Source organism: Aulonocara sp. 'chitande type north' Nkhata Bay, linkage group LG15, assembly GCF_057382095.1.
Source record: "Aulonocara sp. 'chitande type north' Nkhata Bay isolate Kocher_YH1m ecotype deep benthic linkage group LG15, A_spYH_male_GT1.1, whole genome shotgun sequence".
NCBI lineage: Eukaryota > Metazoa > Chordata > Actinopteri > Cichliformes > Cichlidae > Aulonocara > Aulonocara sp. 'chitande type north' Nkhata Bay.
This window is the reverse complement of record NC_141358.1, coordinates 34,145,993-34,266,567: the sequence shown is the minus strand read 5'-3', so window position 1 is coordinate 34,266,567 and position 120,575 is coordinate 34,145,993. Positions and strand designations below refer to the sequence as shown.

Genomic DNA, 120,575 nt, shown 5'->3' with positions numbered 1-120,575 from the left:
TAACGTGACTGAAAAAATCACACAGTGTCTGCCCAGCTTTAGGTGTACTGTCGTCCGAGACTTGCACCGCAGTGTCGGCGTTTGTTTCCCTGTTGGCCATGCTTGTTGTTGTGGTCATCTGTTGTCTTCCGGTATTTTCTCTGTAAGCGACCTTTCCTCGACCAATGAGATGAGCGGTAATCTGAATTGTTATACTCGAATTGTCATAAGTGTGCTGTCAGCTCATTGGTCACAAAGCAGGAGAGGGTCTGGGAATTATGTTTTCAAACAAAGTGTTAATTCCATAAACATTTATAGACTACTTTTGATTCTCACTGTATTACGGGACAAAGTGCGTCCCTTATTAGCTCAATACGGGACGTGTACTTTTGTTTCTAAATACGGGACGATTCCGTTTTTTAAGGGACGGTTGGCAACCCTAGCCAAGTCACCCCTCCACGATTTTTTGAAATGATTGGTCTGGGAAGAAAATTGTGTAGTTTGGCATTGCTCAGCTTCCTTAAGAATGGCTTCTTGGCAGCAACCATTTTACATGAGGCTTCGAAAACATATGGATCACCTGAAGGGTCAGATCCATCTCACGGGTCTTGTGCCAATACCTTGCAGGATTTTTTCTGTTTCTATATCTCAAGGACATGGCAATACGTGCCTTGAGATGACTGTTGTGTTTTGGTGAAATAATAAAACTAAAATGCAAAGAATGCTAATATGCCAAGTTTTCAGTTAAAAACTTTTTTGATGCACAAATACTATTTGATGCCCATCAGAATGTCACCGTTGGCATTTTTCATAGCTGGATTTATGCTTGATTCAACGATCTATATGCTAAGTGACTTTAAAAAAAAACAATAAAAAAAACAACATTGTACCTAACCATTTTCAGACTAATGTCCGAAGAAAAACTTCAGACAAACTATTATTCAAGACCACCTTAAAAATGACAAACAAGTCTTGCTGCACTGAAGCAAAATATAAAGAACTGAGTCGTGTCCAAGCACACAGTGAGTCGAGGTTAAATCATAATAGAAAGAGTTCATTCTGTCATAAAAGGAGCTTTCTTTTCCTCTAAGAGTGTTAACAGACACAAAAACACACTCAAATACACACAGTGCATTTCTTTATTTCAGACCAAAAACAATGTTGAACAACCATCTGTATGTGCATGAAACAACACTACACATGAACATGACTGCAAGCTGGAGGCCACAGAGACAAACAGAGCTACAGGAATTTCTCATATTTACACATTAGCCACTCTGCTGTTCAGCTCCTGTGCTGCATGCCCCTAAACTGCTGCTATATTTCCTTGTGATGCAGCTTGCACAAAAAGATTCGTTTTTTCTTTATATAGTCTATGTGAAGGCAATTTTTCCATCAGCAGTAAATGACAGCTGGAGAAAGAATGAAACAAACAAGGGTGTTAGGACCACCGAGTCTGTGGAGACAGTCTTACGTCAGTGCCATTTTTTCTTGTTTTACCGAGCATGTTCCATGAGTCCTGGAATGTGAATTCATTAGAAGACAAGCTGGTGGTAAAGATTGGCTGGCTATGTTTCCTGGTTTCCATATATTTGAAATGTCTTGTTGTATTAGAGGTCCAGCAGATGGGCATAGCTGAGCCGACGAGTAATGAGGGACGGTAGTCATTATCTGTCCGGGATGTCCTGGCTGTGTAAAGCCCACACTTGTGTATTTAATATCACTGTCCGAGCCGCTGCTGACAAGCCCCGTACCGCTGCAGGGCACCCAACAAGTCCTCATACGAGATATTTCTGTGGGATGGCAGGGAGCTGAGGGCACAGAGTAGGTTATACATTGAACATAGTGCGCTTCAAAGTGAATTCAGTTAATGACATCAATTTCAAAATTCAAACAAACTTTCATACTTTATTGTCATTATTAAACGTGGTCCATCGAAACGTGCAAATTCTGAGATGTAAAGAAGCTTACATGAACTCTGTGAGCCTGATGTGCCAGGGGAGGAAGCCCAGTGTGCTGTTCACAGGACCAAACTTCACCACCAACTCAGGGTCTGGAATATTCTTTGATTCTGAAACAAGCACAAAGAAAGCGAACATGTTATCAAGACAATCTTTTTTCTCCTATTTACTGAGAATCTGCATGTTCTGACTATAGAATGAACTCAAATCTGAGAGTGGCTCCCATTCAGCAGTACTTGTGTAGCTGTCACCCGAGATCCACAGCCACACAGGTTAAAGAAAATTTAGGTAATATACATCCACTCTCACTGGATAATACACTTCTCCACAGTTATGGTCATTTTTGGTGCCATAAATGTGTCCAATCCCCGGAATTTTAGAAAACTTGAGTCATTATTTAAGTTAAATTGATTTTCTAGAGGTTGTTTGTTTTGCATTTATTTGTCTCCAATTGGCTGAACTGTTGCATTGGATAGTCTAATTAAATACAGAAGCCTAACCAGTGGACTGGAATTCTACTGGGGCAATATGTTGTGTAATACCTCTGTTACAAGATGATTTATTTCTTAAAATAGTTTAATGGTTTTTGGATATTATTTTGTGTCAAATAACAAAAAGACATTTTGACTGCTACATCTGTGCTTCTTTGTTCTTTCCAACACTCATAAATTACATGGCACACATTCACTTTTCTCCTCTAAGTATTTTTTTGGACATATCCATACGACACTTTTCCTAGGCCTCTTTACACAAGAGGTTCAACAGTGGGGAAAAATGCCCAGGAGAAACATTTTACAGCACTTCAATGTCATGTCCATCTCTTGCATGTAAAAGTACAATCCCATGACATGGCGCAGCTAACCTGGATCCTCTACAGGTTACGCTCCTTCTTTAAGCTGTCCAATAATGATTCAATCCTATTCAGTTTTATTTATACAGCACCAAATCACAACAACAGTTGCCTCACGGCACTTATATTGTAAGGTGACCCTAAAATAATGCAATGCAATAATAAATAAAGAAAACCAAAAACGCCAACAATCATATAACCCCCCCCCCCCCCAAAATGAGCAAGCGCTTTGGCAACAGTGGGAAAGAAAAAAAACATTTTTAATATTAAGAAACCTCCAGCAGAACCAGGCTCAGGGAGGGGCGGCCATTTGCGTAACCAGCTGGGAGTGAGTGGATGAAGACAGAATAAAATACTTAATACACGTCTTAATTACTTTTAAAACACACAGTACACACATCCACTGGATCTTGAAATTCTTTTGCTTTCAACAGTAATGAGTTAATGAACTCCATGACACACTTCTAATGATTAGGGAAAAGAAGCCTTCTAAGACTCTTTCTTAATAAGCACACGCAGCTTCAGTAACCCCCTCTAGCTTTATTAAGGGCTACCAAGGTGTTCCCAGGTTGGTGAGCAACAATCTCTCAAGTGTGTTCTGAAAAACATCAAAGTATCTTTACACATGCACACAGGCATAAAGTGCTACCTCTGAGAAGCAGGTCTAGCATGGAAACATTAATGTCTTTGAAGCTCCTTTCCTTGTTTTCCACAGAGCGGCAGAGCTGCTGTGCTACATGGACAATGCTCTGCTTCCCATCGTCAGGAGACAGCACCCTCACTGTGGGCCTGCAGGACACAACTGCAACAAAGGACACATAAAAACACATTAAATTAAATATGACTACTAATGGTATTCTTCTGCAAATACACACCCAAATTTTCAACTTTGTAAATTTTTTTTTTTTAATACTGTAACCTCACTTGCACACCTGATGTAGACTACTGGAGCACACTGGTGAAGTATGGGTTGAGGGATTTTAGATTACACCTGGGAAACATATTGTTGGGTAAACTGAGAAACTGCTGGGTCAATATAATGATGCTTCGGCTTCAGTCAGACATTACCTCAGTGGAACAAGCCAATTAGTGACATTATTTATTTATGTTACCATCTATGTTCATTTCGTTGACTAATAATTTTTTTCCACAAAGGAACTACTTAAAGAAAACTAAAATATGTGGATAAATACTACGATGAAATGAACTGACACTTTCTGACTCACCTATTCTTAAATGTAACCATTCACACCAACCATGTAACTTCACTGTATGAATTTGTGGCATTTATTACCAATCCAAGTCTGAATAAAAAGCTCTGACCAGCCAGACCAGTGGACTCGTAGCTCAAAACATGACTGGTCAACTGGGTATCTGAAATTATTTCTCTTCCTCAGATGTGACAGCAACTTTACCAAGAACAGCTGAAACTGCCCCATGAAATTTTACCTGCTACTTCTATCTGTAGAGAATCTGATGAACCCAGAATTTCCATTATTTTATTGTCTTAATTCGAAACTTCAGGACCAGCTCATCATGGTTTAACATTGACTTAATTTTTTTTTCTTGACACTGTGTGAGGACAAAAAGTTCAGCCTGTACATACATTACATGAAAAGTTTGAACTTGAGAGTAAGTGGCTCAGGTGTGTGTTTTTGCACAATTACGTAACTACTCATTTAATTGTCTTTCTTTTATTTATTTTTTTGCTGTGTTCAGTGGTTGTAGAAATGGTTTATATTAGCATTTAGCTGAGATTCTGAGGTTTCTATGGATATCAGACATGTTGATATTTGCATCAAAGAATTGACGTTAAACTACAGTTTAACCCCTTTGCCCCCAGAACCGGGGGCTTTGGGGCTCTCCAAGGTAAAGGGTGTAAGGGTCTGAAGTTTTATAAGTGGATTCTATCTAACCTAATGAAGAACAATACAGAAAACAAAAATGAGGTTGTAGGCACTTCCAACAAGTGGACACAGAAATTTTGGAATGTAACTACTTATATGTAACAGTCACAGAATTTAATTACAAGAAAAACATTGATCTGGAAATATACAATTAAAATACAGTTACTAATCAAAATGTTGGTATTACAAGTTTAAAAGTTCTTGTTGGTAAAAAGCTTCCAAGTACGTCCGAGTCTGTAATTGTATGAACTTAAAATCAAAGATATCATGCCAGGTTCTTACCATTGTGCTGGTGTTGGTCACTACCACTGCTCAGGAACTCCACACTGTGCATAGATCCATCAACACCCAGCAGATCCTGTTGCTGCCTTTTTATTTCCTCGAGTAGACGAGAGTTGTTCTTCTGAAAAACACCTGGGTTGAGGAAAAGCACATCATTCAGTTCAGGTTGATCAAAATCACCAAGTAGACCTAAGACAGAAACAGTAATTGTGAAGAAACATGACTTTTGGATTGATAGAATCTATTTTCTTTAAAACAAAGCAAATAAATCCAAAATTAGGGGCAACTGTGGCTCAGTCAGTAGGGTGCGTGGTCTACCACTTGGAAGGTCAATAGATAGATTGGAGAAACCAGGTATCAATGTGCAAAATACTGAATCCCCTAATGCAGGGGTGGCCAACCCGTGGCTCTCGAGCCGCATGCGGCTCTTTGCCTGGTTTCATGCGGCTCTTACGTTCATATCAAAGTTTGTGTTTTGATTTTTTTTATGTTGTTGTTTTAAAATGTGCGCGTTCGCTTCGCTTGAGTTCAATACGGTATTTTCATCAAATGCGCATGTGTGTGAGATGAAAATACCGCAAAGTTTCCCAGTAGGAGCAAGTTCGCCCTTAAAATGGCAGGAAAAAAATGCACAGCAAAAAGAAAATATGAAGATGAACACAGGACGTTTTTAACAGAGTGGGAGAGTTTATATTTTTTTGTTGAACGCAATGGTAAGCCATTCTGCCTTATATGTCAGACGTCATTAGCGCATTTCAAAGCTTCAAATCTTCAGCGCCACTTCAGCTCACTCCATGCTAACATCGACCAGGAATTTCCAAAAGGGACTGAACTTCGCAAGCACGAGTTGGCCACTTTGAAAAGTCAGGCAGAAAAGCAGATACAGTTTTTCCAAAAATTTACGAAGCGGTCAGAGACCATAACGCTCGCATCCTATCAGCTGGCTTGGAACATTGCACGGGCTAAAAAGCCATACAATGAAGGGGAGTTCGTTAAAAAATGCCTCAGTGATGTTGTTGAAATCTTGTCTCCTGAAAACGACAAATTAAAACGCATGGTATCAGACGTCCAACTGTCCCGCCACACTGTTGAACACAGAATATCGGACATTAACACGGCTATTGAATCACAGTTGCACTCTGACCTTCAAGCATGTGAGTATTTTAGTGTCGCATTGGATGAGAGTTGTGATATACAAGACAAGCCTCAGTTGGCAATATTTGCACGGTCTGTTTCAAACGATTGTGTGATCAAAGAAGAACTCCTGGATATTGTGCCATTAAAAGACAGAACCCGTGGCATAGATGTGAAAGAAACCATGATGGCTGCATTTGAAAAAGCAAATCTGCCCATAACGAAATTAACTGCAATAGCCACGGATGGAGCACCAGCCATGATGGGATCTGTGAACGGGCTTGTGGGGCTGTGCAAAGCTGACCAAACTATTCCTGACTTTTGGAATTTCCACTGCATCATCCACATGGAGCAACTCGTGTCTAAATCATTGAATTTAGATAACGTCATGAAGCCTGTGATGGAAATCGTCAACTATATCCGCACACATGCGCTTAACCACAGGCAATTCAAGAATCTCATCGCTGAGCTGGACCAAGGGCTTCCAGGTGACCTGCCGCTGCACTGCACTGTGAGGTGGCTGTCAAAAGGCCAGGTACTCTCTCGCTTCTTTGAGCTTTTGGATGCCGTGAAACTGTTTATGGAAAAGAAGGACAAGGACTATCCCGAGCTCTCGGACCTCAAGTGGATTATGGATCTGGCCTTTTTGGTCGACATGCTGTGTCACTTGGACAGACTGAACCTGACCCTGCAGGGTAAGTTAAAAATGCTCCCTGACCTAGTGCAAAGTGTGTTTGCGTTTGTCAACAAACTGAAGCTGTTCAAGACACATATTCAAAAGGGAGATTTAACGCATTTTCCCACTCTGCTAAAAGCCAGCGGGCAAGTCGCCAGTGCTGCCCTGAGTAAGCAAAGAGCCAGATATGCAACGCTGATTGAAAACTTGCACGAAAGCTTCGTGACCCGGTTCCATGATCTACAATTGAAAAGGCCACAGATTACGTTCCTCGCCGACCCATTTAATGCAGAGACCGGCTGTTTGAAAGTCCCGCTAGTCACAGATGAAGCTGCGGCTGAGTTGGAGATGATCGATCTTTGTGAAGAGGACCAATTGAAACCTGCTTTAAGGGAAGGGACCATTGAGTTCTGGAAAAGTGTGCCAATGGAAAAATACCCCAATGTCAAACGGGCTGCGCTTAAGATACTGTCAATGTTTGGGTCAACATACGTCTGCGAGTCTGTGTTTTCTACCCTAAAACATGTGAAATCAAAGCATCGATCTGTTCTGACTGACACACATGTGAAAGAATTGCTTCGAGTGACAACAACGGAATACAAGCCAGATTTAAAGAGGATTGTTCAAGGCAAGGAATGCCAGAAGTCCCACTAAACAACATGCATTATAAAAGTAAATGCTATTGTAGATTATTATATTTTTGTTTGTGGACTTGGTTGAACTGAGAGTTTGTGTGTGTGAGACAGTGCACACAATGTTCATTGTTGAAAATGACTGGCCTGTGGTTTTAGTACTGTAGGAGTCCATTTCTGTCATTATCATGTTGGTGTGTGACATTTACAATAAATCTGGCTGAGCAGAGATGTGTGTATTTTGTGTGTGTGTGTGTGTGTGTGTGTGTGTGTGAGTGAGTGAGTGAGTGAGTGAGAGAGAGGAAAGGATGGGTGATGTTCATGTGTGCCCATGCGTATGATGTGGCTCTTTGCGGTAACACAGTAAAAAAAAAGTGGCTCTTGGTCTCTGACTGGTTGGCCACCCCTGCCCTAATGCATTCATCTACATGTGTTTAAATTTAAATATGATCAACCTATCTCTAATAATCGGCTATGTACCACAGGCCTTCAAGCTGGCTGTAGTTAAACCTTTACTTAAAAAGCCATCTCTAGACCCAGCCGTCTTAGCTAATTATAGGCCAATCTCCAACCTTCCTTTCATATAAAAAACCATTGAAGAAGTAGTTGTCAAACAGCTAACTGATCATCTGCAGAGGAATGGCTTATTTGAAGAGTTTCAGTCAGGTTTCAGAGCTCATCACAGCACAGAAACTGCTAGACCTCAGTGCAGCGTTCGATACTGTTGACCATAATATTCTATTAGAGCAATTAGAACATGCTGCAGGTATTACAGGTACTGCACTGCAGTGGTTTGTATCATATCTATCTAGTAGACTCCAATTTGTTCATGTAAATGTTGAGTCTTCTTCACATGGTGAGGTTAATTAGGGAGTTACACGGGGTTCAGTGCTAGGACCAATTCTGTTTACATTACACATGCTTACCTTAGGCAGTATCATCAGAAGACATAGTGTACATTTTAACTGGTATGCTGATAACACACAGCTCCATCTATGAAGCCAGATAACACACACCAAATAGTTAAACTGCAGGAATGTCTTAAAGACATAAAGACCTGGATGGCCGCTAACTTTCTGCTTCTTAATTCAGATAAAACTGAGGTTATTGTTCTCGGCCCTGAAAATTCTAGAAATATGGTATCTAATCAGATTCTTACTCTGGATGGCATTACCTTGGCCTCTAGAAACACTGTGAGGCACCTTGGAGTCATTTTTCACCAGGACATGTCCTTCAACGCACATATTAAACAAATATGTAGGACTGCTTTCTTCCATTTGCACAACATCTCTAAAATTAGAAATATCCTGTCTCATAGTGATGCTGAAAAACTAGTTCATGCATTTATTACTCCTAGCCTGGACTACTGTAATTCATTATTATCAGGAAGTCCTAAAAACTCCATGAAAAGCCTTCAACTAATCCAATGCTGCAGCAAGAGTACTGACAGGGACTAGAAAGAGAGAGCATATTTCTCCTGTATTGGCTTCCCTTCACTGGCTCCCTGTTAAATCCAGAATTGAATTCAAAATCCTGCCATTAGAGCATTTCACTCTCACGCTCCCGGCTTACATGTTGTTCCTAGAGTATTTAAAAGTAGAATGGGAGGGAGAGCCTTCAGTTTTCAGGCCCCTCTTCTGTGCAACCAGCTTCCAGTTTGGATTCGGGAGACAGACACTATCTCTACTTTCAAGATTTAAGATAAAGCATATAGTTAGGGCTGGATCAGGTGACCCTGAATCCTCCCTTAGTTATGCTGGCATAGGCTGCTAGGGGACTCCCATGATGCATTGGGTTTTCCTTTTCAGTCACCTTTTTCACACACTATGTGTTAATAGACCTCTCTGCATTGAATCATACTTGTTTTTAATCTCTGGCTCTCTTCCACAGCATGTCTTTTATCCTGTCTTCCTTCTCTCACCCCCGCCCCTCCCTGAGCCTGGTTCTGCTGGAGGTTTCTTCCTGTTAAAAGGGAGTTTTTCCTTCCCATTGTCGCCAAAGTGCTTGCTCATAGGGGGTCATATGATTGTTGGGTTTTTCTCTATATGTATTATTGTAAGGGTCTACCTTACAATATAAAGTGCCTTGAGGCGACTGCTATTGTGATAAAATTGAATTGAAAATTTAATGTGTGCGAAAGTTAGATAAAAGTACTGTATTTACGTCTGTGTGATTCAGTAATCAGACAGACACAATGTGGCATGTTGTATGAAGTGCTTTAACTGAGGGATAGGTAGAAAACTGCTAAATAAAAAACCGTCACCATAGTGGAGACTTTACATCATTTGGCAATGACAAAAACTACAATCTGAGAGACCCTAAGGTGAGGAGCTTGGTCATTAGAGAGGGATGGAATAGAGCCGCTGCTCCTCCATATCAAAAGGGGCCAACTGAGGTAGTTTGGGAATGTAAAATAACTTCAGTCAGAAGGCACTCTCCCTAATTCAGTCAAAACATTAATATCAGTTAGCTTTACGAGATTTGTCATTTAGGGAGAAGGGGACAATAATTTCAACAATTTGAGGCTAAAATGCTCAGCTGCAGTATAACCTCCGCTTAAAGTTAAAAAGCAGAAACATAACTGTAACAGGGGAAAAAAAGCAACAAAATGAAGTCTTGATGGATGCTCAATCATCCAGGTAAGTGAATCCCAAAAGTTGATTCTGTTCATTTGGATGTAGCGTTTTCACTCAGAGAAACGTTTCGTCACTCATCCATGTTTCCCCAATCTTATAAACAGTGCATTTGCACAATAACGTTTTATAAGGTTAGTGAAAATCTGCAGTCAGCTGAGGTCACTGTCAAGTTACTTGGATGAGTGATGAAACGTTTCTCCTACTGAAAATGTGATGGCCAAATGAACAGAATCAACCAAAAAAATGAAAAGATGAATACAAGTTTAATAGTTAAATATTGCGCAGTTGTTTTAACGTTTGAATAGTGTCTGTAGCTGAAAGTACGTTGAAACAAAATTAGGACTTGGAAGTGGTGAAAAAAGACAGATTTAATTTGCATTTAATGTAAACAATTAAACAGGGTATTGCTAATCTGAAAAGGAAAAGATTCGCTACATCTTCAGCCTAAGCATTAAAGGGGAAATTTATACAGAGAATGAATGTAATACAATGGGGAAATTTATACAGAGAATGAATGTAATACAATGTAATCTTAAAAGCCTCAAAGTTGGAAACAATATCTTTAAAATGCATATTAGAAACAATGTACATCTAATAAAATAAAATAAAAATGCTTAAGAGTCAGAAGAATACTGAATATTTAAAGCTCACACGCATTAATACTCTTTAAGACTGGAATTATGATTTTCTTTTTTCCACTTAAGAATCTGTGTGTGTGTGTGTGTGTGTGTGTGTGTGTGTGTGTGTGTGTGTGTGTGTAAGAGAGAGATATAAAGATATAAAATATGGGTTCAGTGACATCTGCAAATCATTGCATTCACATCGGATGAACTTGTCCAAATAATATCCAAACTACACTAAACTACGTGTATAGTTTTTTTTTTTAAAACAACAAATTTAAATCTATTTTTGATGAAGCTGTGATTTATTATTTTATGAACTTCACTGTATAAAAGCGCAAGCAGCAAACTCAGCTGATAGGAGTAACATGCTTACCGTGATTATCATACACGCTAACATAGGATATGCCGACAGCCATACACCACACCACCACGTTTGCTATGTCCGGATAACTGGGCTCTTCTTCCGCAACCAACAGGCCGATATGGACCGGTATCTTCTTCAGGGACTTTCCGTCAGACAGACACCGTGACCGGCCACCGCCGGTGCTCTTTTCAGTTATCGGTTTAACATTAGCATCTGGGCCATGATTCAGATTATTCTGAAAGTCTGGAAATCCAACTAGAGATATCGGCAACAGCAGGACGGTCGCTGCTCGCTCCCACAGCCGGCCCTTCCAGCTCTGGATGCGGACGTGGAGCCAAGAGAAGAGCGCTCTGTTGACGTGAACGAGAATCAGTAATAGCCGCCATAACAAACTGTACATAAGCGCCATTCGTGTCCGCATTTCGTGTAGGGGGAAAACCCAGGATAAAGTACAAGAACACGACCACTTTATTCTGATATATTATCCGCGTAAATGAGCTCAGCAGTGCTTATGGCTCATCATGACTGCAGCCATCTTGTTTTCTGGTTGGCAACCTCTGAACTCCGAACCCCGCGTGTGATACACGTAGCTCTCGGATTGGACAAGGTAAGCGAGACGCTGCTGCGTATGCGTTTGACTACAGAGAACCGAACAGAGTAGAGATGTGTCGTTCGCGAACGAAATGGCTCTTAGAGCCGGATCTTTGACGTGAACGACGTAATTTATATTTAATTGTATTGTGGTTTCCAGTGTTTTGTGTTGTTTCACTTTAAATTTGTAAAAGGAAAAAGCTGAAAATTTAAATAGTTAAAAGTTGAAATGTGAATAGTTGGTTTTTGTATTATATGATTTATTTATTACATTTTATGTGGAGTGAATAAATAAAAGTATATTTACGGTGGCCCCTAGAGACAAAGCACGTAAAAACTGCAAAACACGTAAAAACTCCAAAACATGTAAAAACTCCAAAACATGTACAAACTCAGAAGCACACAAAAACTCAAAACACGTACAAAATACAACAGAAGTGTGCCAGGATGCTAGGACGCAGTGTTGAGCTTTGTTACCTAGTGGCTACACCAGCCAGCAAGTACCAAAGACCGGATTTGGTGTGTGGTAGTAACAGGTAAATGAACATTTTTTTTTTAAATTATTTGAATATATATGAGTGCTTGTGTATAAATGCACAAACAATACACACATGCTTTCAATTGTGTCATTTAAGTGATCTAGGTAGCTCTGTTTTGGAAGTTCAGTTAATGCTAGAAATGTGTTTTGGAGTTTGTACGTGCTTTGTCTCTAGGGGCCACCGCATATATTTATATATGTTTATATATAAATATATGCGGTTTATATTTATATATAAACATATATATAAATAAAACAACTTCTTTTTTTTACATTAGTAATTCCTTTTGTGCATAATTTTATATTATTGTTAATAATAAATTAATTAAAGCAACAAAACAACCTGAAGCGCCGGTTCGGAGCCAAAAGAGCCGGCTCTTTTTATTGAGTCGAGCCGAAAGAGCCGGTTCTCTAAAAAGAGACGGAAATCCCATCACTACAGTGTGGTCTGTTGTTCATTAATGTAAGTCATGGAATTTAAATTGTGTGGACTGGACTCAGTTTTCAACTCATGCAAGTTTAGATAATAAACAACGTCTATTTTTCAAAAATTGGATAACTTCAGGGTCAGCTTTGAAGTTATCTGGATAAGTCAAAAATCCTGTTTCATAGGCCTCTATACTGTGAAGAAAGGCTTTAAGCTTATGTGGGTAACTTCAGGGTTGACCCTGGGTTTTACTTTACAATCACTGTACATTTTCTATACACACGAAGAAACAGTGATATTTCTATATGATTGTTTAATGTCATTTCACTGTACTTACGGAGAGAACTTTGTACCCACACTGAGGCTACTACTGGCTACCCTCACATATTCAGTTTTTTCACCGAATACATCATCTAGTAAACGACTTCATTGTGTATGCCAAATTTTGCTAGTTTTGGTCATGAGTTATTTAAAAATGAATCTGTTCTGTCACGCACAAAGAAATTACTTGATCAACAACTTATAAACAAAGTAACCTTGAGAGCTTAAGTACAACCTGATATCAGATTGCACGCCTAACTTAACCTTTCATACAACTCATAACATGGACGACACAACAGCTCCCCAAAAATGAAGCCAAAACGTCTCTATCGCCCCCTGGTGTCTGGCTGCAGTATAGGTCATAAATCCCACCTCCTCCATGTTAGCGGATGGGACTGGGGTAAGACTAAAATAAAAATTTCTCCAAAGATTCTTTCGTTAACTATCAATAGTTCTCATCATTTATATTCAAGGGGTCTCCTTTCCCATGTTTGATTCTTTGACTGGCAGCTGCAGTCACGGTGAAACTTGTGTTTGGGAACGGCAGATAGAGCAGGCAGATTAAGTTAAAATTTACGTTTAATTTTCCCACAAATTAATTCTTTTTTTTAGCACCGACTCTGTATTTTTATTTTTATTTTTACAGAGTTTGATTCAAATATTCAGGTTAAAAAACGAATCTGAATTCATGTTAATGGTCACAAAGTTACATGTGCAGCACTCTGGACAGTTTACATCCTTTAGGAGAAATAATTTGTAGCATTATTATTTGTTTTTCAGTACTCAGGCAGCAGCTTTAACACTGCTGTATGTCTGACCACAATGCAGGAACAGACTGAACCAGGACTACAAACCTGCTCCATCTTCTCATCTCTGGAGATTTCCATTTACAAAGCACCAACAACTCAAAGGTAAATATTATATTGGAAAATCTGTTTATATATGTTGTTTATATAGTATGTATGATATATAAGGCTTTGTCCTTTTTTAAATAAACAGCTCGTATGTCAGCAGAACTTTTCCATTTTTCCATTAATAGAAAAATGATCAACATTATTCATTTCCTGAAAACTGATAGTGAGCAGTTATTCATTTAACAGTATTTATTTATAAGAAACAATATTTTTATTATATACAAGGACCAATGCATTGTCATTTTAAAATCACAGTACATGTTCATTTAAAAGACAATCCAATGACAATCAGAAAATAAAAAGAGACAGAAATACAAGTTAACATTTAGAATTTGTTTTATTGAATTGGAAAATATTCTCAAATTGCTGAGCAATTTGATTTAAACAGGGCCCAATAAGAAAAGCTGATTGAAAGAGCTTTATATTATAAAGACCCTACAATGCAAGAGAGAAAACCCCAACAATCTGATGATCCCCTATGAGCAAGCACTTGGCAACAGTGGGCAGGGAAAAAAAAAAACCCTTTTAATGGGAGGAAACCTGCGGCAGAACCAGGCTCACGCGGGCGGCCATCTGCCGAGACCGGTTGGGGGATTATAATCCAGTTATAATCAAATTTCTCTCTTGCGACGACATTTTTGATGTTTGATGTATTTAGGTATTCATCTGCAAGGAAAAAGATGACTGTTTTTCCTTCAAGATGAATACTAAGTTGATGTTAAAAAACACCACTTCAAGTTGTGCGGTGATGGCTTTGGCCAACAGTGAAAAACTTGACTATGCCATTTGGCTTCTTTTTTGCGTCTGACGTTCAGTCAAGCTATGTGCAATGGTTTTTACAGCTGTGGATTTCTGTAACTCCAGAGCAACCTGAACATATTCGACACTCCCAAAGAAATTGCGCAAGTCTCTAAGAATGTACTTTTCCACATTTTTTAGGTTTTGTGGCGTTATAGTGAGTTTTTTTTATCCCTGAGTTCGCCCCATACTTCTTCCAAAAGCCAGGTGTGGATCTTTGGTGTGCATACACAAGTGCACTTAATCTTTAATTTTTTAGCTATGCGGCTAAATAATTTATGAAGGACTATTTTAATGTAAGCTTTATTTACACGATCATTTAGTACAAACGGCTCAGGTTTTGGTTGGGACGTTCGTCATCTTTTGTCATCATCTAAGATGAGCTCTGTAAATTTTCTATAGGGTCCTCTTGTTTATTTATTTATTTCTATTAGTGTTATATCAGTTATTGCATTATACGTGTTGCATGTCAAAATGACAGGCAGCAGTGTGTGTGTGAATATCAATCCCAGCGAACAGCAACATCACGGGGCGCGAAATTTCGCTATCCGACTGAGGTAAGTGAACGAACCAAGAGTGGAGTGACACCGCATTTTCCCATCATTCAGCGGGGCGTCATGGCGGACACTAGAGAAAAAGCGCTGCAGGACTACAGGAAGAAATTGCTGGAACACAAAGAAGTTGATGGGCGACTAAAAGAATGTAAAGGAACATTTAACACTGATATTTGCGTTCGTGCTAGAAATTCGTGTTGTTTAGTTGACTGGTTACTTGTAGATGGACAGGCAGCATTGACTAGCATACCAGCTAGCTAGTGCTTTGTCATGCAGTTAGCTTCTTGGTGGAAATGTATGGAGGCTACCGGGTCTCGCTACCAGCTTAGGAGCATAAAGACGACAGTGATACAGTTCGTCCGTTCATTGGATAATTCATATTTTAAGGCTGGTTAATCTAAGAATGTGAGGTCATTATTTGTTAACGTTATCAAGAGCTATAAGTAGAGCTAACGTCTGACTTTTCACGTTGATGCGAGCATTAGCTATAACAAACTGTTCCAATTAGCTCTTAGTGTGTGTATGAAACATGTTGACTGTCCGTTGTTTTCCAGTGAGAGAGCAGCTGCGAGAACAGACCAAACAGTACGAGAAATCAGAGAATGATCTCAAGGCTCTCCAAAGCGTCGGTCAGGTAAATATACCGTGTGGAAATTAATCATTTGGCTTCAACTAAAGACTGAAGGTTAACGTTGTACATCAGTGCAGTCACACTCAAGCAATGCAAAGAGAAGACTGTTCACTTGTTATCTGATGACAGAAATCTGAAGCCAGTGACAGTAATTAGATGTGCGATATTTCTGGCTGTCAACAGACAGAAACAAGCAGTTTCCACCAATGCGCTAGAGTGCTAAACACTTTCAGCTGACTAAGCTGCTTTGTGCTACAGGTGAGAAACTAACAGCAGACAATATGAAAAGAGTGATTTTTCTTTTCTCCTTTTCCCCTTTGTGTCCCAGTTAAATAACTAATAGTGAGGCTATAGTACATGAAGCTAATTTCAACACAAACAGAAGGGACCTGATGTATTTTTTTTTATTAGCTAACTATTTGTCTTCCCTGCAGATTGTTGGAGAAGTGCTCAAACAACTCACTGAGGAGAAATGTAAGTCTTCCCATATATTATAGCAGAGGTAGAAAAGGCTGATTGATTTTATACTTCTCTTTAGTCTTCTACTGTCAGGCTCATTATGCAACACCTATGTTGAAGCCTGGTAATCAATGGAAATAACAAATGTGAATCTGTGACATGTGTTACAGTGTTAAACTCAGGTGTGTGGTTTGTTTGTTTTTTGACTGAAGTCATCTGTGTTTCTAAATTACAGTCATTGTAAAGGCTACCAATGGACCCCGATATGTGGTTGGATGTCGCAGGCAGGTAAGGGTTGATCACATTCTAGTGTTTGTGCTGTCTTGTAATGCAGAATTTTCTTTAGGGTTTGGAAGCCCTCTGTAGTCACATCTGAGAGCTTTGAGTGCTAAGTCATTTGATTTTCATCATTTATCAATGATGAGGAAATAAAAATAGGTTTACAAAAGACTCTGTACCAATGACCAGATCTGTTTCTTTGTGTACAATGTTGTAAATCAGCTGGAAGTACTCCATTATTCAGCACTGAGTTATGTAATTTTTAGAATCAGCAGTGGCAGTCTAACTTTATTCTTGTATATTGAGTCAATACAGCTAAAGAAGAAACACACTTCACAATGTTTACATTGTGACATATTAAAAATGATTTGTTTAATTTTCACTAATCAAACTTTCTCAACAAATGCTGACCTGACTGTATAAAATGGAAACTTCCAGTTGGACAAATCCCAGCTGAAGCCGGGGACCAGAGTGGCTCTGGACATGACTACGCTTACTATTATGAGGTAAGGTGGATATGATTATTATTTTGAATTGGTTCACCAGAATCATGTCTCACAGCACTAAGAAAAAGGTTTATAGAGGCACACCAGGTAAGACCCCAGGTGCAGGCTGTGTAAAGAAGCAGTGAGATCAGCACATAACAGCAGGGTGCAAGATGCTAGCAGGCAGGGCATACATGGAACACCATAGCTAAGTGGCTGGAATAGTATACAGAAACATCTGTGCCAAGTGTGACCTGAAGTCCAGAGGTCAAAACGGAATACAACCTAGAGGATGGTGGTGGCTAACCAACAGTATTACTATTACCATAGTAGTGGACAAGCAGAGGAAGGAGGCCGTAGTGATAACAACATCAGGAAGAAGGAACAGAACAAGCTCAAGAAGTAATAAGGGCTGAGAGAGGTGCTCAAGAAGATGTGGAGGGTGAAGGCAACAGTGGTCCTAGAGCACGTGGTAATCGGAGCACTCAAGCTAGTGACCCCCAAACCTGGCGAGTGGCCCGAGCAGATCCCAGGAAATGTGGAGCTTCCTGAAAACCCAAATTAGGAACACAGCATCTTTTATCAGGTTGTTATTCACAATAAGCTACAATAGTAATTCAGCCAGGAAACAAGAGAGAGCTGCTTTGATGACACAGGAAAGCTCTGACTGAAAGTTCAACAAAGTGCTCTCCTGCTTTGCAGTACGGCCCTCAGCACTGATTAATAAACAATAGATTTATCACAGCACACAGGTTTGTTTACTTTTACATCTCTGAATTAATAAGTCTGCTGCAGTGGGGAAACTCCATATGGGTTTGCTTTATTGTCATTATATGACATAATGAAATCACAGTTGCAGCTTCCTTTAAATATCAATATAAATTAAATAATTTTCATACTAGTTGTGGGGGCTTTCATTGGCCTGTAGGGCTTGACTGAAGACATTAAGCTGAACAGATGATGAGCTGGGTGGGAGGAGTCAGGATGTTTTTGGCTCTTCTGCATCTGGAATTGGCGATCTCCTCCAGGAAGGGCCAGAGAGCATCTGACGATCCTCTGTGCTGTGTTTATCACGCTCTGCTGCTTCCACTGTACCACACTGAGATGCAGTAAGTAAGGACACAAGCAGCTTCTGATTCAGTTTCTTTTTACTGAGGATTGGCACAAAGTGCAGACCCTGCATCGCCTTCACTGCCATTGCCCGTGTATTCTCCAACCATGAGAGATAATTTATTATAATTTATGATTGCAACTCCCAGAAATCGTCTCTACCCAGTCTCCATAGAGGGTATAATCCCCTGCAGTCTTACGGAAGGCGACGAGGACCTTCCTGGTTTTTGAGGTGTTTAGAAGCAGGTTGTTGGCTTCACACCACTCTGTCAGCAGCCTCATTCCCCTTTGTGATTAGGGATGGGTACTGGTATCCGGTGCCATTATTTCGGTGCTTTTTTTTTTTTTTCCTGAGATGGAAAGAATTTTTTGGGATTCTAGCCAATCATTTTACCTTTCCAAGGACAGTAGGCGGGCCGAGGTACGTACATTCTTTTAGAGCAGAGCTACAGATTAAAAATGTCCAAGGCAAAGTGGTCAAAAGTCTTGCTGTACTTCACAGCAAAATATGCAAACTCAGCAGCCTTCAACAAGTGCTTTAAGGTGATGCTGTGCAAAGGAGGTAACACCTCGAATCTGATGAAACACCTGGCGACGCATAGGGTTTTTTTAAAAGCCGAGAAATGCACCGTATTTGATAGCTTGCTGCGAGACCTCACACCGAGCACATCTACTGCGGGTGTGGTGCCTGTTATCGGACCCGGAGTTAGCAACATCCCCCAAGAACCAAAAGAGTAGAGTCCTGGCCCCTAGCCCTGCCAGTGTAGCAGAAATGATGACGGATGATGATGCAGCGGCAGCCGTTCTTCTCTGGGCGAGTAGCTTAATGTTGTTCGTGTGTAATTTACATTAAGTAGGTTAACCATGTTATTACATTAATGCACGTAAGGTGAACTAGCAAACATCATCATAGCTACATGCGGCTGTCTTCTTGTTTGATGGCAGATACTCCCTTCACCCTGGCCAAAAAGGCTAAAATGACCAAAGAAAAAGTGGAAAACAGTTAAACATGAGAGGTTTAGGACAAAGTTTGTGTTCTCCATTCTTTAAGCACCGGCACCGTTTCAAAAGTACCGGGTTGGCACCGGTATCGGATAAAACCTAAACGATACCCATCCCTATTTGTGCTGAAGCCCATCGGGGTGGTGTCGTCTGCAAACTTAATAAAAAGGAAGCTTCCTGAACTTGGCTTATGTGATGATGCCAGTGTATGTGTGGCCTGTTTTTTCACAGGTACCTGCCCAGGGAGGTGGACCCTCTGGTGTACAACATGTCCCATGAGGACCCTGGCAGCGTCTCCTATTCTGAGATCGGAGGCTTGTCTGAACAGATCCGTGAGCTGAGAGAGGTACAACAAAAATGAAGTCCTCCTCAACTCTCGTGTGCTCTGCATTATTTATCTCAGTGTGACTGGCTCCAGTGTTTTATTACATTTTGTTTGTATGATTTCACCTTCACTAGTCATTGTTTTACATTATATATTTAAACGAGTCTACAATAATGGGGCTGCTGCTGTTTTCCTGCAGGTGATTGAGCTCCCACTGACCAACCCTGAGCTTTTCCAGAGAGTTGGCATCATTCCTCCTAAAGGCTGTCTGCTGTATGGGCCCCCAGGTAACTGTCATTTCCTGGTGTTTTCACATTACAGCGCCAAATCGCAGCAATAATTGCCTCAAGGTGCTTTATGTTGTAAGGTAGACCCTACAATAAGATAAGATAAGATAACCTTTATTAGTCCCACACGTGGGAAATTTGTTTTGTCACAGCAGGAAGTGGACAGTGCAAAAGTTATGATGCAAAAATTAGAATACAATAAGAATAAATACAGTACACAGCTGTACAGAATAGAATAAAATAATATACTATATACAGTAGAATAAAATCGAATAAAAATATACAATAAGATAAAAATAGAATAATACAATGCTTTATTCTCTTGAAAACATTCATAAACCTATGAATATTTCTTCCTAATGGCCAATGGCATGAGGAAGAGTACATCTAACAGCTAGGATCAAGTTAGAATACAATGTTTTCACAGCTTGCTAAGAAATCCTGTGATTTCACTCATTTTAGTCCAAAGAGTCTTCTGTGTTTCTTCTTGTCTTTGTGTTAAAGTGAGGCTGAATAAGCTGAATTTTACTCATTTGTCACTAGTGTTTCAACTGCACCTGATTTTAATCACAATTAGAGTTCTTCATTGTTTTTCATATGCAAAAAGTGACTTTGAACATACAGTTCTAGTTAGCCTTGGGTTGTCAGTGCAAGCCAAAGTGCTGTACACATTAAAGGCTACACGCTCTAATCACACCTCGATGCAGTGTGGAGCAAATTGTTGCCTAAGCTGAAAATGTCAGCCTTGTCTTGGTTTCAATACACCTTCTTGAACTGATGTAATCACACCAATTTTCACTTAACGCATGGTGTGAATACGCCAATAGGCTTCATCATACATCCATGATATGTTTGTTTTATGGGTGCAACAATTTTTTCCCCCACTGATTCTTCGTTGGGAGCATAATGTAATCAATCAGCCGTAAAAGCCTGGTGGGGGTGTTGGTGTCAGGAAGACAGGCGGGTGGCATGGACACCCAAGTCTGTGAATGTGATAAATCGAGTAGAACACGATGTAGTATTTTTGAAATCCGTACAACCAGTACTTCTAATGGTCAGTGATGATTTGTTGTGAAACAGGCACTGGAAAAACTCTTCTTGCTAGAGCTGTGGCCAGTCAACTGGACTGCAATTTCCTGAAGGTGAGTCTCAGCAGCTCCATCAGAGTGTACTGCCACACTCGGACACAGTCACTCAGCTTATTGTGTGTCTGTGTGGCTGCTGTAGGTGGTGTCCAGCTCCATTGTGGACAAGTACATTGGTGAGAGTGCCAGGCTGATCAGAGAAATGTTCAACTATGCCAGGGACCACCAGCCATGCATCATCTTCATGGATGAGATTGATGCCATTGGTAAGTCAGCGTCAGCTCTACAGAGAACGATAGGAAATGCTTTATCCCATATTTGGGAAATTCTTTTGTTAAAGTAGTAAAGCCGTATTTCCAAAATTCAGATCATACTTAAAGTTAAGACGTACTGAAAACAGGAGCTATCTTTTTATTTGCCTGCTTGTCACCAGTTTGAATTAAATTGAAGTACTTTGTAAAGACATGTCACAGGTGTGAGCTTCAATACTGACACAGCAAGCACAAAGTTCATTCAAAAAAGAGTTGTGTACTGAGCATTTATTTACAGTGAAATTGTTAGAAGGGTGCTTGAGATACTTGTGTTTTTCCCTGTAGGTGGCCGACGTTTCTCAGAGGGAACCTCAGCTGACAGAGAGATTCAGAGGACTTTGATGGAGGTAACAGAAGCACCAAAACACCACTCAGCAGCACTCTTTGTTGTTTGAATATAAACAGCAAATATGGAACAGTGTGATCGCCTGTTTTGCGTCATGCTTTCATGTTGCAGCCAGAAGGTGCTCAATCCACCCAATACCCCAAGTGTCCAGCTTAGGTGCCGTTATAAAAACTAAAAAACATTTCATTGGACTTCATTTTCCATTCTACAGAATTGTATTGTACTTGGAGGGTGTCCTTAGCTGTATCAGTCCCTGCCAATAATAACTGCCAGTTATCAGTTTATAGTAACTCTGCAGTCACGTAGTGACTATCTACAGTAAGAAACATACTAAACCAAATGAATTTGAAAGCAAAGTACAAATGAAAGTATAATTGAGCCTTAGTGAGTAAGGATGCACGTTTTTACCCTGCACGAGAAAAAAGCTCACACACAAAATCTCCATCAAATTGATGCAAAGCTTTTAAAGTGGACTGGTTCTTATACAGCGTGCCTCATTCGCCCATACATACAAGCACTTTCTATGTTTAAATACTTTCTATATTCTATATACTGGGGCTAGTGTCTCGCCTGCTTTCCCCCCTGAGCTACAGCATCTCCACTTTTGTTCTGCCATGTGTGACATGAATCAGAAGTACTCCAAATTTCTGGGCTGGTACTCACTATGCTATCCACATACCACACATTCCCATTTTTCTATACAGGAGACAAGTTTACCTGAAAGTAAAATTGTGTGGTTAGTGTTGTAAGAGAGAATGTCTGTGATCCTAACATGAGCAATAAAAGCGTCCCGATTCTCTGAGTCTGTGAGATTAAAAATGCTTTTGGCTGCTCACAAGCAGCACATCAACTCACCCTAGATGCCCTTCCTGACGCAGCCACCCAACCCACCCCACCCATCTGTTGTTATTATAACAGATGTTAACACAAAGACATTAACAGCACAACACGCTTTTTCAATCGTCTGTACTGGGTCTGTTTAGGCAATAAGACATCACGTCAGTATGTCGGTTGTTCATTTGAAGCAGACCTTTCCAAACATTTGTTGTTTTTAACTTGACTCTTGTAGTCACCAGTAACATGGTTGCCGTTGCAGTGGACAAGTGCTTAATCACACAGAATACATGACGTCTGTGTGTTTTCAGCTGTTGAATCAGATGGACGGCTTCGACACATTGCACAGAGTCAAGATGATCATGGCCACCAACAGACCTGACACTCTCGACCCTGCCCTGCTGCGGCCTGGCAGACTGGACCGCAAAATTCGTAAGAACTTCTCCTGTTCAGCTTCTCTGTCAGCGCTATGTGAGCCCACGCAGGAAAACCACTTTCCTTTGTCTCTTCCTCAGACATTGAACTGCCCAATGAGCAGGCTCGTCTTGACATCCTTAAGATTCACTCCAGTCCTATCACCAAGCACGGAGAAATAGGTGAGTAGACGAGCTTCACCTCAGTCCTGCTGCACTTATCCAAATGTCAAACGGACTCTGTGTTACTTTGGTAGTTTGCTCATTTAAGGTGCTCTGCCTGGAAGTTTCAGCATGTTAACTTGACAAAAATCCCTCAGATGAACAACAGGTTGCTTTCCTCTTTGCTGCCTACTCATGACTTGTACATATCTCTGTTCTTTGAAGGCTTTTGTTAATGTATTTGTTGCAGAATAATCGACACGTGACCTCCGTTTTCATGGATCTAACTGTATGATTACTTTCAGATTTTGAAGCCATTGTGAAGCTGTCAGATGGTTTCAATGGAGCTGACCTGAGAAACGTGTGCACAGAAGCAGGTCAGATGATCATTCCTTATCAGATCTATGATGAGCTCTGAGAAGCTCTTCTCTCACATGGCTCTGTGTATGTTTTCAGGGTTATTTGCCATCCGCTCAGATCGTGAGTACGTAACTCAGGAGGACTTTATGAAGGCCGTGAGGAAGGTGGCGGACTCAAAGAAGCTCGAGTCTAAGCTGGACTACAAACCTGTATAACTTGTCTGTCCTTTTCTTTATTTTTTTATTCCTCTGTCATGGATTTGCTGTGTTAAAGTTTGTTTGTTGGGAAGCGGTATTAAAAGGAAAAAGGAAAAAAAAATCCCTCCACCTTTAAGATTGCCAAAAGTGACTTTCATAGTGACGTTACCTGCTGTTTCCACTTATTAGTCGAACCTGCCTCAGTGTTTACACCACATGAAAGAGGCTCTGTCTTATAATCTACACTTGTATAAAACGGCTTTATGTCCACAAATACAACTGTTGCCGAAGCTGTGTTTTATTTCCATCGTTCAGTTTTCTTCTTAATTATTCACAACTGAAATGGAAATTTGACAAAAACATGCTCCTGTTAACTAATCACATCCACAGATGACCACAGAGGTGTTCAGTTTATGTTTTAGTCTGCTTTTAAACTTTTTCAACCAGTCTCTGATTTTTATCTAGAAGGGTGATATTAACCTTTGAAATGCATATTTTAAGATGGCAGCAACTGGGACATAATAATATGGACTAAACTTTATGGATCCATGGTGAAGGTCCTACTTGATTTAATTTAGTGTTATTTATATAGCGCCAAAGCACAACAACAGTTGGCTCTTTAATATTGATTATAAAGACCTCACAATAATACAAAAAACCCAACAGTCAGATGACCCGCTATGAACAAGCACAAAAATAGGAAGGAACAACTCCCTTTTAACAGGAAGAAACCTCCAGCAGACCATCTGCTACCACTAGTTGAGGGTGAAGGGAAAGGAGGCGCGCCAGAGAATAATAACTAATGAGTAACTAATGCAGAGTGTTGTATAAACACACAGTAATTGAAGAAGAAACACTTGGTACATCATGGGAAGCAGCTGAGACCAATTGGAGTGTAAATGGATCCAGTCCTAACTCTATGCTTTATTTCTAAAAGTAGAGAGGGTGTCTATGGAGGGCCAGGAGGGACAATTCATGAATTAATTTTATCAGTCAGCCTCACCAATCACAGTCAGGGGGCGGGGTTAACGCTGGTCGAGTCAACACCATTGCTTTGGCCTTTCAGCGGGCGTTTCTCAGCGCCAACAACAAACAGAAACTAACTAAACTATCGAGTCTTTCTCTCGTGATGTTCGTATGTGTCATGCTCATTTCAGTCACCAATTCTGAATTATAACTAACATTAAAAACATGTTAAAGGAGGAGAGAGAGCAAATAAATCTGATTAATATCTGATCTTTGAGTTTTTGTTCAATAATCAGCATGACCTGTGTATACACACATAAGCTTTATTAAAATGGATAACATTGGTGTCCGTCATGTAGTAACTGTTTGGTTTAACTGTACCAGGCTTGTTAGTGAAACACAGACTAATATTTTATTGTGAATAATAATCATGAGGCTAAACAGGCAGTCCAGCTGCTGCCTCAGAGCCCTGTACACCATGGAGCGAGGACAGCATCTCCAGGATATCTTTCCATTATCTGGAATCGCTGACCCCAACACTGGGACCAGGATAAGAGGTTAGGAGCTCTAAGTTAACCCAAGGTTTCCCAGCATGGGCACATGAAAGCATCAAAGTAATCTAATGGTCATATCTGTGTTCATCAACATAAACTCATCCTTATTACTGCCAACTATTCCAGAGATGGGAAAACCTGCATCGTAAAGAACATAAAAATATGGCAGTCAAACGCAACACTTGTAAAAGAGATGAATGCTTCAGTTTGTTGCAGGTCAAAGTGAAATGAATGCGATTGGTTGAACGAGTGTTTGTGATGTGTGTTCTTTGTTATCTGCATTATTTTCTTCAGCGTAAGAGACTCAGCAGCAGATTAGAATCAAGTACAACATTCATACATTTAATAAATCACCAAATTAATACACGCATGTTCCTGTGACCATGCGACGCACTGATTTTAGTACAGCAGGCTGCACACTGCTCATATAAAACATATTCCCCCATTATATTGTCACTTAAAACATGCTGTAAATAAAAGACTGAATGAAAATATAAAAACAAACGTCAAACATGGGCTCAGTCTACGTTTGATATGATAATGCCATCCAGAGTAAGCAAACAAGAAATTAGAGGTCATCAAGGTCTTTAAGTCTTACAGAAACACCTGCAGTTTAATTATCACGGAAAGATAAAGTATTATCATAGAAGTGAAAATGTATGCTGTTCCTTCTAATGCATCAAAGTTTTGCTGTGTAGTTTGACACAGAACTCGGAAGTTGGAGCTGGACAATGTTCCAGAGTTTAGTTAATGAGCATCAACAGTGAAACTAAACTCTGGCAAGCAGTTATGTAACAAGTTACTGTAACCAGTTTCCATGTTTTTAGTCATCATGTTTAGTAATTTATTACAATTATGTTATTATTTAAATTGCAATGGCTCTCAGGTTGTTGTTTTTTTACCCTGCATGCTCACACTACAGTCAGCTGAATCAGCTCGTTTCTGGGAGGTGGAAAATGAAGAGATTGACAGCTTTGATGAGTGCAGGTCTGGACAATCTTTTTATTGAATTAAAGGACAAGAAAAACAAAGCCAAAAATAACCTTGTAGCTTCCACTTCCACCTGTTTCTACCATAGAATCACCCCGGCCATCACTCTGGGCTGTTTTTCTGTTCATATGTCAAAAGTACAACACAGCTTGTATGCATGTTGTGCAGGACTGTAGTTTTAAATTATTAACTGGTAACTATAAGACAATTATGGAGTAACACAAAAGTGGTGAATATAGGTAATATAATGTATTACTTTTAGGAAGATTATCAAGTAATATCTAATCGATTACTTTTGTGAGTAACAACCACATCATAAGCGGTCAAAGTGATGCCACTTTCAGCAAGAGGAGCCAGAAAACATCACAATATCCTGTTTGCGGAAGAACTGAGTGAACATAAGGAACTGTTTAGTGTAACAAAAGTACTGCAGAACAACCCGAGAACATCCTTCCATGTATGGTGGAGGCAGTGTCACTCTCGTAGAAAGGAAACTATCCCAGAGGCTAGCTGAAGCACTGCAGAAGTTGGGTAACGCTGTAAAGTCCTGGAGAATGTTTTAAAGAAAGCCACCAGACCTTAAAGGAGCACAGACAGGTCTGATCTGCTGCTAACCAAAACACCTGTCACACAGGCGACAGATCCTTGTAGTCATCTCTTCTATCATCTTCACCAGTTCACTGACAGTCATTGCTGTGTCAGTGCAAACGACTCCTGGACAAAGGCTCTACAGATGGGGCAGTGCTGGAAAAAGGACACGCAGCTGTCACACATGCAGGCGTGTCTGCAGGGCAGCAGCACCCTGTTCACTGCTGCATTCTGACACACCACACAGTCTCTGCCCTCCGTCCCCTCTGACCAGTCCTCCTCCTCCATCACTGGGATCTGATCCTCGCTCTGAGTGTCACTGGGTGTGAAAGTGTGCCCCGAATCAGCAGACCCAGACATCCCCCCGCTGTCAGCAGACATGAAAAGAGGCTGCAAGAGACAAGAGATAGGTTTTTCTTAAACTGCTGTAACAAGGCCCTAAGTGCTTGGCAAACTGGAGATTTTCACACGTGTATTGACACTGACAGAGACGACACAAAATATGTAACATTTTGCTAGTCTAAAGCCACAAGATCTGCCTGATAGGCATCTGCAGTAATCTGCATCAGGGTGAGAACTGCAAGAAGAGTCAGTGAATTCCTCTGAGTGTTCATCCTGCAAGTGACGGGAATTCTAGCTCTACTAAGAGAGCCTGCTCTTTTGGTTTCTAAGCAGCTCGTCAGAAGTTTTGTTAAGTTTAGGTAAAAAATTAACTAAGTAAAATGATGTCTATAATTAATGACTAATGTTTATTATATATAATGACTTATTAAAGTACAAAAACAAACATCCATCTCAGTTTGCCAAAAAACATACAATCCCTGATTATAAACTTTGAATTATTTACAGTGAAATAATAAAAGACAATCAAACAACTAAATAAATGTAACTGCTTAAAACAAAAAGAAAAAAGCTCTTAGTCCCATTGTTGACTTCAAAGAGACACATTTCATTCCTGACTGACACACCACTACATCATGATACATATTCCTTCAAAGCACACATTACAGAAGGCAGGAAGCACTGCATTAATGAAACCTGATTTACCACATGGAGCCTTGCTCTAAAAAACTGTCACATTTAAGACTGTCCTTGAAATAACTGTTTAAACCCAAACTTTTTAGAGCCATAATGTGGCACTACATAATAGTAACCAACCTCCTGTTGTTTGTATTGTTGGTAAAATAAAAAAAGCTGCTTTTTTGTTGTGCTGGCCGTGGCTGCAGCAATGACTCTAATGGTGAAAACCAAGGAAAGACTGTCCACTTTCACTCTTGGCCTTTAAACACAAGTGCTTCTTGATTGCTGGCTGGCTGCACTGACACAGGAGAATCCAGGAGTCACTGGGATTTATGCTTCAGTGGGAAATGAAGTCATAACCGCAACCCCCTCTCAAACCATGGGTGAAAAATAACTGAACAAAGCCAACAACTATTCCGTTTTGTTCTTCTCATGCATTTTCTGGCCAATTCTTCACCTCAGTTTTTGAATTTGTCAGTGACAGAATAACAATGGTCTCAGTATAAGGAATAATACTAATAAGAATAATAGCATCAACCTAGAAATAACAGCAAAGTCCTGACAGTTTGATCAAACTGACATCAGAATGTACAAAGAAGTGGACCTTTTATGTTATTTTTGACATTTAATGGTGTCCTTGAAATCAAATGCATTATTATTATTATTATTATTATTATTATTGACCAACCTTTAACTCGTACATGCTCCCTTGTGAGGTGAGGAGGTACTGGAAGAGAATCCGTGCAGAAAGCTTGTATTTGTCATCAGGAACATGAATAACTATGACACTAGCCACCTGAAAGAGAAAACATTTACAATCACTTCTACCAGTTCACCATGTAAATCTGCATTTTTTTAACTCACTGTGAGTGTTGCTGTTCTCTGACTGACGGCTGCTCCCACTTTGACACACTTTAAGTTTTCTTATTAGATAAAACTCATCGTTAGGGTTAGATCAGACTGCTCGGGGAGTTCTCATGATGCACTGCCCACTTTCTCTACCCCCACGCCCCTCTTCATTTTGACCACACTGTTACCCTGAGTGAAGGCAAGATGGTATAGTGTTGCTTCACAGCAAGAAGGTTCCTGGTTCAAATCCCAGTTGGGGCCTTCCTGTGTGGGTTTCCTTCTCACAGTATAAAGAGCCTTAAGACAAACTGGAGATGTTTATAAAATAAATAAATTAAATGATTAAACTCACAATGTCGTTCACGTGTCTTTCTTGTGCCTCTTCCAGGGTCAGCACAGCCACGAGAGGGTAGCGCTGTCTTGGCAGTGGTCCAAAATCAGTGATGCCCTGATCAGCGGGGATCTGTGCGTGCCGCTCCGCTCTATCTTCACTGCTGATACTGAGAGAAGGTCAAAGACACTAACGGCAGGAGACATGAAGACATGCTTCATGTCTTCCTTCATAAGGCAGACATGAAGCATGAAGCTCAATGAGTCAAAGAGCGGAAATGTTAGAAATGATTGCTTTGACTGATGACTAATAACACAAACTTTGCTGCCACTGGCACAAGAACGTGAACAGACCACATGTAACAATTAGTCCAGTGCCAATCACCTGAATGGACCTCAAAGGTTCCTACAAGCGGAAACAAGCTCCACTGTGTGATCTCAGGGACTATGCTGTTATGCTGTAAGTGTTTGATGACCGGACCCTAGCCCACTTGGTCCAGCTGGGCAGAAAGAAAGGAGCCCCAAAAAGACAACATGGGCACGCCCACCCCCTCCAGGACACAGTGTTGGGGTCAGGTGCAATGTGTTTCAGGTGGAGGGCAGTGGCACAGGCCCTAGCAATTGGATACCCGGCTATCAAGGCTGGCTGCTGCAACATCGGTGTGCTCCAACTACAGGGGATCACACTCCTTAGTCTCCCTATGAAGGTCTTTTCCAGGATACTGGAAAGGACAATTTGTCCATTAGTTGAATCTTAACAGTGTGGCGTTCGTCCTGGTCATAGAACATTAGAGCAGCATTGCAGCAATAAGTCGGACTCATTTCTGGTAGGTGTTTTACTCCGCTAGAGCTCTTTGTCACTGATTCTCTTCATAATAAATTTTATGGACAGAAGTTCTAGGCATATTCAGGTGCCGGAAGGCTTCCACTTCGGTAGCCTCAGCCTCATCCTCATCTCTGCTTTTTTTAGATGATGTGGTTCTGTTGGCTTTGTCAGGTGGTGGTGGCCACCAGCTTGCACTAGAGTGGTTCACAGCAGAGTTTGAAATAGCAGGAATAGAAATCTCCCATTCTAAATCTGAGGCCATCTGAGGCTGGGTCAAGGACGAGTTGACGCCCCAAGTAGGGGAGTTTAGATGTCTCTGGGTTTCGTTCAGGAGTGAGGGAAGAGGGGAGTGACACACAGTGTGAAAAAAGAAAGAAGAAATTTCTACACTCCAGCTCGACTGAACAACACAAGTTTAGATCTCACAGGTCAAAGATTAAGTCTAAACTGTTTGACAGAGGCATACCACTGAGATACTTGGTTAGCAACAAATAGGATACTGGAATTTCTGGCAATAATAGTAGTGGAGGTTCAGGGCTTCCTGGAAATGCTGGTGGGTGCTGAGCATCATGCCATGCTGGTGGGCATGTAGCACTCCTTGTAGGGTACTGACCTCACAGCCCCAGAAACAGCTCAGGACACAGGACTCCAGACAACAAGGTCTCACCAGCACACCGTCTGAACAGAGCAAAAACAGAAAAAGGTTCAGTGTTCCACAGCATCACCATTTAGAGTTCTTTCCATTGAACAGCAGACCACAAATCAAATTGATAATTATATAGACTACACAGTAGGGCTGGGCCATATTATACCGTTCACGGTAATACCGGTATAATGTTAGACAACGATAGGAAAATGAAGTATCGCGATAGAATATGAGTAAAACGCGCATGCGCAGTGCCTTTGTTTTCATACGCACATGGCCGATTGTTGAGTGAAACAGATGAACCAGAATTGGTTTGTAAAAATGGTGCAACTTCAGTGATGTGGAACTGGTTTGGTGTTTGTCCGTCAGATACACGACAAAGCACATTTTTTTGCAGAACATGCAAGCGGCCGTCGTTATTGTCGTATTTGTCGGACTAAGATGCTCTTAAATCTGGGAGTAATCTGGGTCCTAAACCCCGTATACTTCAGGTCAAATGAACACTGCAGCATCACTGAGAGTTAAAAACTGTCTAAATTCTTTCATCTTTAATACGATCAGCATTGCTGCTTTACCAGGTGTAACTATGAAGTTTAACTTCCAGGCATCCATGAAAACAAAATTTATTACATTTAACGGAGTTAGAAGTTAGGAGGAAGCTAGCGGAAGTTAGCTCGCTAGTTTCGCTAGTTACCTAAGCATGATATAGCATGTTCTGACTGAGAGATTTCTGAAAAAATTCAAACGTACAGCTCTGCTATCACGTCCAACATAAATGAAGACAGGAAACTAAACAGCAGTGACATTTGTAGGGTTACTGAAGTTGGGCTAGCTGGTATATAATGATGTGCTACGTGATCGCTAGCGACACAGCTATGTTAGCATAACATAAACAGTGAAGCTGGAGGACGAACACTAACACTTTTCCACTTATAAAAGTTAACGTTAAAGTTCCTGATAGTTAGAGACAAATGCAATCGCATGGCAGGATACTGTAAACGGACCAAACTTCAGTCAGGAGAACTGAGATAATCCATCCACAATAAAAGGTTAGTCATTAATATACTGCAACAACATGGGAATAGAGCAGCTGCCAGAGAATTCAACATTAATGAAACAATGGTACAGAAGTGGAGGAAGCAAGAAGAATGAGTTTAATAAAGTTTGATTTATCTGACTGCTTTGTTTCGCTTAATGTGCCTTATAATCCCGTGCACCTTATGGTCCAAAAAATGCGTACTGCACACTGCAGTTTAATGTTGCAAAGCACCTCTTTTTAACTTCAGTGGATATTATACATGGTTATGCTCAGGATATGTCAGCCCATTTCTACTGGAAATGCCTTTTGGTTAAACTTTCAGCAAGGAATTTGCATTTGCACTGTTACATTTTTATAAAGCTTTAATGTACATAAAAACCAGCTTCTTGTTTAAGTGAAAATAAATGATAGGTTGTCTTTTTGCGCTAGTAATGTTGTGGAGTTGTATTTTGTCTCGCATCAATTATATCGTCAGTTATATCGTTATCGCAAATTTTCAAATATATATCGTGATAAATATTTTTGGCCATATTGCCCTGCTCTACTACACAGAAACATTCTCTTGGCAGTCAATAGATTTACAGTTTTTTCTATTTAGTACATCCAGCTGGACACCATCCTCTGGAAACACACTAGAATATGAGGGTTAACAGATGTTTCTGGATGCAGGCATGGAAGTTTCACATCCCCAAATACTTTTGGGCCAAAAAATACCTTTTTCCAGTAACAGCATTATTTCATTCCTCATCTGTTCTCACCGGTAACACTTGCTGATCCAGAACCCAACTCCAGGGCGAAGGGATTGGTCACCTGAACCATCTGTTTCTCTGGTAAGCTGGGCTCTTGCTCATCATAGCTGCGAAGTATAACTGGAACGTCAAAGCCAAACCTACAGAAAAGAGGCGAGAATAAGCAGAGTCTCTCTGTCTGGTGGTGTTCTCGCTTAAATCTAAACCGATTCGATTAAATGCAGAGGGGTGCACACACTGGCTGGCTGTGTAGAAACATGCTCTTCTGAATGAACTGCTACTATGTTGACTGTAGTCTAGAACATGACACAGTTATGCCTGGAAATGTTTCTACAACCAATTATCAACAATCAAAAATCCAACTCAAGTGCAGATTCTGAACTTTATTGTAAAAGGATTGAACAAAAATAATGCATTGAGGAATTACAATCCTTTATACAGAGACCCAAATCTTTAGAGCTTCAAATGCAGGTCATATGAGCAATTTGTTATTTCTTCATCAGCTAACCAGATACAACGTCTGAATTGTTTCTAAGTGTTGCATGTCCATTTCACAGAATAACATATTCAAGAATAACAGGCAATTATTAGGTTGCAAAATGAAAGAAATTCAGGTAGTGAGCAAAAACTTCAGAGGAACAAAAACCAATTGTCAAGGAGAAAAAATGACAGATGGCAGAGTTCCTCAGAGTAAACGGCAGCCATTCACCATTATTATCACTGCCATTGTGTACACTGCTCCCAGTGCTAAGGCTATTTCTAATTAGGCACTTGGAGGCCTACACGACAGCAACGTTGGGCTTCTACCTAAACACTTTAGCAGCTTTGAAGTGATTGGAGGGGATTTTAACCACAACAGGTTCAAGACTGCGCTCCCCAAGTTCAAGCAATACAACAACTTTAAAACCAGAGGGGTGAACATGCTGGACTCTTGGTGTACACAAACCACCAACACACATACAAGGCAACCCCCTGACCCCACCTGATCATCTTTCCATTATGCTTGTACCTGCTTACAAACCTCACTGAAGCACATAAAGCCAATGACAAACAGAGGATGCAGCCTTAGCACTTCTACTTTAGGCACACTGAGTGAAGCCTCTCGGCGAGACCACATAAACATCCAAGAGTATGCGAAGACAGTAACCAGCAACACTGCACAGTGTACAGAGGATGTCACTGTAGGTAAGAACTTCACTACATGTGGCAATCAGAAAACCTGGAAGACCATAGAGGTGTGCTCCCTGCTGACACATCACTGCTCACAGCACTCGGTATTAACCCACCTGGACAGTAAAGACAACCACGCCAGACTCCTGTACATTGATTTTATTTATTTTTTCTCCTTTGGGCGGGGGATCAGAAAAGAATTAAATGGTAAGCCGCGCTACTAGAGTCACATGTCATATTTACTATCATCTACAGGTCGAGGCCTCTGACAACGAATATTATTTTGAAACATCACTAGCCCATTATTTTTTTCACCTCGTTGTGTGTGTGTGTGCACATTTGTGAGGTTGTTCTAGTAATCTTCATAATACCCACAGCCCTAAAGTGCACCCCGATGAGACCCAGAAACCAAACTTAAGCAATGGTGAGTACACTAGCGTGGATAACGCCAGGTAGTGTGGTAAGAACATTTTCACACCCATCACCGGAACACAAACATCATAACAAAGCCCAGAAGTCCCAGATTGATCGCTCAGTGCAGAAGCTATGATTGTCTGGCAGCATCACCGAGGGAAAAAAATCATCAAATTTGTTATTGCCCGTCGGTTCCAGTCTTAAGGCAGTCATTAGTGACTGTAAACATTATGATTAAAGTATCAATGGGAACGATACTAAACTCAGATTTTTAATTATGATAGTTTCTCCAGTTAGTTCTGAAACCGTGAAAATTAATGGACTGTAAAAAATAGTTTGGATTATTTTAATTACAGGTCAATGCAGTATTTTGTTCAACAGAAAATAAGCAAAATGATTGATAGACATGTTACAGCACGCTGCGCCAGACCTACATGCTATGTTATATCATGAAGGCCACATTCAAGTCGTTAATATATAAAGTCGAAGGGTACCTGTGTGGTGACAACGAATGTAAATTATATATCAAAGTGTGGCTAACTATATTAGCTAAATACAACTTACCAGCCGAGGACCATAGCAGCGGTTACAACGAAACAAAGCGACACCACACTAATATAAAAGAGCGGAGAGTACTCGTAGAGTGTGGCTAGAAACACCCCTGCCATTTCACATCAGCTTCAAGAATAAGCGTGTTTATTTAAAAAACCTCATATAACACCTTGGGTTCATTCCAATAATCCATCTTGCTTAGCAAGGTTCTCACTGAGACGTAACACGGAAATAGCTTCTTCTTCTTTTTTGTTTTGTATTGTATTGTATTGTATTGGTGGTTGTCAAACAGCAAAATGGTGCATTACCGCCACCAACTGGTGTGCAGTGAAATATCACAAAAATTTGAGAAAATGTCTGAAAAAATAAATTTGAGAAAAAAGGCAGAAACCTAACTTTTTTTCTCAGAATTCTGGAAAAAAAGATGTGCCCACTTTTATTTTTCCCCAGTGACTTTAATCCTCTTCCATAATTTGAAACAGTCTGATAACTTTCACTCCCGGAAGTATCTCTGTGGCTGTCATAGTAAGTAAGAGCTGTTCATATTCTCCAAATACTAAGGAAAGAAGCATCAGCACTTCCTTTAGCAGAGGATACACTGGACCACCCTTTATGAAAGGGGAGGAGAAAACGCCGCCCCATAATTCATTGTGACGGATCATCCGACCATTCACGAAAATAACAACAAAGTAGCAAGAAAGTTGCGCGTATCATGTAAATGTTAACTGCATTTTCCATTCATGCTAAGGAGGGATAAGAGTACTTTTAGAAAGTGAGTTCTGGCCCTGTGATTTATAACCGTAGAAGCAAAAAAAATCATAATGGAATACTGCATTTTGTGTTTACCTGTGTTATCCTTCTCTAATATTTAAATTCGTTTGATCATCTAAAACTTTTACATGTGGAAAATACACCAAAAAAATATGAGATCAGGAAGCGGGGGGGGGGGGGGGGGGGGGGGGGGACTTTTTCACACCAACTCACAAACTTCAAGTCCACACCTGACGATACTGGCTGTCTGGGAGCTCCTCCCTGAATCACCAATAAAGCAATATGGGATAGGCAGGCTCTCGCTTAGACCAACAAGAGAGCGGGGAGAATGGCTTTGAGCTGACCAGTGGGAAACGTAACTGATTTTACGGCCTTCTGAGGAAGAGGTTTTATGTTTCAAATCAGTCAGACAAAGGGGGATTTCAGAAGGTCACGCTGGGAGATAAGCCTCTGTGATGACCAAAGCCAATTCAGAGCTGATTAAAACAGATGGTGGTGTCCTGCTGTGCTTATGATAAGGCAGGGTGTTAATTTTACCTGGCCAAAGATTTGTTATTTTTCATGCCTCTTTTGTCAGCGTTTTGATAACAGGGGAATTATAGCACCTTAATGCAGTTTTACATATGTACAAAGCTGAAGACTAAGAAACGGTAGCTGATACATTTGATATCGTAGCTTCCTCTGACATGGTGTAGCCTTTCTTTACGTGTTTGAAATGTTTTTCACTGTTTACTCTTTCAGACTCTGATTTCACCATTCAAAATACAGATGAATGTGTAATTGATTTTTACTGATGATGGTGTTTTAGACAACATTAAAGAAACAAAAATGAGACCATCTCTCAATCTCTCATATAACAGCTGGTCCGGGACAGCAATGTGTGTCTTTATTATGCTGCACAACGTGTTTGGTGACTTAAACAATGTTAATATTAAAGAAAGAATACCGTTCTATGTATGTGTATTTTTAGAAATAGTTTTATTTTACATTTGAATGTGGAGATAGATCAGTCTGAAATTGCCTTTTTACTAAACATTTTTGCTGACACCCAGAAACGAGGCTCTTGAAGACTTGCGATTAGAATCAGAGATTCAAATATCAGATGAGCTCTTAAGTGAGATAAATATACTAAGTGAAAATTCGGAAGTCCAGTGCTTCCCAAATTTTTGTCACTGTCAACCCTTAGGTAACTTTATACCAAAACAATGTAGAAGATAGTGCATCGATTAGGACCTCGGCTGCAAAGTTTGCATTAAACCAGCAATGTGATTATTCATTACAACAACCAGGAGGAAATGCAGAACAGAGTACCACATCCTGCTGTATTTTTGATAAGTGCATTCAATAACATGGAGATTAGACGCATTTTGAATTTTCCACTTCCAGATAATACTCCAAATTATGCCGAATATTATGGGAAGTGTGCCTGAGATGTAGTTAAGTTAGAATTGCGAGGTCATCGGCTGCAAAATAGTGTTTCTGCGACTGTACTGTAATAATGATCTGTCTGAATTTGACTGACTGTAATGTTCTCGCTGGAAGTTGGAGCTCCATTGTTACCATCAGAGCTCCTTCACATATTGATAGTTACTGAACAATGAAGTAATCAAAAAGAAAAGCTGGCATAGGGCATGACCTGAGTCACCATTTATGTTTCGCAATAAGTGTCCCTCAAGAGTTTAGCAACCTTCAGACAAAGAGTACGTCCACACACCATACTGCAAAAACCCTGTTTTTATTTCTATTTGAGAACCTTTATTACACCAATTAACATTTTAAAGCATTTCTGGGCACAAATGTTGTATGTGACCACAGTTATACAGGTTATACAAATGCCACAGGTCATTGTTCCGTCTGTTTGCAGCCATCTTGTAGTCACGAAGCTGCCAAGCCTGTTGTCTGCCCCGATGCAACCAAGCATCATCGTCGACCCTGATACACATGGATATGAGTGAATCAGGTGAATCAGGCGAGTCTTCACACAGTCGACCGAAGCATCAGATATGCATCAAACTGTGACACCTCATTCACCTTGTGATAGATCCATGTTTCCTTACTACAAGAACTACGGGGCTACACCAGGCACTGTGTGACTCTTCTATTACTCACATTTTTAGCATTTCAGACAATTTCTTTGAACAAATTGTCCCTAATGCTCAGGTAACCTGTAGGGTAACCGTCTCCAAATGGTGCTCCAGGAGATTGGTACAGCCGAATAAGGGGAGAATACATCTGCAAAACGCTGTTGTTATGCAGCAACGTCCGCCCTCTACTCCCCTAACATGTGAAGCTTTGCCCTCAGAGTGTCCAGAATGTATTAAATCTCATTTTAGTTGGTCTTGGACCTTGCTTCCAGTTTTCTTTCTTTAGGTCTAACACCTTGACTTTCTCAAAGGTAATTCCCAATAATTCACGCAGTTCTTTTAATGTGCGAGACATACACGATGTGTCCTGGTCAGTATTTCTTTCAGGATGCCAACTCAGAAAATGGCCTGAAATTGCACCTATGCAACACTCTTTGTAAAAAAAAAAAAAGGTGCACAGTAGCACTGCTTTGGGATTTCGTGTTGCACAATCCATCAGAACTAATACAAAGTGATATCCGCATGCACTAGGGTGAAATTATTGTCCCTTCTCACTCTTATTATCAACTATATTTTGTGTGTGCTTGTCTATCTGTAGCAGTGCAAAGCTCTATGACAGTCTGGAGGTGGACATAGCAAATATGACACTGTTGTAAATGAACATTGTAGCTGTGTAAGCATCCATTAATAACTGAAAGTTTTTGTTTGTTTGTTTGTTTGTTTGTTTGTTTACCCAGTGTGAAAGCAGAATATTAATTGAATAATTAATATTAATTTCAGGACTTTATGCATGACATTATGAACAGGGGCTGAGTCACCTAAAGATTTGATCCTAGAATCTGAAACTAGAATCTGAAACTGCATGTCATGTGCTGTTCAGCTGATAAACTTTCCTCATGGATGTAATATTGTGTGTGACTGGGGCATGATGTTTGACTGTTTGAGACTGGAGTTTGGGTTCCATTTATTTCACATGGCTTCTCTGTTTATGAGATATTTGCATACTCGAAAAATTGTTGTGAGCACTGTTAACAAATAGGTCAGCTTGGCCAACTCTAGGAAGACTCCATTTCTGGATGATAGAGGTCACTGCGCTCACTGGAATCTTGGAATTTCACTTTGTCATGAATCCATTTCGGAATAAGGCTGTAACATTACAAAATTTGGTACGAGTGAAGCGCTGTAAATACTTTCTGGATCGAGCGATCCTTGAGGCGACTGTTGTTGTGATTTGGCGCGGGATAAATAAAACTTAATTGAACCGGATGCACCGTGCGATTCCTGCTATTACAAACAATTGTGTTTTGGAATTTAATTTTGACACGACGACAGATTAATAGTCAGTTTAGCAAAATTCTAAACAGTATAAGATGAAATGTCAGACGATTGTTTGACCTGATTTTGAATAAACGAGTGAAAAAACAGACTGATCTTCAAATTAAAGGTCTGTAGCTGGATGTGTAAGTTCACCGCGCGCAGGACGCACGCGCGTCGTGTGCGTCCTGCTCGCACGCGTTAGTTGGGTTTACAATTTTCGTCTTATTGTGAAAAATCTGTTTATTTTGAACGTTTGAACAGGAAGTTGCACTTTTCGTATTTTACCTAACACTAGGGAGCGACTGCGAATCCCATCATAGCTTATTGTGTTTATTCCAGCCATTATCAGAGAAAGGAGGATGCAAATGGGGCCAGGAAAGCAGGGATTTATCTTCACTTTGTTCAGCTTTAATGTGTAGCTATAATGGCAAGAAAGACAGTGAGTAGGTGCAGAAAAGTAAACCGTTAATCGGGTCCACTGGTCTGCTGGGAGGACATCACTGTGAGTTTTCCTGTGGACTCTAAAAATGAGCAGTATAAAGGAAAAAGGGACTATTCGGCAGCAGAGCTCCGAGAATAACTCTGTGAGCAGCAGTGAGTGGGACATGGCAAACGATGTGTTTGTGTCCGGTTTTGACGACAGCGTGTTAGCGGACAGCATCGGTGATGGGGACCAGGAGTCGGCACAGTCCAGCTTACTGGACACGCGTCTGCCCTTGGATGGGATGATGTTGGGCCTGGATCGGGTTGAATATCCTGCCTCATCCTATCTGGATTTCGAGCCAAACTACACCGAAAGCGATGGCAACCTTACAACCAAAAAGCGCATCCGGTCCAACAGCTCCCGGCACCGCGGTGACATCGTTACAGAGCTGGGGCCAGAGGAGGTCCGCTGGTTTTACAAAGAGGACAAACGGACGTGGAAGCCTTTCGTCGGACACGATTCTTTAAAAATCGAGATCATCTACCGGCGGCTCGTTGACCAGAACCAGGATAAGGCCCTGGATCCCAATGAAGCCGACGAAAAGGAGACAGCCGGGTCCTCTGAGCTGCAGCCGGAAAGCTCGGCCGTGGACAGTGCAAGTTTCAGGGCGGAACCGGCAGTGCAACAGCTCTCAGTGTCAGAGCAAATCACAGAGCCGGTCCACAACGGCGGCACCAGCGTGGAGGCAGTGTGTGTCAGAGGGGGCCTTTATGAAGTGGATATCAAAGAAAAGGAATGCTACCCTGTTTATTGGAACCGTGAGCATCTCAGTAATGACATAGCTGTTGTTAGGACTGTTAGCACGTGTTCTGCTGTCAGTATCTTTGACCACTTCTAAGAAAATGAAACGTCTGCTGCTGCTGACTCTGTCACCTCTGAGCTCTGAGGACTGAGCTAATAGGCTGCTTTAAAAACGTCCTCTGTTACTGACATCGTCATGGTCTTACTGACCACCCAAAGTGCTTTAGACCAAAAGCCACACTGAGCCATGCATTCACACAGCGCTTTATTCTGTACACATTAAGTGCTTTATCTGCCTCACATCCGTGGCCACGTTCCAACTACCAGTTCACTTAACAAGCATGTTTTTAGACATGCTCTTTGAAACGAGACAATAATACAGTTGTTTCCGCACAATTAGTCGCATATTAGAAGGAGACTTCTCAAGACTTTGTCCAACACAATAGCGATACTTTACAGGGATGTAGAGCAGAGAGCAGGAATACATATATACACACTACTGGTCAAAGGTTTGGAACACTGCAATTTTTCTAGTTTTTTATAAAGTTATGCACTTTATTCTCCCATTACACTCTGAAATGAAAGCATAGTACAATTAAGCAATTAGAGTTAAAAAAAGAAACCATGGAATAAATTTATAGACTAACATTTATTCTGACTCATCAAAGTAGCCCCCTTTGGCAGATATAACAGCTGACCAACCCGGGACATTCTTTCTACAATAGACATAAAATATTTTTCCATAAAGTTCCCATATCTGTTGCACAAGTTCCCATAAATGTGGGGTACTTGTAGGTTGCTTTGCTTTCAGTCTTCTGTCCAGTTCATCCCAAACCAGTTCGATGGAGTTTAGGTCTGGACTGTGCCACTCCATATTTTCAAGCTTACTATCTTGTTCTTTTTTCTGAGGTAGGTCTGGCCTGGTCTGGTCTGGTCTTGGGCTTGTGTTTTATCTTGCTGTGGGATGAACCCCTGACCAACTAGGCACATACCAGTGGATATTACATGGTGCTGCAGAATGCTGTGGTAGCCGTGTTGGTTCAGGGTGCCTCTTATTCTCTACGTAACCGGAAGGTTGCCGGTTCGAGCCCCGCTCGGACAGTCTTGGTCGTTGTGTCCTTGGGCAAGACACTTCACCTGCCGCCTACTGGTGATGGCCAGAGGGGCCGATGGTGCGATATGGCAGCCTCACTTCTGTCAGTCTGCCCCAGGGCAGCTGTGGCTACAACTGTAGCTTGCCTCCACCAGTGTGTGAATGTGTGAGTGAATGAATAGTGGAATTGTAAAGTGCTTTGAGGACCCCGAAAAGCACTATATAAATGCAATCCATTATTATTATTATTACAAGTCACCAGTCTGGATCCAGCAAAACAGCCCCAGACCATCACACTTCCTCTTCCACATCAGTCCATAATACCATCTTCCAGTCTTCAGTAGTCCAATGTCTGTGTTTCATGGCCTCTTTGTCTTATTCTGACTTCTTAGCAATGGCTTTCTTGCTGCAACACGTCCTGTCAAACCGGCAGCTCAAAGTCTTCTCTTCACAGTTGAAAGTGATACTTGCTTACTATGACCACTCTTAAGCTGTGCTTGAAGCTGTTGTCCCATGAGCCGACTATCACACAAGCCGTTAACTCTCAGAAACTTGTCCTCTGATTCAGTTGTGGCTATAGGTCTGTCAGACCTCTTCCTGTCAGCGTTTGCCCCAGTTTCTGAGTGCCTTTTGTTGGTGAAGGAAACTGTACTGTACACCTTGACTTTCTTTGCAATTTCTCTGTAGGGATGTTCTTAAACTTTTTAATGATAGTGTATATATTAATATATTAATGAACTAATTTGGGTCAATTCTAAATTGAACCTATAATTACACATTTGCTTAGTATTCTTAGATTAGACACACACACACACACACACTGACAGATATGATTAATTTAAAATTTTGTGTTTGATGTTTTCAAAATTAGTTCATCTTTACTGTTACTGGGATCCAACATTCTGTCTTAGATTACAATTTTTGTTTTTATAAACTTCACATGTTGTTCCACAGAGCAAGACCGAATTCCTGTGATGAGGGGCCAGTGGTTCATTGATGGAACTTGGCTTCCACTGGAGGAGGATGAGAGTGATCTGATTGAGCAGGAACATCTTTTACGCTTCCGGGGGCAACAGATGAGGGACACCTATGAGATCGAGGCAGTGACCACCACAGTGGACAGCAAGGACGGTAGGGAATTTAAAACAGACAGGAAAGACAGAGAGATGCCATTGTGTGTGTGTCAGGCAAAGAAGATGAGTGTTTGCAACCATGTCTGTAGATGTGTGTCTCTGTTGGCCAGAATGGTCTTTTACAGGAAGTTCACAAAACAAGTCAAGTGATGCTATAATGCATGGGTTTATTGATTCTAAAATCTGTAATAAAATAAGATATTTCCAGATTTGGGAAATTCTGTTTTCACAGCAGTTATATCTGTCCATGGGAATAAGAATATATAACAAGTCAAATATTTTCATAATCAACAAAAAGTAACAAATTTTAAAATGCAGTGATCCAATTAACTCCAATTCTGCATACTGTCATGGGAGTTGGTGAATTAATTATTCTGCATGAATTATGTCAGTTGCTCTTAATTACAGTGTGACTTCTCACAGCTAGCCACAGTCTGAAGCTGAACAGGAGTCATGTGGACTGGCACAGTGTGGATGAGGTGTATCTGTACAGCGATGCCACCACCTCGAAGATTGCACGTACTGTAACTCAGAAACTGGGCTTCTCTAAAGGTATATAGGATGATTAAAACTTTCTGTCTATTCCAAGAATTCTATCCATCCTCTTCTGCTTATCCAATTCAGGGTCATCTGACCCTGGAGCCTATCCCAGCTGTCACTGGGTGAGAAATGGGGTGCACCCCACAAAGCTGACCTGGTGAGTACTGCTGACATTCCATGCAGGATCAGGGAAACAGGACAGTAGTAGTCACCAAGGAACTCCAGCTGCTGCAAAGACGAGGATGTTTTAGTGTCCTTCTGAGCTGAAATATGTCATGAAACTAAACATAATTTCAACAAAAAAAAGTCTGGATTTTGATTAGGCCACTCCAAAACTTTAATTTTCTTTTTGTTTTTTTCAGCCATTCAGAGGTGGACTTGCTGTTTTGATATTCAAAATTGTGTTTTTTTTGCCTAGTTCGCTTTGTCAGAGAGATTCTATTTAAGTGAGTTAAATGATTAGGTAAGCGATATTTAAGCAATTAAGTATATCTGGCAGTAACCAGACCTGTGTGCTGCTTGTGATATTGAGCTGATTTTTTATTTACTCAGGTTATATTTTAGAATTTGTTTTATGTTCTTAAACATTTGTGCAGCAAACTAAAACAATCCTGGCTACCGAGGCTGGTGATCACGACATGGAATGTCACCTGTCTGGTGGATTGAGCCTGAGCTAGTGTATGAGGTTGAGAGCAACTGGCAAGATATAATCGGGCTCACCTCAATTGACTCTTTTGGGCTTTGGAACTAGTCTCCCTGAGAGGGACTGGACTCTGCCTCTGTTTAGAGTTGCCCTTGGTGAGAGGGAGTGGGCTGGGCTGGGTATCTTGGTATCTCATTGGCTTGCTGCCTGTATGTTGGATTTTTCCCTTGTGAGTGCAAGTGTTTGTTCTCTATGCCTTTGCGTCAGGGAACGAATGAAGACTGTTGTTTGTGCTTATGTGGCAAACAACAGTTCAGAATACTTGGCCTTTTGGAGTTCCTGGGTGGTGTTCTTAAGGGTGCTCCACCTAAGGACTCTGTTGTGCTACTGGGAGACTTCAATGCTGATGTGGGATTTTCAGCACCCACCTTTGACAGACTGGGGACATTGAGTCAGAACGGACCGTGTTCCGCACCTCCATTGGTGAGGAATTCTACTCGGCTTGGTTAGCCTGTGGGACTTTGGAGACAGCCGATGGGTCCCAGCAGGACAAGTGGAATGTGGCTTAGGCAGTGGCTAAATCAAAAACTCGGGTGAGGGAGGAGTTTAGTAAGGCCATGAAAAAAAACTTTGGACTGCCTTGAAGTGGTTCTGGCAAACCGTCATGTGAGTCAGGAGGGGTAGAACAGTGCTTTACCCACACGGTGAATAATGGGGTGGTGTGCTGACTTCAACCGAGGATATTGTTAGGCAGTGGAAGGAATACTTTGAGGACCTGCTTAATCACACTGGAAGGTCTTCCATAGAGGAAGCAGATGAGGGGCATGACTCAATCATCACTGGGGGTGAGGCTACTGAGCTCCTTGGTGGTAGAGCCCCTGGGACGAATGAGGTTCACCCTGAGTTCCTGAAGGCTCTGGATGTTGTAAGGCTGTCTTGGTTGACACGCCTCTACAATGTCATGTGGCGATCTCAAGTGGTACCGTTGTATTGGCAGACCAGAGTGGTGCTCCAACTATAGGGGGGGTGCTGGAAAGTAGGGTCCGTCCATTAGTCAAAGTTCGGATACAAGAGAGACAATGCAGTTTTTGTCCTGTTCACGTAACACTGGACTAGCTCCCTATCCTTTTGAGGATATTTGAGGTTGCATGGGAGTTTGACTACCAGTATACATGTGAAGTACATGTGAAGAAGGCATTCAACTGCGTCCCCCGCGACCTGGCCCTGGATAAGCAGAAGAAAATGGATGAATGGCTGGATGGACTAAAAAAAACAGGAAGAGAGCAAATACTTTTTTCACAGCCCTGTACCTGTCTCTCACGTCCTCAGCCTCCAGCAGTGGGACACGTCTCCATCGAGGGTACGTGGAAGAGGCTGCACCTGAAGACACCCCACCTGAAACCACACACATTGTATTTGTGGTGCATGGCATTGGCCAGAAGATGGACCAGGGTCGCATTATCAGGAACACCAGCATGTGAGAAATTATGGTGTTTCCATTGCAAGAACAGATAACAAATTAAAATTAGAGTAATTTTGGAAGTAACAGTTTATTTATTTTTAATTGCTGGATAGGATGAGAGATGCTGCCAGAAAGATGGAGGAGAAACACTTCTCAGATCGCACCACAGAGCATGTAGAGTTCCTTCCTGTGGAGTGGAGGTCCAAACTGTGTCTCGATGGAGGTATGCTTTACAACACTTTTGTTTTGGATTGCTCGCAAGCTTATTATGCAGTTTTTTTTCTGCTACAGCACGTGTGAAAAGCCTGCTTACAACACTTTACATTAAACGGACTCAGAGTTTCATCTTCTAAAACAGGATCAAAATTTGCATAAATACTTAGTGAATCTTATTTTTGTTCAGCACTTTTTTTTTTCTATGTCAAATGTTGAACATATACAGTGGGTAAATAAGCATTGAACACATCACAGTTTTTCTATGTAAAATATATTTATATTTCTAGAGGCGCTAATGACATAAAATTCTCACTAGATGTTGGTAACAACCCATCTAATCCACACATGCAAAGAAATCAAACCATAGATGTCTAAGTATTTAAAAGTGCTAACATTAATGACTGTACCAAACAGGTGACTGATTATATACATTTCTGTGTGAATTTAGTGGTCCCATCCAAAACTTGTAAAGGTTATACAAATGAAGAAAAAGACTTTTAAAGACTATGATGACATAGCCAGAAGTGACCTCCAGAGACAAATTAAAAGTACAATCAAAAGTTAGAGGGTGCTGTGACACATCTAGTAATTCCAGAGAAGCGCGGCAGAGTATCAAACCCATGATAAATGTCCCACATCAAGGTAGGGGGAAGGCTTCCCTCAACCTGCAGGTTAGTGAGGGTCTGGAGATGGCCAATCAACTAAACACCCTTTTCTGCTGCTTTGATAGTGGCAGCAGAAATGACTGTCCTGTTGAGTTGCCGTCCTCACCAACTCCTCCCTTGGACTTTATTACAGAATCAAAAGTATTGCAAGTTTTCGGAGGCTGTAAACCCCCAAAAAGTTCAGATCCTGACAATGTCTGTGGGAGTATTTGAAAAATATTTTTCAGTTTTTTTTGTTTGATTTTCTTTTAACAGTCATACGATACCAAATATCTGGAAAGTGTCAGTAACTGTTCCTGTTCCAAAGTTCCCTAGACCTTTGGTCCCAAAAGACTTCAGATCAGTTGCACCCACATCTCTGGCCATAAAATGTTTTGAACATGTGGTGAAAAGGTACATGGTATCGAAAACTCAAGGTCTTATAGACCTCATGCTATTTTCTTATCAACCCTAGAGAGGGGTGGAAGATGCTGTATTAATTTTGCTGCTTACTACATGCTCATCTGGAAAAAGCAAAGACTCATGCCAAGATTTTATTTGTGGACTTTTCCTCTGCTTTCAACACAATCTTACTGATTATTTTAGCAGATAAATTGGAAAAAGAATTTTTGCTTATTGATTTTCTTTGGAGTAGAACACAGCTGGTCAGAATGGTAACTCAACTTTCTGACAAACTGACCATTTCAACAGGCTCCCATCAGGGCTTTGTTTTATCTCCATTGTTGTTTATTCTGTATACCAAGTCTTGTAATAGCACCTTTCAAAACAGACTTTTTATTAATTATGCAGATGATACAGCTTTAGAGAGCCTCGTGTATGATGGGGAGGATGGGCCAGTTCTTGAATATTTTATTAAATGGTGTGAGAGGGCAAATCTTGTCCTCAACACCACAAAGACCAAATGCCAGTAGATTTTAGGAGGAATCCAGTATCCCAGCCTAAATTAAATGGAGAGCTGATCCAGTGTGTGACTGAATACAAATGTCTGGGCGTTATGCTCGACCATAAAACATAATTAAAATGCTTCATATGTTTTGTTGGGCTTTTATTAAAAGTGTGTTTAGTTCTTGTATTATTTGTTGGTTTGGAAAATGTCTCTGAGGCACAGAAAAAGATGACTAGAAAGGCAGTGATACTAGCTAGTAAGTTGCCTGGAACTGCATTGCTATTACATTTCTAAACTGCAAGTTTAGAAAGCATTTTTAGGGACTGGGCATGGAGTAAAGCAAATAATATTGTGAGTGATGTAAGGCATCCACTTACCTTTTCTATTATTGGATTATTATTATCTGCACAGCGCTATTGTCCCACTTTGTTCACAGAAAATACGTCCAAATGATCTTTTTTTCCTCAAGCCATCAAAATTCTGAACATAAGCAACACATAGGCTGCCAAGTTGGTGTGGTATAAAATCATCCCTAAGATATAAGGAAAGCCAAAGTGTCTATGTATTGTGTGCTTATGTTTTTTAAGGTGATGTGTTTGTTTTTTATGTGGTGTTTTTGAATGTCAGGTGTCTTCTGCTGTAAGTCAATTTCCCCATGGGCATCAATAAAAATATCTTATCTATATATAAATTAAGTAGTTAATGTGTAATAATGAGAAATGACACCAAAAAAAGGTATTGAACATGCTTACCGAAATGCAATTACCACTTTGTACAAAAGTTTTTGTTGGTGATGACGGCTTCAAGATGCCTCCTGTATGGAGAAACTAGTCGCGTGCAGTGTGATGCTTGATAATTCTTCCACACAAATAGTCTTCAGGTTCTGAGGCTCTGTGGGCCCCTTTTATGGACTCAGAGCATTAGTACTCGCCATAGATTCTAAATGCGATTGAGGTCAACAGATTGGCTGAGCCATTATTTTCTTTCTCTGAAAACAGTTGAGAGTTTCCTGTTTTCAGTATCACACATCCACCGGCGTTTTATCTTCATCATCCTAGTAGATGCATGCATACAGTCCATGGCGGTTGAGTGCATTACTTACTGTTTTCTTCAAAACAATTGTACCTGCTGATTCCAGGTCTTTCTGTAGCTCTCCACAAGTGGTCTTTGGCTCTTGAACAACTATCCACATTAGGTAATGCAGTGAAAGACTTTCAAAATTTCTCAATACCACACCAGAGGCAGACTAAATTACAACAATGTTTTTCTGAGGAATGGAAATATGGACTTTACTTTGATTTTAATTGCACAAAAAGGCAAAAGTACGCTGGTAGAGTGCAAACTGCATCTGGGACAAAACCAATACAACTCTTGCTCTTTGCATACGTCTACACAAACAGCATGCTGACATAAAGCTACAGAAGAATCCAGAGTGATGTTAAAGCTGAGCATATGCTGAACCAGGATGTAGCCAGAGCCTGAACCTTAACAGTCAACAAAAGTGGTGATGAGCAGTCAGGCTTGCAGCATTGCAGACTTCATTTCTGTCCGTATATATTCTAAAGTAAAATCACTGAGGGAATTCCTTTGAGCTGGTTTTCAGCTGCTTTGTGATGTTGTTTTTGTGGTTTTATGTAAAGACTAAGAAAAAGAGCACATGTATGTCCTGATTAGGATAGTGATTTGTGTCAGCATGGGAGACTATAGCTCAGGTTTATATTGTTATCTGGTCGTTGTGTCAGAGTGCACTTCAGGGCATATTACTGAGTAATCCAAAAGTAATATAACAAGAAATGTGACAAATTCTTTTTTACAGGGAGTGATTTAGTGCCATGCTGGATTACTTTTAAGAAAAGAAATCTACCATCCTCCTCGTGTTTTGTTCTGTATTCTGATCTTTAACTGAATTTCTATTAAGATTTTTAAATACTAGTGCAAAAACTAAATAAAGAATTACAATATTGTAATATATATTTAGCTTTTTCCTTTTTTTATTTTGATGATTAGCTTACAGCCCATGATGACCTTATAGCTCATGAAATATCCTTTATGGCGTCGATGCAGCGTGGCATAGAGGTGATCAGCTCTGTTAAGCCCAGATTGCTTTGATAGCTCATCTGTGTTTTTGATTCTTTCTGGGGTTCAGGTCGGACAAGCTGCCTTGCCCATCAACCTCAGTAAGAACTTATTCAGCAAACCATTTAGTCCTGCTAGAAAAGGAAATCAGCATCACCATGAAGCTAGTCAGCAGATGGAAACACAAAGCGCTCAGATATCTATCTATCTATCTATCTATCTATCTATCTATCTATCTATCTATCTATCTATCTATCTATCTATCTATCTATCTATCTATCTATCTATCTATCTATCTATCTATCTATCTATCTATCTATCTATCTATCTATCTATCTATCTATAATTTACCAAAAGACTGTACTGTAAGGGATCAAATGAACTAGAAAAAGTGCATTTAGCTGAATTTATATAGGTCCTTCACTAAAAAGTTTTAGAGCACAGCTCATGAGTTTGTGGTGAAAATTGTGTGAGCTGTCTATGGTCAAATATGGAGTTCCAGAAGGTTCAATGCTAGGACCAATTTCTGTTTACATGATACATGCCTTCCTTAGGCAATATCATCAGAAGGCATAGCGTACATTTTCACTGCTATACAGATGGCACCCAACTCTGTCTAGCCAGATAACACACACCAATTAGTTAAACTGCAGGAATGTCTTAAAGACATAAATACCTCTAATTCTCTAATTCAGTGGTTCCCAAACTTTTTTTGCTGCCCCCCCCAAATACCGCTTCGTCCACACCTCCATGGGTATTTTTGAAAACGCAGCTGTTTCTATGCGTTTGGGCCTTTCGTCCACACGTACACGGCATTTCAAATCACCGAAAACAGATTTTTAAAAACTCCTTTTTTGCATTTACGTGTGGACGAGGAGTACAGAGGTCGTCACACAATGTCAAAGGTATGTGCCTTTTTTCACGTCACGCTGTGCGCCACGTTATTGTTTACATGAGTGTGGGCGACCGTGGCTCAGGGGGTTGGGAATCGCATCTGTAACCGGAAGGTCGCCGGTTCGATCCCAGGGCTCTCTGTCCTGGTTGTTGTGTCCCTGGGCAAGACACTTTACCCTACTTGCCTACTGGTCTTGGCCAGAGGGGCCGATGGCGCGATATGGCAGCCTCGCTTCTGTCAGTCTGCCCCAGGGCAGCTGCGGCTACAACTGTAGCTTGCCTCCACCAGTGTATGAATGTGAGAGTGAATGAATAGTGGTATTGTAAAGCGCTTTGGGTGCCTTGAAAAGCGCTATATAAATCCAATCCATTATTATTACATGAGATGAATTCACTTGGCCTTAAACAGCTTACAAATATGGATATGAAACCAGATTCTTACTCTGGATGGCATTACCTTGGCCTCCAGTAACACTGTGAGGAACCTTTTTTGACCAGGATACGTCCTTCAGGGTACATATTAAACAACAACTGTTTTCTTCCATTTGCACAACATCTTTGAAACTAGAAACGTTCTTTCTCAGAGTGACACTGAAAAACTATCCATCTATCATCCTTATACTTCCTCCTCATACTTACTTTTCCCCCAAAAGCAACTTTTAACTACAGAAATGAATGCAGCAAACGAAAGGGACCAAAAGAGGAGAAGTTTTGTAGCATACTGTTGAATGCTACAAAACAAGGAGGAAAAAGTCAGTAGCACTGGTGAGAAAAATGTTCCTGACACTTGCTGATGATGGTACTATCCTCTTCACCTGTCAGTGGTTTCATGTTGTGGTTTACTCGCTAATATTCATGTTGGACAGAAGGACAATACTACTGAGTTTTGCCATATCTATACATTGCAAGCCAGAATCATAATGTCTACTCAAGTATATGCAGAAGCATTAAAAAGTAATTCATTTTGCTCTGGGAACTTCTGACAACTATGTCTTATGTATTTCGATGTTCTTCCTACAGACACAGTGGACTCCATCACTCCAGACAAGGTTAGAGGTCTAAGAGACATGTTGAACAGCAGTGCCATGGACATCATGTACTACACAAGTCCTCTGTACAGAGATGAGGTGAGTGAAAAAGCCCCACCATTTCAACATTCAGTGTAGCTGTAGCTCAGGTGGTAGAGCAGCCTACTAATCAGAAAGTTGATTGTTCAATCCTCGTCTTCTCCAATATCCTTGGGCAAGACACTAACCCCAAGGAGTTCTCTAAATGTTAGATAGAAAGAACTTACAGAGAAAGAGCATCTGGGTAAGCACTTTTGGAGGTCGGTGGATCCTGGGAGTCTGGCAGTCATCTCTGCACCTGAATGTGATCACTGATCCTAATGCACATTCAGGTATCAATAAATCAAGTACACATTAGAAAGTCTTTGGCAGCGAATTCACTTCTGAGATTTTTACTTCATCCATGTAAAAATGAGGGTCTTTCTCTTCCCAGCCTGCCTAGTCAGCTATGATTCAGAAGTCTACATAATAATCAGCAACAGTCTGTTTACCTTGGCGAAGGTACTTTTGCCAGTCAGAAATCTCTGACTTATCAAATGTCTTTGAACTTTTACTATATATATATATATATATATATATATATATATATATATCAAAGAAATTGCCCTTTGGTTTAAAGCAAATACAAATGCATGTTCTCAGAAGAGGTTTAGTTCATGCTTCTTCTCTTGTATCTTCTTCATGGCACCTGTTAGTGGGTGGGATATAATAGTGAGCAATTCAACATTTTGTCCTCACAGCTGAAAATGGGCATCTCCAAAACTGCTGCTCTTGTGAGGTGTTCCTAGTTTGCAGTGGTCAGTATCAATCAAAAGTGGTCAAAAGGAAGGAATGGGTGGTGATCCAGCGACTTGGTCATGAGGAGGCAAGTCTCACTGATGCACGTGGTGAGCAAAGATTGCCCATTGTGGGCTGATCCAACTGATGAGCTATTGAGGTTAAAGTGTAAGTCAAAGTTGTTACACTTACACTTAAAAAGAAATGACCAGTCTCTTATTTTGATGGTAGGTTCGTTTAATGAAAAAAAACAGGATATCAACAAAAAATCCTACGCCAACCAAAAAACATAAATTTGATCCCCAAGCAAAACATGACTTAGTACTTAATGGAGAAATCCTTCGTGACTGTCGTCCCGACTGCCTTCATATCATCAACAAGCTCCGCCTGTGTAGTTTTTGGCTGATCCACCACCTTTGTCATGATTCGCTTACAGAGTGTGTCACTTACATGTTCCAGTTAATTTTCCCTTTAGTACAGGGAGTTAGTGGATTTCCCAAATGCTTAATTGATATCACATTTAATAGTTTAATAATTTAGTTAATAGTTTTCAGTTTCCCTTTGCACTTTGTTTCACATGCATTTTTGCAATCGGCCAAATAAAACACCTTACTTTTAGTTTACCTCAGTAAGTCTCTGAATGTCTGCATTTGGATCCTCACTTTTCTCACACTCAACACATGACAACGATAAAACTTTTATTTTATTTTAACCTTTTATTTCAATGTGCTAATAAATGAAAAACAATAACAATAAATAAGTATTCTTACTACAAACCGTGTTCCTAAGGGCTAGCCTTTGTCCCCTCACTGATATGGTGCTGCAGGGAGCTGGTGCAGTGGTTTGTGATGTGAAGTCTGGCCTTTCTGTAGCAAGTTGTGTGGCTTTCCTCCAGGTACTCCTGCTTCATGACATGCATGTTGGATTAATTGGTGATTCTAAATTGTGATCAGTGTGTTGAATAAACTGCTTCCCTGCTGGCACTCAGCATTACTCCTATTAGGCTAAACCAAACTTTGTCACACTTAAAATCTGGTTAAGATTTTGTAATCCAGACTGGCTATGCAGCACTGGTCTACCGGCCGATCAAAATGACCCTAAAACATCAAATATAATCATATCTATTTGAATCTGATTGACATAATTAAACTTATATCTCATGGTGTTGTGCACACATGCTGTTGTTTTGTTTGTGTAGATTACCAGGGGATTGACTCTGGAACTGAATCGTCTGTACTCACTCTTCTGCTCACGGAACCCAGACTTTGAGAAAAATGGGAAGGTGTCCATAGTGTCTCACTCACTGGGCTGCGTCATCACCTTTGACATAATGACAGGCTGGGATCCAGTTCGCTTTCATCATCCAGAAGCCCTAGACCCAGAGGATCCACAGATCCACTGGCCTACTGATGAAAAGCACCACCTTCAGGAGCAACTGAGACTAACGCGCCTCAGGTACTCCTCTGGCTTTTGTCTGAAACAGGTAAGGAGTCAGTCCCCATCTGTTTCAGCAAAAAGTGTACCTAATGGCACAAAGGAGTTTGAGGAGAGACCCTCTTTATTCTTCCACATTTTTTCATTATATAGGAAGGGAGAGAGAAATATTTAATCACTTGTGTAATATAATTGTATAATACTTGTGTATTAATACAATATAAAGGTTAACTCTTTGTTTAAGTGGCCTTCATCAGCAGAATGGCTTGGAGCCGCTCAAAATGTAGGGAACAAATATCTTTATAAGGATCAATGCTCAATAAAATATAGCTTGAGAGTTTGATAATCTCTGTCAGAGATATCACTATGGTTTTGTCATTGACTTGGAGAAACAGTTTTATTTTATTCAGTTTCAGATTTTTCACACATTTTTCGGGTCACAATTTTCACATCAGCCTTTGTTTTTTCATTATGTATTAGAATGTTTTCGGCTGAAAGTCATGTCAACTGCTTTACACTGGCATAATAAATGGTATCCGTCATCCTGTCCAGGTTGAGGGACTTAGAGGATCAGTTCCAGGGTCTGCAGACTTCGTCTTGTGTTCCAGTGCCCGCCCTGAAATTCAAGGTAAAGATGGTGTAGCAGTTTCTCCTCAAACAGAGCAGATTTGCACACACAGATCTTTATTATAAAACTTTCTGGGAATATACTCTCATGGATAGTGTTCATTCCCACTGCTTTAGTTTGTCCACCACTGCGTTCCTTCAGCCCCACAGTGCAGTCAAAAAGTATTTGCCCCCTTCCTTATTGCTTATTGTGCTCAACATGTACTATATAGGGAAAAAACTAATTTGCACACCCTATGTGTCTTTCTGCAACTGATGCAGGAACCCTCGGTCATCCTGCCCTACCTTTCCCTGCTACTGCAAAGCCACAAACCATAACCCACAGCCACGCACCCCCACTGCCCAACTTAGGGCGGGAAGTTATTTGCTCTAACCCCTTCCCCAGTGAAAGAGAAGTTAACCACAGTCATCATCGAGTGATCTGGACATTGGCATCCTTTATGTAGTGGAGCAACTGCAGTGTGGCATGGTCCAAACTTGGTATGCTATATTAAATTACTAAGTTTCTCTCTGATGTAAAGCACTGAGAGTTAACCCCACACACCAACTGGAAAAAAATAAGCCCCCAACCCTCTGTTCAACACATCAATGTGCGAAATAAAAGGGACAGAGAAGTTGTTGATCAGGGTGTTCCACTAGTGGGCTATTTTCACCCTATAAAAAGCCATTTGGCACCAATCGGTCCACCAGACCCAAGATGGACCACCATTCTCGGTGTGTTTAGTTATGGGCTATTCACATCCGTGAAATGTGGGATGAACTTCTGATAGTAACAAGCCAATCCCATCTTGTCCACATGAGAGGATATTCGCCCACTTCCCAAGGGCAGTGCACCTGCCTCTGTCCAATCCTGCACTTCTTCAGGCTGGGAATAAGTCCAGCTTGCTTCAAGGGCTCCAGCACTGTGCTTACCCACTGTACATGCTATGCTCAGGTTTTTCTGTGGCTGATCATTTAATCTTCGTAGAAAGTAGCATTTGTAGTATTGGGATGCAACAGGCCGGGGCACCAAACCAAGGCATTTTTTCCTTGTACTCTGGAGATAAGAAAATCTGCCAGTAAGGCCTTGGTTAAATCCAGTGTCATGAAAAATTGAGCGGTGCCCAATTGTTCAAGGAGCTCATCAATCCAGGGCATGAGGTAGGCAGCAAACTGTAAACCAGCATTCACCTTGGGATAGTCAACACAGAACCTTATAGACCCATCCCTCTTCATGACAATAACAATAGGACTACACCAGGCACTATTACTCCTACTACCTTCATTTCCAGATTTAGTTTAAATTCTTTCAGAACTACTTTTTGTGTTCTGGCAATCTATAAAGTCTTGACCAAACCGTCACCATTGGGAAGTCTTAACATGATGTTGTATGAAATTATTGTAACCTGGAAGATGCAACTTGGCAACACATGCCTTCTGGGCTGATTAAAAAAGGTAGTTAGAAGGGACTCATCTCAGCTCTGTCATTCATCTGGCATTTCTTGCAGAAATATTATGGTGCTTTGCTTTGTAATATCGAATTGCACAGTCCACCTGAACTTATCACAAATGGCTTGATGAAACGACCCAGTGAAATCCATGCCAGTTTGTTCAAACATGACCTCCATAAGTGGTAAAGAGCACAAAGGTGCTTTTGGAATGTGAGCTGGATTTATGTGGTTAAGTGTGCACATGCACCCAAATATGTGGCCAATGGGATCGGGCTACTGGCATTTTACCGTTGTACCTATTTTACATTGATGCTACTGCATATCAGTAAATATCCCCATTTACACACTTAAAATGTGTGAACCAGATCCCTTTGAGTCAGGGACTGAATGTAGTCTGAATCTATCATGTCACAATGTATATCCCCTTTGCATTTTGATCACAACACTGTTTGGTGCCCCCCTGACTGGGAAAAGGTGTTGGAAGTGACCTGTACCACCACCACCTATGAGGGCACTTATTTTTAGAAGTGACAGGGTCACTCCATGCTTGCAGCACTCCTGCCCAAGGCAAGCTGGGTGCAGTTCCAGCAAGCAACTGGACTCATGGCAGTAAAGCAGGGACAGTGACTTTAGGTCCAGTCCATGGTATTAGATGGGTAGCCTGGTTTGCTTCAGTGTGTTCCCCTATATGCACAGCAAGGTGGTTCTTAGCCAAAGTGACGACCTGCTAAGAACCACCTGCCTTCGAGCTCACTGGCCTGTGACATCTCATTTACTCATCTCAATCCCTCACAAACTGCTCCGTGATGACCAGCTCCTGTAGCTGTTGTTGTCCAGCCGCCTTCCCTGTTTGCAGCTACCACATAGCCGCATCTTTCAGCTGCTGGACGTAGGCAGAAGGGTGGTCGGCAGGCCCCAGCTCGGTGCTCATGAAGTGATGATTTTCAGACATGTCCAAAAAGGACTATGGATCATCTGTGACAGTCATTTTGTGTTGCAAATTTACACTCAGATGTCTTTAGTTGGTAGAAAAATACTCTTATGTATGGCAAACTGGCTGTCACACTGAATTGTGTCACATTTGTATACAAGACAAAGATAAATCAAGTAAATGCAAAATGCAGTTTTATATGATGATTTCATTTATTAAGGGAAAAACCAATCCAAAGCTACCTGGCACTGTGTGAAAAAGTAATCCCCCTCAATAAATCACAAATTAACTGTGAATAACAACATTTTATGGAAAGACAACTTCAATGTAACTTATGGAAGCCCATTTCCGGAACAAAAAAAGTATCCATAACTCTAAATTTTGAGTTGTTAACTCAAAATTTTGACTTGTTTTCTTAAAGTTTCAACTGATTAACTTGAAATTTTGACTTATTAACTCGAAATTTTGAGAAAAGTAACTCGTAATTTTGAGAAAGATAACTCGAAATTTTGGATTACAGGCTTCCATAGTCCCTAGTGACACCCAGACCCGATTATTGTCTGACCCACTGAATCACAAAGTCACTTAAATAGAACCTGTCTGACAAAGTGAAGTAGGTAGAAAGAGCCCAAAAAAGGACACATCATTTCACGATCTAAGCAGAAAAGAAACAAAAATATCTATCAGTCTGGAAAGTACTACAAATTAATTTATGGTTAAAATTTTATTTGTGAAGAAGTTTATGACGTCGTTACTACTTAACATTAAAGGGATGGTTGGCTCAACAGAGCTCTGACTTTTTGTCGGCCTGGCTACAGTGCTGAAGAGAAACCTGGGGTTGTTCTTATTTTCTTCAATCAGTGATGAATAGTAAGATGTTCTAGCTTTACAGAGGGCTTTCTTATAAAGCAGCAAACTTTCTCCAGGCTAAACGATTGTCTTCTAAATTTGTGACAGCTTAAAAGTTATCTGCTTTAGCTACGCGTTTGAGAATTATTCAAGGGAGTCAAGTCCTTCTGATTTGAGGCTCTATTTTTCGCAGGAGCTACAGTAACCAGTGTCATACGTAGTGAGGATGTAAAATTATTAACAAGATAATCTGTGGATGTAGCGTTCAGGTACTCTTTGTGATTCTAAGTAATTTTTTTCCTGATTTTTAGGGTTTTTTTTGTTTGGGAGCTGACACAGTCTCTAAGGGGATGGGGTTTTGAAGGGATAACAAGAGGAGAGAAGCCACAAAGAGTTGTGTAGGACTGCAACTTTGCTTCCTGGTGCCGAATGAAATCATCATTTAAAAAATTAATATTTACTGAAATGAACTTTGTCTAATACTAACATTGTTTGATGATCTGAAATATTAAAGTGTGACAAAATGTGAACCGCATATCAAAAATGATGGGTTGCTATTATGCCATTCTATTCATCTTTTGTCATAGATCTGATTGCAGCTATAGTCTCCCTGTATTTCAGCCTAAAAACATTGTTGTATAAATCGGCCTTCATATTTAAAGTACAAACATTCCTAGCATGTCAAATGCTCCCAGAATCACAATCTGAGGGAGCTTCACTTGTAGTGTAAATGCCTGTGAGGAGCAATGACTATATCTCTAATATCTCTAATGATACCCTGTTCTCTGTATTGCAGGTAGAGAATTTCTTCTGCATGGGGTCTCCTCTGGCTGTATTCTTAGCATTGCGAGGAATCCGTCCTGGAAACAATGGCATGCAGGACCACATCCTTCCAAAATCTATCTGCAATCGCCTCTTTAACATATTCCACCCTACAGACCCTGTGGTGAGTCACTCGTTTCAGTTCAGTTTTATTTATACAGCGACAATAACAACAGTCGCCTAAAGGCACTTTATATTGTAAGTAAAGACCCAACAACAATACAGAGAAACCTCAACAATCAGATGACCCCCTATGATCAAACACTTCGGTGACAGTGGGCAGAAAAAACGCCCTTTTAACATAGAAAGAAAACGGCAGCAGAACAAGGCTCAGGGAGGGGCGGCCATCTGCTGCGACCAGTTGGGGTGAGTGTAAGAAGACAAGTTGAAGACAGGAAGAATTCCACAGATTAGAAATTAAGTCACACCCATTTCTTTTCTCACCAAGGTGCCCTGGTTCCTCAACAGCTGACGTGGACCATGTCAGGCAAATGATATATATATTAGGGGTGCAACAATATACAAAATTCACGGTTCGGTTCTGTCTCGCTAGCTTGCGCTGCGCTCAGTGGATCTGCACTCGACAGTGCAGCCTAGGCGGAGTAGTTGAACGCAGATCCACTGAGCGCTCAACACAGACAGCATCGTCAGAAGAAAAGTTGATAAAATAAATTAAACATTTTGTATTGTTCAATACATATGCGTACGGAACCGAAAGCACTGTATTGAACGGTTCAATATCGATACGAGTATCGTTGCACCCCTAATATATATATATATTCTGTCTTTAATGTTAAGCAGTTAAACATATAAGTCAGCACTTGCTGTTTATAAATAACGTTGGGTGTGTTTGGCCAGAGATTAATAATAAATAATAATTAAATGCAGACTGGTGAGTGAAAAAGAAACTATTGCAGCACAACTAAAGGAAGATTCAGGGTTATCTGATCCAACTCTAACTATATCAGCTTTTTCCATAAAGGCTTGCCATCTGTGGAACACACTTCCAACCGAAATCAAATTGATTACAGACATCAGATCCTTTACATTGAAAGTTAAAGTTTTGTTAAAGGGAAATCAGAGATGTAGTAATTTTAACTAATGATTTTTAATTTATTTTAATTGTAATTAATTATTAATTAATTATCTATTAATTGTAATTGTATTTATGATGTATTTTGGTTTTATGAAAATGTATGTTTTATTGTAAAATGTATCTATGTTGATTGTAATCCCAACAAGGGACAATTGTTGAAAATTATTGTAACGCACATAACATGAAACTTATGTGCGTTACATCAGTTTCATGTTTTTTACTTGGACTATGTTAAACTGTACGGAGCCCCGCAGGGGACATGGGAGAAAAAAAAATTAAGACGGACTTTTGCGAGATCTCGCAAAACTAACTCAGGATCTCACAAAACTTTTGCGAGATCTCGCAAAAGTTTTAGCCGCATTCTTCGGAGGCCGCCAGCTCGAAGCCGACCGTGAGGTCGAGGCACGATGTGCCGGGAAAGCGGTGTTCCTCCCGCCTGTAGTAGGTCTCAACCTCCCGTTAGCTTCGAGATGGAGCACTTTTGCAAATACGTGATGTCTTGTAAACCGAGCAGATATCTGACATTTACACAACTACATTCACGCCTGAAAATATCTTAAAAGTTTATTTTGTGACCCAGAAAGAGTAATATTACAACTAGAGCTGGGCGATAGAACGATAACGATATGTATCGCGATATAACTTTTACTCGATAGAGAAATTAAGCTATCGCGATAGCTTAATAAAAATAATAATAAAATAAAAAAAAGGTCAGCCAATCCAAACTAAGTAGCGCAGAGCCGAACCAATCACAGCCGCAGCGTCACGTCGCGTGACTTGTTACGTACAGCACAAGTGCCAAGCCGCACGTGTGTTTGTTTGGGAAGCAGCCAGCGGGTAATGGAGGAAATGAGTGTGCCGACTAGAAAAATCAACCGAGCGTGACCGAAGAGAAAACAGATAATGGTTCCAACGCCGGAGAGATTGTCGAACGGAAGAGCCATAGAAGTTCCGTAGTGTGAAGGTATTTCGGCTATTTCAAGTCTGACAAAAAACAGAGTAGCGTGCACTGTAAATTGTGCCGAAAGCAAGTCTGGAAATACAATGAACTGGTGCATGCGTCACACTGTGCGCCACGTTATTGTTTCGGTGAAATGAATTTCTACAATACTGTTAATTCTACTCTCTGCAGTGTTTAAATGCTTACATATACACACAGTTACTGTCCCTCCACACATACGACTCGGTTCTGCTTCTATGCCCCAGCTTTGTTTACTTTTTCCCACCAAGGCTTCTAGACTTCTGATTGGCCAATATTTCTGCACGGTTAGGAATCGAGCGCCACCTGCTGCTTTGGCATGTTCATAGCAGCGTTTTCCTTCATTTCTCCCTTTATGTGTGGACGGGATTATTTTTTAAAACGAAAACGGAAAATCTCCGTTTTCAAAAATACCCGTGTACGTGTGGACGTAGCCTCAGTCTCTGACTGGAAGCGCTAATTCGTCATTCGGCTTTTGTCAGACTAAAGTAACTGTTAAAACTGTTTGAAAAGCTAAGCTATACAACAAGGAGAGATTGAGAATTTCCTTGTAGTTCTCAGTTTATTTGATATTGACAAAAGTTAGTCAGTTTTGTCTGTTCTTCTGTAAAACAAACTAAGATTTATTTTTAGAATTAATATTTTGTTTCTAAGTGGAATTGACAATTTAGTAGTCTGTTTCGTTTGTTCTATTTTGAAACTTAAACGCTTTAGCGGCTGCCTTTTGTGTAGTTTGCAATATTTGCCTTTATTTATCTGAAAAAGTCTCATGTTCCTTAAGTACATCTACCCTGTTGAACTTATTATGGGAAATAAATATTTAAATAAAAACAAGCTGCTGATTATTTCACATTTTACTTGTGAGCAACGGCACATTTAAATCTTACAAATATAGTTATTTGGCTTATATCGTGATAGATATCGTTATCGCCTGAAATGAAAAAAACATATCGTGATATGAAAAAATCTCATATCGCCCAGCTCTAATTACAACTAAGTAATTGTTGGAATTCAACTTTTGCGAGATCTTGCAAAACCGCAAAGGTTTTGCAAGATCTCAAGTTTGTTTTACGAGATCTTGCAAAACTTTTGCGAGATCCCGAGTTAGATCTCGCAAAAGTCCATCTTAATTTTTTTTTCTCCCATGTCCCCTGCGGGGCTCCGTAAAACTGCACTGTCCCTTTTAAATAAATAAATTCAAATTCAAATATGCTTTAGCAAAAAGCAACGTTTGAAGCCAAATATTAAAAGTAGAGAGGATGTGTGTATCATGGGTCCAAAGTGGGAGCTGTTGTGGCTGAAGCGCCACAGTTATGTATCTTATTAACCTGCTGAGATAATAAGTACCTATTTTAATGATCAAGCTATTCATATCTTGTTCAATGAATACTGACAAAGATAATGTTACAAAAGGTTACGGTAGTATTACACTAATATAAATTTAAAAAATTTAAAGACAAGCTTACAGTCATGATTAAATTGTGTCTTTAAAATACCTAATGAGTTTAAATATTTGTTTGTTTTAGGCGTACAGACTGGAGCCTCTAATCTTAAAGCACTACAGTAACATTGCACCTGTTCAGATCCACTGGTAAGAAATGTCAAGTGTCTTGTATATAAAAGATGTTTTCCAGCTGTAAAGGCTAGAATAAAATAAACTTTTTGGTTTTGTGTGTAGTAATAACTATCATGTCATTTAAGTAAGGGCGAAATGTTTCATTGAGCAGAGGTTGATGTGATGTGCAGGTACAACACTACCAACCCGGCACTGTATGATCTGATCCGGCCCACGCTGCTCAATCCCCTGAAGGAGATTGTGTCTGTCTCAGATTCAGAGAGCATCCCTAGCCCTTGCACGTCTCCCCCCCAGCCCCGGCGGCACTATGGAGAGTCAATCACCAACCTGGGCAAGGCCAGCATTATGGGTGAGGATTTCGGCAATAGAGTCATAGATGATAGGAGAACATTATATATATGTGATTTTTTCAACTTCTTATGTTTAAAAATCAGTTTAGTGAAATAATAATATCTGAAATGGATATGAATGCCAAGTAAAATCAGCTGATGTAAGCTGAGAGAAACAGAAGATGCTTGAGCTGCTGATATTGTAGCAGCCCCAGCACTGGGCAGTAAACATTTTCTAAACAAATCAATAGAAGCAATTAGCTCTGGAGAGTAACTTTAACTGGATAAAAGACATTTGATATTACACAGCAGATATAGAGGTACTGCTTCTAACACTATTAGAACTTCACTCCACTAAGCTCCCAAAAATTTAAGATGAGACAAGCCAAGCGTTTTTAGGTCATGAAATTTGTAGAGCACTAGAACGATAAAAACAAACATTTCAAGGTGACATTTTGCTGCCACAGTTGTGGTCCACAGACAAGGGTCATGAACCTGTTGCCCTTTTGCCCCCTTCGAGTGACTCCCTGAGGCTCCCTTGAGAATTAATACGGTTGGTGCATCAATCCAGCTTTTTCCATTACTGCCCAATACCTTGGTTGTGGGTATCCGGAAAACCCCAAAAGGGAGCAGTTGAAAGAAGAAAAGGGCAGAAGACACACGACTTTTTTGAACACAGTAAATATTGTTAATGAAGAACTTTAGATTAGGAATACAAAATAAGATGATCTAATGCATAAATCTAATTACCCCTAAGGTGCTGCAAGTCTCGGAAAGGGAATTGGAGGAATCCTATTTTCCCGCTTTTCCCGTTCCAGCGGCCAGGTGGGTGGAGTGGAGGAGGAGCCATCAGATTCTGAGAGTGGGACCTCTGATGTAAAAAATGTGGGAACAGGAGAGGAAGAAGTAGCAATGGCAGAGAAAGAAGACAAAGACAAACAAATAATGGAGGAAAGAAGGGAGGTGGAGCCTGCCATGTCCCAGTCCACCTCAGCTGTCTTGGACATCACCTCATGTAAGTGCTGTAAAGTAAAGCATCTATGATTTGCTGTGGTTATTGAGATCTTAAACCAACGTAGCTGCTCTTCAGGGGCTAGAGCAGATCATCCACTAATCAGAAGGCTGGTAGTTCAATCCCAGGCTGAGTCTGAATGCTAAAGCATCCTTGAGCAAGAACTCTGAGTTGCCCCTGATGCATTCATCAGAATGTGTGTGTCACACAGAATCTGTGTGAATGATAATTAGAAAGTACTTAGCTATAATCTCTACAAGTAGAGAGTAGTAAATAAGTGTGAGACATGTATAAAGTGCTTGAGTAAAAGAGTACTATATAAGAACCAGCCCATTTACCATTTCTTTTATCTCCCTGTAATCATTTTTCAGAAACTTTTTTGTGAGTCAAAATCATGTTTGTTCTGTTAAGTCAGTTCAGTTCAGTTCTATGTATATAGTGCCATTTCATAACAACAGTTGCTTCAAGGTGTTTTATATTGTAAAGATCCTCCAGTATCAGAAAGAAACCTCAACAATCACATGACCCGCCTACGAGCAAGCAACAGTGGGCAGAAAAACCTCATAACCGGAGGAAACCTCCAGTGATGTGAGCTGTGAAGGATTATACTTCTTGGATCCTTCACCGCAGACATTAACTCTGTGGATAAAACATAAAGTTCACCAGGGAAGACACAAATGATAACAGGTTGCCATTCCTGAACTGTGCCGTGCACATTGAAGAGAATGGAAACCTCAACACTGAAGTTTACTGGAAACCCACACACATGGACCAATACCTCCTCTTTGACTCCCACCACCCTCTGGAACACAAACTTGGAGTAATCGGGACCGAGGGAACACACACGTGTAAAGGAAGCTCTTAAAACATGTGGTTATCCTAATTGGACTTTCATCAAGTCAGCAAAGACGCACAGAAAAGAAGATCAGACACCAACTAGGGAGGATCAGAAAGACAAAGTCAACAACATTGTCATCCCCTATGTAGCCGGTTTATCAGAAAAACTCAGTCTTCTCCAAGCACGACATCCCAGTGTACTCCCAGCCACACAGATACAAACTGGTTCATTCCAAAGACAAAACTCTTAAACATAAACTTAACAACGTGGTATATGCTATACAGTGCAGTGAGGAATGCTAGGACCTCTACATTGGAGAGACTGGATAAACACATGGCACAACATAGAAGAGCCATCACCAGGGTACAAGACTCGGCTATCCATCTGCATCTAAAGGACACAGGTCACTCTTTCGAGGATGCCAGTGTTCACATTTAGGACAGATAAGACAGATGATTTGAAAGAGGAGTGAAAGAAGCCATCTATGTCCACTTTGGATGACCATTATTGAACAGAGGGCGGGGCTTAGGACACCAACTGTCAACCCTCTGTAATCCAGTTTTGAGATCCTTCCCAGACACTTTAAAGCCCACTCACATCCTGGGTCATTTGACTTCAGTAAATCACATGATAGGGTGAGGCAAGGTCTTACAATTTGTTCACCCACACCCGTTTTCACACCTTGGCTCATGTGATTAGGTAGAGGAACAATAAGGGGTCCATGACCCTCTTGTGGACACTCCACAAGGCTTAAATCTGGGAATCTCCACCAATTGCTCTTAGAACTGAAGAAGCTTCTTGGATGAGATGTAAAACGTCTTCAAGAAAACTTTAAAAAATCCTGACGCTTTTCCAAGCTCCTTAGACTAGACCTTGGTTAGTTTTTCCCCAGTTTAGATTTTTAGTTTAGTTTATCTCCATGTTCTTTTGCCTTTGTTTCGCATGTGTTTTGGCCGTCAATAAACAGCTTGTTTTTTGTTAAACCTGATTCCTGCCTTGAGCGTCTGTATTTGGGTCCTCTTAAATAAATACAGGGTCTGCCACTGCACTGCAATGAAGTGTTTTGAGCAGATAGTGTCTCAGCACATCAAAGACTGCCTACCTCCCTCTCTTGACCCCCACCAGTTTGCTTACAGAGCAAATCGGCCTACAGAGTATTCCATTACCATCACTAGGAAGAGCTGCGAGAGGAAGCTCTTTGTGGACTCAGCATTCAACGCCATAATCCTAGACATCCTTTCCCACCAAACTGGACCACCTCCACATCCCCCCTGCCTCCTGCTCCTGCATCAAAGATTTCCTAACCAACCGGCCTCAATCAGTCCGACTTGACCCCCACCTCTCCACTCTACTCTCACTCAGCATCGGGTCCCCAGAGGGTTGCATTCTCAGCCCCCTACTGTATGTCCTCTACACCTATGACTATACACCAACCCACACAACCAATGTCATCATCAAGTATGTCAATAGCACTGTGATTGAGCTCATCTTTGATGAACATGAGACAGCATGCAGGGTGGAGGTAAAGAGTTTGTCCCACTGGCACTCAGAAAATAACCTGAACCTCAAAAGAACTCATCATGGACTTCAGGAGGCACAGTCAGGTCCAATTCCCTCCCACCCATCCATCCTTCCTTCCTTCCTATTATCCGGGGCCAGGTTGCAGGGGTGGCAGCCCAAGCAGAGAAGCCCAGACCTCCCTCTCCCCAGCCACTTCCTCCTCGACCAGGTGTCCGGGGAGACACCAAAGCGTTCCAAGGCCAGCTGAGAGATATAATCTCTCCAGCGTGTCCTGGGTCTGCCCTGGGGCCTTCACCCGGTGGACATGCCCGGACTACCTCACCCAGGAGGCTCCCATCCTTTTCAGATGCCCGAACCACCTCAACTAGCTCCTTTCGATGTGAAGGAGCAGCGACTCTACACTGAGCTCCTCTTGGATGGCCGAACTTCTCACCGTATCTCTAAGGGAGAGGCCAGCCACCCTTCGGAGGAAGCCCATTTCCGCCACTTGTATCCACGGTCTCGTTCTTTCAGTCATGACCCACAGCTCGTGACCATAGGCGACCGGTACAGTGTCCGCATCACTGCAGCCGCAGCACAAATCAGTCTGTCAATCTCTTGCTCCTCCTCCCGTCACTCGTGAACAACACCCCAAGATACTTAAACTCTTCCACTTGGGGCAAGAACTCATCGTTGACCCGAAGTGGGCACTCCACCCTTTTCTGGCTGAGGACCATGGCCTCAGATTTGGAGGTGTTGATTCTCATTCCCACCGCTTCACACTCCAAACCATTCCAAAGCGAGCTGGAGGCCATCACCCGATGAAGCCAACAGAACCACATCATCCGCGAAAAGCAGATACCCCAAAGCAGACACACCCAGGTCCTACGCTCCTCGCCACCGCCCGGCTCACAATGCACCTGACCCCTACGGTGCCTTGTGCGGGTGGTAGGCCTGCAGGAGGATGGGTCCATGTCCCTTTTTCTGGCTGTGCCCAGCCAGGCCCCATGGACTAAGGCCCAGCCACCAGAAGGTTGCCCTCGGGCACCCTCCCCAGACAATGTGCCATGGGAAACCCTACCAGAGAGGGAAAAAAAAACAGACAACATAGCCCCGGGGATCCCTGGGACACACAAATCCCTCCAACATGATAAGGTAGCGATTCGCGGAGGGGAGGTCCAATTCCCTTGCATCATAAATGAAATATAGGTGTAATCTGTCTCCACCTTCAGGTTTCTGGGCACTCACATCTCCGCCAATCTCACCTGGACCCACAACACCATCGCCCTGGTAAACAAGGCCAAGCAGCAGCTAGAGTAACCTGGACCAGAAGCTGCTGCTGGCCTTCTACCACTCCTTAGTGGAGATTGTGCTCTGCATGGGTGTCTGGTATGCAGGGGCCACAACTGAGAAAAAAAAAAGGCTGCACAGAGGTTAATTAACACTGCCCAAAAAATCATTGGCTGCCCTCTGCCACCCCTGGAGGCCATCGCCAGCTCCTCCTGTCTCAAGAAAACTAGGGCCATCACAGGTGACCCCTTGCACGACGCCCACTACCTGTTCGACCTGCCGCCCTCTGGTTGGCACCTAAAGTCAGTCAGGTCCCACACCTCAAGATTCACAAACAGATCCTTCTCCTTGGCTCCCCCACACCCCACCCACCTCACTAATCTGAGCCATAGTCTGAGTAACCCCCATCAGTCAGGCCACACACACACACACACGGACTGTCTTCAGAAGTATTTTTTCTTTGCAGTACTTCCAAGCACTCTATTGCTTTTTATATATTCCTCTTGATTGTATATATTTCTCCTCTTTGTTATGTATTCCCGCTGTCTGCTATTTATATTTTATAGAATAGAATAGAATTCAACTTTATTGTCATTGCACATGTCACAGGTACAGGGCAACGATTATTCCTGCACAGCTGGTTTTGTGCACCCACAATTTTGTTGTACATGTACAATGACAATAAAGGGCTATTCTATTAAATTTTTTGATGAGAAAGAAAGGTTGGTGGTTACAAATGTATTACATTCAGTATTTATAAATATGTTTTATGATCTACTGTAGTTTACTAATGCATACCTACAAAATATTCAATGTTTGGTTAATAGTAAGAGTTTAGGCCAAAAGTAGAAATTTTATTGCTCCAGTAAACTGAAATGGAAACCACATGTTGCATAGTGAAAAAAAGTCAAATGAACTTCTTCAGTATGAGTATTCAGCACCAGCCTGGCTCACATGATCTTAGATCCTAATATGGCATTTCTTCTGTTGCAGTGGAATTGGAGAGACGCATTGACTTCGAGCTGCGGGAGGGATTAGTAGAAAGCCGCTATTGGTCAGCTGTGACTTCACATACAGCCTATTGGTGCTCATATGATGTGGCTCTGTTTCTCCTCACCTTTATGTACAGACAACATGAGCTTCCTGAACCTGCTGAAGACAACTCAGACGCCACATAAGTGCAAAGTGAGAGTGGGACCTGTACGCCTGAGTCAATTTACTTTCTTTTTCCAACTTTTGAAATCCAAATTCAATTTCAAAAATGTTGGGATGCTGTATAAAATGTAAATGAAAAAAGAATTTTCAAATTTCAAATTCCGTTTTATTCACAATGCAACAAAGAAAACATATCAGATGTTAACACTGAGAAAATTTACCATAAAAAAACCAAGGCCTTTTTAATTTTATTGAGACTTGTAACCAAGTCTCAAAACGTTTGCACAGTTTCACGTTTACCACTGTGCACCACTACCTTTTCTGTTGTAGCTGGACTTCTGCGAGAGGAATGCTGCCTCATTCTTGTCTGTCTATGTTGTGTTGCTCTAAAACCTCTATATACATTTCAGCATTGATGGTGCCTTCCCAGATACATAGGTTGCCAATTACATAGGCACAAATGAAACCCTGTACCATCAGAAATGCAGGCTTTTAACTGGGTGCTGATAACAAGCTGGGTGACGCCTCTTATCGTTAGTCCTGAGGATAAGGTATTCATGTTTTCCAAAAACAATTTCAAATTTCTGTTGTGTGTTCAGAGAACGTTTTTCTATTTTGTCCATTCTGAGACAAAGAATGGACTGAGACTGTCTTCTCTGAGCTTTGACCCAGAGAAAAGTGATCATGTTCACATATGGCTTCTTTTTTGCATAATAGAGCTTTAATCTGCATATGTAGATGGCACAACAAACTGTGTTCAGACAGTGATTTCTGGAAGTGTTCCTGAACCATGCAGGGATTTCCATGACAGAATTATGCTTGGGAATCTAAAGACTACCAATCTCATAAATCCTTGAGGAGACTGCTGTTGTAATTTGGTACTATATAAATTAAAATAACATCACTCTAAAACCCTAACCACTAACCCTCTGAATGCGGCTTGTTGTTGGTTCACTGCTGTATAGTTCTACCTCCTTTGCACCGAATATATATGTGTAGCATGGCTTCTTTAATGGTTCCTCCTCCTTTTGTAATAGCGATACTAAATTTAGCCTGTTTGTAGTTTTGGAGACCCAGCACTGCACCCTTGAAAAACCTGTACCTAGCCAGGCCCCTGTAGTTGGTGTAGGAGAAGGTAGTTTTACAAATGTGTGCCTTAAAGCAGATATCCCATAAACCGGAGAGGAAATGGTGTTTCGACACTGTGTCAAGCTTGTGAAGTGCAGATGTTTTGAAACACTGCTCCGAAGCATGGTTCAAAACACCTGGGTCGCATGACCACAACTAAACAAGGTTTTGGTGCACTTCACCCCAATTTCAACCGGTGCCAAACCTGCTCCTTCTAGGCATTACAGAGCACCAGGATTCCAATGTTTCAAGAATCTGAGTCATTTGTAATTACTTCAATTAAACACTGGAATCTATAGTGTAATCAATCCAATATTATATAGATATATACATAATATGTAAAGACCTCTTTTGAATGATTACTAGCATCAAGACAGAGACTGGGGGCTTCTAGCACAAAGCTGACACTAACACCTGGAAAGCTTCAAAATCAACCAAAGACGTCCAAAGTTTGAAGGCTTTGAGGAAAAAACGAGACAGACTGAGCTCCAGACAGCTGGAAACCTCTGTGGTTATTCCAGTAAACACAGTGGTCTTTTCTAAGAAGGATTTACTTTGTAAATTAAGTTGCTGAAAGCAATATGACTATTAACAGAGGAAAAATTTTGCTGAAGTACACCGATCACTATAGTCACAGGCTGCCACCCATCTTTAACGGTCCCAATATTTTTCTGGCCTCCAAAATATGTGTTGATCATAATTATTAACAGTCTGGTATGATGAGTAGCTTTGTTTGGAATTGTGCAGAGCTCGTCTGTGCCAGTGTAGTGTACTGGTGTAGTGAAGGTTGGCCAGCAGATGTCATCATGGAGACGGGTTTCAGATTGTTTCAAAGCCTCAATACAACTCTGGCACAAATGCTTTGAGTGTTTCAGTGTTTCACAAAGTCTCACTTTGCCCATCTATAGGTTTGATTTACCCCATTATAACTGCCCTAACACACAACAAACACAGGGGATATAACTACTGGCTGATCAGTCCAGGACGTAAGCACATAAGGTAATAACAAATACTAACAAATTATGTAACACCAAACAAAACAAAATAACTGTTAATTTAATAACCTCTTCAAATCAATAATACTGAACAACAATGCCTAGTGTGAGTCTATATATTAGTAAAAACTAAAACCTGTTTGTAGATTCTGTGTTACCCAGAGAATAGCTTTGTGCGCCAATTCAATTTTAAACAATTTTCTTAAAGGCCACTTTACCTAACTCAAAGCATTCAATGGAGATGTGCCATGTACATTAGCTGAACTGTAAAGACACAAGCATGCAGAGAATCTGACACTAACACCTCACACTAAATTTGCTAATGTACTATGCATACATTAGAATTCAGAGAAAAGTTTAACCTGCCAGTTAAATGTTTTAACTTGTTTTCACTGATCCCTTGTAATATGTGTTTGCACTTTTGTTTTTTAGTTGAAACCCATTATATGTGATGTCCTATATATGCATCGGTGTAGAGAATTTGGGGGCCAACAAAAATTAGGAGACAGCTAACAACAACAACAAGAAAACAGTTTCAACCAAGAGAGGTCTAGGTTCTGCACAGTAAGGATAAATTATATATCCTTTCTGTGTGTAGAACAGTTCTGAATTTGAGAATAGGTTGTTGTTTGTTTGTTTTTGCATTTTTAGCTTGTACCTTAAAAAGTCCAGTCAGCTTGTCAATTGTTTTGAATACCAAAACCTACAAAAAGTACCCTTGGATTCAAATGTACTATTATTTTAAATGTTTATAAAAAATATAGTGATGTTTTCATCCTCAGTTTAATATTGAATAAAATCAGATCTAATATCAAATATGTTGGACATGAAATATTATGTTTTCTAAAAATTGTTAGGAAAAGGCCCTAAATGTCTGATGATGTGGGGTGGCCAAATACTCTGCATTGCTGTAAAAGGTAGCATAGCAAGGATACATGGTAAATGAAGACGGTTTTCATGAATGATGCATGATGATACATACTGTATGACTTAAAATCATCAGAGTGTGACCCCATAAACGACTTCCCTAAACCTGCTGGTTTGGAAGTCCAGCAGTTCATCTAAACAAAAGGAACTTAGAGTAAAACAGATATACGTGTGTTTGCTATACCATATATCAGTAAGAGCAGATATAACCTCTCTCCTGACCTTAAGTTGTGTGTGCATGCCAGAGTGCTCTGGGAGGCACACAGAGTCTCCACAGACTACTAAGGATCAACCCTCTACCAACATGACATTGATTATGCAACTCTAAGCATGTATGAGTAAATATTTCTAAGCATAAAAAACAATCCACTATATAAACCTGACACCCTGGAAGCAAAATGAAAACACTAACAATATTGAGAATTAAAAGGTTTCCATATCACATTGAGAAACAGAATATGTCTTTTGGACCCATCAACGATGCTGTTTACATTTTGTACAGTGACAACTTTTTCAGTCTTTTTTTTTCTTTTTTTTAATAAATGTAGTTATGTCAAATGTTACTTTGCAACTGATGAAATGAGAAGTCTAGCTAACACCATGTTTCTGTCTAGCTACCCCCTTCTGCCTACATTGTACAGTTCCTTCATGACTGATGTGGCTCTTATTAGATTCTTGTTGTTTTTTTTTTTCCATTTTATGATTAAAAAACCAGGAACATACACTTCTTTCTCTGGTCTTCATTTTACATTGTGAAAGATTTAATTTGTATATGCAGAACACACTTCTGATTTAGCACATACTATTATGGGTGTAATAAAAGATAAGGGAGAATTTTTAAATAAAAATTATATTACTCTGCTTGAAATGTTTAACCCCGTTCAAACCATTTTTGGACAGAAACAACAACAACAAAAACAACTTTAGTTATTACTAATCTATGTTATATGTCCAACACAATATGTCTCGCTCACCATGTCGAAAATGTTTTACACATATAGCAGCAAAGATGAACAGGCACATGGCTAAAAAAATGAGCAGGACACAGAAAGGAATTGGTAGGAATACTAGAGCGAAACACTAGCTAGTGCTGTCAACCCAGGTACAGCAAGGCCTATGACTCAATGCCCCGCATGTAGATCCTGGAATGCCTCAAACTATACAAGGTCAACAGGACCTTTAGATCCTTCATCGGGAACTCAATGGGGATGTGGTGAACAACACTAGAGTCCAACTTCAAGAAAATAGCGCAAGTCACCATTAGGGATGAGTATCGAACACCGGTTCTTGTTGAGAACCGGTTCCCACTGTTTCAATTCCTTGGAATTGTTTGCCATTTTTGCAAACGATTCCCTTATCGATTCCAGTCGCTCCGAATGACGTCACCACGTTGCGGAGCATCAATTACCTGGCAAGAAACATGGCGGCTCAAACGCTCAAAAGTTTGGTTATACTTTACGAGAACAGATGACAACAGGGCAACTTGCAATACTTGAAAAGTAGACATTTCACTTAAGGGAGGAAACACTACGAATATGCAAAAGCATTTGCTCACAAAACATGCGATAACCTTAAATGAATGTCGTGTTTTTAATTCCGCTCCGGACTCGTGAATCTCAACCCAGCAGCAGTGGTAACGTTTGCACGTCCTCTCCCGTTAATGCGGCAGGTAAATAATCAACTAACAGTGCATATTATGTTCGCGCGATCTGCCTTATTACAAAACCTGCCATTACTGTGCATTTAGGTGACCATGATGAGAGACACAGACAGAGTCTGGCTCAGTTGCTGGCATTTCTCACTGCAGTCAGAATCATATGTTGCATGAATGTTTTGGAGATGTTCACACAGGTGGTTGCTGTTGCCATTCCTGGTTAAAAATCTTGAAGTTGAGGATCACTGTGAAGAAATTCCAGGGATGGCTCTGGACAAACTGCACTGCAGAGAACTCCCTGAACCCTGTTGTAAATATTATTATCTTCTCAATTGTGGATGCTCCCTCTAGAATAAGACCAGAGAAATCATAACAGGCAAACATTAATTTTGAACATGCACTCTACAACGTTTCCTACTGAATCAATCAGATAAAAATTGAAGGTGAATACTGGAGGTGATCTCTTAAAACTGCCACCACCTGGTTTTCTGCTGTTCACCTGTTGTTCTCTGTACTGGAACATTTTAAAAGGAGCTGTTTGTAGAAGATGTCTGGTTTCACCTTTGTAGTGTAGGCCTGTGACAAAGTAGGGGGTGGAACACAACTGGATAATATTGGATTTTTGTTGGAAAAATATCCATCCATCCATTCTTAAAGCAGAGAAGCATATGAATAAATAGATATTGGAACAGGTCATGCCATTCAAGTGATTGCTGTGACCTGGGACCTGGAAGATGTTCCTAACCATTATGTGCTTGTCGCCAACCTTTCTAACAGGACTAAGGCAACCTGCAATCACCAGGTAGTCTTGTAGTTCAGAAATTTGATTTTGGATGTCCTCAGTGGTCTGAGGATGAACAATCGGAAGAAAAAATAATGTTTCAGATTCCAAATGCACTGCAACAGATTCTCTTTTTAAAAACACATTACATGTTTTGGGTCCAGTTTTCTGGGCATGCAACTTGGGGACAGCACACACAAAAAAACAACAAACACAGAAACCTAGGTGTGTGCAATAACATTAGGAGAATCATTTAAAGTAATATAATGTACTGAAAAAAACAACAACTATGTTTGATGCTTTATCATCTATTAAATATTAGATACTCTAAGGCTACTGTTGTATTGTGATTGTTATTTTCCATTTTTTAATTTAGACTTAAAAAATGCCCATGGATTTCATCATTTCGATCTTTGGCTGCACGTCTCCATATTAATTACATCTTCAGTTTTTGGTAAAGCATTACTTGGACCCTTTGTTAAACATTCAAACAGACTGGTGGATAAGGTCCTCCACTGTGAGGAAGGTCCTCTTAAACAGCTATCAAAACTGACAACACAATGATATTGACAACAACAGAATATGTACAGAATTTGCCTATACTGTAGATTTCATTTCTGGATTGAACTTACCTGTGAAATCAATGGCCAAATTCTTCTTTTCTTCTGTCCCCTCAAAGCTCAATGATTACTCCAGAGATTGTATAAGCAGCACCTAAGTCCACTACCGGCATCATTATCGAATTTAACTTGGATGCGGTTTTTGGGATTGTAGGATGTGAGAAGCCTGTAAAAGCATCATCCAATATAGTCGAGTAACTGATGTTCAAAAGGTATGTGCTATTCATACCAGTTCTTGAAGCTATTCCAGAAATTAAGTCCTTTGCTAATACTGTATGTCTACACCTTTGTGTAATGGGGAAGGCTTTAGGACCCAGGGGACCCAATGGAGGGTATAAAAGAGGAAGTAGCAGCTGGTGCTCTTCATTTCCACTGATGAGCGGCTGTGAACAATGGTTGTGTGAGTAGGTGAAGAGCCTGAGAAGTTTTAATTGTCTGCTACACAAACAGTTGTTTTAAACCTCTACAGCAGAGGTTCAAGTAGTGATTTTAGAAGATAAGCCAAGATAAGCCAGGTGTGCAGCAAACACAGTTGTCTGCGGGAGGGCAGGCTGCACATGTGAATTTGTCACTGTTTTTTCCTCCTTCTCTTTTTCGTTGTGTTTCTCTCCCAAGTTGGTTTTAGAGTAGGGTCACCTTTTAAAACTGTTTGTTTTGATGCCGGGTTTGTTTTTATTTCTACTGGGCTGGTGCAATATTAGTCTGGCAATGTGCAATCCCTGAGCTGGGCTCTTACCTTAGGGGAAGTAGATCTTTTAGAGGTGCTCCATGTGGATTTGCAGTGAATAAGTTTTATTAAGAGTGATTTTAGTGCCACCGATTATTGCCTGAACTAAAACACTTAGTGCATGCGATAAGTGTTCTGTTGGGCTCGTATTTATTTGGGGTGGATTTGTTTCTTTTAAAGCAACGAGCATCTGGGACCACCGGGGTAGAGCAAGCCCTCAGGTGATAGTTGCATTGCTGGCAGGTTGCCCTTAGTGGTTACTCGGTGGCGTTTACTCGCTACATTTGTCTGTTGTTTGTCTTTAAAAACGTGTACATACAGTGGGGCAAAAAAGTATTTAGTCAGCCACCGATTGTGCAAGTTCCCCCACTTAAAATGATGACAGAGGTCAGTAATTTGCACCAGAGGTACACTTCAACTGTGAGAGACAGAATGTGAAAAAAAAATCCATGAATCCACATGGTAGGATTTGTAAAGAATTTATTCGTAAATCAGGGTGGAAAATAAGTATTTGGTCAATAACAAAAATACAACTCAATACTTTGTAACATAACCTTTGTTGGCAATAACAGAGGTCAAACGTTTACTATAGGTCTTTACCAGGTTTGCACACACAGTAGCTGGTATTTTGGCCCATTCCTCCATGCAGATCTTCTCGAGAGCAGTGATGTTTTGGGGCTGTCGCCGAGCAACACGGACTTTCAACTCCCGCCACAGATTTTCTATGGGGTTGAGGTCTGGAGACTGGCTAGGCCACTCCAGGACTTTCAAATGCTTCTTACGGAGCCACTCCTTTGTTGCCCGGGCGGTGTGTTTTGGATCCTTGTCATGTTGGAAGACCCAGCCTCGTTTCATCTTCAAAGTTCTCACTGATGGAAGGAGGTTTTGGCTCAAAATCTCACGATACATGGCCCCATTCATTCTGTCCTTAACACGGATCAGTCGTCCTGTCCCCTTGGCAGAAAAACAGCCTCATAGCATGATGTTTCCACCCCCATGCGTCACAGTAGGTATGGTGTTCTTGGGATTCAACTCAGTATTCTTCTTCCTCCAAACACGACGAGTTGAGTTTATACCAAAAAGTTCTACTTTGGTTTCATCTGACCACATGACATTCTCCCAATCCTCTGCTGTAGGATCCATGTGCTCTCTGGCAAACTTCAGACGGGCCTGGACATGCACTGGCTTCAGCAGCGGAACACGTCTGGCACTGCGGGATTTGATTCCCTGCCGTTGTAGTGTGTTACTGATGGTGACCTTTGTTACTTTGGTCCCAGCTCTCTGCAGGTCATTCACCAGGTCCCCCCGTGTGGTTCTGGGATCTTTGCTCACCGTTCTCATGATCATTTTGACCCCACGGGATGAGATCTTGCGTGGAGCCCCAGATCGAGGGAGATTATCAGTGGTCTTGTATGTCTTCCATTTTCTGATGATTGCTCCCACAGTTGATTTTTTCACACCAAGCTGCTTGCCTATTGTAGATTCACTCTTCCCAGTCTGGTGCAGGTCTACAATACTTTTCCTGGTGTCCTTCGAAAGCTCTTTGGTCTTGGCCATGGCGGAGTTTGGAGTCTGACTGTTTGAGGCTGTGGACAGGTGTCTTTTATACAGATGATGAGTTCAAACAGGTGCCATTCATACAGGTAACGAGTGGGGGACAGAAAAGCTTCTTACAGAGGACGTTACAGGTCTGTGAGAGCCAGAGATTTTCCTTGTTCGAGGTGACCAAATACTTATTTTCCACCCTGATTTACGAATAAATTCTTTACAAATCCTACCATGTGAATTCATGGATTTTTTTTTTCACATTCTGTCTCTCACAGTTGAAGTGTACCTCTGGTGCAAATTACTGACCTCTGTCATCATTTTAAGTGGGGGAACTTGCACAATCGGTGGCTGACTAAATACTTTTTTGCCCCACTGTATGTATTAAAATTATACAATAGAAGCTGTTGTGGAGGTATGTAATAACGACAGGAGAGGTCTCTGTGTCTCACTCCAACTTTATTAACTGACTCTCAGAACTTCACATATATTGAGCGCCAAAATCTCCACCCCAACACTTCTGTTCAACTTGGGTGTGAGTGGAGCCACCTGGTGGTCCGCCACACATACCCCCCCCTGAACACACAGTTAGGTCCCTATTCAGTCCAGGACCCTGGGTCTAAGCAAACGACCCGAACGACTGAACCTGGGAGGGAGAGAACATGCAGAGGAAGGTCCATCCTGTGAACGAGGCTGGTGAAGGCGAGCAGGAAAGGCAGGAGGAGGCTCAAACGCCGGTGGTCCGGGGGTAGTCCTGGGGGGAAAACCAGAGTCTGTCAACCCCATCGAAGGAGGGCGGCCACGGCGAGGGGCCTGGGCCGGCACTACATTACCGTCCGGAAGAACATGTGCAGGTTTAAGTCTGTCAACACACACAGTCTCCCTTTGACCCCCAAAATCCAAAACAAAATGTTTCTGGCCCGGTTCAATAACCCTGAATGGGCCGTCATACAGCGGCCGCAGCGGTGTCCTGTGGGCATCGTGCCTGACAAAAACAAACTTAGCAGTCTCTAGAGTCTTTGGAACAAAGGTTTCAGGCACGCAATGGTGCACCGGACCAGGAACCCGAAGCGAGTGCAAAAGCGGGTTGAGAGATAGCACCGATGGATCGAAGCAGGGAGGAGGATTTTCGGGCAAGAATTCTCCTGGCACGCGGAGGGGCTGACCAAACACTAGCTCAGCTGGGGAAGCGCCGAGATCCTCCTTAACCGCAGAGCGCAGCCCAAGCAAAACCCACGGGAGGCGGTCAACCCAATTGCCATCCTTTAAGGAGGCGCGAAAAGCAGCCTTAAGCGACCGGTGGAACCGTTCACACATCCCATTAGCTTGCGGGTTGTATGCGGTTGTGCGGTGGACTTTAGCCCCCAGTCCATCAGCCATGGCCGACCAAAGCTCGGATATGAACTGGGGGCCTCTGTCTGACGTAATGTCCGCGGGTGGGCCGAAACGCGAGACCCAGCTTGACAAAAACGCCTTGGCCACCACTGCTGCGGTAGTGGACGCCAGGGGGACCGCCTCCGGCCACCTGGTGGTCCGGTCAACAACAGTCAAAAGGTGCGTAAAACCTTGTGACTGCGGCAGAGGACCCACCAGATCAACATGCACATGATCGAAACGTTTGCCGGGTATGAAGAACGGCTCCAGGGGCGCCTTGGTGTGTTTATGAACCTTCGCACGCTGGCAGGGAATGCACGCCGACGCCCATTCCTTAACAGATTTGCGAAGGCCTGGCCAAACAAATTTAGAGCTGACCAGTTTAACAGAGGCCCGGACCCCTGGATGAGAGAGAGCATGTACCGAGTCAAAAACTCAACGACGCCAGGAAGCGGGAACCACTGGGCGAGGGCGGCCGGTGGAAACATCACAGACGAGGAGGGGACCACCGTCCTGCACGGGTCTGTCCTCTAGTATGAGGCCCGTCTGGGTGGATTTAAGCGCGAGGATGTCCGGGTCACTGCTCTGATCGGCAGCCATGGCGGAGTAGTCTATGCCGAGAAAGACGGGAGAAACCAGCGCACGGGACAAACAGTCAGCCACATGATTGGATTTACCAGCCACGTGCCGAATGTCCGTGGTAAACTCAGAAATGGCTGCCAACTGGCGCTGCTGGCGTGCACTCCATGGATCAGAAACCTTGGACGTGGCAAACGTCAAGGTCCACGTATGCGGTAAAGTGACGACCCTCGAGAAAAAAACGGAAATGACGAGTCGCCAGGTGGAGCGCCAGTAACTCCCTGTCAAAAACGCTGTAATTGCGTTCGCTGTCACGTAGCGTACGGCTGAAAAAGGAGAGCGGTTGCCAGACACCCGAGATTCGCTGTTCCAGCACCGCACCCACCGCTATGTCGGACGCATCGGTGGTCAACGCAATCGGCGCTGAGGGGGATGGGTGGGCCAGAAGGGCAGCATTAGCTAACGCTGACTTAGCATCAGAAAACGCTTGGATGCTTTCCGGAAACCAGTCAACTGAGTCATTAGCTTTTTTACCTTTTAACGCCCCATAAAGGGGCTTCAGCAGATGTGCCGCTCTGGGGAGAAAACGGTTGTAAAAATTCACCATCCCCAAAAATTCCTGCAGTGCCTTAGCATTCGTGGGACGCGGAAATTCCGAAACAGCTCGGACTTTGTCAGGCAACGGAACCGCGCCCTCGGCGGAAATACGGTGCCCAAGAAAATCGAGAACGGGCAACCCAAACTGGCATTTAGACGGATTAATAATCAGTCCATGCTCCGCCAAACGCTGAAAAACCTGCCGCAGATGGAACCTGTGCTGCTCCTTTGAGCTGCTGGCCACCAGTATATCATCAAGATATACAAAAACAAAGGGCAGCCCGCGCAAGACCGAGTCCATCAACCGCTGGAAGGTTTGGGCGGCACCTTTCAGGCCAAACGGCATGCGCAGAAACTCGAAAAGGCCGAAAGGTGTAATTACGGCGGTTTTGGGGACATCCTCCGCGCGCACGGGAACCTGGTGATATCCCCGTACCAAATCGATCTTCGAAAAAACCGAGGTCCCCGCAAGATGGGCGGAAAAATCTTGGATGTGGGGAATGGGATAACGATCGTTCTCTGTGACATTATTAAGACGGTGGAAATCCCCACAAGGTCGCCACCGACCATCAGATTTAGGCACCATGTGTAACGGAGAAGCCCAGGCACTGCTCGAACGTTGCACGATGCCCAGACGCTCCATGGTGGGAAATTCTTCCCGAGCAACAGCCAGTTTGGCAGGGTCGAGGCGGCGCGCGCGCGTGAACACCGGGGGCCCTACTGTAGTTATGTAATGCTCCACCCCATGCTTCGTCACAGTGCTCGAGAAGGTGGGGACAGAGAGTGAGGGAAACTCAGAAAGCAAACACTGAAAAACGTCACCCGAATCTACTGAGTTAGCATGCACCACGGGCTGAGCACCCCGAGTCAAACAGGGTAATGAGGAAAATGACACAGCATCAATTAAACGTCTGTTAGCAACATCAACCAGTAGTCCGTGAGCACAAAGAAAATCAGCGCCTATTATAGGCACAGAGCTAGCAGCAACAACAAAGTTCCACTGAAAGTCACGGTCGTGAAAGCAAACAGTCACCAACCTTTCACCGAAGGTTTTGATGGGAGAGCCATTAGCCGCTGTTAGCAATGGCCCGCAGCCCTCAGCTAGCCTGTCCGAGCCAGCCGGGGGAAGAAGGCTCTTCTGTGAGCCGGACTCCACCAGGAAACGCCTCCCCGAGCGTGAGTCCTCTAAGAAAAGCAGCCTTTCCTTGTTGCCAGCGGTCGCGGCTGCTACAGAGCGCTGACATGCCCGTTTCCCTGGGTCTGGAAACTGCAAGGCGGGAGACAGCGCCGTGCCTTCGCTCCAAAACGCTGGTGATAAAAACAAAGCCCCTTTCCGCGGTGCCGCCGTGCCGCCGTGCAGCGATTCCGGCCACTGTGGACGAGTCGGAGGGCCCCTGGAGCATCGGTGAGGGGGCGGGGGAAAACGCTGGTGAGTCCTGAACAATCGCCTGGACGCCGAAAGTCCTGGTAGCCAGGAGGATACGATCCGCCTCTTCCGCAAGGGAGCGGTAATCCTTCGTGGCCAATAGCGGGGAGTTGGCAAGGCCAGCGCGCACTGGAGCCGGCAGCTGTCGGAGAAAGAGGTGGGTGAAGAGAAATCCTCCGTCATCCGCGCCCAGCAAGGACAGCATGCTCTCCATGAGCTCGAGAGCGGTGCCGTCGCCCAGGCCCGTGAGGGAAAGGAGTTTCTCGGCCCGCTCAGCATCAGAGAGGGAGTAACGCCGCAGCAGCAGCGCCTTGAGGGCGGCGTACTTGCCTTGGGCTGGGGGGTCCCGGAGGAGAGTCATCACGCGGCGGGTTGACAGCGGGTCAAGTGAGGCCACCACATGGTGGTATTTAGCAGAGGCGGGACCAAGTCATTGTTTTGCAAGTCTCAAGTAAGTCTCAAGTCTTTATCCTCAAGTCTCAAGTCAAGTCTCAAGTAATGTCAGGCAAGTCAGAGTCGAGTCTCAAGTCACTGGTGTAAAAGTCCGAGTCAAGTCACAAGTCTGAAACTTTGAATTTCAAGTCCTTTCGAGTCTTTAAAAAAAAAAAAACGAAAAAATAATGTTGCAGTTATATGCTAAATGTAAATATTAGACCATGTAATTTTAAAATCTGTGTTTTTCTCAACACATGACAAAATAGTGAACTTAGAAAATATACACAAATTGTGAAATTGCACCTCTTTAAAATGCAGCTCAATTAAACCTAGCTCCAAGAATAATTTTCACCAACAGTTCTGAGATAAGCTGCATGTTATTCTTGGATGCGGTTGTAGGACCAGCTTTAAAATCGCATGACAAAAATATCATACACATTAAAAAAAAACTGTATCACCAACGTAGCCTGGACAACATTTGCTAGTTAGATGAAGTCAGCTATCTCATCTTAGCATATTTATATGCATATTTATAATTATACGGTTCTTGGAGTGAGTGCATACACTCATGAAGTTTAGTAACTTCAGGTCACTGCAACAAGCCCAGGTACAGTTTACCGACGGATGGGTGCAGGACCTTGAAATGCACCGTGTAGAACGAAAGACCATCGTACGTATCATAAGTTTACCAGTCTCACAAATTGTCGTCATAAATACACATTCGTTAACCGTTTATTAATAGGACCTTTGAGCTCAACGGTAATTAATTAGTAGTGGAAATAATTTCTGGTACCCATCACAGAAATGTAGCAGTGACAATAATACTGTATGCTGTAATCGTACTGGACAATTAGTGATACAAAAAACCTATTTTATCCTGTGAATAAAAGTATATGTTTTTGTCAATGTGCCATAATAACAGAGGCGAAACGCAATATTGTGTCAGGACAATTCACTACTTATGCACAATAAATAAAGGAGCATAGCGCGACAATTTCTGTTCAGCGCCAGACTTCCTTGTAACCTATATCACCAATTATGTTAAGAAAAATGACGTATTAACTACTAAAAAACACTGACCTTCGTGTAAATGCTTGGAGCAGACTAACCTGTGAGCTGGAGTGTTCTGGGACGTTATATTTGATCTTTGAATGGCTGCAATCCAGGCCATCCGTCGCGTCTTTGTTACTTCGGAAACATGAACAATTTCTCTTCAACGACGTAATCCGATAACAACCGATCTCTTTACTCGTCGGCTTCCCGTGGCTGTCATGCGACCAGCTATTGCAGTTAATAATACAACAGCTTCTTGACATTTTTGTGTTTCTTTTTATCGCTGTATAACTGATTTTAATTGAAAGCCTGCGTGCGCTAGTACCGCTTGCCACGAGTTCCCAGAATCCTTTGCGGTTCTACCCGTGAATGACGTCACATTTTCAATCTCTATATAATATGCATGTTAAATTTTATATTTGGGGTAAAATATCAAGTCTTTTCAAGTAAACCGGTTCAAGTCCAATTCAAGTCCCAAGTCATTGGTGTAAAAGTCCAAGTCAAGTCACAAGTCTTAGAACATTTTTTCAAGTCAAGTCTAAAGTCATAAAATTAATGACTCGAGTCTGACTCGAGTCCAAGTCATGTGACTCGAGTCCACACCTCTGGTATTTAGTATCGTCGGCTGAAACTCCACGAAGAGCAAACTGAGCTTCTACGTGCACAAACCATGAAGGAGGATCGTGAAGCCAAAAATCCGGCAATTTAAGCGCCACAGCAAACGCAGCCATCGGCGGAGGTGAAAGTCCGGCGGCAGCCGATGCTTCCAGGCCGGAGCTGGCTTCGTCGTCGAGCCTTAGCATGTTCGCTACAGGGGTCACCAATGTGGAGGTATGTAATAACGACAGGAGAGGTCTCTGTGTCTCACTCCAACTTTATTAACCGATTCTCAGAACTTCACATATATTGAGCGCCAAAATCTCCACCCCAACACTTCCGTTCAACTTGGGTGTGAGTGGAGCCACCTGGTGGTCCGCCACACTGTTAACATTTTTTCCATTGTCTTGATGTTGTTACGAAATATATATTCTTAGTGCTTATGAGGCACTGAATGAACTGTACCAGCACATCAGTGAGCAGCAGACAGCCCATCCTGATGCTTTTCTCATCCTGGCTGGGGATTTCAATCATGCAGACTTAAAGTGCGTGTTTCCAAAAATACAACAACACATAGACTTTCCAACAAGGGGAAATAACACACTGGACTTTGTTTACACCACCCAGAGAGGAGCTTACAAAGCTTTTCCCCTCCCCCACCTCGGCGCCTCAGACCATATCACTGTCATGCTAATGCCTGCTTACAGACCGCTCGTTAAAGTGACCAAACCGGTTCGTAAGCGGATACAAGTGTGGCCAGAGGGGTCTTCAGAGGCTCTACAGGACTGCTTCAATACTACAGACTGGAACATGTTTAAGCAGGCTGCCACCTATAACAACACCACTGACCTCCAGGAGTACGCAGAGACTGTTACTGCCTACATCAACAAGTGTATTGAGGATGTAACAGTCACGAAAACCATAACTGTCCGGGCCAATCAAAAACCATGGATGACAGGAGAGGTCTACAGGCTGCTGAAAGCTCGGAATGTTGCCTTCAGAGTTGGAGACGAGGCAAGCCTGAGGACAGCTAGGGCCAACCTTTCCCGTGGCATCAGAGAGGCTAAGAGACAGTACTCCAGGAAAATATCTCATCACTTCAAAGACAGCAGAGACTCACGGAGCCTGTGGCGGGGCATTCAGACCATCACAGATTACAAGCCCCCACCACAGACTTGTGACAGTACTATCCCCCTGCTGAACGAGCTGAACACTTTCTTTGCTCGCTTTGAAGTCCGAAACAGCACCACTGCACAGAAGACCCCACCCCCTCCTGGTGACCAGGTGATGACTCTGTCACCGGACAGCGTGAGGAGATCCCTCAGCAGGATCAATGCACATAAAGCTCCGGGTCCTGACAACATTCCTGGTCGTGCACTGAGAGACTGTGCAGTGGAACTCACTGATGTCTTCACAGACATCTTCAACATATCACTCATCCAGGCTGTCGTCCCCACATGTTTTAAAGCCACCACAATCATTCCGGTTCCAAAAAAGTCATCTCCCTCCTGCTTTAATGACTACCGTCCTGTTGCACTTACTCCCATCCTGATGAAGTGCTTCGAACGACTAGTCATGCAACACATCAAGACTGTCCTGCCCCCCTCCCTGGATCCCTTCCAGTTTGCCTATCGGCCCAACCGCTCAACCGATGATGCCATCTCCACTGCACTCCACTCGGCACTCACACACCTGGACAAAAATGACTCATATGTTCGAATGCTGTTCATAGATTTCAGTTCAGCATTCAACACCATAATCCCCCAACAGCTCATTCAAAAACTGGTCCAGCTGGGGCTCAACACCTCACTGTGCAACTGGCTGTTGGATTTCCTCACCGGAAGACCTCAAGCAGTACGGGTTGGCAGTAATACATCCAGCACCATCATTTTAAACACGGGGGCCCCGCAGGGATGTGTGCTGAGCCCCCTCCTCTTCACTCTGCTGACCCATGACTGCACCCCATCATACAGCTCCAACCTCTTCATCAAGTTTGCGGACGACACAACGGTGGTGGGTCTCATTAGCAACAGGGATGAGACCGACTACAGAAGTGAGGTGAGACGCCTGGCCACGTGGTGTGCTGACAACAATCTCTCTCTGAATGTGGAGAAGACGAAGGAGATTGTTGTGGACTTCAGGAGAATGCACACCCAACATGCTCCTCTGACCATTGACGGAGCGTCTGTGGAGAGAGTGAGCAGCACCAAGTTCTTGGGTGTGCACATCACAGAGGATCTCTCCTGGACGTACAACACCACAGCACTGGCCAAGAAATCACAGCAGCGTCTCTTCTTTCTCCGCAAACTAAGAAGAGCAGGAGCACCAGCCCCCATCATGTACACTTTCTACAGAGGCACCATCGAGAGCATCCTGTCGAGCTGCATCACTGTGTGGTTTGGAGCCTGCAATGCGTCCTGTCATAGAACCCTCCAACGCATAGTGAGAGCTGCAGAGAGGATCATTGGTGTCTCTCTCCCCTCCCTCCAGGACATTTACAGCACCCGTCTCACTAAAAAAGCCCTTTGCATAGCGGCTGATCCCACACACCCAATGCAAAGCTTCTTCAAGCTGCTGCCGTCGGGGAGGAGACTGCGGAGTCTCCAGGCCAGGACCAGCAGGCTGAAGGACAGCTTCATCCATCAGGCTGTCAGGAAGCTTAACTCCCTCCCGATTCTGCCCCCTCTCCCCTCTCTCCTCCACGGTCTCACTGAACTCTGTCACACACACACAAACACACACACTCTCTGACTCACTCACTGGCCTGCACCAGTTACCAGTCACTTTGTGGAGCATTGGACTGCCATTACCTCATAAGACTTTGTTGTTACACTTTCTCTTACCATACATTACCAAATCTCCATTTGCACTATTTGCCTATTTGCACTACTCTGCCTGGTTTACACTCAATGTCACTTACCCATTATATTGTATATTATATAGCTTTCTTGTTATATGTAAAATTGTATTTATTTAAATTTTTACTTTTTAATTATTTTACTTGCATTTTTTAATCACTTTTATATTTAAATATATTTAAATGTTCATTTGCTATTTATCTAGGGAGTGAAGAGTAACGCAATTTCTATTCTCCGTATGTCCTGTACATGTGGCAGAATCGACAAATAAAGTTGACTTTGACTTGACTTTGACTTGACTTATTTTCTGATTATATTGTTTTATGTATTTTAATAATAAAGGCCTTTATAAACCAAGGCCAGATATGACAAAGAACTAGGTCAGAGGGTGACAGGGCGCCTAGCAACAGAGGCTTTAGTAAGGGGAAGTTAAAAAGAGAGGCATGCAGAGGCATATTAATAAAATACAGGAAACCAGACAGAAAGTGGAACTAAGTAACACACACACACATTAGTCAGACCAGAAGGAGTTGTTTTGATCGAAACTGTGTGTCTGTGTGTGACGTATAGCAGAACTATATACATGTATTGTAGCTTGCCATGCTTTTAGAACTGTGGGTGCTCGTGTCTGCAGTTCTCAGTTTCCAGAAATGTACAATAAAGATCATTTTTTGAACTTGGCCACTCTGAGTCAGAAGTCTTTCTCTGTCGCCAAAAGAATTCAAAAGAACCGAATTTAATAATGTAGACTGTATGATTCTTAGTCTGATCTTGAGACCACTGTCATGTAACAAAAATGGGTTTTCTGGAGACTAAGTAAGTAGTAACATATGATTGAAGACATATTTTGTCAATAACATCTGAGCGGGTAAAGGTTCTTAACATTCTGCCTTCTGTGTTAAAAATGATCAGAGTTCTAAAACAGAGCTTATCCCTATTTGGTAGTCTGTATGGCAAATATTTAAAAAGCATAGAAGATAGTGCTCGTGTGATTGGGTGAATGTGGCATGTTGTATATAGCACTTTGAGTACTCCAGGAGAGGAAAAAAGCGCTATATAAGAATCAGTCCATTGGGGTACCTGGGTGGTCAATTCAGTGTTTTATGTCTATGGTTTTTGAGTCTTGCTTATTCATTACAGTTTTCGCTGTTTGACTTGTTCCTAATTTAGTTAACTGTGTTTCCAGTCTAGGTTGTTTGGTGTTTGGTCTTGTTCATGCCTGGTCTCATCTCTGTGTCGTGTTTGTCTTGGTCTTGCCTCTGTGTCGTCCCCTCTGTTCCCCTCCTCATGTCTCTGTGTGTTGCTCTCTCGCCTTCTCTCGTCCCTCTGTTTATGTTGTCAGGCTGTCCTAGTTTTCTTATCTAGTCTTTAGGATTCCCTTGTCTTGCCTCCCTGCTGTGTTGTGACGCACATATAGTCTTGTCTCTATGTTTATTCCCTTGTTTCCCAGTTGTATCTCTGTCGCTCTTGCTGTTGCCTGTTGGCATGTTCACTTCCTATTTTACTATATGGTCTCCTGTTACTGTTTTGCTTTTCCCCCTGCCTCATATGTTTGATTAGTTGCCAGCTATTTTCCCCAGGTGTTTCCTCTTTGTCCTGTTCCCCTCTTGTATTTAGTGTGTGTCACCCTCTGTTCAGCGTCACATTCTCCCTCATTAACTGTCTGTTCTGCCTGTGCTTTAGTTTCTAGTTTCTCCCAGTTTAGTTTCTGTATTTATTCATGCAGCAATAAAGCTGGTTTTGAGTTACGTTCTGTCTTTGAGTCTGCATTTTGGTCCTCCAATCCTGCCTGCCCACCTGTGCACACAGAAATCCATGACAGAGGCAGCCATCTTACAACTTTCTCTACATAGTACTTATGGTCATGAAATTGACCTTTTGGCCCATTGTTACCCAATAGCGCCAGTTTCCATCATTATGCAAATGTACTGTTCATAAGGTCGGGAGAACCTGCAGTCAGTCTCTTGGATGGGTGACGAAACTTTTGTAGCACAGCATACGTGACTACCTTTTTCTCTTAATGATTAATATTTACTGTAAAAATAGAAGTCTTCTAGCATCTAGAAATCTGTATGTTTTTCATAGCTTCTAACAAGCCTTTTACAGTTTACCTTAACAGTTACTTGAAGTCTAAGTCTTCAGCCTAAAAAAAAACAACTTAAAATGCTTTAAAAAACAGTTTGATCTGATTTTATTTTTTGTTCTAGTAAATTTCCAAATCTCACACCCCACCTGCTCGTGCATGTTTTGTGCATGTGCACATCCATGACCCTCTGTACCAGACACTTTTGCTAGTTCATGAGAGACAAGTGTCACTGACAACAGGAGGTAAGGGGGGGGATACCATTTTGCCAACATCAGGCTTTGCCTTTTGTTCTAATGGCTGAAAGCTTATTTTTTTCTGCAACTGTTTGTGTCTTTGTTTTAGAACTGAAAAGCCATAGGAACTGCTTCAACCCCCAGTCTCCCAGGAAGCCTTAAAAATCTCTCTGTATTATCTATGTTTTGGTGAACTTGTCCTTAAACCACAGTAATTCTGCAAATGAAAGACAATAAACCAAATATATTAACTACTTTGTTTAAACAAATTAACAAACAGGCCCCCACAACCTAAAACACAATTACACCAATTTAAATCAGTTGTGCAGTTTTTAAAGTTATATTGACAAAAAGTGAATAAACTACTGATCAAGACTGCATCATGACATTTAAATACACCTCTTAATGGAGGTGTTTGACTGTTAATATAAAATTCACACAAAGGCTACTACAAGTCTATTTAATTAAGCAAGTTTTCATCGTTCTCTCTCCCTTGTGTCTTTTGTTATAACAGCTAAACGGCATTGCACCAACACATGGCTGTGTGTTTTTATTTCTTCTAAGGACTGAAAGCTATTATACCTACAACTGTTTCTTTGTTTTAGGGCTGAAAAGCCAAAGGATATGGGGCATTTGTTAGTGCTAGACCTCCATCACCCCCAGTCTCTCAGGAAGCTAAAATATTCTCTCTGTATTATCTGTGTTTCGGTGAGTGTGTAATGGACCGTGGTGAAGGACTTCTGTTTCAAAGCTCTGGTCATCAGGGGTCTTACAGCCATTGTTGTTGTTTTTTTTTTGTTGTTGTTTTTTTACAGCAGTGAGATAAAGAATGAGATTTTCCCCCCCTTGTTCTGTGAATCAACCTGTCATAGCAAGCCATCCTTCTGTTAACTACAAATCACAGCCCTATATAAATTGGTGTGTGGAGACTTTCACCAATGGCCCAGAGGAGCTACAGCATCAGTGTCTCGCAAGACATTTCTTTTTAATATAGATCACACAAATGGTAAGAAACACAATGACTAGGCTCTATATAAATGTATGACTGCATGCTTTATTCATAATGACTTTCTTTAAAAAAAAAAAAAGGTTGTTTTGTTCTTTTTTTTTTTTTTTTTTTTTTTTTTCTTAAAAAACCAAAAACAAAGTAGGACAACAAAAGTCTCATTTTGGGGGTTGCCCTGAGAACAAATATGGTGTGTGTGTGTGTCAAATGGTTAGTGTTTTAACATATTTTGTCATCTACAGGTTTTTTCCTTGTATTCACACCCAGCGTGGTGTTGGGGCTGATGGGGCTGTATACCAGAGATGAAAATCCACATCAGAGACTACCTAACAATGGACACATCTGTTTGACCTTTCTGGACAGTTTATTAAATATTTGGTATGGCAAACTGATGGTCAGAAAAAAAGCTGAAACAGATGAGACACACACACACACACACACACACACACGTATGTATATATATATCCTCTACCAGAGGCCGGGGAGCTTGAGGGTCCTGCGTAGTATCTTAGCTGTTCCTAGGACTGCGCTCTTCTGGACAGAGATCTACAATGTTGTTCCCAGGAGCTACTGGAGCCACTTGCCTAGCTTGGGAGTTAATGCGAGTGGCTCCAGCAGATCCCGGGAATAACATCGGAGATCTCTGTCCAGAAGAGCGCAGTCCTGGGAACAGCTAAGATACTGCGCAGGACCCTCAAGCTCCCAGGCCTCTGGTAGAGGACCCGAGCTTGAAGGATAAACCGCCGGCAGGGGCGTGCTGTGTGTGTGTGTGTGTGTGAGAGAGAGAAACATGAAATAAAGGTGAAAGGTTGAATTGTGGGAGGCATATGATGCATGTTTGAATGCCACAGGCCTACCCCTTTTCTGAACCGTGTTCTGCCCCAACAGTCATAATAGCTAATAAATTACAACTGACTGAGGACAGCTAGACCAACAGCAATCTGTACTTGAAAACTTAAAAGAGATTGGCAGTGCTTTTGCAACAGTTAATCTACTTATAAACTAGGGAGGGGGAACGCCATCAGAAGCGGTTGGGTTTTTAATGTCAGACATTAATTTATGGAATGGCCACTCCCACTAAATTATTCGAGCACAGTGATGGTTCGGGTTGTCTGTAAATAACAATAATAACATTGCAGCTGAACAGTAGGTGACCAACAACGGTAGGATTTCGAGGCACTGGCCTCTGACTAACGTGCTATACAGTAACTGTTGGCCTCCTGCCAGGCCACCTCCCGGGTCACGCCTCCTCAGTCGCCTGCCTATTGCGTGGCCTCCAGATCTGTTCTGCTGCTGGGCATGCAGCTGGTACCAGAACTGCTTTGTCACCTCCGCTAGCCCCACTGCTGAACTCCTGAACTACTCTCTGTTTGGCGATTGGACTCCACCTAAAACGTCTGATGGATTCAGTGATCCAAGCAGAAAACAGGTTATTACAAAAAAAAAAAAAAAAAAAAAAAATCCCAAGAAAGACTTCAGTCCAAAATGCTGCAGTGAAAGTAGTGACAGGGACTAGAAAGACCATATTTCTGCTATGCTGGCTTCTGTTTATTGGGTCCATGTTAAAAGACTAGAAAAGACTGAATACATTACAGCTATAATGTTGACACCATTTAGTAAGCCCTTTTAAACTCAGTTGTTGCTGTACTGATTTAGAAAATGTTAGCATTGTTATATATCACATCATTTCCAGTGGTAGGAGATGGTGTAAAATTGCACTCTAAAGATATTTGAAGGCATCCTGAATAACTCTGCTCAGCCACTTTAAAACAACAACAGTAACATCAGTACTCCTCTCTCTGTTGGGAAAAAATAAAATAAAATTCACAGAATAAATTCAGAGATATAGAAAATCATTCGCACCCACAACCATCAGGCTTTAATAGATGAGCTATGTCAGACATATGAATTTCCCTATGGGATTAGGTCATTTCAATTTAAGCTTATTTAAATTTTCTTATTTATTTTTTTTAAATTGGTTTTAACTTCATTATTTTTTTGGCATATTGTATTCTTGTTTTTAAAATAATTTTATAGTTACATAGCATTATTTAAGCTATTCATTGTATGTTAATTGTTATGTATAGAAAAGTTCAGAAAACTTTGGGGTTGTAGTGGCTTTTGTCTCATGTGTTCATGGAGTGATGCAGTGTCACATATAGATATATATATAGTTATTAAAATTAAACAATTTCACTATATTCTAATTGGCTGATAAAGATTTGCACATGTGTAATAATGAAGACTTCCACGGAAAGCTCAGTTTTTGAGACAGCAACTGTCTGTTCTCTGGCTCATACCATGTGCCTGTCAGCCTTTTGAAATGGGATGGACTATGGTTGCTGTGTGCCTTCACAGCAAGGCACGCCACTTAGTGTGCCTGGGTATAAATTCAGGACTGAAGCCTTGGAAGTATTTGATCAATTTAACCACGTACTAACTGAACATCTGTACTAACACAAGAGTCTCACTGGAGTAGAAACAAAGACCAGTCCAGGATTTGGAAACAGAAGAAAACAAGAACGGGTAGGATAACATTTAGACTTAAGTTTGGTAAATGAGTGAAAAACGTAGAGTAAGGAATCAAAATGTCAAAACACAATTAGCCATGTTTGACTTAACTGTTTCATGCAATTTTGGGTTGGTTGTCTTATAAAGATGTAATTTATTTGAAGTGTAGCTGCACAGCAGCTGAAAACAATAACATTGTTTATAACTATGGCAATGAAAGTCTTTGTTTGGTAAATGCATGGTGGTACTCTACTGAAGACAAAGATCTGAATACTTTGTCATTTCACTGTTGTTCATTGTGTTTAATTGTCACCCCCCCCCCCCCCCCCCCCAAAAAAAAAAAAAACCAAAACACAAAAAAACAAAAACAAAAACAGAAAACATCCCGTCAAACATGAAGCATTAGAATAAAATAGGATTCGGGTGGGGGGCAAACCTGCATGCCAAATTAAAGAATGAATGCTAGATTGAAAGCACCTTTGTTGGAAAAAGTATAGAAAACAGTGCTTGTGCGAATGGTTGAATGACACATGTTATATAAAGAGCTTTGAGTGGGTGCTATATAAGGACCATTCCATTTATCATTAAAATGAGCATTTATAAACCCAGGTCACGCTCACCTTGTAAATATAGGTCAGTGATAACAACAATATTATAATATTGTTGATAATATGCAGCTGTTGAATTGGCTCACCAGAGAAAATCTTTGTTTCAGAAATTGTTTCCCAAAACATGTACATTTTGGATGATAAGAAAAACTGCCAATGTCCAGTGATTCACACATAGATTACTGAGTGATGAACAATAATGTAAAACAATCCTGTGAGGGATGAGTCCCTCAGGGACTCTGTAATGCTCAAAAACAAGATGGGTACAAAGAAGGAAAGAAACAGGGCCATGATTAATTTCACAATCACTGAGTCATTTTCATAATTTCCAAACTTGATATATATATAAGTTGTTGCTATCTTATGGAAATACAAATAATAGCAAAATGCTTTCTCAAATGTGGCAGAGCAACTAAAGGTGTCTCAAAGATAGAAACACCTGTAACTGTAGTGTCTGGTGTTGTCTGCTATTAGTGAAGATTGACAGAAAAAAATATTTTAAAAAAGCAGAAATGTTTTAAACTGTGTTTAGAGTTAACTGATTCACATTTAACTAAATAATGAAGGGCAGCCTTCTAAATTTTTAAAGAATATATAAAGTTGTATTAGTAAAAGCAAACATATTGTTGTTTTGAGACAAAATGGACGCAGGCCTGACCTGGTTTAAGTCTGTGATCCTTGTGATCTATGATGATCCAGCCCATCATGCAAGTGGATTCCAATCTGAACCTGACTTGGTGTCATTTTGCTATTTGGATAGAATAACCGAGAATCATTTATCGCTGATTTTCAGTAAAAATTATAGAGGTTCTGAACCTGAAGAGCTGGAATGTGATTTTTAGTCTTGAGTGCCATAAATGATAAGTAAGACTAGAAAATTGCTTAACAAATGCAAATACATTACACTAGAGTATACATTCACTCAGTATTAATCATATTCACAAAATATATTTATATTCACATAATCTCTAAGATGCCACTTGTAACTGAGATTTTTCTATCAGTGTGACCGATTATGACACGACAAATGGTTTTGGCCTTTTTGTAATAAATAAGAATTAGGTTTTTATTAGGTTTTTTTTAATTTTACTTTTTTCATCCTGTTCTGTCGGGCAGCTTTTGCAGTCAGAATTATGATCTGAACACACTGTCATGCCAAACACATTTTGCTTTTCCAAGATCAGCTCTATAAATTCTCTATAGGTTCCTCTTATTCGTGTTATTTCATTTATTACATTATACGTGGTATACAGTAAGACAGTGTCTAGGGCAGGACAGGCAGGTGAAGAAAAAACGATAGAGCACAAATAGAAATGCACAGAAACATGCATGTATCACCAACTGCTGCACCTGTAAGAAAAAACAAACATGCAACAAACATACAAAAATCACCTGGAACACAAAAATTCAAAAATGCATGTAAATCAACAATGTTTTTGTGGGATGCATGTGTGTGTGCATGTGTGTACCATGTTTACATACGTTTGTGATGAAAGAAAATTGGCATGCCACTATACTTGTGGGGACCAACAGTTACTTATGGGGACAAAATGCTTGTCCCCGCGAGTTTGAAGACATTCCTGAGGCTCTTTTAGGTTTTAGTATCAGGGTTACAATTAGGTAATGGTTAGGTTTAGGCTAAGGGTTAAGATTAGGAATTCATTTTTAATGGTTAGGGTGAGCAGCTAGGGAAAGCATTATGTCAATTAGATATCCTCAATAAAATGGTAAATGGACTGATTCTTATATAGTGCTTCTCTACTCTCCTGGTGTACTCAAAGTGCTCTATGCAACATGTCACATTCACACAAGCACTTTTCTTCTAAGTCTTTAGTGCTTCCTAACAAACATTCATACGAGCAACTTGGGGTTAGTATGTTGCCCAAGGATACTGGGCATGCAGACTCGAGGAGCCAATGATCCACTAACCTTCCAGTCAGTAGGTGACCTGCTCTACCTCCTGAGCTACAGCAACCCCCAATAAGATGAGGGGGTCATTTCAGTAGGCCGCTGAACTAGCACATCTGGATATAAAAAAAAACCCAAACCCCTGCCCCATATAGACTTTGTGTGGTCTCAAACCACCTAAAGCTAAGGAAAATACCAGTAAAAAACACTTTGATTATAGCATTTTACAAAAAAAGAAAGATATAACTATTTCAACTGCAGGCCCCTATTCCAAGCAGCAGGTTTAGATAAGGACTATTGGTTTTTTAACCTTGAACTGAGGAAAACTGGATTTTTCTGTCCTAGAAAGAGAGTTAACTTAACCCTCTCGAGGCAGGCGTTGCCGATTTGCAACAGTTAAAAACTAACAACCTGATTACCCCACATACATATTTTATGAGTTTTTTTTCACTCAGAAGTACCACTGCAGGACTTGGTTGTGCATTAGCAAACAAAAAGTTTCATTTGAGCCTGAGAGGGTTAAACAGTCACTGGGGTAACAGACTGTCTGAGCTTAACATAGTCCGCCTATTCTATTTGTGGATGTATCCCAAAAACATTATTTTCCAAAGAAAAGCTCTCTGAACCTTACTTACACATTAAGTTGTGTTTTACATGGCTGACCAATGACGAAAAATGAGATTGAAATAAGTTTTGAGACTTTTAAAATGAAGAAACTGTATTTTAAAGTGATTTATTAAATATAGGCTATACACAGTCAGGTTGTGACCCGAATACATTTCATGTCGAAATGTGTTCACAGATTGATATTCTGTCATTAAACCATGTCAAGCAACATTATGAAAGGTGCAGTGAAAATTACAGTGTGAATCTTTGCCCTGTCCTCAGGCAGGCACATGCTAGGCTCCATTCTGGAAACCATGTCTATGCTGGAGACCACTTGTATAGCATGTCAGGTTCCAGCTGAATAATGAGATATAAAAGAAACAAATGTAAATCAATGTATGACAGCAGACATTAAATATTACATATTTTGTATCAAACTTTTATTCTGCCTATAATGATGACAAAGTGACCCTAGCAAATTAAATAACTCCCCCTTCTGTTTTATTTTTTATTTTTATTTAAATATCATGGTGAGGACTGACTCAGGTTTACATTCCGTGGTCCACTGGATAGAGGCTCTTTAATTACCTGCTGCTATGGTGAATCCTGGTATTGGAGGTCCTTTGAGAGTGGCTTTGTTGATCTTCAACCAGGCACACGCAATCCTGAATCTCTATATAAAAGCACTAATCTCTGATCCTATGAGTATTACCCAGTAAGCAAACAAATGGAGCAGGGAAGGAGACTCACCCTGACTGCTACTCAGTTCCTCTGGATGTCGATCTTCCTCCCTCTGAAAGCATGCTTGCCAGGGTGGCCCTCTGGTCAAGGTTTCACCTCAGTCAGATCCATTATCAGCAGCAATCTATTAAATCTGTGAACTTGGTGACTAAATCTAATTAACCTAAACTGATTTAATTCTGATCCTTGAGGACAAAGAGATTGGAGCGAATGGGCACGCCTTTGCAACAACGCACCTATCTCTGTGGGAATATACAGGAAAGGAGTCCATTTCTTGGAAGTTGTAATCCATTAGGAAACGATGGAAATCTAAATCCTCCTGAACTTATAATCCAACACAGAAAAAATGCGAAGAGAAAAAGTCAAAATTACAATTAGACCCAATTAGTGGGTCCACATTGTTTGAGCAGTGGTTGCTCATCTGGCATATCTGTGGACTCTCAGAGCCAAATCTTCAGATGATGCCTTCTGGCCATCACAAGAACTAGTGTTAGTTTTTATATGTGTTCTCCCCTTCGCTCTCCTCCCTCTTTTTCTCTCTGGACATCTAATCATCTGTGTTAAAATCTAGTCACCACATGTCCAGCCAGACCCTATTTATAGAACCTATTTGTGTGACCTTAATTTAACATGATTTAAAATGTAGTTTAAAGATTCTTTTCCATGTTTTACTTTAATATGATTTATTATTAAATCCATCACTCTGTTTTTCAATTACAATATACTAAATGTAATTTCTCTTATTCAGCCATACATGTTAAAGTCAGACATTCAGTGAATATTTGCACTAAAGGCCTGAGGCAAAGTCTAGGCTGTGTGCTAAGTTTGCATTTCCTGTTGGTACAAACCGTCCCAGCACACACACATCAAATCACAGTTAAAGGCCAGGAGGTCAGAACTCAAGTATTAGAAAGATTTCATTATTCAAATTGCATTTCTCATTAATCATATTAATCAGACTTATACTTTAATTATATTTCATTAAGAATTAAAGATGATTTATTATTAGCAAAAACACATATACATAAACTCCGCTCTGTATGACTTCAAACATAAAAGGCTGGATGTTAAGTCCGTTTGCCCTCTCTCAGATGTAATGATAGGATGGTAATTATTCCTAACCAGGGATAACAACAACAGTCATGTATATAATTTATTTGTGTAGGTTTCTGGACAACAATGAACATTCAGTCTGCCATTAACAAAGAGATCTTCATCCCTCGTGATGAGCGGATGCTGGTGGCGGTGGAGGTGAGGAGGAGGAAAAAAAAGAGGATGGCTTTCCTGCCTACTGGACCTAAGGGGGATTATGCCACATTCATCTGTATATCAGGTAAAAGTCTATATTAGGCACTCTATGTTTCTGATTAAAAAAAATAAAACTGTAGGTTGAAGTTCTAGTGAGGCCATTGGAGTCATAAAAAAAATCAGACAGGGCACATTCATATTTTTGTGACTCAAATCTGAGAAATTATCATCTCAAAATATTGGTTTTTGTTGTTGTTGTTGTTTTTGTTTAAAACCTCATTAATATCAGAGAATATGTCATACAACTTTAATACTGTGAGATCTCAATCATGATCTTATTCCATAGTTTTTGGAGACAGGGAAAAATAAAATTTCTTTTTAGGAAAAAAACGAAACATAAATAATTTTTGATATATGTGAATTAAAACAGGTATTAATGTATATTAAGAAAAGACCAACACTGCTCATCACTTTTGCAAGCTTGTTTTTCTATATATGTTAATGGAAATAGCAGAGACTAACGCATAGTCTCTGCATGCGTTAGGATCTTATATAAACAAAGTCATGTGTGTGATATGTACCTGCACGTAGTATTTGTCAACGCTGGCTGTGTGGCAGGTAAAGGCTGGACCCAAATGCAGGACTTAAACATAAGGGGTAAACTAAGGAAGGCAGCTTTTATTGCTATAGTAAAATCAAACACTACAAACAAGAAAACAGAACCTGAACTAGGAGTAGCGCGAAAACCACAGTGACACAAACAGCAACGAGGGATGACAACAGGCAGGGGAATACGGAGTATTAAATACATGGAGGATAATGAGGGAAGGGGAAGCACAGCTGGAACTAATCAGACTAACAGGACAGGGAAATAAAGCTGAACATAATGCACTATCAAAATAAAATAGCACACTATCAAAAATAAAACAGGAAGCATGCGACACACTCTATCATGGTACTGGGTCTGTGACAATTAACCTCTGTGTATTTAGTCCTCAGTTTTCCTCTGCCTGTTGAGAGTGAGCGAGTGCATGTGTGAGTGAGTGAGTGAGTGTGTCTGTCTGTTTCACAAAATATCTTTGAAAATGAGGGTGGTAAGCCACGATAACATCCCCCAGGAGCCAAAGACAGAACGAGATGGATCCGGGAGAACCACAGCCCCAAAGAGTACTGAAGACCTGAGGCCACACATTTCGCTGATATCTGCGTGCCCATCCAGCAGGAGAAGGAGTGAGGCCCTAGATGGGGCACAAACGACCAAGGGGGGAGAGTCCCATGGGCATTGGACAGCCAACCCCAGTAGAGACCAACCACCCTGGTGTGAACCAAGATCAGGGTCACTGGGCTGACCCAAGAAACACCCGCTACTCGGAAGATCTTCTTCCTGTGGCCTCTGAGAGTGGACTCATCTCTGTGCTTGTCCTGCTAGACCTCAGTGCAGCGTTCAATACTGTCGACTATAATATTCTATTAGAACAATTAGAGCATGCTGTAGGTATTACAGGTACTGCACTACAGTGGTTTGTATCATATCTAGCTAATAGACTCCAATTTGTTCATGTAAATGGAATCTTCACACACTAAGGTCAATTATGGTGTTCTACAGGGTTCAGTGCTAGGACCAATTCTGTTTACATTATAGATGCTTCCCTTAGGCAATGTCATCAGAAGGCATAGCATATATTTTCACTGCTATGCAGATGACACCCAACTTTATCTATCCATGAAACCAGATAACACACACCAATTAGTTAAACTGCACTAATGTCTTAAAGACATAAAGACCTGAATGGCCTCTAATTTTCTGCTTCTAAATTCAGATAAAAGTTGGAGTTATTATCAGGATTTCCTAAAAAAAAACAACAACCACACACTGAAAAGCCTTCAGTTAATCCAAAATGCTGCAGCAACCATAATGACAGGGACTAGAAACAGAGAGCATATTTCTCCAATATTGGCTTCTGTACTGTTCTCTCTATGTGTTGAACTCTCTGAATGTGAGCATAGATAAACAGCCAGCAAAACTCCTTTTCAAGAGCCATGAAGACAAGCATACTTGCTCCTTTAATGACATCATGAACTGGAGTGATGAAAAACACATACAAAACACAAAAACACAAAGGACTGTCATATAATCAGCATGTAAGTATAGTTAGGCACTAACATAGGAGACTACAAAATAAGTATCCTGTAGATATACAGTCTGACATTAATACAATGAAAAATGAGCAGGTAGTTGGTAAGTGTACGCTTTTATCATTAGCTCAGAGGCTACGACCTATAACTACTGCACTTCAAAGAAGGTACAAAACAATGTCACAAAACACCCTATTACTAATTACCTAATATACAAAGAACTGCAAGAACTTAGAACCATTGCTTTCTGAAGGACTCCTCTGAAGGATTGTTTTGGATTCAACACAAATGATTACAAAGGGATAGCCATTCCCACTGTTCTCTGCACTTCCTGTTTCCTGTCTATAGACATGTCAAAATAAAAGCTTCCCTGTCTATCCAGGTGTCAAAATAAAGGCTTCACAATTTTCTGATGTATAATAATCAAAATACAATATTCATGGCTACTTATTTGTCCCATTAGCAGATTATCATATTCAAGACAGTATAGAATCCCTTTGTTGGCACCCTGTTAAATCTAGGTTTGAATTCAAATTCCTACTCAGGCCCCATCTTATCTTAATGACCTTATAGTACCATATCACCCCATTAGAGCTCCTTGGTCTCAGACTGCAGGCTTACTTGTTGTTTCAAAGTAGAATGGGAGGCATAGCCTTCAGTTTTCAGGCCCCACTTCTATGGAATGAGCTTCCAGGTTGAATTCAGGAGACAGACACTATTTCTACTTTTAAGATGAGGCTTCAAACTTTCCTTTTTGCTAAAGCATATAGTTAGGGCTGGATCAGGTGACCCTTATGGAGCCCCGCAACGGACATGGGAGAAAAAAAAATTAAGACGGACTTTTGCGAGATCTCGCAAAACAAACTCGGGATCTCACAAAAGTTTTGTGAAAAAGTTTTGTGAGATCTCGCAAAAGTTTTAGCCGCATTCTTTGGAGACCGCCAGCTCGAAGCCGACCGGGAGGTCAAGGCACGATGTGCTGGGAGAGTGGTGTTCCTCCCGCCTGTACTAGGTCTCGACCTCCCGTTAGCTTCGAGATGGTGGGTGTCAGATCTCCGAAAATGTCGGAGCACTTTTGCAAATATGTGATGTCTTGTAAACCGAGCAGATATTTGACGTTTACACAACTACATTCGCGCCTCAAAATATCTTAAAAGTTTATTTTGTGACCCAGAAAGAGTAATATTACAACTAAGTAGCTGCCGCCATTGTTGGAATTCAACTTTAGTGAAATATCGCAAAAGTTTTGCGAGATCCCGAGTTTGTTTTGCGAGATCTCCCATGTCCCTTGCAGGGCTCCGTAGACCCTGAATCCCCCCCTTAGGTGTAGGCTGCTGGGGGATTCCCATTATGGAATCTCCCAGCAGATTCCATATTTCTTCTTAAGTCACCTTTCTCACTCACTATGTATTAATAGACCTCTCTGCACTGAATCATACTTGTTATTAATCTCTGACTCTCTTCCACAGCATGTCTTTTATCCTGTCTTCCTTCTCTCACCTCAACCGGTCGCTGCAGATGGCCACCCCTCCCTGAGCCTGGTTCTGCTGGAGGTTTCTTCCTGTTAAAAGGAAGTTTTTCCTTCCCACTGTTGCCAAAGTGCTTGCTCATAGGGGGTCATATGATTGTTGGGTTTTTCCTCTGTATGTATTATTGTAGGGTCTTTACTTACAATATAATGCTCCTTGAGGTGACTTGTTGTGATTTGGAGCTGTATAGATAAAACTGAATTGAACATGAAGCCACACACTCTGGAACGAACAACCATCCCAGCAGGGTGCAGTGAACCCCTCCCATCATGACCATGACCATGTCCATTCACACACACACACACACACACACACACACACACACACACACACACACACACACACACACCCCGCTGGAACACGACACCAATAACTACACGACAAAACAAGACAAGATAGAGCTCTTTGTCTTTGTGGCTCGCGAGGGAAGTCAGCCCAGGCCTTCATCTTTCCTTAGCCAACTTCAACTTATTCCTTCGCTACAGCCCTTTTTATTGTCAGCAAGCAATCATTCATGAATATGCAATTACAAATACACGTGACATTCTTAAACAGGCATATCTGAACAACATTCTGTGTGTGTGGGTGTGTGTAGGTGCATGTGTGTGTTCTTCCAGCCATACTATACATAGACATATGACCTTACAATGAACTTAAACTGTGTGTATGAGGTATGCAGAAAAACAGAAGCAAGTGTCTTGCTAAACTATAAAAACAGGAACTTGCAATATGTCATATCTCAAATGCACATTTAAAGGTGGGAAGTCTTGCACCTCAAGAAACAGAACAGTCTGGTTTCAAAAGCTATAATGGAATTATAACGTCGAGGCTGCTTCTTCTCATCTCATGGTACACAAATGCACACAGAATCTTATCAGACCTAATAAGGATATGATTCTTATCAGCATACAAATGATTATGTATTTCTAAGCATAAATGACAATATAAGAAACATCAATTCCAACACTTGCTCTTGCTAGAAAGTCTGCAAAAGACATTGAAGGAGAACTTACGTTGACATTGACAGTGGTCAACTATTTTTCAACAAACACAACACCACCAGCCAGACGTTATGCTGTACCAAAAAGCATTCTTGAAAGGTGCAGTGACTCAAACTACTTTAACATTTTATGAAGGTGACATTGATTTGAACAAATCAAAAAAACTAACAAACTAACTAAAAAGGTGAAACAGTAAATGAGTGTTAAGTGATTTTTGAGGCCTATGACCTCCAGGAGCATAAATGGAAGATGCATTGCTGGGTTTGCTTCTATTCATTTGTTGTTCATTACTGAAACTGAACACTTGCAAATAATCTGCTGGTGATGATGCACTTATAAATTCAGATAAAACTGAAGTTATTGTACTCAGTCCTCAGTCAAATATTCAAAATATGATATCTAGCCAGATGCTTGGATGGCATTACCTTGGCCTCCAGTAACACTGTGCACAAGCTCTTTTTGCAAATTGCAAAGCTTCTAATGAATGTATTATTTTTGTAGTCTTCAAGGGCAGGGAATTTCTTACCATCTAAATGAAAAGAAATCTACTCTAAATGTTCAGTTCTTTGGTTATCAAGTATATTTTTTATGTTAAAAAATGTAGTTTAAAATGATCAGAACAAAATCTCTGGTGTTAGTAAAATTATTATTACAAGCTTTAAATTCTGATATTGTGGTTTGCATTTATTTCCTAGTCACCAACACCAGACCTCCTCAGCTTCTCATCACCAAGGTGAAGCGGTTTGGAGGCTCCTCCTCCTTCATCAGGAGGTCCCAGTGGACAGTTGAACAACTCAAACAGGTCAACGGGATTAACCCCAACAAGGTCAGCAGCAGTACCTGTTGTATCCTTACATTACATTTCATATGCATTCAGTTGTTTGCCAGCTTTGTTTGTTTTCCTGTGTCCTCCTCTTCAGGACAGCCCAGAGTTTGATTTGGTTTTTGACAATGCTGTGGACCAGTGGGTGGCTAGCTCCTCAGCAGACAAGTGTATTTTTGTCCAGATCCTGTACCACGCCTGTCAAACCCACTGGGAGGGGAAAGCAGGTGGTCTGGGAAAGTCAAGGAAGTTGGGAAAGGCAAGCCAGCAGGGACGAGTTGATAAATGTGATCAAGAACTGGCAGGAGCTGGTCACCCAGATACCTATGAATCCAAAAACCTACAGGCACGACGGAAGAGCTTTGTTCTTCCCAAACACACAGAATTCATTAACTGCCAGTCCAAACTAACACAAGGTAGTGTCTCATGGTTACTGAGGTTATGATGAAAGTTATTTCTTAACTGATTTTTTGTTAAAATTTTGTTTTGTTGTAATGTGTTATGTTTGTTCAATTAGATGCCTGCACCATGAATCTGGTCATCTATCGCTGCAAAGCCTTCTTGAATCGTGTAAAAAACTTGATGGTTTCAAACCAAAGTCCCTCACCAGGTCAAGGTAAGATAGTGACTAAAGGAACATATAGAGGTTTAATGTTTTAACGGGTTTAATGAAAAGAGGGTTTTGTCTGTATTATGGGAAACATGACATCCAAAGATTTCTTAATCTATACTGGTCTTCCCTTAGTACCCAGACTGAAGGTAGTTATATATCAAATTACAGTTAATCTTTAAATCTGTCAATACTGCTAACCTGTAATACTTACAGCATGCTCTAATCTCTGTAATAAAATACTATAGTCAACAGTATCAAATGTTGCAGTGAGGTCTAGCAGAAAAAGTACAGAGATGAGTCCTGTCATAAGAAGTTTATGTGTTCACTAAAGCTGTTTCTGTTCTGCGATGAGCTCTGAAACTTGACTGAAACAGACTCAAATAAACCACTGCCCACACTGCAGATGATCAGTAAGCTGTTTTACAACTAGTCTTTTAAGAAAACCTTAACCCTTTGAGATAAAAGGAAGGTTGGAGATTAGCCTATAATTTTGCTAAAAAGTAACATTTTGCTCTTCTAAATTAATGAGACGCCATTTCATCCCCAGCTTATGAGTTATCTGCTTTAAGGTACATGTTTGAGAGTTATACCAGGGAGTCAAGTACCTCTGATTTGATACTTTCTTTTTTTAGAGCAACCGCAGTATCCAGAGTTGTACTCAGCCAAGATGTAAAATTATTAACAAGATAATCGAGCTCTGGGTAGCTGCTCTGCACTGTGTTGGCACAGTTGCCAAATTTTATTGGCATGTCTGGCTGTTTCACTATAAACTGGCCTTGACCACGTGCTCGCCCCAAGATTTCAGATAGAGGAGTGAAAAAAATTATCAGAAGAGTTGTCCAAGAGCCATAGACCACTTACAGAGCACTACAGAAAGAACAGGAACAGGCAGGTACAATTCCCGTTGCCTGTGTGCATGGTCACCAAGCAAGGTATCATTGCGGAAGCATGTTGAAGTGGGTTTAAAGTTTGATAAATAACATTTAGACAAGCCTGTGAATTACTGACAGAATGTAGTCTAGTCAGATGAGACTAAAACTGAAGTCTTTGGATGCCATAATACACACCATGTTTGACGGTCAAAAGGCACTGCATATCTACCCAAAAAACACAACCTTTTGCAGCAATATACATCAACACCTTCATATAATTGAAGGAAGGATGAATGAAAAAATGTACTGAGACATTCTTGATAAAATCTGATGCCATCTACCCAGATGATGAAGATGAAATGAGGGTGGACACTTCAGCAAGACAGTGATCCCAAACACACAGCCATGGATACTCTCAACTGGATTCAGAGAAAGGAAATAAAGCTGTGAGTGGCCCAGCCAATCACCTGACTTAAATCCAAGTGAAAATCTATGGAAAGAACTAAAGCTCAGAGTTCATTAAAGAGCCCACTGAACCTTCCAGATTTGAAGACTGTGTGGAAGAATGGGCCAAAATCACACCTGAGCAATGCATGTGACTAGTTACTCCACACGGGAGGCATCTTGAAGCTATCATCATCAACAAAGGATCTTGTACAAAGGATTAAATAAATTTCAGTAAGGGTGTTCAATAATTTTTCCCTGTGTCATTTCTCATTATTAGACATAATTTATGGACATCTATAGTTTGATTTCTTCGCATGTGTGGATTAGATGAGTTGTTACTGGCATCTGGTGGGAATTTCATGCCAACAGTACCTTAGACCCTAAAATAATACATGCAAGCTGCAGGTGTTAAATACATGTTTTACCCGCTATAAATTTAACACTTCATAAAAGTGTTAACAATATCAATATCCTGTGAGAAGCAGCTCTGTAATTATGATGAAGGAACTATCCTCCCATCCCACTGTTCCTTCAGTGGTGCTAGTTTCAGTCATTAAACAAATGTACTGTTTATAAGATTGGGGAAACCTGCAGTCAGCTGAGACTGAAGAAGTCACTTGGATGAGTGACAAAACGTTTCTCCCACTGAAAACACTATGTTCAAATGAACAGAATCAACTTTTGGAGAGCTCTGTAATAAGTAATGTGTTCCATATCCTTTTTTATTTAACACAATTTCTTCTCGCTTTGACAAGGCTGCTGCCATTTTGAAGAGTCAATGAGACCACTCAAATGCTGTGTAAATGCTAATCCATTTTTTGCTGATAGTGAAAAAATGAAACTCAAATTGGAGGCATTAAATGGATAGTAAATGATAGCTCAAGTTAGGTAAATTAAATGTGAATCTAACACTAGTGGTATTCTAACTGAAGTGGTATGGTGGTGGAATAGGTTATAGGGTATTTTGGCTTCCTCCCACAGTCCAAAGACATGCTTGTTAACTGATTCTAAATTGCCTGTGACATAGATAAGGTGTATGAAATAAAACACTGTATGAATGTACGGTTAAATGTGCCTTGTATACTGAAGTCTTGTGAATGGTCAGTAACTAGAAAAACACTTGTATCCTATTGTACACCCCCAGCATGCACTAAACAAATCATGAGTTTGTCTGATGCTGATATAAGATCTTTTTTACATTTTATTCACAGGAACTCCTAATATTTCAATCCACGAAATTCCTCCAAATGATTCTAATAGATCTAATGAAATGGCGATCCTTTTCTGAAATTGGTACTAGGTCTATTGTACAGCTCAAAAAACACCCTTTGATTCATAGATTTCTTCCTGTCTTAATGTTATGGCACTGGGACTCCTCAGCTCATTGTATCCCCAGCATGTCTCATAGTCATTTTCCCTTCTGTCTTTTTGTCTATTGTTCTTGCTGAGCTCCACCTTTCTGTTGCCAGAGAAAGGCCTCTTTGTAATGAGATCCTGACATGAAAGGAGACTTTGTTTGTTTCAGGGAGGTTCATACAATAGCTGGCATTAGTTCTGTGACTAAGAGTGAGCACAGCATTCCACTGAAACCAGTAATAGGGCCAGTGTAATGGATGGGACACATGCCAAGCTGCACCACAATTAAAAGTAAACAGTTCCATAGCAATGGCTTAACAATGTGTTGCTATTGATAATGCTAGCAGAGGATGATGGTAATAGTATGAATTTGTTTGTATCAGTAGACTTGCATTTCAAAATGTTATCAGCATATTGGTGTATAAGTTGAAGTTAGCTTGGAAAGAAAAAAAGCGTCTGGACTTCTTTAAGTTGCTTGAAGATGTTTCACCTCTCATCCAAGAAGCTTCTTCAGTTCTAAGGTCAAACGGTGAAGAGTCCCATATTTAATCCCTGTTTGAGTGTCCCGGGGAGGGGGGGGGACGACGACAATGAACCCCCTAAGGATCCTCTACCTAATCACATGAGCCAAGGTGTGAAAAGGGGTGTGGGTCACAATCAGCGAAGGTTTCGGGTGAGCTCATGGTGAAATCTAGCCCCACCCTATCATGTGATTTCCCAGAATGTGAGTGGGCGTTAAGGCGTCTGTTAAGAGATCTCAAAGCTGGATTATAGATGGCAGACAGTTGGTGTCGTAAACCACTGCCTCTGATCAAAGATGGCCGTTCACAGTGGACCTAGATAGCTTCTTTCACTCCTATTTCAAACCATCTTCTCTGTCCAAAATGTGAACATTGGCATCCTCGAAAGAGTGACCTTTATCCTTTAGATGCAGATGGATAGCCGAGTATTGTCCCATGGAGGTGGCTCTTCTATGTTGTGCAATGTGTTTATGAAGTGGCTGTTTGGTCTCTCCAATGTAGAGGTCTGTGCATTCCTTGCTACACTACAGAATACACTACATTGTTAGATTTGTGTGTTTTGTCTTTGGGATGAACCAGTTTCTGTCTGAAGTAAACTGGGATGTCGTGCCTGGAGAAGACTCTCCTGAGTTTTTCGGATACACCGGCTACATAGTGTCAGGGTTCCTGGGTCATTGACCCAGCAACTTCAGTTTGTTCATGTTCAGTTTATTTTCTACATGCTCGTGTTTCACTGTGCCAACTTTCTGTCTCTGTGTATTATGTTCTAGTTCCACTATATGTGTTATTAGCCACATTATGTTCAGCTGTGTACTCACCGGTCTCTCATTATCATCCTCATCAGTCTGTGTATTTAAGTCATCGGTTTCCACCAGTTCATTGTCTAGTCATTAACGTTGTCTACCTCGCATGTTCCAGTTCGGTTCAGTTCAGTCAGTCTTTCAGTCAGTCAATCAGCCAGTCATCCGTCTCATGTTCTGTTCATCCATTCTGTATAATAAACACCATCTTCATTCCACACTAGCCCGTGAGTCCTGCATTTGGGTCCGCTCTTCCTCACCTCCACACAGCGAAGCCCTGACACATAGGGGATGACAATGTTGTTGCGTTTGTCTTTCTTATCCTCCCCAGCTGGTGTCTGATCTTCTTTTCTGTGCATCTTTGCTGACTTGATGAAAGCCCAATTAGGATAACCACATGTTTTTGAGAGCTTCCTTTACATGTGTGTGTTCCCTCTATTTCCCTCCAGGCTTAGAGGGAACATTTTCTCCCCAGTGTTGTAAGGTCCTGATTACTCCAAGTTTGTGTTCCAGAGGGTGGTGGGAGTCAAAGAGGAGGTACTGGTCTGTGTGTGTGGGCTTCCAGTAAACTTCAGTGTTGATGTTCCCAGTCTCTTCAATGCGCACGGTGCAGTCCAGGAAGACAGACAATTATCGTTTGTTTCTTCCGTGGTGAACTAACCACAGAGTTAATGTGGGGATAAAGTATCTCCTTGGCAAATCCTGCACTTGATGGTGACATATGAAATTGGTTTGAACTTGGCCTCTTTTGTTATTCATCACATTCCTCAGCAAATTTCAGATAAACGCTCTTAGGGTCTATGTGTGAGGCATTGAGTCATAGAGGCTTTCTTTTATTCAGTCCAGGCAATACACAGGTTGGTCAGTCTGGTCTTACTGGTGTTTCTATATATTTTTCCTGGGCCCTGCTGGTGTATTGAGCTATGTGCCAGTTCATCATGGCCACTATGATGCCTGACAAGACATTCCATGTTGTGCTGAGGGAGGTTATTGGCTGGTATTTGGATAAGACTGGTCCTTAGCGGAGATCCTTGAGGATAAGGGCTGTTCTTTCTTTGGTTAGCCATTCTGGGTGCATCTTATCCAGTAGGCATGAATTATGCTAGGGCCTGATGTTGTCCACTGAGCACTGGAACCCATTCTCATACCTTTCTACAGCTAGGATAGTTAACTAGTTTCTGTTCGTGCTGCCTTGATCTTGGTCTCTAGTCTCCTTCTTCTTGTGGCTGTTTAACTTGTAGCCAAGCATCTCAAGGATCACTGTTGCTGTGGTGTACATCAGCTGCTTGTTCTTACTGATGGTCCCAGTTGGTTGATTCTCCATACTATCTTCTAGTAGACCTTTAGAGGGTAATTCACATAGTCTTGGTAATCAGCCTTGGATGGTCCAGTTCCCAGTTTAGCTATGACCCTCTCTTTCAGGTTAGCTGCTTTCAGTTTCAATACCTTCAAGTGTAAAGTTTGGTGAAGGGTGGTTTATGGTGTGAGGTTTTTTTTTTTTTGGGAGTTGGACTCAAGCCTTCACAGAGGCGTTGAAGCTGTTATAGCTACAAATTTGGGCAAGCATAATATTATACATCTTTTCACCTTCGTATGTTACCATATCCCCTTTCTTTTTAAGAATGCTTATTAATGGTCATTATTTGACTTTGGTGTTGCTGTGTACTGTGCGTACAGTGATGTCAAAAAGTGTATTTTACATTGTGATAGAGTTGAGACTGCAGAAACCAATACATCCAAAAATATGGCGTTATTATTTCAATTTGCAAGTGCAAATGTTGCATGTTGAGGAGAAAATTATTATGAGGTAACAAAAGTTTAATTTGAGCGAACAAAATTCATTGCTGCTTGCAAGAAATGTATTTCAGTTTTTGCTATTATCTATATACACACACAATAACAGCCCCTCTCGCTTAGTTGTTGGCATTTGCTCTTGCTCAGATCTCTGCTCTGTGTGCTGACAGACATCTGCTGACCTGCTCTCAGTCTGTCGTTTGCACTCACAACATCTCTGCTCAGTGAACGTACAACTCTCTGTACACCATTATAAGTGTGCCACAAAACCATCCAATCAAAGAATTGGATGCAAAAATTCTGATTGACTGTTATGGTCTCCAATCAGCTTGCTAGATAGTGCATTCTGGAGACATGGTCCAGAATGTAGCTAAACCCGTTTTCGCTGAGCATGTTTAATTATTTTATTTTAATATATATATATATATTAAGAGCATTGTTGGTTTTAATCTAGTTTAAACCAAACCACCCCACTGGCTGGCCATATCGGATGTTACAGGGGATATTTTTGCAAGTGCTAAATGAAACCATGAAAGATCAGCTCGTCTTTCACGATTAGCCTGCCTCTTTCGCAGTTAGTTTCCCTTTCCCTATGGATTGACAACCGCCTGAAAGAAAAAGAAGCTGAGAAGAACTACAGACCCCACAGGCATTTGGCTCACGCACTTCCAGTTCCTGTCACTCCTGCTCCCCTTCCAGTACTGTAACTTGCCTCCATCGCGGTTCTGTCACTTAACCTGTCTCACCTCCGTGTGCCCACCCGAATATGCAGAACCTCATGCCCATAACAACACCACTCCAGATCTCTCTACCATCTCATCTGAGTAGCATGACATATAGCAGGTTTTCAGTAAACAAAATGCCATCTCACTTCCACCTCACAGACCAAATGATTGCGCGATTGAACTCCTCCCCGGATCTCTCTTCCCACTAGCTGTCTTTACATCTTGTCCTGGCCTGAACGAGCAGCCATGGAAAATATTTTCAGGAATCTCTCGCAGCAGGCATAATCTCCCCGTCCTTGAAGAACCATTCATCTGTGCATAGATTATAGGGGTCTGAATGACATTACAGTCAAAAACAAATACCCACTGCCTTTAATGAACTCTGCTTTCAAACATCTTCATGGTGCCACGATATTTACCAAAATCAACCTCTGCAACACATATAATTTGATTCGCATAAGACAGAGAGATGATGGAAGACTGCATTCAATACACCACTTGGACATTTCAGATATTTGGTAATGCTTTTGGGCTAACCAATGCCCCAAGTCTTCCAAGCTGTTGTGAATGATATTCTTAGAGACTTTTTGAACAGATTCATTTTTGTATATCTGGATGATGTTCTGATCTACTGAAAACTCGAGGAACACCAAGCTCATGTCCATGCACCTCCTTGAAAGCGAATCCTATGTCAAAGCTTGAAATTGTGAATTTCACTTACCGTCTGTGTCTTTTCTGGGCTACATCCTGGTAGGAGGGCAGGTGAAGGCAGGTCCGGCCAAAGCCCAAGCGGTCAAGGAATGGCCAACTCCCACATCACGGAAACATATTCAACGGTTCTTGGGGTTTGCCAATTTCTACAGATGGTTTATACGCAACTACAGCCCGGTAGCCTCACCCTTAACATGCCTCACGTCCACCAATGTTCCATTGTGCCTTTTTTTCTCGTCGCCTCACCCCTGTACAGAGAAATTATGATGTGGGCGACTATTAGCAGTTAAACCTCCCTGGAGGAGTGGCGAAACCTGCTGGAGACAATGGAGCAACCATTCACCATATGGGCTGCTCACAAGAACTTAACTCACCTTAGAATACCTAAGAGACTAAAGGCACACCAGGCACATTTTTTCCCATTTCTTTCTGCCCAGGTTCTCGTAATGACAAACAGGACACACTTTCTCACCAGTTCGTCTCCGAACTGATCATTCGTATCTCCCAACCATCCTCCCCTGTACATGAAAGATTGGGTACATAGCCGGACATTGCTGGAGACTGAAACTGACCTGGGAACTGGTCCAGTGAATCAACGCTTTGTGCCAGCAGCATCCCATCCTGGACTGGGTTCATACTGGCCAAATACTGGCCATTCAAGGAACAGTCAGACCATTTCTTTATTCATGAGGTATTTCTGGTGGGATACTCTGGATAAAGATGTCAGGGAGTATGTGAGGGCCTGCACTCCCTGCGCCTGGAACAATACCCACACCCAACGTCCCGTGGGTTTGCTACAGCCTTTAGTTACGCCATACCGACCTGGGTCACATACAGCATTGGACTAGCTGTTATACAGTTAGGTTATGGTTACAGTAATTATTTGGGCAGTGATTCTTTCTTTTGTCATTTTGCCTCTGTCCACTTCTGTTCATTACATTTTAAACAAACAAACAAACAACCAAAAAACAAATCAAGAAAAGAAAGAAAAAATCCAAATCAGATTAAGTGCAGTTTTGAAAAAGTATGGCTTCTAGTTTTTAGAAATTACAACAATTTTTAAAAATAGTCTCTGATTTTCAGAAGCTCAAGAAATATGGACCTAAGTTTAAGATACTTGACATATTGTAAAGGTATTTGGTCCACTATTTTCTTACTAAACGGACAAGTATAAAATTCTCTCAATATCCTTTTGTGTGTGTATGTGTGTGTATATAAACAGGTCAAATGCGGAACCGTGCCAAAGGCAGAAGTGTAGGTAATTTAGTCCAGAGGGTGAATGTTACTCTGGGCGAGCGTGGAGACAGACTAACTCGTGCTGAGGACAAAACTGTGGAACTGACACACAAAGTCCAGCAGTTTGCAGACACTGCTCATAAGGTAACATATGCAGCCTTCTCTGCTAGATTAATCATTCAAAATTGTATATAGTATAGATAGTAGAATAGATAACCCATATTTGCACAATCGTTTGTCAAAATTTAACTGCCATACATTTTTTATTTCTGTTGTTCTATTTCCTATACAGCTAGCCCTGAAGTATTCAAAGTAGAGTGTACTGGAGAGAGAATACCGCTAACTCTGGAAGATGCTAATAAGAAGAATATAAGAAGATTTACTCTTGGGCTCCAGGATGTTACTAATTTGTTTCTATTATAACTACATGTATCAAAGACAACTAAATAATATGTCCCTGTGTTCTGGGGCGCCTCTGCCCATAGGTAAATATCCCATGAACTGTGTTTTGTCTGTTGTCAGATACTTTTATGAAAAGGAAAAAGTGGATTTATTTAACATTTGTGTTGTTCTAAAATAGCTTTTGTATTTTAGCTTTTGTACAATAGCCTTGAAATTTATTTGAAAGCCACTCCAGAGAAAAATTAGTACTGCTCTCAGTGAATGGCATTAATTACTCCATTTGATTTAGTTTGATTTTATGTTGATTTAATGTGCTTTAATTTGTATATTTCATAGTCTTCTTCAGTCTGGCATTATCAGTTGTTGTCTTTTTGTGCGTGTGTATGTACACTCACTGTCCAGTGTCTTATGTGTTGTCTACTATGTTCACATTATGTTTCCTGAACATCAAAGTGTCACGCTGTATTTACGCTGCTGTGCTGTGTATGTCATTTAGTCCATGTTAGTATTGTCTTAGAAAGTGGAGTAAAGGTACGATGGTTTAGTTTAAGTGGTTAGGGTACAGGGTACCTTAAGGATGTTTAAATGCTGCCTTTAGAAGACTCACAGCAGTGAATAGAGGATTACTTAAATCAGACTGACTCATTCTAACCCAACTTCTATTAAATGTTTTCTTTATTGCTTCTAGTGGCATTTTATATATGTGGTATGTCTGAAATTTTTCTTCAAACCTATCAACTCTTCTCTGTGATCTAATTAAATAAAAACATGTTGAGCTTATACAGGGTATCAGCTGTTCCTCTAATAGTAAAAAAAATAAAAAATAGTCCACATATTAGTCTCACAGTACAAAAGATGTGAAGGAGACACTATTTTTTTAAAGGTAAACAAAGAACCTCCTGATTTTCATTGGCTGTCTTTTTTTCTTCTTAGGAGTCAGAGGTAGGTCATGACCTATTCATGATCTACAGATAACCTATAGGTCATGATTAGGTGAATGAGGTCCTCTGTGTAGGTTCTTAGTCATCCAAGTCTCATAATCTTAGGTGAGGTGAATGACGTTTGTAGTAAAAAACACTTTGAGTGTTCAGTTAGAGTAAAAGAGCTCTGTAAGTGTCTGTCCATTAAAATTTGTCCAGTGTAATGGACATCAGCCCTATAAGCTAAAAAGGAAGCATAAAAATAAATAAACAAACAAACACCCACACCAGGACAGAGAGAAAAAAAGGCACCCCCATTCCCGTTACGGCCACCCAAATCACAAAGGTCCAAACACCAGCTCTTATGGTGGTGAAAGAAGGCAACACGAATCCAGAAATGTCACGCAGAGTAAAGATAAGGACCGATTCACAATGCACACCAGTGCATAGAGCCAGAAAACGTGAAAAAAGGCTTTCACCACAGCCCAAAAGCCTCCACCAACATCTGAAAGAGGCCAGAAAGCTCATGCCAGACCCACCCTAGTAGCACAAACAGCCAGGATGAGAAGCTTAAAGCACCAGAGGAACCTATGAACAGCTAACAGACCCAGAGCCCAGGAAGGACACCAGCTGGCACAACCCCAGCAGCACAGTTACCTCACCTTTTAAACAGCTTGGACCTTAGAGAGGTCCAGCAACTTACAATATATAGTATACACTATAATATAACAGAGTGGTTTTATTTTCACTGACCAAATAACCACATTTGCTCAGGGCCTTCTTGATATGACGCTTTTCTGCTTCCCTGGACACTCTATCTGTGGGGATGGTGTTGGTCACAGTGGAACACCACCAAGTCGTTGGTTCAGGTATGTGGATGGCATCTGGGTGAAGATTAAGTCTCATGATGTACCCCAATTTACTGATCACACATAATGACGGATCCTGATGGATCAGCAAGAGTCTCCATTCTTTTTCTGAGAAAACAATTTTTTTTTGTTTACGGTGACAACTCCCCCCCCCCCCCCCCCCCTCCCTCCCTCCCTCCCCACAATCCTTCCACTGGGTTTGTAAACTGCCTTTGGGATGTGACAAGCACTGGACCCATCACTGGCTGCAGCTTCATGTGCATGGAATGATGTAAATGATGACAAATTTCTTCTTCCCTCATCATGCATGTGACGCTAATCGGTGTAACACATAGTGATGGGCATGTCTTAGCACTTGGCTGAGGGGCTGAGCTGCCCCACCGAATCAGTCAGTAGAATCATACTGCTGTCAGGCCACACAGCACTCTCCTCTAGCTTACAGGCCTCTGTTTACCTTCATTGAGCTACAGTGCTTACCTCTCCCTGTTGCAGTTTGTGAGATACTTGAAGGACATAATTTCCATTTGGCATATGATGTGCTTGTCAATGCCATTAAGCTCTTACACATATCAATGTCAAGCAGATGACTGTGCAGTTATTTCTCAAAGTCTTAAAGTCTGATGAAGCATCTGAGTTTAATGCCCTTAACCCAACTTTTATTTATTCAGTTTAACTAAAAGCACATGTGTGCGGTTCCAGTGAGGAAATGCTAAAGTGCCATACTCATATTGTTCCGATATTGAACAGATTTAACTGACATTTGAGCTACAAATATGTGTATCTGTTGTATTTTTTTAAACTAATATTGTAGTTACCTTACAACAATGTAATCATTATCATATTCTGATCATTATCAGAATCATTATAATAATCATAATAATTTGTCACAGTCACAGTCAGTTATACATGCAGGGTATATATGTCCAGGATGAACTTTCACTCAGTTTACCTTGTACTTTTATCAGTATCAGAATCAATATGGCTTATGGACACAAATATGCTTAAATACCTTCAAAATGACTAAAAGCCCCAACTTACAACTCATACATAACTCTCCAAAGAACAAAGATGTTCCCATTCAGATATGTTCAGATATGTTCCAAGATGTGCCTTGCAGATTCAAACATATGCACCCACTGCAGAGGCAATTCAGTTCTGTAGTGGGAATATCAATTGTATGTGTGTGTGTGTGTGTGTGTGTGTGTATTCACATATTTTAATCCAAAAATTTGTATAATCATTTATCCTGGTTCTTGTGTAAAAACAAATTACATAATTTATGCAGATTTGACAAGAAGATGTTTCCAGGGTAGCGGGCACAGCTGTGACCCACATCTTCATGGTTCACTGTTTGACCAGCCTGATTCACCCGAGAGCTATTGTGGACACAGATCAGCAGGGGGCATGGTATGATGGGAAAACATATTATAATATTTCCTAGATCTGAGAAACCCACAGAGAGGTTATACAAATGAAAGAGCAGAAACTCCTCAAATACAGGGCTCTGGTTAAGCTTGTTCCATTAAGGTTATGCAGCAAACAGCAAGATGTTGAAGTAATTCATGTTTCTAACAAAATATGTCAAATAAAACAGTGACACTGACAAGTAAAACTAAATTGAATTTACCTGAACTGAAATTGAGTAATCTTCTACTCTGATGAGTAAAGGGAATACCATTAGGACACAGTGATGATCTTGTGCTTGGTTTCATACTTTTATCACAAGAGGGCAGTAGTATGTCACTGAAAATTGGCCTCAACTGGGTTCACACAGAATAACTATTTATAAAATTATTATTAAGAGGCTACTTAGAATTTGTCCGAGTTAGTCACAAATAGAATTTTATAAAATATAAAGCTGATTTTCTCCTCAATTTCCAACACTAACCAAATATGACTACAAAAGCCCCCCGACCCCCCCCCCCCCCCCCCACACACACACACACACACACACAAAAACAACCAAATAACAAATACCAAAAATAAAACAAAACAAAACTTCATTGCTCTGTAAGTTGGAGACTTACTGAGCCCAGACACTGCTCCACTAAATCAACTCGCTCTTGTCCTTCCAATTAATTCTTATCCATGACCAGTTTCATCTCCTGCGACATGGCAGGAGAGGGCTGGCTGTGATGGATGTGACATTAACGGGAAATGAAACCAGGGAGATGCAATGCCCCTGTCCAGTAGTGGCATTTGTCACTGCCCTGGTCAGGCAGATTGGGCCAGCCTTAACCAATGACTAAGATTAATGATGACGGTGGCCCTGTCTTTGTCTCCATGTGTTGTTTCCTAAAGCACATCACAGTCTCAAAAGTCTGCCTCATATTAACCCCACACACATCACAGACACAGCATCCACTTGTAAATAGGGGACTCATTGCGTTCATTTCTTCCAGTAATTGTGGTGATATGTATGCCTATTTGATTTAAAAATGACAGTTTTGGCTAAAAAATAAACTTAAACCCAGGAAGACAAAAAGAGTGGAAATTATATATTTTTACACTTAAATTTGAGTGTTTTGCAGCTATCTGGACTGGTGCGCAGTGTGGTGGGAATACCAAATCCTTGTTTATAATGAAGTAATAAAATAACCTTAAATGCACAGAAAACGGCCTTCCTCTGACAGATGAACTAGCCAGGCAGACTCAGATGGATGGGGGTTTGGGCCAATGGTATAGGAGTTCAGGGAAGCAGCATATACGCCTGGTCATCCATCATTCGCTGACACATCCAGTTATCTTCACCACATATACATGCAGATGTAATGCTGTGTTTGATCAGTAATCTGGCAATTCCTAGACAACACACATTTAAAGTTATATAACAGCTTGTTTTGATGAAGACTATCTGAATGATCTTGTTGATGATATTCACTAACCACCAATGTGTGCTAAATTCTGAAGGTACCACAGAGAGCATAATCCACTATTAAGGTCAGTCATATTAAGAGTGTAATATGTACCCATATTTAAAAGAGTCTCCATTTTACTCATGCTTGGCCAAGTGCCATCATTACATGTGGCCCAGTAATATCTGTAAAATGTTGCAAACATGCAGTTGATGCACCTGGCATGGTTGTGCATTGGTAGTCTGTAGGTGTAGGCTTTGCACGCCAATATCTTCCTGTAGCTGTATGCTGTTGCCAGGGGGTGTGTCACAAATTGAATATACACGGAGTGCAGAATTATTAGGCAAATGAGTATTTTGTCCACATCATCCTCTTCATGCATGTTGTCTTACTCCAAGCTGTATTTGCTCGAAAGCCTACTACCAATTAAGCATATTAGGTGATGTGCATCTCTGTAATGAGAAGGGGTGTGGTCTAATGACATCAACACCCTATATCAGGTGTGCATAATTATTAGGCAACGTCCTTTCCTTTGGCAAAATGGGTCAAAAGAAGGACTTGACAGGCTCAGAAAAGTCAAAAATAGTGAGATATCTTGCAGAGGGATGCAGCAGTCTCAAAATTGCAAAGCTTCTGAAGCGTGATCATCGAACAATCAAGCGTTTCATTCAAAATAGTCAACAGGGTCGCAAGAAGCGTGTGGAAAAACCAAGGCGCAAAATAACTGCCCATGAACTGAGAAAAGTCAAGCGTGCAGCTGCCAAGATGCCACTTGCCACCAGTTTGGCCATATAATTCAGAGCTGCAACATGACTGGAGTGCCCAAAAGCACAAGGTGTGCAATACTCAGAGACATGGCCAAGGTAAGAAAGGCTGAAAGACGACCACCACTGAACAAGACACACAAGCTGAAACGTCAAGACTGGGCCAAGAAATATCTCAAGACTGGTTTTTCTAAGGTTTTATGGACTGATGAAATGAGAGTGAGTCTTGATGGGCCAGATGGATGGGCCCGTGGCTGGATTGGTAAAGGGCAGAGAGCTCCAGTCCGACTCAGACGCCAGCAAGGTGGAGGTGGAGTACTGGTTTGGGCTGGTATCATCAAAGATGAGCTTGTGGGGCCTTTTCTGGTTGAGGATGGAGTCAAGCTCAACTCCCAGTCCTACTGCCAGTTTCTGGAAGACACCTTCTTCAAGCAGTGGTACAGGAAGAAGTCTGCATCCTTCAAGAAAAACATGATTTTCATGCAGGACAATGCTCCATCACACGCGTCCAAGTACTCCACAGCGTGGCTGGCAAGAAAGGGTATAAAAGAAGAAAAACTAATGACATGGCCCCCTTGTTCACCTGATCTGAACCCCATTGAGAACCTGTGGTCCATCATCAAATGTGAGATTTACAAGGAGGGAAAACAGTACACCTCTCTGAACAGTGTCTGGGAGGCTGTGGTTGCTGCTGCACGCAATGTTGATGGTGAACAGATCAAAACACTGAAAGAATCCATGGATGGCAGGCTTTTGAGTGTCCTTGCAAAGAAAGGTGGCTATATTGGTCGCTGATTTGTTTTTGTTTTGTTTTTGAATGTCAGAAATGTATATTTGTGAATGTGGAGATGTTATATTGGTTTCACTGGTAAAAATAAATAATTGAAATGGGTATATATTTGTTTTTTGTTAAGTTGCCTAATAATTATGCACAGTAATAGTCACCTGCACACACAGATATCCCCCTAAAATAGCTAAAACTAAAAACAAACTAAAAACTACTTCCAAAAACATTCAGCTTTGATATTAATGAGTTTTTTGGGTTCATTGAGAACATGGTTGTTGTTCGATAATAACATTATTCCTCAAAAATACAACTTGCCTAATAATTCTGCACTCCCTGTAGATAATGTGGAATACCGGCTACTTTTGTCCATGTTTGCAATATAGTTAGTCCTTTATATTTGTCTACCGAAAACATTATCTGTACTTCTGATGCTTTTTTATATTACTATTTTATACCTTTTCATCTATTTGGTGAACTGTGGTGTCACATCTTTACCTGTTCAAACCAGTAGCGGCTCATCAATAGAGGGTGCTAAGCTACTGCCCCCATAAAAATACTGCATGGAAAAAAATCCATCACATTTAATTACAAATATATGATATACCATACAAATAAGAACAGTTTGCTCATACAAAATGTGTGGTAGCCTTCATGTTTGTGGCGGAGGTGTGGTCCCGGGCGCGTCTGCAGGAGAGGAGTGGTGCAGTGGGCTCAACGGGGCGGTGCTGGAGATGCCGGTGAGAACAGCTGTCGGTCCCAGCTGATTTCCCTCTTTTTCCGCTCCTCTCCGTCTCACTATAAAAAGGGAAGGAAACCATTATCAGTCCAAATCGCCATCAGCTGTTCTCACCGGCATCTCCAGCACCGCCCTGTTGAGCCCACTGCACCACTCCTCCCCTGCAGACGCGCCCGGGACCACACCTCCGCCACAATGTCCTTGCTAGAATGCATTTAGTGATCAAACTGCATTACATTATGCGTTAGGTTCTTGTGAATAATATAATTATGTTTCGACTTCCTTTTATGGTTGCCAGCTAAATGGGAGTGGGACAGATTAATATACTTTGCTTGTCCTTCCATGATGGCTCCTCCTCTTCCTCCTCTTTCTTGGGTTTCTGCTGCCTGAGGTATTCACTGAGCAGACAGTCGGTTGGGGCCATCTTCCTGATGTATTCGTGGATGTTCGTTGTTTCATCCTGGACTCTGGTACTGACACTCACTAGTCCCCGGCCTCCTTCCTTCCGCTTAGTGTACAGCCTCAGGGTGCTGGACTTGGGGTGAAACCCTCCGTGCATGGTCCCGAGCTTACTTGTCTTGATGTCAGTGGCTTTTATCTCCTCCTTTGTCCATCTTATTATCCCAGCAGGGTATCTGATCACAGGCAGGGCGTAGGTGTGGATAGCCTGGATCATGTTCTTAATGTATACACATCCAGAAATGCATATACTATTATATATTGTACATATATTTATTAGTTTCAGATGTAGCCATTCTTGTACTTTGCTTGTTTACATTATTGTATTTTGCACAACTCTGTTGCTTGTGAAGCTCGCACACAAGAATTTCACTCACATGTACTCTACCAATGTACCTGCACATGTGATGTGACAATAAAAGTGATTTGATTTGATTTGATTTAATGTTCAGCTGACTCCTCAGGACTTGCCTGACCCTCTGCAGATACTTGGTGGTTGCAGCCTTTCTAGCGGCCTCTTCGTGGTTCCCATTTGCCTGTGGGATCCCCAGGTACTTGTAACTGTCCTCTATGTCTGCAATGTTGTCTTCTGGTAGTTTGATCCCCTCAGTTCTGACTACCTTCCCTCCCTTTGTTATCATCTGACTACACTTCTCCAGTCTGAACTACATTCCGATGTCATTGCTGTATATCCTGGTGGTGTGGATCAGTGAATCGATGTCTCGTTCACTCTTGGGATACAGCTTGATGTCATCCATGTACAGGAGGTGGCTGACAACTGCTCCATTCCGTAGTCAGTATCTGTAGCCAGTCTTGTCAATGATCTCACTGAGGGGGTTCATGCCATTCAGTGAGATCATTGTGGGGACAGAGCATCTTACTTGATGGTGACTTGTACAATGGGCTTGAAGTTTCCCTCCAGTGTTGTACACCATATCCTCACTGAGTTCCTGATAAAGGCTCTTAGGGTCCTGTTGACCTTGTATAGTTCTAGGCATTCCAGGATCCAGATGTGGGGCGCTGAGTAATAGGCCTTCTTGTAGTCAATCCAGGCAGTGCACAGGTTGGTCAGCCTAGTCTTGCAATCTTGGCTGACTACGCCGTCTGCCAGTAGCTGGTGTTTTGCGCCTCTGGTATTCTAGCCAGACCCCACACACCTGCCCCACCAACCTCCCTGGCACTGACCCTTGAGTTCACCTCACCACCCCTCCCCTGCAACTGAGCCATGGACCACACCCCTGCCACTGAGGGTGCTGGTTCTGTGGAGAATAGCTGGTTTATTCTCCTGCCTTCTATCTCTCTGGTGTACCTCTTCAAGCGGCTGTCCAAGGCTGTGAGTGTTTCCTTGGCAGTTTCCAAGGCCTCAGGTATGGACAGCTTCCTGTATTTCCTAGGCACCTACTTCATCGCACCTTTCTGCAGCTCTAATAGTTGGCTAACCTCCCTTCGTGCTACCTTGCATCCCATGATGCACTTCTTCCTCTTCAGTCACATTTCTCACTCTCTATGTGTTAATAGACCTCTCAGCACTGAATCACACTTGTTATTAATCTCTCTCTCTTCCACAGCATGTCATTTGATCCGATCTTCCTTCTCTCACCCCAATCAGTCATGGCAGATGGCTGTCCCTCCCTGAGTTTTTCCTTCCCACTGTCGCCAAAGCGCTTGTGCATAGGGGGTAATATGATAATTTGCCTTGAGGCAACTGTTGTTGTAATTTGGTGCTATGTAAATAAAACTGATTTGAACAGAATTTAATTGAAACGCTCACCCTTGCCTCACACCTACACAAAACAACTACCTCCAGCCCTCACCCCTCCCGTCTGATCCCCTACCTGCACTAAGGATCTGCAAAGAGGATGTGGCTGCTGAGACAGAAAACCAGGAAGGCTGTTGGTGTGTCCCCTTCGTGCCTGAAAGTTTTTACCGGCCAACTAGCCCGCCATCTTCACCTGGATCTTTAACACATCTCTACAGCTGTGTGAAGTGCCCTCCTGCTTGAAACGCTCGACCACCATTCTGATCCCAACGAAGTCCACCATCACAGGATTAAGTGACTACAGGCCTGTCGCCCTAATGTCTGTAGTCATGAAGTGCTTTGGGACTGCACAACATACTGGATTACCTTGACCAACCTGGGACATACACCAGGATACTGTTTGTGGACTTCAGCTCTGCCTTTAGCACCATAATCCCAGATGTCTTCCACCGAAAGCTAACACTGTCCCCGCCTTCACCTTTTAGTGGATTACCAGCTTCCTGATGGACAGGCAGCAGCAGGTGAGGCTAAGGGGGCATCACATCCCACTACTCAGTTTTGCACTTATCGTTTCCTTAGTTTTTTAAGACTTTATTAAACCGAATGTTTCTATTTTTTTTTCTTGGATGAAAAGAGAAAAGTTGAACCAGAGTTTCTTGCTTGTGTGCACAACTTGTGTGTATAACAAATAAAGATTATTCTGATTTTGATTCCTGGCTGTTCCAGTCAGCACCCTAAATTTACCTTGCTCCTCTTGTGTTCATCGGAACGTGAATGTGTGTGAACATTAGAAAGCACGTGTGAATGGGTGAGTAAGACATGTTGTATAAAGCACTTTAAGTGCTCAAAAGGAGTAGAAAAGTCTATTTATCTCTCTAACCTGCTCTGCCAGTCACTCAATTCCAATCAATTCTCCTTTAATCCCCAACCTCGCACACAACTCCCTATAAGACTTTTCATTTGCCACCTCTGTCTTTGCTGTACACCAAGCCTCCCAGTACACTTGTCTACTTTTCTCTTGGTTTCTAATAGTAATCCTGCAGACTACCTAGCTGCAGATACCATTTTGCAGTCTCCTATCTATTTCAGACTGCACATTCTGCACATTCTATGTGCTCCTTCGTGCACACTGTATGTTTCAGTCTAAAAGGTGCCAGATCAAACTCACCTGCTAACACTGAGAAAAAAGTCAGTTGCTATGGTAGCATCTTGTGCATTATATAAACAAACAGCAGAAGCAGGAACAACCTACATATACACAATAATTTTGGTGTAAAAAGATTTTTGTAAGGATTTTATGTAAGGCTTTGGAAGACTCACTGCTAACACATAGA

At 41.4% G+C, this 120,575-nt stretch overlaps 6 protein-coding genes and 1 pseudogene across 7 annotated transcripts; 4 read left to right on the top strand and 3 right to left on the bottom strand.

Moving 5' to 3' along the window:
* Positions 1 to 1,100: 1,100 nt before the first annotated feature.
* On the bottom strand, positions 1,101 to 11,610 carry nus1 (NUS1 dehydrodolichyl diphosphate synthase subunit). Its single transcript, XM_086263046.1, has 5 exons — positions 11,054 to 11,610; positions 4,980 to 5,111; positions 3,440 to 3,592; positions 1,951 to 2,050; positions 1,101 to 1,790 (listed from the first exon to the last, which is right to left on the bottom strand). The coding sequence occupies exons 1-5, from the start codon at positions 11,463 to 11,465 to the stop codon at positions 1,700 to 1,702; spliced, it is 888 nt and encodes a 295-aa protein (XP_086119172.1). The 5' UTR covers positions 11,466 to 11,610; the 3' UTR covers positions 1,101 to 1,699.
* Positions 11,611 to 15,176: 3,566 nt separating this feature from the next.
* psmc6 (proteasome 26S subunit, ATPase 6) lies at positions 15,177 to 24,707 on the top strand. Its single transcript, XM_086263044.1, has 14 exons — positions 15,177 to 15,335; positions 15,742 to 15,821; positions 16,253 to 16,292; positions 16,513 to 16,565; positions 16,995 to 17,062; positions 19,385 to 19,499; positions 19,678 to 19,765; positions 20,846 to 20,907; positions 20,993 to 21,116; positions 21,447 to 21,508; positions 22,653 to 22,773; positions 22,857 to 22,937; positions 23,222 to 23,293; positions 23,373 to 24,707. Exons 1-14 carry the CDS (start codon positions 15,251 to 15,253, stop codon positions 23,489 to 23,491), a joined length of 1,170 nt encoding a protein of 389 aa, XP_086119170.1. The 5' UTR covers positions 15,177 to 15,250; the 3' UTR covers positions 23,492 to 24,707.
* A 1,268-nt stretch (positions 24,708 to 25,975) lies between these two features.
* cgrrf1 (cell growth regulator with ring finger domain 1) lies at positions 25,976 to 34,416 on the bottom strand. Its single transcript, XM_086263045.1, has 6 exons — positions 34,179 to 34,416; positions 32,040 to 32,170; positions 30,097 to 30,274; positions 28,793 to 28,940; positions 28,280 to 28,387; positions 25,976 to 26,961 (listed from the first exon to the last, which is right to left on the bottom strand). The coding sequence occupies exons 1-6, from the start codon at positions 34,280 to 34,282 to the stop codon at positions 26,671 to 26,673; spliced, it is 960 nt and encodes a 319-aa protein (XP_086119171.1). The 5' UTR covers positions 34,283 to 34,416; the 3' UTR covers positions 25,976 to 26,670.
* A 4,214-nt stretch (positions 34,417 to 38,630) lies between these two features.
* On the top strand, positions 38,631 to 70,655 carry ddhd1b (DDHD domain containing 1b). The gene is made up of 13 exons (XM_086263043.1): positions 38,631 to 39,580; positions 41,611 to 41,787; positions 42,213 to 42,341; positions 44,302 to 44,449; positions 44,548 to 44,657; positions 50,192 to 50,298; positions 52,214 to 52,470; positions 53,002 to 53,077; positions 57,083 to 57,232; positions 60,710 to 60,774; positions 60,930 to 61,108; positions 61,846 to 62,103; positions 66,722 to 70,655. The coding sequence occupies exons 1-13, from the start codon at positions 38,866 to 38,868 to the stop codon at positions 66,904 to 66,906; spliced, it is 2,556 nt and encodes an 851-aa protein (XP_086119169.1). The 5' UTR covers positions 38,631 to 38,865; the 3' UTR covers positions 66,907 to 70,655.
* On the top strand, positions 62,387 to 66,740 carry LOC147313470 (uncharacterized; annotated as a pseudogene).
* Positions 70,656 to 78,907: 8,252 nt separating the features above from the next.
* LOC147313468 (uncharacterized) lies at positions 78,908 to 81,527 on the bottom strand. Its single transcript, XM_086264484.1, has 2 exons — positions 81,341 to 81,527; positions 78,908 to 79,650 (listed from the first exon to the last, which is right to left on the bottom strand). Exons 1-2 carry the CDS (start codon positions 81,525 to 81,527, stop codon positions 78,908 to 78,910), a joined length of 930 nt encoding a protein of 309 aa, XP_086120610.1.
* An 8,321-nt stretch (positions 81,528 to 89,848) lies between these two features.
* stxbp6l (syntaxin binding protein 6 (amisyn), like) lies at positions 89,849 to 110,790 on the top strand. 2 transcript variants are annotated; one of them, XM_086263042.1, is made up of 7 exons: positions 89,849 to 90,030; positions 95,044 to 95,211; positions 100,488 to 100,618; positions 100,800 to 101,031; positions 101,133 to 101,231; positions 109,677 to 109,834; positions 109,983 to 110,790. In XM_086263042.1, exons 2-7 carry the CDS (start codon positions 95,058 to 95,060, stop codon positions 110,004 to 110,006), a joined length of 798 nt encoding a protein of 265 aa, XP_086119168.1. In that variant the 5' UTR covers positions 89,849 to 90,030; positions 95,044 to 95,057; the 3' UTR covers positions 110,007 to 110,790. The 2 variants fall into 2 exon arrangements, with proteins under 2 accessions (XP_086119168.1, XP_086119167.1); XM_086263041.1 differs by having other exon boundaries at positions 89,853 to 90,030; positions 100,713 to 101,031.
* Positions 110,791 to 120,575: the final 9,785 nt, after the last annotated feature.

What these genes read in the sequence shown, in the direction of transcription:
- stxbp6l (XM_086263041.1), top strand. Translation starts at nt 95,058, where the DNA reads ATGAACATTCAGTCTGCCATTAACAAAGAGATCTTCATCCCTCGTGAT. An exon ending in ACGGGATTAACCCCAACAAG is followed by an intron (nt 100,619 to 100,712) that starts GTCAGCAGCAGT and finishes CCTCCTCTTCAG; the next exon opens with GACAGCCCAGAGTTTGATTT. An exon ending in TTGCAGACACTGCTCATAAG is followed by an intron (nt 109,835 to 109,982) that starts GTAACATATGCA and finishes TTTCCTATACAG; the next exon opens with CTAGCCCTGAAGTATTCAAA.
- LOC147313468 (XM_086264484.1), bottom strand. Translation starts at nt 81,527, where the DNA reads ATGCTAAGGCTCGACGACGAAGCCAGCTCCGGCCTGGAAGCATCGGCT. An exon ending in TGGAGTTTCAGCCGACGATA is followed by an intron (nt 79,651 to 81,340) that starts CTAAATACCAGA and finishes GTCCCGCCTCTG; the next exon opens with CTAAATACCACCATGTGGTG.
- psmc6 (XM_086263044.1), top strand. Translation starts at nt 15,251, where the DNA reads ATGGCGGACACTAGAGAAAAAGCGCTGCAGGACTACAGGAAGAAATTG. An exon ending in TGGACTGCAATTTCCTGAAG is followed by an intron (nt 20,908 to 20,992) that starts GTGAGTCTCAGC and finishes TGGCTGCTGTAG; the next exon opens with GTGGTGTCCAGCTCCATTGT. An exon ending in GGATGAGATTGATGCCATTG is followed by an intron (nt 21,117 to 21,446) that starts GTAAGTCAGCGT and finishes TTTTCCCTGTAG; the next exon opens with GTGGCCGACGTTTCTCAGAG.
- nus1 (XM_086263046.1), bottom strand. Translation starts at nt 11,465, where the DNA reads ATGCGGACACGAATGGCGCTTATGTACAGTTTGTTATGGCGGCTATTA. An exon ending in TAGCGTGTATGATAATCACG is followed by an intron (nt 5,112 to 11,053) that starts GTAAGCATGTTA and finishes TCCTCAACCCAG; the next exon opens with GTGTTTTTCAGAAGAACAAC. An exon ending in GCTAGACCTGCTTCTCAGAG is followed by an intron (nt 2,051 to 3,439) that starts GTAGCACTTTAT and finishes TGCTTGTTTCAG; the next exon opens with AATCAAAGAATATTCCAGAC.
- cgrrf1 (XM_086263045.1), bottom strand. Translation starts at nt 34,282, where the DNA reads ATGGCAGGGGTGTTTCTAGCCACACTCTACGAGTACTCTCCGCTCTTT. An exon ending in TATTATTGCCAGAAATTCCA is followed by an intron (nt 28,941 to 30,096) that starts GTATCCTATTTG and finishes ACCTTCTCTCAG; the next exon opens with TATCAGCAGTGAAGATAGAG. An exon ending in AAAGACACGTGAACGACATT is followed by an intron (nt 28,388 to 28,792) that starts GTGAGTTTAATC and finishes TTTCTCTTTCAG; the next exon opens with GTGGCTAGTGTCATAGTTAT.
- ddhd1b (XM_086263043.1), top strand. Translation starts at nt 38,866, where the DNA reads ATGAGCAGTATAAAGGAAAAAGGGACTATTCGGCAGCAGAGCTCCGAG. An exon ending in CTACCCTGTTTATTGGAACC is followed by an intron (nt 39,581 to 41,610) that starts GTGAGCATCTCA and finishes GTTGTTCCACAG; the next exon opens with AGCAAGACCGAATTCCTGTG. An exon ending in ATTATCAGGAACACCAGCAT is followed by an intron (nt 44,450 to 44,547) that starts GTGAGAAATTAT and finishes ATTGCTGGATAG; the next exon opens with GATGAGAGATGCTGCCAGAA.